The 119,478-nt window shown below is 45.6% G+C and overlaps 4 protein-coding genes across 6 annotated transcripts; 1 reads left to right on the top strand and 3 right to left on the bottom strand.

Moving 5' to 3' along the window:
- Window positions 1–9,554: 9,554 nt before the first annotated feature.
- LOC144122041 (clathrin heavy chain 1-like) lies at window positions 9,555–42,948 on the bottom strand. 2 transcript variants are annotated; one of them, XM_077655558.1, is made up of 8 exons: window positions 42,676–42,948; window positions 42,422–42,522; window positions 41,790–41,920; window positions 32,557–32,709; window positions 31,789–31,907; window positions 23,109–23,402; window positions 20,100–20,270; window positions 9,555–12,696 (listed from the first exon to the last, which is right to left on the bottom strand). In XM_077655558.1, exons 1-8 carry the CDS (start codon window positions 42,751–42,753, stop codon window positions 12,595–12,597), a joined length of 1,149 nt encoding a protein of 382 aa, XP_077511684.1. In that variant the 5' UTR covers window positions 42,754–42,948; the 3' UTR covers window positions 9,555–12,594. The 2 variants fall into 2 exon arrangements, with proteins under 2 accessions (XP_077511684.1, XP_077511683.1); XM_077655557.1 differs by having other exon boundaries at window positions 41,790–41,923; window positions 42,676–42,945.
- A 242-nt stretch (window positions 42,949–43,190) lies between these two features.
- Window positions 43,191–43,929, bottom strand: LSm1 (U6 snRNA-associated Sm-like protein LSm1). Its single transcript, XM_077655559.1, has one exon. It carries the CDS (start codon window positions 43,786–43,788, stop codon window positions 43,381–43,383), a length of 408 nt encoding a protein of 135 aa, XP_077511685.1. The 5' UTR covers window positions 43,789–43,929; the 3' UTR covers window positions 43,191–43,380.
- A 1,001-nt stretch (window positions 43,930–44,930) lies between these two features.
- LOC144122040 (3 beta-hydroxysteroid dehydrogenase type 7-like) lies at window positions 44,931–88,447 on the bottom strand. Of its 2 annotated transcripts, none has more exons than XM_077655555.1 (7): window positions 88,144–88,447; window positions 86,988–87,122; window positions 63,952–64,094; window positions 55,624–55,788; window positions 54,066–54,281; window positions 52,147–52,292; window positions 44,931–47,650 (listed from the first exon to the last, which is right to left on the bottom strand). In XM_077655555.1, the coding sequence occupies exons 2-7, from the start codon at window positions 87,095–87,097 to the stop codon at window positions 47,231–47,233; spliced, it is 1,200 nt and encodes a 399-aa protein (XP_077511681.1). In that variant the 5' UTR covers window positions 87,098–87,122; window positions 88,144–88,447; the 3' UTR covers window positions 44,931–47,230. The 2 variants fall into 2 exon arrangements, with proteins under 2 accessions (XP_077511681.1, XP_077511682.1); XM_077655556.1 differs by lacking the exon at window positions 88,144–88,447 and adding an exon at window positions 87,544–87,811.
- Window positions 88,448–88,835: 388 nt separating this feature from the next.
- Mvk (Mevalonate kinase) lies at window positions 88,836–114,029 on the top strand. The gene is made up of 9 exons (XM_077655554.1): window positions 88,836–89,004; window positions 89,372–89,516; window positions 89,645–89,795; window positions 94,603–94,835; window positions 96,090–96,138; window positions 96,341–96,431; window positions 98,054–98,170; window positions 101,225–101,390; window positions 105,347–114,029. The coding sequence occupies exons 1-9, from the start codon at window positions 88,933–88,935 to the stop codon at window positions 105,451–105,453; spliced, it is 1,131 nt and encodes a 376-aa protein (XP_077511680.1). The 5' UTR covers window positions 88,836–88,932; the 3' UTR covers window positions 105,454–114,029.
- The last annotated feature ends 5,449 nt before the right edge of the window (window positions 114,030–119,478 follow it).

Genomic DNA, 119,478 nt, shown 5'->3' with positions numbered 1-119,478 from the left:
TGCATCAACAAATACACCTTTGAACAGTAAATAATGGGAAAATGGGAAAATGTAGTTTTCGAAACTAAATGAATATTTGAAAAATACCCCCCCCCCCCCCCCCCCCCCAATTCAAAAGGAAATTCTGCGGTCTGTGCTTGAACTATGGTTTGGTCAAGTGAACCCAATTACCTAGAGCGACTGTCCCTGCAATTGTGCGTACTACATGTATATAATACACCTGGCAACAGGCTTCACGCAAGCAAAGCTGTAAGCAGAACTATAGTTTGTACAGTTTCTTCTATGCCATGGTTGCAAGCTTTAGCACACAAGAAGCGACATTATATGTTTCATGTACGGTGCAAGAATTGAATGGAATGAGTGAAAACATGAGACAGCTTATGCAAGACGTGAAAAAACATGTGGGTTGGCAAGGAAGCAGGGGTCCACCCACAGGGTAATTATTGAACTGGAGATCATGCCATTCCAGTTTAAAACCATTCAATCCCAGATCAAATATGACGTCTGTTACTGATTGAAGGAAGAATGAGTGCACGGGCCTGTCAACTGGCTACAGTTAAGCCACAGTCACTGCTGTGTGCAGACAAATGAACGTTGTAAGAGATGCGAGAGGAAAGATTGAAAGAAAAGGCGCACGTCGCAGCAACCACATCCTCCAAAGCAATGACGACTACTCCCTATCAGGTCTGTTTCCAGCTAGAAAATGCCATTTCCAGCCAGATAATTGCAATGGAAATTGTGTCCAGCTGGGTTTCCAGCTAACCCCACCTTGAATCTCATCCACTTCCAGCTAGAAGAGGAAACGTCAGTCCAGCCAGAAATGCAGCTGGAAGAGTGCTTCTCCAGCTGTGGAATGGATACCCTACAGGAAAGTCTCCATTTTCATGTGGCAGGGCACTTCCTGAAGTGTGGAATGCTTTATACACTTCCAAAATTCCACGCATTATTTTGCTTCATAGTCTTTCATTATTTCAGTTGACATTTTACGCAACCATTTCATGTGTAAAAGTTATCTCAGAAGTGCAATAATGAGAGACCATTATTTTACATTTAGACACTGGCCACACACGTGCACTGTCAAATAATGGCGAGCTCAAGCACATTCTGCAGTGTGCAGGCAAATTTCATGGAGTAACCTGCAGCTGTGAATGTAGACCCACTTGTTTCACAAAGTGCTCATCTTCTTTGCAACTATTCCACACCTTCACCCTTTGCATCCTGTTTAAAATTGCCTCATATGGGAGTATGTGCTTCATTCTGCACCTTTGCATCATTTCTTTGCTCATTCCTACTCCATTAGCCCCTGAGATTAACAGGTGTACTTTACCAACAACTTCAGTGTCCAATTCAAAACTCAAAGCACGAGTACGACAGTCACTCTAAATTTCACCAACGGAGGGCATTGAAATATTTTTGTAAACATGCAGTCCGATTTCATGGTTGCCTTTATAATTAACTTTGTTGACAGCACCAAACTGTCGGTTTCAACACCCAGAAAGTTTGAATTAAGGGAGTAAGAACCAAGATCCGATCATATTTATGAAATGTATTGCAGGGTCATGTCTTCAGGTTAGGTGATTTCATGTGCTCTGCAAACTCAGCTGCAGCTGCACAAAGCAGCATTCTCCAGCAATGCCACATGTACCAATCAACATTATGGGTGTTTGTGCAGTTTTTCATGGGTTATCTTCACAGCAGCATATGCCACTTTAAATGTGATTTGAACACACAAAGGTGACAAGAGAAAAAAAAATGGACGAAAAACTGCACGAGTAGCACTTTATTTCATGCCCAAGTGGCCGGTGGCTCTAACACATAACATGACACAGCTAGTGTCAGTTGCAAAGGCATAGACAGATGTATGAAATGCGGACAGCAACACGTGCAGGCATACAAGCCCACAGAAACTGTACAGGTATGCATACATCCAAGACTCAAAGGCAACATCACACATGCAGCGAAATCAGGGCGCGACACAAACAGAACACTTAGAAGGAGGTGTTCTTTCACTACACAATCGCGTACTGTGAAACATACGACATCACAGCAAGACTGTTTACACTGTTCTGCATATTCAACTTACTCACCAAACAGTCCAAACAAGTATTAAGAACCAATGACCATGAAGGCCATACACAACAACCCCAAGGTATTTTGCGGAACGAGGAATACATAGGTAGTTGAAAAGTCTTTCAACCAATCCCATGCATACCAGCGACAAAAAAGGGCTGTACATGCAGCATCATACAAGACAGCAACTCCCAAGCACTCTTTAACTCAAAACTAATGAAATGATCTAGAAAATACCTCCAACCTCACTTCAACTTAGCCACTGCTCCTACATCTGCTTTCAGATATCTGCCAAAGAAAAGCCCAAGCCATTTCCTTCTCTTTGGCCAAACAGCTTGGCTTCGCACTTAAGAGTATGAGCATCGGCTTCACGAAAAATGGGAACCAACCCTGCCAGCAGCAGCTGAACCTCTGCAATATACTTGTGTAACATGACAAGTTGCCTCGAAGCGAAACAACAAAAGCGCACACTGGTTTGGACAATATACTTATTAGGTGCTGCTGTATCACAGGGACCATAGAAGGCAGATCTACTTATTCAAGGCACCAGGCTTCCTGCTGGATGAAATCTGAGCACCTGCAGGAATACTAGCCCATTATACACTTTGCCCAACTGAGCTACCTGAATCCAACTGCAATATAATGAAGCAAAATGTGAGGAGCGGCTGATCCAGTGGCAGTATGTGGGTCTGATAAAGCAAGCACAACAAGTTATTCTTGCTCGAGGCCAGTGCAAAAGAAATGACGGCAACAAATTCACCCTCTATGCCCTGTCTTCGACTTCCTTTGCCTCCCCTGCACACAGTACAGAAAGTACTCCACTAAGCCACCGGGGTTTGGCCATGCTTTAGCTGCAGGCCGACCCTTTGCATGCTAAACTGGAGGCATCATGCACTGCTTGTCAGCAACATTCCCTGCATCTATCAGAGTGGCAGTACCAGCTTATCACAGGCACGGCCAGGGCTCACTAATGTTAGGCAGGGCACCGGGCAGGTCTAAATGGTTGAGGGTGCAGTGACAAAACCGAAATGCCTTTGCTTTTATTGGCCACCTATGTCCGCAATTCATTATTTCATGGACAGTTAATTTGAAGATCACAGCATAAGTACTGCCACCACTGGCCCTAAACCCACCGAACACAATACTAAAGAAAATGCAAATACACCCATGGTACACACAGAAAGCAGTATGCTTCTAGGCTTTGTAACATCATTCAAGACATGCCTCTTAAGACAGGAACCCAGCGAGGCAGTCAAGTAAGGTGGCAATGCAGTATTATGCAGGCTTCCCCTCAAGTGTGAACAAACCAATATAGCAGATGTCCCAGCTTAAAGTAACCAAGTTTTTAAAAAAGTGTTCAAGGCAAGTCAAACCAACTTAATGCTGTTAGGAGTCATGTGGCCTAGCCTGCACTTATTTCTTTGGTTACGAAATGTTAGTCAATTAGTTGGGACTAACTAGCCGACTGTTTAAGTATTGGCTTCAGGAAAAACGTGTCGATTCGAAAGTTGCAGATGACATTGAAACACTACTGGCCGAACTGTGCAACAAGGTTTTGTTTAGGTAGCCTTTTTATCGACGCTAAAACAAAGCGCAGGAAACTCAAAATCTACAACTTGACAGCGGTGCTAATGCAACACTTATAAGTGATCTGAAAAAGAAAAATCTGCTTACACCATGTCCTATGACTTGTCCAAACGCAAAGCCCTGTCGCAACAAGCAGTGTTCCGGAGATGGGCAGACAATACCTTGTAGCAAACATTTCAGCCGGCCGGCTGTTTTTCAATGTGATCTACAACTTTCGAATTGACACTTTTTCTCAAAGCCAACATTTAAAAATTTAGATAGTTTGTCTTAACTGATTAACTAACCTTGCAGAGCTAAAAAAAAATACTCCAAAATAGGCCACACGACTCAACCAGTGCCGAGTTGGTTTCGCTCACCTAGCAGATTTTGTCTTTAGAAATTTGATAGCACTTAGCTGGGACATCTGGTATACTACTCAGAGGCCTCTGCATTCAAACTGACACAGGGTTCACCCTGTTTTGTGTTTTGCTGGGCCATGGCCAAAGGTAGCAGGAACACAACGACCTCCGACAGTGAGGCATTCAATTGGCCCTTTCCTCTTCATCACCTTCATTTACAACCACCCCCTTTCACAAGTTCCTACTTCTGCACTTTCATACCAAGAAAAAAAAAAAGAACGATACAACCGTGGCTGAACACCTTTCACATACCTGCGAACACCCTACAAGTTCCCAGTTTCTCTCAACCCTCTCACAGAAAGGTGGCTTGTGATGGTCTCCAGATGCACAGTGCCTGTGAGACAATGCCAAAGGTACCAGTGCTCCTGGATTTGGCTGACCTTGGCTGGCTACCGCTGCAGCCTGAAGAAACTGAAACCCATCTAACGGACAGGAGCACGTGTGCACATCAACTAACTTGGACGCAGAAGGGCACGCCCATTTGGCACGGTAATGGATGAGATCACAAAACGTGATTACAGCGGGACGGCATCAAAGATTCAAAACTGTGGAAAAGCAGGGAAACTGTCGTCTTTTGTTGCTCACTGTGTAGGAGCGAGAACGAGCGCGCATTTTTTTGCTGGGGCTTCTCAAAACGGTGCCACCAGGCTTGAAAAATCTACCCTATAACACAAGCTACACTTCAGATGACAGCAAATTAATAGCAACATACTAGTGCACTCTGCTGCAGCCAACAAAAACAGTGCTTTTTGACTAGACCCGGCATGGTGGGGTGGGGGGCAGCAACTCAAGCTGTAGCTCCAGTGTTATGCAAGAGCTTGGCAAATCTTAAGTGGCAAATGCAGCACCATAAAAGACAGCAGTCTGGACAGGAACCAATAAAGGTGCACTGTTGGGAATGATAGCTCAAAGTCTACAAGCACACCATGCACTACTTATTCTGCCTTAATGTTAGACAGCAAACAGAAGGGTGCCAATAAAGGAAGAAAACAGCAAGAAAGATAGATATACTCTCTACTGGTGCACAGAACCCTCCCTTCAGGAGTTCTCCCTCTTTTGCCTAGCGCCAAATGAGACTTTTCTGGTGTCTTAAAATGTACAGACCACGTGCACATGTGGAGCTCATAAAAGGCCAAGATCAAAAGAAAAAAGAGAAGGAATTCAACGCGTGCTCAACTAAGCCAAGCACATTACTTGTGCCGTTGCATCTCTCCCTTCACAAACTATGGATTCAGCCAGTCTGCACACACTGATAAATACGCCGATCATGTCATTGGAGGCATGGCTATCAGCACATTAAACACACAGCAATATACACAGCAAGCATTTCTTTTCTTCCAGCCTGCACAGCTCACCATGGACCATAAGACACATGGCAAACACCTTACCACATGACAGTGCACAAACCTGTAGAACATTTGGCACACTAATAATAACTACGATGTGGTGTAGCCCTCCTTGGAGAAACCTCTAGCAAACCAAAATGCAAAAGCTGTTCACGGATTCAGGGAGACATCCAGCAATCTCTCAAAGACAAACAATGGCCCAGGCAAAAACGAGAGTGCCAAAAAAAGACTTGTCCAAACAAATTCTAATGTCTAAACGCTAGTCTCGATGGCACCCAGTGTCCTTTGAGACCATCATTGCTGTATACACCTATGGAATTGCTTGCATGATTTTAAGCATTGTGGGTGGCTTGCTAGCCTTGGGTACTGAGAAACACGGTCCACACCATACAGCTCTAGGCAGCGAGTCCCTGTGACCATAGACATGCACAGAGGGAAGAGGTGAGGGGGAGGTTACTTCAGGCTCTAATAGGCCCAAATTTCGTCTCACATTGTTTCGGGCTTCCCAGACGATATGAATGGGTGCTATCATGTACAGCCGCGGTCAAAAATACGCGGCCCACGGCTCCGGCGCAAGGAGCGGCTGCGGGGCCGCACCGCGGCGCTGCTACCTGCGTCGGGCGCTCAGTGCGAGGGTGTAGAGAGTGACGACAAAGCTTCGCCCTCACTCTTCCCTGAGCACGCCACACGGCTGATGAATGTTAAGTGCAGCGTTCAACTGTTTCGCGGCTGACGGTCCGTACGAAAGAGAGCTCTGCAATGCGTGCTGCGTGTGACTTTCATCGCCAACTCGGATACCTCGTTTTCCCTATGCACAGACTGGCTACGGCAGGCGCGCGTTCTGCAGTTCGACTAAGCGCGTCTGCCTGCGACGCGTCCGAGTTCGGTTCGCATTCCATACTTACGCGCGTCTCGCGTTCGTGTACGCCGCACTCCAGCGCCCGGTGCTTGGTCGGGTTAACTCTAATTAGTAGCTGGAGCTCGCTCCTTTAAAATTGTTAATTCAAAGCTAGAAAAAATCTAAGCACGTTCCTGCTGCAACGAAATTACGAGTAACACACCACCAGAAACAAAACAGGCCTTCACCGAGTTCACAGACCGGGGTCCTGACGCGACAATAACTTGTTCTGCGCTATTTCTTGAGCACTGTAATGCCCTTGCACCAAGGCTCACCACGCATGGGCGCGCGGGACATACGAGAGCGAAGCAGAATCGAGGCGGCAACGGTGAACCGCGCGCACTCCCCTTCAGCAGAACGCCGCACTTGACAATTATCAGCCGTGTTGCGTTCCCAGGAGAGAGTGAGGGCGAAGCTTTGTCGTCACTCTGTACACCCTCGCAGCCAGCGACCGACGTAGCCCGACGGAGGTAGCAGCGCCGCGGTGCGGCCCCGCAGCCGCTCCTTGCACCGGAGCCGTGGGCCGCGTATTTTTGACCGCGGCTGTACTTTGACCCCCATTATGGAGACACCTGAGCATGCTATGCCAGTGGCATACAATGACAGGTATGACATCAAATTAAAAAGGACTGACTGGAATGAGCCAGAAAACAATTGGAACCAATAAGCTGCATTGGCTCATACTAACTGGCCTTTCTTAACTGAGCAGGCATTCAGTGGAAACATGACTTGCTAATTGAATTGACAAGTTACAAAGCAGGAGCAAGGCATCAAAATTTTTGGCAGTGGCTTGCACATGACAAAGTTCTGCAAGCATCACTCACCGAAAGTCGCATGTAAAGGCCGGAGAAAAGTGGTTGCAAATAAAAAAGGGTTTTCAAACATTCCAAGTTGACTACCTCCCTGTCTTAGCTGCGATGCATTGTTTTTCAATACAATGAAGAAAACAATTGAAAAAGAGAGAAAAAAAAACATCAAACCAAATCTGGGCTTCAACCAAAGTCCAACAGGCCAAAAAATGACATCATAGATGATGCCACAAAACCTCTCACGTGCGCACTGAATGGCTAAACTGGCGATTGTAACTAATAGCCTCAATCACTGCTTGTCTGAATGGACAGAAAATGGGCTCAAAATTATTTCCTTCAGCAACAACAGAGCGAATGTCGATAAAAAAACAACTGACGTCACACACGCAAGGTTTCCTGTAGAAATAATCCTGACTGAAGCTATGTAATGAGAAAGTTCAAAAACGATTTGCACGGAAACAAAATGCCACCCGGCCATGAAATTTTGCACAAAGGACCAAAAGACAAAACCTATTGTGAAAGTTTCAGCAAGATGCTCAGAATTCAAAAAAGCCTCAGAGCTGTCTAAGGAGGGACGTGGCTTTGAAATCACACAGAAAGAAAAAAAATTCATTTTTAAAAAAACTGTTTTATCTGCTTGTGTGCCTCGTTTTTTTTTATGCCCCGGAGTTTCATTGCTGAAACTAACCAGGAAGAACTCTGATTTTTTTTCATGAACAGTGGTGGCTCTTCATTGAGGGAAAATGCCCGGACAATGGACGTTTTTCTCTATTACAGTTTTCTGCCTAGAGATCTACGTTGCATAGCAAATTTTCTCTTGAATGCTTTACCTATTTTGACCCCGTTTGTTTTCTTGCACTCCTAGGCTCGTAGCGGAGGTCAAGAGATGCCTTGTTTCTGAAATTGGTGAATTTTAAATTTCTGGCATGAAATTTTCTTCTGTCTAGATATGTTCCATGCTTTTAAAGGTACCTTTTTAAGCCAGTTGTAGGATCACTTAGGCATGCTAAAACCTGTCCTCAAGAAAGCTTGCCCTTTGCAGCATCCATTACCAAAGGTTACTCAGAGGCTCGCAATATAAATATGCAACTATAAAACTACAGCACAAAAATATGCAGTCAGAGCTTTCAGACAGCCTCACACCTTTTCTTCTGTGCACACAAGAATTCAGCACTTAAGTCAGTCACATACAAAACCTGATAATGTCAGCACTGTCCTTAAGACATATACAGTAAAAGCTCGTTAATTCGAACGTCAAGGGACCAAGAAAGATGTTTGAATTATCCAAAAGTTCGAATTATTGAATGACCGCGAAAAAACTATCAAGAACTGCTTCTTCATCATCATCAGCCTGACTACACCCACTGCAGGGCAAAGGCCTCTCCCATGTCTCTCCAATTAACCCGGTCCTTTGCCAGCTGCGCTTCACAGTAAATTTATTTGGTGAAAGACGGGCAATGGTGGCTTGCTTTTGAGATGAGAAAGGCGCAACTATGACTATTTTTAGCAGTGGACCTCCACTCCTACTGCGCTGCACACGTCACAAGTGGCAGCGTGGCATGTAAGAAGGCTTTGCCACATGACCTGCGAACAGCACACGACGAATGCGCAGTTTCGGTGCACTGGAAGAACGGAAGACTCATGTTGAAACGCTCAGCTATGCCGAAGCGGCGAGGAACAAAAAGACGATCGAAAAGACAAGCGTGATGCGACAATCAGTGCCAAAAATGGCGTAGCTGGGCTCGTTTGGCTGGCTGATGTGGGCTGGAGCCGAGCTCAGAAAAGTGAAACCGAAACTATGTGGTGTGACTGCTCTTAGAGACAGGGCCATTCGTTTGTCATGACGCCTGCTGTTGCGTGAGTGACTCTTCAGCATAGAATTCAGGTTTGAGTAGTGCTTTTTGGACGATGGCTTGTCGCGATGGCTGTACCTGGACACGGCTTCACTTTGTGGAGCCTGTTTGATTTAACCACTGCGAGAGTTGCAAGTGGCAAGTGTGTGACGCCACGGACTTAAATGGGTGCTGGTAGGGACTGCACTGGCAGTTAGAATTATCCAGATTTTTTAACTAATGGTGTTCGAATTAACGAGCTTTTACTGTACCGCTAACAGAAAAGTCAGACCGCGATGGAAGCAAAAGCAACTAACGTGCACAGGAATCCTTGATTCTACTCCATTCCCATGCCATCTTACACAATGTGCTAAACGTTTCAAAGATGAAGCACCAACCAGGCTCGGTTTTTGCTCATTTGGATGCCTAGAAGCACTGGAAATATATTGAGTTCCGTGGACAAAGTCCTGCGATGTGAAAAGCATACTGCCTGCACAAAACCTGCAGTCCAGCTTAATGACAATGTAATGCAGCATTATACAGCTTCATTTGTTTTTTTTCCACCGTGAAGAAAAAATAGCTTTGTGTGGTTACACTGAACAACAAAGACTGACTCAGAAAGGGAAAAATTATTTTAATATAAATTAACACACACTCATGTCTTTCACTGGTTAGAGTACAATATGCTTAATCAAAATTAACACCTTAATCACAATATTATGAAGCCTGATTACTTCATTTCTAATGCGCGAGTAGCTTGCGAGAAAACAGACACTTGGAAGCTCATTTACAAAGCCCCTGCTCTCTCAGTTCTGCACGGAATACATGTGCAATGGCTAGTTTGCGTAAGATGTTGCATTAGAACAAAAGAAGAGCCTTTCTTTCCCAAAATTTCAGACACACACTTGAAAGAGACCTACAACATGAGAGGAAGAAAAATGAACAGCAGATGTGCACTGTACCATGGTGAACACAAGAATATTTGCCTCCCATCTCTGTCTAGGCTTTTTGGTATAAAATTCGTGCACTCAGCAAAAACAGGAATGCAGCAATAAGCAACGCCATCACAATTGGTGGTGGCAACAAAAAAACATAAGAGATGCTAAAAAGTGAACACAGAACAACAAAGGACAAAAAAGTAAATGTCACACAATAGCCAATGCAGCTCATCACGTGCCACAAGAGGCTGATCGATAGCTCAAAATGCAAAAAAAGATAACTAGCAAAAATGAAGACTTGGGAGGTCTCTTGGTGTTGAAAGAGTAACCCAGAAATTGCAGCAAGTTGGGAACACATTCTTGTTTCCCTCTCTTTCTGGTCCAGCACTCAATTTCTGACTGAACACGACGAATCAATAAGAAACAGCTCCTTCAGACCGGATGCTGAATACTATGAAACCTTTGCAACTCATGCACTTGGAAACAGTCTGGCAGTTAATGCATATACATTTTTCTGAATACGATTGAAACCGAAAGAATAGTTTATGGGTGAACAATTGGATTGACGCAGAGGAAATGCGATAGCATGTTTCTTTCACTTGCCAACCAATTCCAATTGTGATTATTATTCCATTTCTATCTGTAATTGCTTTTTTATTCATTTTTTGCTCAGTCATTCCGGATAGTTTTCATTTTTTCAGAGTCATTCTTTGACCAGTGTCTCCTTCCTCTTCCCTAAAAGTGGACAGGGGGATGGTTGGCAAATGGCAGGTGCAGGGAGGGAAACCCCCTAAACAACACCTGCCAGACTTGGCAGGTGGAGGGTTCACACAGACACTGCCACTGGAGAGTTTTAACCTTCGTGGCCCTCCTAATGCTATAGCATTAAAAGAATCGCCCCTACTTCCAGTGTCACTTTAAGAAACATGTCACCCTGACAACTGGCTGCTGGAGAGAGTTCCACAAGGCTAGTTTCAGCGCAGAGCTTCAAATCATTTCCGAATATACCACTGCCACGCGGTAGTGTATGTCGTGATACATGTAGCAGCATCAGCAAAAAAAGGTTGTAAACAGGAATTTAAGTACCAACAACAAATTACAACGAACACCAAATGCCTTGGAGGTTTCGTATCACCCGTAAGACTTCATTCATCAGCCTACCCAAAGAAAGTTGCTTCGAATCCCACTCAGAAAAATATTATCAAACTAGGTATCCCAGAAGCGTGAAAATCATCGCCTCTCAAAAATGCGCCAGAAAAACACATTAACATTCGTGGCCTTCACCTCGGTCCATTTTGCTTTTAGCCTGCTGGCTAAACACATATACACACACACAAAAAAAGAGAAGTTTCAAGCTTACCAGCATTTTCGTTGTCATTTAATGTGCAGAATGGATGGCCAAATGGGCACTGAAATTTCCTTGGATGTCCTGTGGACATTTAGGATGTGCCTGGGACGTCCAAGGGAGTTTCAATGCCCATTGAGGAGCTAAAAACAAGCAAGCTGAAACAATGTGAGCCTTTGCTGATTTTAACCTGAGTGTCAACCCAGCTGCATATAACCAAACAAAACAAGATAGCATAAAACGCACTAACAATAACCACGAGCTATACAAGATATTTTGCAGGATTTTGACCCCTCATTCAGAACCCATAGGGTAAAGCATCAACCTTTTCCCCTCACATAAGACAATGCAGTACAATTGCAAAATAAAAACACGAACGGACAGAATCAATAGGCAAACTGTTTTGTTTCCAACTCGAAAAGGATGCCTGCAGCTTTTTCAGCACCGTGCAAGACCAGAGCTGCACTAAAGAAATGGCACAAGTGGCTTAGATGCAAGTGGACTTATCCTCAAGGGATCAAACAAGGTGCACCAGCATGTGTAACAATCAGCACGGAGCAGTGTGAAGCGTTATGCAGCAACACCATGCTTATAAGAACTTTCGCCGAGCTGCAAGCAACATGATGGCCAAGAAAATTCCGCTCCTGGCACACTTATGAGATGCCTGGGAAAGTTTCTGTACTGGCTTTTACACTTGAAGGCGCAGGACTTGGAGTCTCATTAGGACTTGAATGGTCATAGTATGATAAGAATGAGAGAGTTGGGAAGACACCTTTGAGTCAGATGTGCATAGCCAATTATCTTTGGTAACCTATCAGAATTCTGGCTTTTCCGACCACAAAAGCTACAGCATCAAGGATTAACCGGTAAATATCTTCAACATCCTGTGCAAAGGTGAGAAATGTCTAGTACAAAGGCTGCTAAAAAGAGATGGACAAATTTTAGGCCTGTGCTCCAAGGCATATATAGCCAGGAAAATGTGCCCTGAACATTTTATCTTCAGCAAGTGATTTGTTTCAGCAAATAAGCGCTGTACTCAGTCCGACTTGTGCTGATACAATAGGACCGTCCCCATTACAAAAATTCTATTATAACCACTAGGTGCAGCTTTGAGAATTGGACAGGCCTGCACAACTAGGTGCATCATTTTTTCCCTTAAAAAAAGTAACAGAAAAGGAGAGCAACATCTGCCCCTTATCAAGTTTGGAAAACAAGCACAGCACGAACGCCCTAAGTACATACACAACCTCTCTGTACAGCACCCTCGTTACACTGACTAGACGGCACAAGAGCATTATATACTTTGACCCAGGGCACCACCAGCGCTGCTGCAGGAGCAGCGGTCGGGTGGGGCAGCCAATCGATGCGCACTCAAGGCAGGGTCTGGCGGAGCCGAGTGGCGATGGCCGGCCGGTTCACCACCTCCACGATGCGCCGCAGGAGCGCCGCTTTCTTGATCTCCACCAGGAGAACCTGCAAGGTTAAAAGTAAGAGCATCTGGTTGATCTCCCCCCCTCCCCAGAAAATGAACGGAGGTGCGAGAGGCTTTAGGGTGGGTAGCTCACAAATAGGGGTCAGACTTTTCGGCCTTCAATTTTTTTCAAAATTTGGTGGACTTCTATCAGCTTTTTATTTCAGAATGCAAGTTTTGTTTCCTTTTTGGCGAATGTTATTTTCAACGAATGAATCGCAGTTTTTTTGTGATTTAATGTAGCAATCCTGCCTGGTAAAAAATCAATTGTAGTCTATCTCAGTGCTTTTGTCAGCATGAACAGTCTATTTACCCAATCAACGTGGAAATGGTAGTACTTGGAGCTGTTCCTGTAGATGAAATCGTGATTGTCATTAAAATAGTAACTCAAATTAAATGAGAAAGCCAGCAAACAAAAACGGAAGTGTTTACTTCTAAGAACTAGGCTGACATGTTATCGTTGGGTTGTCACACTGGGTCCAGTGCGAGAGCAGGGCATTATGAGGTCTGCGTGGTGATGGCAGCAATGAAACTGCCGCTCACTTGTTGCGCTAGCCAGAGCACGATACTTTTTCGTGACACTGATGCACGGTTTCCGGTCAGTGTCCCAACATGCAGCTGATCACCTTAACTTACCCGACCAACTGCTCTAGGCAGGTGATGATAGTGAACAATCGGTGCTTAGCTAGCAGGTGGTGAGGAGATGGTGTTTCCCGATCTGCAGAGGAGTGTGAACTAGCAGGGCAATACAGTGCAATCCATTTATAACGATACCAGATATAACGATATGTCACTTATAATGATCAAATTCTTTAGATTTATCAATTCTCCAATTGCTGCCATGTAAAAATAAGCCATATATAACGATAAAATTATCGGCAAAAAGTCTGGCCGCCCTGAAGATATTTACCAACAGAATGTCTGAAAGTTTGATAAAAAAAAACAACAACCTAAATATCTTGAAGAAAACGACCTGAAAAGGTGAAATCCATGAGGGGGCTTTGCGCACAGCCTTGGGGACCAAGCAGTATCATTGTTACAATCGCTGGAAGGAGGAGGGAAGAGCTTGCTTGGTCCACGCCACGCCACGTAGCGCTTTCTCACACAAACATAGTTTCCACCTGTTTGACTAAGTACAAGGCGATATATCTGAATCCCTCCACACACACACTTTGTCGCTGAAAATTAGCTTTTTTTTTTAAGTGTTGTCACATGTTCTTAGGGTGCTCCTCCGTCTTGCACTGTCCACGGCACAGACCTTGGCAGCGCGGCAAGATGCTATGCGGAATAAAATCACCACATCGCCTTGTCCAATAAGGGTGGCTCGCTAGGCGAACTTGGCAGAGTGCCAACATGCTGTGCGCCCTTGACAGGAGCATCAGTGGCGATGGCTACATGCATGGGGCAAAACCTATACGCAGCCCAGATATAACGATAATTGCATTAACGATCAAGTTTTCCAGTTTTCTAAATACCGTCACAAGTGGACTGCACTAGACCTCAGATCGCACAACTGGGCTGCTTATCTGACAATACCATCGTCGCATCACACGCATTCCTACTGAGGTAATTATTAACCTTGACTGCGTGTATTTCGTACTCAACAGCCAGCTAGCTATCCCTTGCATGCCAAGAATACCGACCTTTCTCGGTTGAATCCAAAATTTTAAAACTGAATTTGGCGTACTTTTATTGTTTTTTTTTTGTTTAAACCATAAAGCCCAACCCCCTACACATGAGCACCACTTCATTTACATCACTGCCATCAGCTAGACTATGTCCACTGCACCTCCCACTAATCTTTAATTAGGCAGCAACCATCCTATCCTAGCAAATTTCCCGAATTCGATCACTCCACCTGGCTAAATTTCCCTTCCCATGGTATCTACTCTGTCACCTTAATGGGCCTCCCACAAGCACCATCCAGCACCACGCAAAGAAACTTGGCATCACTGCTCACACTGTGTAGTCCACTTCGCAGCGTTCACTGTGCAGGATCTTGACACATGACCACACATCTTAATCTTCTGCAATGTGATGCCAATAACCCATAAAAGTCCACAAGTGCCCTTTAAGTTAGCTAAATTTTGCTCTTGAAAAGGAGAATAAAAGAAATGCCACCTCTGAGCATTTCGTGCCTAAAGCATAGGGTTTGACGACTTCTGTGGAAAAAAAGAAATGCTTAAAAGCTGAGAGAGTGGCTTTGAGGCACGTTGTAAACAGTAAAAATCTCCAGATTGAATTCAATCAGCCGAGGTTCTTTAATGTGCGCTCGAATGTGCCTGCCACAGCCAGGACTAAACCCATGACCCCATTCTGAGTGGCAGAAGTCTGCAGAAACTGAGCCACCGTGGTGGCAGTGTATAAGGGTTGCATAGGCACTGTTTGTAGTCTGGACAGTCATATGTCTATTTCACGTGCATTGGACGTGCACAGCACATTTGTCTGTGACACCTGCCACTATTGCAGATTGCCACTCCATCAAGCAATATCCATGCCACATTCACTGTGTGCATGTGCCTACGCTGTTATCTCTGTTTTGCTCATCTGCCTTTATCTAATCTAATCTAATCTAATCTAATGCTATGCTACTTCAGGTGTCCACCAAATCGACATATTGAGGGATACGACTTAAATTAGGTGCATTCTCTTACTCCAAAAAGGATTAAATGCCACTGTCGTTGCCTCACACATATTAGTTACATGGAGGCCTCAACCACCTTCAAGTAAAACGAAGGCTGTCTATATCTGCTTTCAAATGGTTTAATCCAAATTGTTAGTATATTTATACCAATAGTTATGTAATAATCATTTTGCACTACGAATATAGACACGACGGCAAATGCAGTTTAAGCCAAGATGGTGTCACAGAAAAGACTGATCAGCTGTTGTCATGAAGCCATCACTTGCACACATGAGGCTCTAGCCATTTGGCATGGACCAAAGTGGACGTGTCTACTTAGTGGACACTTAAAGAATACTGGTCCAGATGTTCTAATTTGCCTTGTGGCCCCGCAAAAAGGCCTACACCTGTTCTGTTGCACTGACAGCAGACCACCTTACAAAAGGATGAATGAAGAAAATATTCCGCCTAACAATGACCAGTTTCAATACACAACTGCTTGGGAGGCCATGTGCACACTCAAGGCACCCGATACCCAAGGACAGCTAAGCAACAACTTAGAACTGGAAGGTTATACAAGCGTGCTCAGAAAGATACAGTGCTCTGAAGAAAACACAAAATCTGCTTCAGGGTGCCAGAAGGGCTATGGCTGCCAGCCTCGGCTCTGGGGCAGTGTGTAGAGATTCCACACTGCAGCTGAAGAGATTTCCCTCCTGAGACTACCACTTCTGCTCTCACCCAAGCCAGTCTACCTTGCGACACTGTCTATCTTGGAGTTTGCATACACATTCAATGACCAATATTTTGGACTCGCTTGATTTTTTTGCACTTAGCCTCAGAGATTCAACGTAGTATAACTGTGGAATAAAATTTTAAATGCACTGCGACTAATATCTAAATTTTTCAGACTCCATTCATGCTAACCACACCACTGCTGCCAGTAGCCAAGCCAAGTTTAGTTTTTACAGTGAAAGTTCTTTATCTTCAATTTCAAGGGAGACTGAAAATTGGTTCCATTATAACACACAATTTGACCTGCAGAGATGACACTGTCCACATGTTGGTGTACACTAATTGCATTGCACACAAGTGACGGCATGCTATTATCATTGCCAGAGATCAACTGCCATGCAAACTTGAACAGTAGCAGCAGTTTGTGGGTCTCTTCTGAGCTCAGCCTTTCCACCCAAGCTGCAGAAACACGTAGCAGCAGAGCGCATGGAAGGCATACAACTACGACTCGACCACCAAGAAGAAAGTGGTGGCATTCTTCAAAAGGAGGACCCTGCACCTGCAATGAAACTCTTCACAGTTTCAAATTTGTCACACTTGTAATATGTGGCATGTAAACAAAAACACATCAGCAGTTCAATACTGGTATTCAGCTCCACGTACCCAGAAAGCTCAACTACAAAGGCCAACATCACCAGAGCGCCTGCCTCAGGCATTTGGCAGTTCTGCCACCTAATCTTTTCCGTCATCTTCATCCTTTCATTCTGGGCTCTACATGAGGTGTCCCAGTGCATTTTAATCACTCTTACGTATTGAGTTGGTCTTGTCACATGTGCTCACTGGCGACATGATGGCAACAGCACAGCCACAGAATGCAGGGCTGGTGAAAGCACTTGCTATGTGTGCGTTAAGTGCATACCGATATTAAGATTGTGCTGATGATGTGCAAGCGTCAAAATGTGCAGATTACTGACGACATTTTTTAATGCATTAGCTGCTTCTTAACTCGTTCCTCAATTTTGCACCGTCATCATTCAGTGGCATTGCCATCTGCAGTGCTGCCAAAGTCAGCGCGCCGATAACATCGTGGTGTGTTTATCGTTTGAAGGGAGCACCGGCAGCGGTGGCTTGCTCGGCGTGCAGATGCGCCAGTGTGTGTTTAGAAAGCTGCGGAGCACTCAAGTATCGGTGAAGAGCGTGGTGCATAGTTTAAACCGGAAGACTACAAACCATCCTCTAAACTGAAATGACATGGAGGAAGCAAGATTTTCAGACTCCCAAACGATTCAGCGTGCTTGGGATTGGGACTGACAACACCTATACTCCGTTTCATACATCAGGTGCAACGCTGTCAAAGCTAGTGCTCTTTTTTGCGCTGCCTGCATCTGAGACTGAAAAGTAGTGCGCTCCTTGTGGTGATCGAAAAGTAGTAAATCCTTTGCTTGTAGGCTTACTGCATGACACATTTGTCATCAGCTTAATTAAATGCATTCATATTGCTGACGACACGCTGTCACTTCCTCGTGCCTTAGACCACTCGACCACAGAACAGGCGCGGAATAACATGCCTGCCTTTATTTTCCAGTGCAGACTACTTCCGTACCTTTCGCAGCGTTGCACCTGATGTATGAAACGAAGTATAGCCCGTCAAAAATAGTCCTGCCTCACGTGCCATGCAGTGGAGGCAGTCTTCCGAAACAACGATTTAATCCTAGACAATCAGCACACAAACTCACTATAGCGATCCAAAGGCCATCATCACTATAACAAAATAAATAAAGCTGTCAAAACTGAACATATCTGAAAACATGTCCGCACAGGGTGACATTGTCTACAAAAAAAAAAAAAGATTTTTTTATCAGCACGAAAACTGGGAGGCTGATGTTTGCATTTATTTTTGGCTGCCTTGTTTTTCAGACACTTCAGTGATCCCCACTGTGTTCTGAAATTAGCTGGAATCTGAGGCTCTCTATAATAAAAAAACTTTATCCTTAGCATGTGTGAGTTACCACCACAGCCACATAGTGATAAAACATTTCTTCTATTGCCATAAGCTGCACATTTATGTTTCACACTAATCACATGTTTGCTCTAAGACCACCACTTTAGCCATGCTCAAACTTTGCTGAGAGATTACACATTGTGGCCTGCTTTGTGCAGCTGAGCTTCTGGGATCAGTAATCTTCTGATGCTTGCTAAAGAGACAGAAAACTCCTGCACTCTGCCGACCTGAACCTTGAAATTTAAGTGGGCTGTGAAACTGTAGGGACCAGTGCCACCTCCTGCTGGGCAGAAACTGGTACAGTAACTCCGAAAGTAGCAGCACCCCACGACACTGTTACTCAAGTGTTTTACACTGAGTCAAATGAAAAGTATTTCCTGTGACTAGTTAAAATAGACCGATGCAGAATTTTTACACCTGTTCAGCCTGCAAAGGCACCACAACACCACTCTCTGATTCGTTTGCCTCATCTCTGCCTGCCCGAAAGACACGGGTTCGATCCCAGTCGCGGTGGCCGAATTTCGATGGTGGCGAAATCCTAGAGGCCCGTCTACTGTGTGTTGTCAGTGCATCTTAAAGAACCTTAGGTGGTTGAAATTCCCGGAGCCCTTCACTACGGCGTCCCTCATAGCCTGAGTCGCTTTGGGACGTTAAACTCCCATTAACCAAACCAAATCATCTCTGCCTGCCCACCTCTGCTCGCCAAGCTAAGTTCTTTGACCACCGGGCTGGGAGACTACCACTGCCACCAAAGTGGTTTTCCCTTTCCAGGGAGTCATCTGCCTTTACAATGTTGTTAGTGAGGTTAAACCTCATCCTTTAATTATGTCATTGTACTTGGGTGAGGAAACCCTAGATATGAGCACAAAATGCTCGTACCTAGACGCCTATGAAACTAGAAAACATGGAACTGCACATCGTGCCATTGTAACCAGATTTTAAACACGGGGTAAAAAAATGGCTGGGGTTGAACGTGGCTTGAACCTAGTTATACGAGCGAAAGCTTTGTTAAGCATGGTCTCACTGTCGCAAATCAAATGTCAACGTCAAAGGCCAAGGTCAGGTACCTGGTGGTGATAGTCATTTGATACTACCATAGCTTGGGCCATACCACCATGCAGTCAAGTTCGGTTTGACCTTGTGAGGCATTGAAGGTCACTGCCTCAGTCACATCAAATTCGTAAGTTGTACCCTGAGGAGTAGAGCTCTCGCTCTAAAATAATTAGCCCAAAAAGAGAAGTTGGCTCTTCTCACGGTGTTTCCAAACTTGTAACCAACGTAAGTGCCCTGTGCGTATTCGCTAAAGGTCGGGACCAGAAAATGCATAATGCCACACAGTGCTGCAGCTAAGTCGACAAGGTCACAACAAAAATTGTTGGATGGCCCCCTGTTCAAATGGTGCCTGTGAACTGCCAGGAACTGTATGCCGTGCACAGCTGCCTGGCCTGCGATGCCTTTTGGCGTTTTCGCCAAGCTAGAGCACTGCGGCTCAAACTGAGCAATATAGCATGCCTCCAGGTAAGATAAGTCACCTCGTTGCCTGTCTCGACAGAAAGCTCTGCCGGAAGGGGGCGCAGCTACAAAGTGCAATAAAAAAAATTACAGGGTTGCACTTTAGTCTGCTTAAGAGCAGAAACGCGAAGGCCTGTCCCTGTTCTCTTTCTCCACACATTTTTCATTTCTTTTTTTTAATTCTTAAAATTATTTTTAATCTTTTCTTTTCAAGTTTTTACCTTATTTATATTTGTTTTATATTTCTGGTTTTTATTTCTTGTTAATTTTTTTTCTTTTATTATTTCTAATTTCTTAAATGTTATTTCATTACATATACGTTTCTCATCAACTGTTGCTTCATCAACTTTCACATTTTATTTTAATCCCCATGCAACTTATGATGGACAGTTCGTGCGGACAACTTCCGTCCACGCCACTCATGAGCCAAGAAATAGAACCTTAAAACTGAGTGGCACACACCGCTTTTGCTCCTAGCAGAACTTGTACTCAAGTGTGAGATGTCCAAGGTGGCCGCAGGCACCTCACCAACTCACCTGGCCGTTACGCGACACAACCATGAGCCCGCAGGTGGGGGTGATGGATGCTGCGAAGGTGATGTCGGGGCACACAACGTGCAGGCAGAGAGGTGTCACCGTCTCCAGGTCACACAGGTGCACCACACCACACTTGGTGAGCACATACACCAGGCCCTGGCTGCTGGACACCTGCCAATGTAGCGAAGAAAGAAGCTGACCACCACTACACTGGACTTGATACAGGCAGAGTAATTTGTATGTAGACCGTTTGATAGACTTCAAGAAGTTGCACAACAACACCTAACACAACAACGCCATGGATGATTTTCTTTTATGCAACAGCATAAGAGCCCCATGTCCACATATGTCACCTGCCATCTGGCAGGTGACATATGTCTGCCATCTGGCAGGTGACATGGGTGGTCCACGAGTGGTGCATGAAACAGCCAGCTGCCATCTACAAACAGTTGGCAGGTGGCAGACTGAAAACAGCGAATTACCCCTCTCCACTTGTACGGAATGTGTGCTCGCACTGGCGGTCACTCTCCTGGACAAACAGTCGTGCGCGCGCCCGTATCCAGAACTACCGAACCGTTTGCTGCTAGTGAGCCGGGCCGCACGTGATAATATAAATAATAATAATTGGTTTTGGGGGAAAGGAAATGGCGCAGTATCTGTCTCATATATCGTTGGACACCTGAACCACACCATAAGAGAACGGGTAAAGGAGGGAGTGAAAGAAGAAAGGAACAAACAGGTGCCGTAGTGGAGGGCTCCGGAAAACTTTCGACCACCTGGGGATTTTTACCGTGCACTGACATCGCACAGCACACGGGCACCTTAGCGTTTTGCCTCCATAAAAATGCAGCCGCAACGGTTGGGTTCGAACCCGGGAACTCAGGATCAGTAGTCGAGCGCCCTAACCACTGAGCCACCGCAGCGGGTCAGGCCGCATGTGAGGAAGCCGTTTTATCACCTGTTACCTCCTTTGCCTCCCACTGCTGGCTTCACAATTGTATCGCTGTGCATTTATTGCATTGAGCTGCGCACGTGCCGTCACACCATCCCGCGGGAAACTACATAATGTGGTTTGGTTTGGTTTAAGGGGGTTTTCACGTCCCAAAGCGACTCAGGCTATGAGAGACGCCATAGTGAAGGGCTCTGGAAATTTCGACCACCTGGGGTTCTTTAACGTGCACTGACATCGCACAGTACACGGGCCTCAAAAATTTCGCCTCCATCGAAAATTGATCGCCGCGGCCGGGATCGAACCCGCGTCTTTTGGGCCAGCAGCCGAGCGCCATAACCACTCAGCCACTGCGGCAGCTCTATACAATGTGGGGTGGGGACGGAAGCGATATGAGTCTTATATTTGGAGTCAACTGTTTTGTTGGCCAGCGAAGGATGTGAGATATTGAGACACATGAAAAATGAATCAGAAATTTATATATTTTTAGAAAAATGGATGGCTCCATGTTTTACTGTAGCTCTAGTATGGCTCTGGTCAGAGTCAATTTTTGTTTGCTTGTTTGGCAAGCATGAACACTCTGAAGCGCCTAAAATACATTGATTTACCTACATATTTATTATGACAGGAATGAGTCAAAAGATGGATAACTAAGACACTGAAAATAGTGTGGAGTAAGGATGCACATACATGAAAACCCATCACAAATTGCATAATTACTTATCGGGGAAGCTGGAATTTTTTCTGCACAATCCTGGCATGCTCGTAATAAAAATCTGAAATACAAAAATTTTCCCCTGATTGGAACATAATTCGTGCCAGCACCATACAGGTGTCACGAACCATGCACTCTAGCTACTGCGACAGAAATAGGTAAAGATGAGAAAGAGGTCCCCTGCTTAACAACCAATCACCGCACTACCAAGTTACAGGGGTAAGGCAACAAACTCCTTTCACCTACCATGCAGAAAACAGATGATGCAATATAGGTACTCATTTTAAAATCGGAGCACCAAACAGATGCTGATCAAAAGTGAGACAGACACAGATGCATGATTGTGTGTGCGTGTTTTCTTTTATTTTGCACAACTATCTTAAGTTGATCTATCGTGATCTCTGAACTAGGCATGCCCCTTGCACAACCGTTTGCAAGACAGTGCAGTATTCGCCATTGCTACGTTATGTCACAGCTCAATCACCACTGACTGCTGACTGTGATAGAACTGTGATCAACGACTACCCAAAGAAAACGCTGGTCAATGAGGAAAAATGTGAAAAAAAATGAGGAAATTATTGCCAGAGGCACAACTCAGCTAAGTCTTGAGCAGGCAGGGTAGAAATTTGGGCTAGTTGACCCTGTCTCGTTCTGTCGTTGTCCTCGTCTGTAGCATTATTCTTTTTTATGATCGTGAGCATGCAAGTTTAAAACCTCTTTATTGTTTCAGGGTTTTGATTACCTTGCCTGTGCCCTGCCTACATGGCAGAAGACATGCTGAGCACGTGGTTTCCCAAGCATGGCAGACCATAAACAGTTACAGAGAAGAGAGGTGCTTGAACATGCAAAGAGAATGTTTCCTCCCAAAGCGGATGCAGAGGGCACAAACAAGTAGTTGATACAGACAACGTGGTGGCTTGAAAAAGTGTGAAGACACAGATTAGTGCACAGTGTTTCCAACACTGCACTCGCCACATCTTTCAAAGAGCCAAATATATCATTCAAATGCAGGGAACTAACAATTCTGAGCACTCACTGGCAATTTGAAGAATGTCTGGTGGTTGTTATTTCCCCCACAGCAATGTGCCATGAACGAAGCCTGCATTCCAGATGAGTGTCTACGATCCATAGCAGAAAGTCATTTTCCCCTCCTTAGTTACTAATAGGAACAGTGCAGAGCAGACAAAGAAGAGAACGCAGCTCCTGTGGTGCATGTTCTCTTCCTTCTGTGTCCCCACTAACTATGCTGTCAGGTTAGGAAACTGCCAAACTTGCAATCGTTTCTCTTTCCACATACATTCTGGGCACGCTTTTGAGGTACACCCATCCCGCAGACCAGCCCCACCTGCACACAGACTGGGAAGTCGAACTTGTCGAGCGGGTCGAAGAACTCAAGTGTTTCGGCGATGGGCCCCCGGAGGGCACCGCCAGTGGCCGGGGGTGGCCCCAGCTCGGTCAGGTGTAGGCGACCCTCGGGCCGCTGCCCCGCGGGGCCCCGGTCAGCCAGCAACAGCAGCTGAGACGGATACAGCTGCCCCGTGAACTGGTGCCGGCAAAGATGGGCGCACTGGCCGGGCAGCAGCTGGCCCACCCGCCGCTCCACACTGTACAGTTGCACCAGCCCAGACACCACCTGCTCCTGCAAACCAACATCATTCCCGTTGGCTTGATAGTATGTGGAAGCGGAGAAACGCCAGAGATCTTGGATCATACCAGCTGCAAAAGTCCGCTTCAAAGCCAGGACTATTCTCTGTGGCCACTTCATGGAGCTAGGTTATAAAGTGGAGGCACTAGCTAGGACTTGCCATTTGTTGTCACCTACTTTAGGAGTGCTAAAATGTCTTCCTTTTTTTCATCTTTTAGTTTACCAGTCGGACATAAATGTCAATGAAAATTGTGGCACTGCATCTGTATCAATGATTTTGTCCCCGAGCACAACTGCAGCTGTCAACCATCAATTTCCATTGTTAAGTACAACAGGTTGTTTTACTGCCCACATATATTACAACAGTCAGTTCACTTCTAAGTCTTGGTTAAATCAGAGCACTGTATTTAATTAATACTATATGGGCCCTATGGGGAGTTTCGCAACTGGTGTGATAAGAGAGGCGTGGGCAAAAGCCACTTTGATACAAGTGGACATGTCACTAAAATTAATTTTGGCAATGTAGCTTCCGGTGCTCTTGATGACGATCTTTAATGGCAAAAGGGCAGCTTGGTCAAACAGCACAAAGGCTAACATGCTTTCGATAGGGGTGAATGAATATTCAAAATCGCGCATAGTTTGCAGATACTAGGTATCTGCAATTCGATTTCCACTGTACTTTTACTATTTGAAGCATTGGAGCCTCACAACCATTTGAAAATTATGAAATTCCATATTCCTCTGAACTCGCAACTGAACCCCGTGGCATTTTCAAATGGAGCTCAGTAAAGCTACAGCTTATTGCACCCGTCTTAATTGGCTTGTTCTTTCAGTGTAAAACAGCCGCTAGCACACAGCAAAGGCACACACACATTGATGATAAGCCTTCAATAAAATCAGTGCGCTAAAAGCCATCGAGAATACTACGGCCACTGTGTGCTCGTGGACCGTACCACGACTGGCTTTCAACGCGCTAATAAAGTAAGCGAACGGGCACCAGTGCTTCCATCAATCACAGTGCAGAACGCATGCAAACGGGGCTTGCAGAAGCTGCAGCCCACGTGCATTGTTTCGTGGCAACCACTTTCATCCCGTGCAATTTTAATTTTTTATAAACTAGAAACTGCACATTTTAAGTGGACGACAGAAGCAATGCCCTTGGAGCCAGCCTGTGCGGCTGCATATGGCTGCCCCTTGCACAGCACAACCCGTGAGCTCTCTCGCATGGAGTAGTGCCTTTGGTCCCTTTGGTTTGCAACAGTATCTGAGCATGTGTGGGGCTTGCAGCACAGTGGAAACAATACAGGAGGGCTAATACAGCTACGTCCCATCGAAAATGCTGCAGCCGCTACGGTAGTCCATATCCAGCGTTCTATCTTCACGTGTTGAGAGGGAGAGTTGGTGGGTTGGTCCTGCTTGCATTGTAGCCCAAGCTGCTGCTCTACGTCCATTTTGCGACCGGTCCTGTCGTGTGTTTTGCTAGCAATACAGTCTGGTGCCCAGAGAGCAATCTAGGAGGCAGGTGGGCCACCTAGGCAATGTGAGCTTGCAGCGTCATCACAGCCTACCCGCCGGATAGTGAGCAGACTGCACACCGTGGCAGGTGGCAGTTAAATTAATGACTATCATAAGAGCAGCCTGGGCCGCACAAGGCTGAGAGCACCTGCCATTGCAGGGCAGTGGCGCATCGCTTAACCGCTGCACCATTGTGCCAGGAGGGGTATGAGGATTCCCAGGGATCTATGAATGCAACACAGAGAATGACCTTCTGCCTGTATGGGAATACGTCAACGATTTCAAGCACGTGTCACCACTTAGGATTGGATAACAGCAAAGATGGCTCCGTCGGTGAAAGCTGCCCTGTACCGGATTCGGACTTTCTGCCTGAGATGCGCAGTGTTCCACTCCAGGATTTTCGCGCATCAGTGACGTCTCCAGCATGGGTTATAAAAGAGTGTCCCCAGCGTTACTTCACCAGTGGGCTCGGCGAGGCGGCGGGGATCATGTCACTAACGCAAAAATTCTTGCTTACTGTCCAGGTTAGCAGTGTTTGTTCGTACAGAAATGACGAAAGGTGTCTTGTCGTAATGCCGAGCCCACATGTGGTTTTGACCCTTGCTTATGAGTGTTTCTGTACATCGATGCTATTGCTTTGCGGAGACATTGAGGAAAACCCTGGTCCAGATCCCTCTGTCATGGAAATTCTTCAGCAACTTGTTATAGGCCAGCAAGCTATACGCAGTGACTTGGCCAAAGTTATCAGTAGGCTAGAACAGGCAGAAAAAACTCTTGCGAACTTTGGCGTGCGCGTGAACGAACTCGAGGAAAGCGTGAAAATAATAGCCGCAAAGACAAAGGAAATAGATGGCCTACATGAAAGCTTAGCAGAAGTCCAAGCATCATTGAAATCACAGAGTGCAAGGTTGATTGATCAAGAGGATAGAAGTCGCAGGAGCAATTTGATTGCGTTTGGCATTAAAAAAGAACAAAACGAGACTGCAGAAATATTGCGCCAAAAGGTGATCGACAAAGTTTTCCACAATAAACTTGGACTTACGTGTACTTTTGTTGCCCGCATTCACAGGTTAGGTCGCCGAGGTGCGAATTCACCAGTTATCTTATACTTTCAGGATTACTTAGAAAAACAACAGGTTTGGAGCAGTGTTGGAAAGCTGAAGGGGACCGGAGTGCCTATCCAAAACGATTATTCTGCGGAGACAGTTAAAAGGCGTAAATTACTTTGGCTGAGTGCAAAAAATGAAGTTGATAGTGGCAAAAAGGTTTCCCTTCTGCATGATAAACTCCGTATTGATAACACCTACTACGTGTGGGACGATGCTTCGAATTCACGAGTTCCAGTGCCTATCAGAGGAGGCGAGACTTCTGAAAGATAGTGGTTGCAGGCACAAGCACATGATCTACGCGTGTTGTCCCTTAACGCCAGAAGTATTAAGAACAAAACTGACGTTCTTGTTCTTTCAGAAACATGGCTGCATGATAAAATAAGTACTGACGAGAATATTCCCTCTGGCTATCACATCTTCAGAAGGGATCGCAGTTTAAGGGGCGGGGGTGTTGCTGAAATTGTGAAGTCATTTTTGCGGGTCACTGTCCTCGGCCAAATTCCTGATCATGAAAGTCTGTTTTTAAATGTGTCGTGTTGGTGTTTGACCTTTTTATTATGTGCAGTTTACCGCGCTCCTGACACTGAAATCACATTTCTTGAGAGCTTATATGATCACCTGCTAGCCAAGCGTGAAACTAATATGATTGTGATGGGGGATATCAATTTACTGGGCTTGGACTGGGGGAGTTTAGTTTACGGGACCTGTGTTTCTAGTGATGTAATTATAGACGTCATGTTAGCCTTAAACCTTAACCAAATTGTGTGTGACTGCACCAGTAAAAATGCTCTGTTGGATTTGTTTTTTATTAGTGATTTGTTCTGTAATGGAGAATAGAGAGTTGAAGCTGGTATTTCGGATCACCATTTGCTGTTTTTTTCTTGTCCTACTGATCACGTTAAATCTACACGAAATTTGTCTGTTGCCTATGTCCATGATTTTGATCGCTCTGACGACATTTCTATTATTGACTATTTGGATGATGTGCTGATGTGTACCAATGAAGGCGGCACACACAGCTTATCGGAACGCCTCAAGAAGGGCATTTTATTTTACACCGCAAATTTTGTACCTCGGCGAAAAATTAGAAACAATCATTGGAGCCCCTGGGTGAGTTGTGATATTATGCATGTGAAGTGGAGGCTTAAACGTCTTAGGCGACATCCCTCTTTATCTTCTCAGTATTTGCAGAAATTAAAACATGAATTAGCACAGGCACTGTCTACATCAAAATCCCATTACTTTAAGGTCACCCTTTCCTTCATTGATAAAAACAGATCGGAGCAAATTTTGGCGATACCTTGGTCAACAAAAGGAAGCTTTCAAAGAAATTAGAAGTGAGGATGAGAGCCTTGTCACTGACGTGAAGGATATAGCTCAACAGTTATTTTCAAAGTGTTTTCGGGAGCCTTTCAGATATGGTCGTTGATGCACCCAAACATCGATCCTAACGATTCCCAAGGGTTCTCTCTCTGCTGCGTAAAATAAATATTCGGAAGGGCCATGGTCTGGACGACATTCTAAATGCCTTTTTAAAGCGTTACGCGCTCCAGATCTCGGAGCATCTGGCTAAACTTTTCACTTTGTCTCTTCAAACCAGTGAATTGCCAGAAGATTGGAAGAAGGCTCATGTTGTGCTTCTTCATAAAAAAGGGGACAAGTTACTCGTAACTAATTACCAACCGGTATCTATTATCTCTACATCCTGTAAGCTTTTAGAGCACATCATGGCCGGCTTAATAATTGACTTTTTAAATGAAATAAATATTCTGTCATCTTTTCAGCACGGATTCAGGAAGGGTATGTCGACCATCACTCAACTAGTTACAACTATTGATGATTTTCTTAGAGTGCTGGATAACTCGGGACAAATTGATGTTCTTTTTTTGGATATGGCTAAAGCTTTTGATAAGATGCCTCATTCAAAGCTCCTTTATAAATTACAGTAACTTGGTATTCCGTTTTTATTGAATGGGTCAGAGCATATTTAAGTGGTAGAACTAAGTGTGTTGATGTGAATGGTACTCTTTCTGAATCCCTTCCTGTTACTTCCGGTGCTCCCCAGGGTAGTGTGTTAGGACCTTTGCTGTTTTTAATATATATAAATGATTTAATAGATACCATTCCTCCGTCTGTGTCAATAAGATTGTTTGCAGATGACTGCGTTGTATATAAAAAAATAACATCAATTGGAGACCATCAATTGCTGCAATAATCATTGCTCAAAATATGTCACTGGTGTAAGGAATGGAACATGGATTTAAATGTAGATAAGAGTGTACTTCTCAGAGTTACGAGAAAAAAAAAAAATGTTAGTCATTATCAATATTGCCTTCACCACAGCCACATTAGAGATGTTTCAAAACTTAAATATCCAGGAATTACTCTTAACAACCGATTATATTTCTGAGATCTCTTCAGCCGCTTTCTCTAAGCTTTGTTCCTTGAGACGTAAATTAACACATACTCCTAAAAACATTAAGCTTTTGGCTTACAAAACTTTTGTCGGGTCCAAACTTGAATACGCTTCTGAAATTTGGGACCCGCACAACAAGAAAGATATATCTATCAATTAGAGCTCATCCACAGGAGGGAAGTATGTTTCATTTTTCATAAATATAGAAGGTCTGACTCTCGAACACAGCTCATGAAAGACAATAACATTCCGTTGCTCTGTACATGCAGAAAAGTTAACTGTATTTCTTTCCTTCATAAAATTATAGCTGGTAAGCTTAGCACTTCTCCCCCTTCATTCCTCAGGCACTCCACTGCTCGAAGGACCCGCCATAGTAGGGAGCACTCCTAACAGCCTCTTTTTGCGAAAACAAACGCATTTAAGCACAGTTTTTTCCCTCAAACAATAGCAGATTGGAACGCACTCCCTGAATCAATTTTTAACTCTCCTAACGTGGAACAGGCGCTAAAAACTTTTTTGCTCAACTAAAAAGGAAGAAACTATTTTTTCCCCCTTTTTTCAGTATGTATTTTTGCTCTTTGCTATGTTCATCTTTTTGGTTTCGTTTTTGCTGTGTGCCAAACAAAATGTTTTCACGTGGTGTTGTGATTTGTGTTTTTTCATGCCCCTCCTACTTGGGCCAATGCTGGCCTGCAGTATTTTGAAATAAATAAAAAATAAATAAATTAACCTATTACTCTATCACATCATACCCTTAAAGGGACTATGCAACGAATAAAAAGTGACTTGTAAATGTTTTCAATGCTTAGAAATGATGCTAAGAAGCATTCACCCCAAGTATGAGTCTTCAGAACTGAGCCGGCAATTTATTATGAACTTTTAAAAACCGTGTTTTTCAAAATTCGCGGGCCGATTGGTGTGCTCGTAGTGACCGATTTTGGAACTAAAATCGTGGAACAGAGACGTCACTGTACCATGACGTCGCCAGGCCACCACACGCTCTCATTCGCTGGAGCCACGGCAGCCACGACGTCACGGGCACACTTTCGGTAGCCGTGAAAATCGTCTGCTCGTGCCGCCGCGCAACCCTCTCGGGCAAGCGAGCCAGGGCATTGCCTTCGTGCATATGGTTTCCATTTTCCTCTGCCACCTCCTCCTGTCGGGAGTTCGGGAGCCACTCGCACGGCTCTTCGTGGGCACGCATAAGGCTCGATGCCCATCGCGGCCGTAAAAGCGAGCAGTCGCACCTCGAGGTCCGGGTTTATTACTGCTAATTACCACAGATGACAAGCAAAGAAACCCGACGCGCGCCGCAATCCAGGAAGGAGAAGAGACCGGAGAGATCCCGCCACGCCGCCGACGCTGCTGGTGGGGGCTAGGAGCGACAACCGGAAGTTGCAAAATAAACGTCAGCGGATGACGTATTCATGGGCGAGGCCCAGTCCCAGAGCTGTTCTCTTTATTTTTTTCTGGTGCTCCTCGTGTACGAGTTGAGGGGGGAGAGGAGGAGCACAATTTTTAATCGTCTATATCTTCGCTGTTATTGATGCTAGCTCAAAAATTATTTCTCTGGGGTGACGAGTGATTGAATGCCTATCTCTCGTCTGCTTTACGTAATCTCAATTAATTTATTGCATAGTCCCTTTAAGGTGGAGCGTAAGTGCCCCCTTCATTTTTTTTTTCACAGACGCATTCTTTGAAACAGCGTTTAATTTCAGTTTAACCTACATCTAAGCATATTCGAAATTATTTTATGATATTTTACTCAGCCTGCAACCAATTTTTGCAATTCCTACTCGCTTCACAACCAAAAATTTGATAATCATACACCTCTAGTTTTTGGTATACATATGATGGGGTTGAAGACCCTTGCTTCCAAACATTTTGCCTTAGAGAAAGCACCACATCAGAGAAAAACATTAAAAAACCACCTGGTGGCATTGGCGGTCAAGTCTCACTAATTTTCCAGGTGGTTTTTTAATGATTAAATGTTATCCCATGGGTAAAATCGCATAACCTCGCCACGGCCATACTGAATGCAGCAACTGCCACATCCAATCCAACCATGTTCTCAAAAGCTTTGATTTGAGCATCAGCTATGCCAATGCAACTTCCATTTGGCTTCACACGCTGTTCTTTCTCAACATGACGTTGCTTGCGAGTTGAAGTAGCTATGATACAAAATTCATGTTGCACATGCGCTGGAGAATGGGAATCAGACAGCAGAAGACAGTTTGACGCAAGTGAAAAAATTATTCAAGACTGGTGCAAAGCAGCAACAGCACTCCAGTCGAAGTCAACAAAAAAAGTCAGACCATCGGGAAAAGGTATGCTAGCCAGAACTCAAGGCTTATCAGTGCACAGCCCGCAAACAGATATTTTCATTGCACTCTCTAAAAAAGGGATCCTCAGCACGTTTCTATAGTGCTTACCAAATGAACAGGTGCACCTAATAGCCTGATGAGGCTTATTTGTGTTTTTATTTAGGAAAACCTGCCACCTGAAGGAGGGGGGGGGGGGGGGGGGGGGTGCAACTTATACACTGAAAAATATGGTACATTGAACAGTTCACAAAGTAATATTTGTACAGTACTCTAAATGATACCTCTGCAGGCTGCCAGATATAAAAAAGCCAACCCTACCAACACTGCTTTAGTTGCGTGCTGTGCCCACAGTCGGCTATATAGCTCTGTGTTTTGCTCGTCTCTACCTCTTGGCATGCTTTGAGGCAACCAAGAATAAGAATGGCCCCAGATTGCTGCAACAATAGCTGCCATGAACCCAACAAAGATGTTTACTGATCTGTAGCAGCTTCTCCAATGAAAAATGAGTGCTTCTGAAACAATTATGCATCGTTACCCATCTTTGCCCTCTCATTGCTGTCTGTGGATTGTGCCCAACGGTGTAGCGCTGTACGGATAGTTTGTTGTGAACAGAGAGAACAGCACTTACTTCATCATGCAACTGTTACTTTATAACTGCTTCGCTTCATTTTTTTTATATGGTGTTGATGATGCGGCCATACCATTTGGAATGTCTGAGCATTGCATAGATGCTCAAAACTTGCTGCACCTAGCGCCATCTGTTAGACTGCATGCTAACTACTCAATGAATACTGAAATCAACAGTAAGGCAGTGCAGCACTCGAATGAGCCCCCCCGCCTCAAAAATTTTTATGGCCACGGACTCACTGGGGATCGAGATAGCCCGTGTGACAGGAGTATTACGTAATAGTTGTTTTGCCAAGCCAAGACCATTCCTCCCCAGAATTTCTGGTAGCACAGCCCAGCTAAGGTGCCACACAGAAAGGTGACGAAGAGCAGCATTGCTGAATACTCACTTCTTGAAAAAGCCCTGTGACTGCCAGCCACTTGAGACCTGGGTCTGCGATGTAGCTCACCAGTTCTGTGTTGCGTATGCGCTCATGAAGCGTAAACATGAACACTGGCTGTGTTGGGGCTGGAATCCGGAAACAAACAAAATTCCACCGTATCACAAACAGGCCCCATGCACCCACACAAAGCCAGGAGTTAAAACCTGCATATTGCAGAAGCTGCTAAAGAAACTAGTTGTTCTTACAGCCTGCAATTGTGGCCTGTAAAGGCCATGGCAACCATGACTGTTACTGAAATTGTCAATGAAATGGTTGAGACAACCAATTTATAACTAAGAAATGGGCTTGTTTAATGGGTATACAGTAGATTACCGTAAAGACGAACTCGGATAAGATGAATTTTATGAGAATACTTGGTAGGTCTCCCACAGACCCACTGTTAAAAAAAAAGACTGTAAAACAAACTGGTTCACGTATCGTTCAGTTAAGAGAAACGTCCTTTGGTTAAGATGAACAGAGCCAGGAGCACCACGAGGTTTACCGTAGCTGCCATCACGTCCTTTTGTCACTCATGCTCCGAGTGATGGCAAGTGCGTGCATAGTTGTGGCGTGGGTCTCTGGCCAAATCCACCACTGGCTTCTACAGTGAGCATTAGCATGTTAACATTCCCTGGCCACACTTTTCACCCCAACACCTAGCCTCGCATCTATTATATTATTACAACCCTCTAACTCAGCAACACGCATACAACCAGCTTCCCTTCAATGACTCACCGGAGGAGCAGTCCCAATGGAAGACAGCGTCTCTGGTGACTAGGCCCAGTGTGGACGGGCTGACCCAGGACCAATAGACCAGCTCCCGTTCCAGACGGCTCTTGTGCAGTAGCTTCTTGGTGCGGGTGCTGTACAGGTACAGCGCCGACTGGTCTGCGCCGACACCATGACATGGGAAGAAATGCAGAAGGCTTGAGGGTGCGCAGCTCACTGGTTCATTAAGAACACAGGCAGCAAGGGTCCCAGACTGAGCTCAAGGCTTTGTCTTGAGTGAGCAGTCTAGCAGCTGAGGAGATTTCGAAGGGTCAAGACATGCTGAATTCTAACTCAAAAGGGGACATGGTATGCTGGAGGTTGTCACCACAGAACTAAATAGCAAACAAAGAGCCTGCCCTCATAGCAAGTGCACTTGATGTGCTCTTTCAATTTTGCTTGACTTGCAGTTTAACATTCTGGTAAAAACCAATAAAAAAAACCCCTGACAAAACCAAAAAAATAATGTTATTTTCTGAATGGTGAAAAAAAGGTAAAGTATTTAATTTTATCATAATTACCCGTCTATTATAAATGCTGGACACTTCATCCAGACGGTTAAAAAATTTTCCAGCAAAGTCCTGTAGTGTGTGCTGAATGCAACCAGCCACCCAAGAAAATATTCAATAAAATTGAGATATTGTAACGTGAAGATGTGCACACCAAAAGGGAAAAATATATTTACAGGGAAACAGCTTACAGCCACGCAGCCGAACAACCGGGCACGCGAAGCCCAGCAACAGAAAACGCACTTCGTCCTCTTCGCGTTCCAAGCGCGAGCGCACCAAGCACGAGCGTTCCAAGCACAAGCACAACCGTAGCATAACTCCCGGCGGCAAAAGCACCGTCCCGGTGCTAAGTGGATGATGTAGCAGGCGTGTGGTACGGTTTGAGACGGACTACATGAACGACGTCAGTCAAAGGGCTAGTGGACGACGTCGGAGCATGAAGAGGTGTAATCTCGTAGGTCACGTCGGTCACCTGACGGAGAACTCGATAAGGGCCACTGTACTGACGTAGAAGTTTCTCAGAGAGGCCGACATGGCGAGAAGGAGACCAAAGGAGGACGAGTGAGCCCGGCGGATAGTGTACTGGGCGATGCCGGCGGTCGTAAACTGACTTCTGGTAGGTCTGAGATGCGGTGAGCCGGTCTCGGGCGATTTCACGGGCCATAGTTGCTCGGGAGATGGCGTCACGTGCATACTCTGTGGTCGAGGCAGTAGAACTCGGTAGTAATGTATCCAATGGCAGCGCAGGATGCCGACCAAACAGAAGGTAGAAAGGAGAATAGCCGGTGGTATCATGCCACGACGAATTATAAGCAAATGTTACATAAGGCAAGGCAACGTCCCAATCGCGGTGGTCGGGCGAGACATACATGGATAGCATATCGGTCAGAGTCCTGTTGAGGCGCTCGGTAAGCCCGTTCGTCTGGGGATGGTAAGCTGTAGTGAGCTTATGCTGCGTGCCACAGGACCGGAGGATATCGTCAACTACTCGGGACAAAAAGTAGCGGCCGCGGTCCGTCAGCAATTGGTGTGGAGCGCCGTGGTGAAGGATTACGTTCTGCAATAGGAAGTCGGCGACATCGGTTGCGCAACTTGTTGGTAACGCACGCGTGATAGCGTACCGGGTCGCATAGTCGGTCGCGACAGCAATCCAACGGTTGCCGGAGCAGGACGTCGGGAAAGGTCCGAGAAGGTCGAGTCCAACACGGTAGAATGGTTCGAGAGGTACGTCAATAGGCTGTAGAAGGCCAGCAGGCAACGTTGATGGTCTCTTCCTGTGTTGACAGAGGTCGCAGGAGGCAACGTAACGCCGAACAGAGCGGTACAGACCAGGCCAAAAGAAGCGGCGTCGGACCCGATCGTATGTGCGGGAGACGCCGAGGTGGCCTGCGGTCGGTAGGTCGTGTAGTTCCGCTAGGACAGATGAACGGAGACGCTGGGGAACGACTAGCAGGAGCGGAGGTCCGTCAGGACGAAGGTTGCGGCGGTATAGGACGCCATCCTGAATGACGAACAGTTGCAAGGAAGGATCTCGGCTGGCACAGTTGAGGCGATCAATGAGAATACGCAAAGAAGAGTCTTGTCGCTGCTCGTCCGCGATGTTAACCAGATCGGAGATAGCGAAGAGGCACGGGCCGAGGTCGTTGTCTCCAGGATCAGGCGGCTCTACAGGGTGCCGAGACAGGCAGTCGGCGTCTTGATGGAGACGCCCTGACTTGTAATGAACAGTGTAAGAATACTCTTGGAGGCGCAACGTCCAACGTCCGAGCCGGCCTGTGGGGTCTTTCAGTGAAGACAGCCAACAAAGGGCGTGGTGATCGGTCACTACGGAGAATGGACGGCCAAACAGGTACGGTCGGAACTTAGCTACGGCCCAAACAAGAGCTAGACACTCGCGCTCTGTAATTGAGTAATTTCGCTCAGCTGTAGAAAGGAGGCGGCTGGCATATGCAATAACGCGTTCTTGCCCTTGGTGACGTTGGGCTAGCACGGCGCCAATCCCATAACCGCAGGCGTCTGTGCGAACTTCAGTCGGAGCCGACGGATCAAAATGGGCCAGAATAGGTGGGGAGGTGAGTAAGTCGACTAGCGAAGAAAAGGCCTCCTCTTGGGCAGGGCCCCAGGTAAAAGGGGTGTCTTTCTTTAGAAGGTCGGTCAGGGGGCGAGCGGTGCCGGCAAAATTTTTGATGAAACGGCGGAAGTACGAGCAGAGGCCGACGAAGCTGCGCACATCCGTAGACGACTGGGGAATAGGGAAGTCCTTGACGGCTTTAACTTTAACAGGATCCGGGCGGACACCAGAAGCGTCGACTAGATGTCCGAGAATGGTGAGTTGGCGGCGACCGAATTGACATTTCGACGAATTGAGCTGTAGCCCGGCTCGACGGAAGACAAAAAGAATGCTCGCCAGTCTTTCGAGGTGCGTGGGAAACGTGGGCGAAAAAACCACAACATCGTCGAGGTAACATAGACATGTGGACCATTTAAAGCCGCGAAGCAAGGAGTCCATCATTCTTTCGAAGGTAGCTGGCGCATTACAGAGACCGAATGGCATAACTTTAAACTGATATAAGCCGTCCGGTGTGACGAATGCCGTCTTTTCGCGGTCATTGTCATCAACAGAGATTTGCCAATACCCGGACCGAAGGTCAATTGAAGAGAAAAATTTGGCTCCGTGAAGGCAGTCCAAAGCATCGTCTATTCTTGGGAGTGGATAGACGTCTTTTTTTGTTATGTTGTTTAGGTGCCGGTAATCAACGCAAAAGCGCCAGCTGCCGTCCTTCTTTTTAACCAGCACAACTGGTGAGGCCCAAGGGCTCGACGAGGGCTCTATGATGTCTTTACTGAGCATCTTGTCCACCTCTTGCTGTATGATGGTGCGTTCTGTACTGGACACTCTGTAGGGTCGTCTGTGAATAGGAGCTGCGTCACCGGTGTTGATGCGATGCGTGACCACAGATGTTCGAGCCAAAGGGCGGTCATCGAAGTCAAAGATGTCGCGAAAAGACGACAGAAGATACCGAAGGTCGTGAGCTTGCCCTTGTAAGAGGTCAGCAGCAATCATTTTTGCATATTCATCAGGTGGTGTGGACGTCAGAGTCGCGGCAGTTCGACGAGGGTGGGACGCTTCTCACCGCCGATACGACGCATTCGGCAGCAGGGCACAGCGTGGCGAGCGACATACCTTGTGGGAGCGGCTGAACGTAAGAGGCAAAGTTGAGAACCGGAAGGGACGCTTGATTTGCCGACATGGTGACAACTGTATGCGCAAGGGCAACACTGCGTGTAAAGGGCACATCAGGAACCGGAGTAATGATGTAGTCACCATCGGGAACTGGCGGGACCGAGGAGAAACGGACATAAGTGGCGGCATCGGGGTCCAGGCGGACAAAGTCGGCGGTGCACAGTCGGTGAACAATTGGATCCGGTGGCTCTGAAGGAACAGGTAGAGCGAGTTGAACGATGCTTGTGGCGCAATCTATAAGGGCGGAATGGTCGGTGAGAAAGTCAAGGCCGAGAATGATGTCATGAGGGCAGTGTTCGAGGACAGTGAAGAGCACAGAAGTATGGCGGCCGGCTACTGAAACACGAGCAGTACACATTCCGACGACAATAGACATACCGCCATCTGCAACACGGACCACAGTTGAGGGGGCAGGAGTGAGCACTTTCCTTAGGCGACGGCGAAGACGAGCATTCATGACTGAGACGTGCGCTCCAGTGTCGATCAGAGCGGTAACAGGGACCCCGTCCACGTCGACGTTAAGGATGTTCCGATGAGCATGAAGAGTTAAAGGAGGGTTTTCTGGTCGGGTCGTCAGAGCAGCATCACCCCCAGACGCTGCAGCCATCAGTTTTCCGACCGGGAGCGGGCATGTGGGGCCGGCGACGAAGGGCGGCGAGGTCGGGGCGATGGAGATCGACGGCGCTGAGGTGACGACGAACGGTTGGTAAGCGGGGTCTGAGCGTTGTGGCCAGAAGAGGTCGTTTCCGAGGGCGAGGGAGAGCGGCGGGAAGCGGCTGTAGGTCGAGGACGGACGGCTTCGGCAGTGTCGAGATATGTGGCCAACTCGGGAGCAGTTAAAGCAGATGGGCCTGTCATCAGGTGTTCTCCATTCATCTGGATTGCGGCTGCGTCGAGGGTAGTATGCACGTTCAGAACCGAGCTCCGGGGACATGCGGCGAGCATATGGGGCACTAACTGAGCAAACAGGTTGAATCCCAAGATTGGCAAATTCTTTGCGAACGACAGCCTGTATAAGGGATACTGCTGGAGTACTGTCTGTTGCGGGTGGATGAAACGCAACGGGGGACATTGCCTCTACTTCTTGGCGCACAAGTCGTGTCAGGCTCTCAGATGTCGGCAGACGGCTCGGTGGAGTCGAGTCTACACAGGACGACGTCGCAGTCGTATTCGGCAACCGCGTGAACTGCGGAGAAATTCGGCGGCTCTTCGCTTGTTCGAACCGGCGGCATTCCTTGATGATTGCGTCAACCGTTCCGCAGTCCTTGTATACAAGAAGGTTAAAGGCGTCATCTGCGATGCCTTTGAGCACGTGACCTACTTTGTCGCAGTCTGACATAGTGGCGTCGACTTTCATGCAGAGAGCTAATATGTCCTGAATGTATGATACATAGGACTCTGTGGACGTTTGTGCACGGCATGCGAGCTCCTTCTTCGCAGCGAGCTGACGCCCGAATGGCTTACCAAACAGGTCACAAAGCTTGCGCTTGCAGAGATCCCAGCTGGTGAGTTCATCCTCGTGGGTCTCGAACCATACCCTGGCAGTGCCCGTCAGGTAGAAGATGACGTTGGCCAACTTTAGGGTCGGGTCCCACCTGTTGTGTGTGCTCACGCGCTCGTACATTGCGAGCCAGTCCTCCACGTCGACGCCGTCCGTTCCGTTGAAGGTCCCAGGATCTCTCGGATGGGCAATGATGAACGCCGGGTTGGCGGACGCCGACGGAGCGGCCCCTTCGCTGGTCATGGTTGAAGAGCCAGCGAGCTGACGACCGCTGCGAAGTTCCGTGCTTGCTGTGGCTGTACCCAGCACCTCCACCAATAATGTAACGTGAAGATGTGCACACCAAAAGGGAAAAATATATTTACAGGGAAACAGCTTACAGCCACGCAGCCGAACAACCGGGCACGCGAAGCCCAGCAACAGAAAACGCACTTCGTCCTCTTCGCGTTCCAAGCGCGAGCGCACCAAGCACGAGCGTTCCAAGCACAAGCACAACCGTAGCAATATTAAATCTACAAAAACTACAACACAACACAGTTTTCACATCAAGATAGCACAATATGAAGTGCAGAATGCTTGTAATAAGGAAGAAAATACAGCGAAAAATGTGAAAAACTGGTAGGTACCAAATACTGAGAGTATTTATGAACTTTGGCAAAAGAGAAACATATTCATATTGAGCTGTATCGATACTGCTCTCTTAAAGCGAAAAAGAAAAAAATTAAAAATGGAGTCTTTCCGCAATGTAGGCGTGAAGAGAGTTGCATTTTACACAGGCAAAACGCTGCATTAAATTTTTTTTTTCTGTTCTAATATTGTGCGCAATGCCCTATTCTTTTTCGTTCATTTTTTTCAATAGGAGTTTATATGCACTCGTAAGCAGCACCATACAGCCCCGCTGGTATGTTTCTAGTTTATTTATTTATTTCAGAATACTGCAGGCCACTGCTTGGCCCAAGCAGGATATGACTTCCCTGTTTATAAGCCCAAATCGTGAGGAATAAAATGTCCCACAAAGTAAAACCTGTTTTCTTACGGTTAGTGCACTCCAAGATAATACAATTTCCCGTCAACTACATTCATGATTTTACCAAACTCTGACCGTATGATACGTTTAGCGGCCAACAGATGGTGTGCCAATGTACGAGCCGGCGCAGCCGGGTGGCATGCGACATGAGTAGAGGCGCAGCGGCAGAGAACTGCCAGAGCGGCTTCACAGTGCATGGGAACGATGACGGGGTGAAGCATTCGGGAATGACCACAAAGAGGTCTTGTCTAGTACTTACACTCTAGCTGTTTCACGCTAAAGGGACATCAGTTGGGATATGGCACAGGGTGTTCAATTAGGTTTATATTTATTTGTTTTTCTGTACCCACTTCTTTTATGCCAAAGTTTTCTGGATTTGTTTCTCACTGCCGCACGGCTCCTCTGCCTGTTCACCCAGACAGAACTGTTTGCTTAGGCGAGGCAGGAAACTTATTCTGTACATGAAAACAACGTTTAATGTCACTACATTATTAATATTATTAATATTTTGTTAACATTTGTATGACGAAGAAAAGTGTCCGGTCAAAGCGCCCTTTCATAACTGCTGCCTTCCACAGTCAACACACTTCCACCGACCAATACAGACTTCACGTAACACTTACTCCAACTGTCCAGACATATTTTAAAGCTCCTTGTCCTTGTTCCCAAACAAACTGAAAACTGGCATTTTGGCTGCCTTACAAAGGTGCACATGATCCCTGCTTCTTTTTGTTTTCCCTCTCCGGTCTCATTTCCTCGCACTTTGCGCCAAGCTTTCGCCGGGCGCTATTGCCTGCCGCACCAGGCATTTTTGTCGCCCTTTATGCTAGTTTCTCATGTTTTTGTCTTGATCTATGTGCTTTGCTGACACTACATTGTGTTATGCTGTTCCTGGGCACCAGAAATAAATACTGATTAATTGATTATTATTAGTATAAAAAATGTAATTAAAATGTAGTGGTATTAATATTTCTAGCTTTAATTGCACAGGAAAGTGGTGTCACTCAACCATCCACTATATGTGAACAAATAAAAAGTGAAACGCTCTTGGTTCTTTCCAGATGGATCCTGCTGTCAATTTTTGTTTATACTTCTACAGTACTCCTGCGATTCGTTTTTCTCTAGGAATGGATAGAAAGTCAACGCGTGTTGTGAAGTTCCAGATTTTTTCATGTAACACAAACAGTTTCCTGGCACAATACAGACCTCTTTGAGCACTAATGCAATTTCTGCTTAATTCATTAAATACGAAGGGAATACACACACCCTTGTAACTTAAGAAGTATAAGAGGTGAATGACTTCTGTTTTGGTACGGGCACAATCAGTCACGTATGTAAACCAGACCAATTCTGCGCATGCCTCAAAACAGATCTGAGTGCCAGTAAGCTAAGGTGGCAATCTTCTAGTGAAGACATCACAAAAACAGTCCTCGAAAAGGCTAACAATGCTATCAGACACCAGCAAGTCTGGTGATAAGAACAGTGTAGTGTCTCTGTGCACTGAGGCCTTATGCATCAGCCGTTTCGGTAATCGTTCAGAGCAAGAGGCATGAGGTGCCACTTCAGCGGCCAAGTCACTTCTCACGGTGTGCGCACATTCTGTGATTCAGCTCGGTAGACCACAATTGAATGGGTGCTAAATCAGCAACTCTTCTGCCAAACAGCTGCACGCCTCATAGACGAGACGAAAGCAATTTGGCAGCAATTAAGAAATGACATGCATGCATGCATGACAACACCAAACATGTACTATCAAACAGTGCTAAGGTGCGTGGGTTTTGGCCACCTCCCTCACGGTCTCTGAACTTTTATGTGTGGCCGTACATGACACCATTTGGTTTTCTTTCTGCCTGCTTCTGCAGGCAGTAGTCTAAAAAGAGAAAAAGACTAAAAATTATCTAAGGGCCCCAACTGGTTTTCAGCTGTGGGTCTAAATAGTGTTGCATATTTGAGCCATGCAGGCTGGTATAATAATAAAGTGAATTTGGTTTGAAACACATTTTATAAACTTTCAAAATAATGGCATCATGAAGGGCCCCCCACTCAGAGAAATCACTCGGCCCAGGGACTTCTTGGATACAATCTGTATTATTCGAGTTATCCGTGATCAAAAACTGCCGCTCAAAGCTTCCAAATCTCCTCTCCTCTCATTACCCCGACTGCACTGGAGGCTACGCACTGCCATTGGCACTGTGAGATGTTTGCAATGCTCTGCACAGTGAGCGTGCTTTATACATATTCCTTTATTTTTCTAGTGTGTACAACCTCGCTATTGCCACATTACTTGCCAAATTAACCGCACTCTGTCTCACCTTCCCATTGGTGCTTGCCATTACTGGCACTGAATGAATCCATGCCACTATCAGCTGCTGTCTGATCATCGCCTGATTTGATATCGCAGAGAATAAAGGGTAGAAGACAGAAAACAACTATTGCAGCAAGGTGGTAGGCCTTCTGTTGTTCGTTGAGCAACTATACTTGGCTCAGATGTTCACTGGAGCACAATTAAAAAACTGCATGTGTTATACTTACCAAATTCTACAAGCGGTTATGGGCTCATTTAAGCAAAATATGACTGGGCCTTACTTTTCCACCACATGAATGACAACAATGAAAGGGGTGCCAAACGACAAGGTGGAAAAACAGCATGCGTCACACTGGCAATAGCAGCAGCCAAGGAACTGTAATTTGTTGTGCCTGAGTGCTTGTTCTAGAAGAAAAAAATTTAAATAATAAGGTGAAACACTAACCCGAAGTGCACTATACTTCTAGGCTGCTACCATGTTTAGCACTTTAACTTATCTTTCTCCTTTCTTGATGCGAGTAGTCTGCCCAGTGACATCACCTTTCAGTCGTTCATGCACCTATAATTGCCATTGCCATGTGAAAATGTGTGAGGATGTAAAGCGTAATGCTTACCTGTGATGGCTAGAAGAGGCTTGTCTGGGTTCAGCTTGGCGCAGCGTGCCTCGACCTTGTATGTCTGTGGCACAGACCGCTGTGGGTTGAACACGGTCACCACAGAGCACCTGTCGGCACTGGTGGATGCACTGCTGCGAACAACAGCCAAGTGTTGCAAGGAGGCTCAGTCAGTCTGAAGGGCCCACAGCACAGCGAGTACAGATATGTGCACACTTCTAAAATTCAATAAATGTTTTCCTGAGTGAAGACAGGAATTTCTGCATTTGCAAACATACCTGCATGTGGGCCAAGGAATTTAAGGATAGCAGTGAGCAAAGCTGCAAACATTTGGTATTATTCTAACCCAAAGCAAGACTACTTCGAATGTCCTTGTCCTTTAAGCCAGTGTTCTGATATGTGCGTAGGATTATTTCCCTGGCGCATATCCCACAAGCAAAAGGCTACCAGAATCGTTTTGGGCTCTGTTATATGCAGGTTCCATTTCAGTTTCGAGCATTTCGCTGCAGCCAGTTATAAACGTCCTGACGTTGGACGCAAGCCAGAAATGTCACACATGTAAGCACACAGCGTGCCGGCGCCGTCGGTAAACACGGGATGCGCGCGCTCGCCAGCTGTGAACAATAACTCACTTTCGGCAGGTCATGGTGTGGCGTATGCAGAGCCACTGGCTCGGGGTGATCGTCACTCGGGGCCATGTGACGTGCTCCAGCGGAATGCCCAGCTGAGTCAACTGCAATGCGACAGATGCAGCTGTCAAGACCCGCTATCTGGGGCGCGTTGAAAGGAGCCCGCCAACAACGCGGGCGTGTCAAAGTCCGCCGCGGAGGCCAGGCATGTGTGTGCGAGGTGAAAAAAACGAACTCGCAGGAGCACCTGGAATTACCTGAACGAGTTCCGTGACGCAGAGAGACGGGCCGATGCTTTTCGGGTCGGTGGTCGACTTCTTCCTGACGGCGGACATCGTGGGCCGCTGTCATCGGACAGGCGTCGCGTTGTGCAGCGGGTTCGTCGTGGAGGGGCCGGCGCCCGGACATGGAGGCATCGAGCGGCGCCTTGCGTCAAAGCGAACCGCGGCGACGCCGCCCGCCCCGAGCTGCGAGAAACGAGGCGCACGCAAACAGCCGCAACAACTTTTCGGGCCGGCGATGATGACGATGACCATGGCGACATGCGCAGAGCCGCGGCCCGTGCTGATGCACGTCGCCGCATGACCTGCTAAAGGCCTTTTTTCTGCCTCCGGGAATACTTGACTTGACACCTAACCCTACGATAATATGCGTTGAAACAAGTGTAACTGTAGAGTACCCGGCCTTGAGTCGATATTTTGCGCCGACACAAGTTTGCGCCCGCCGAGATATGGAACGGCATGACACTTGTCAAAAACCTTCCGTTTGAGCATTGGTTTGAGAGAGACTTTTATTCGGATGAATGAAACAACCGCGCCTCTTTAAATCACAAGCGTGCTGCTACACGTGCTCGGTAGCCTGAAATGCAAAACAAACAGGTCCACAATGGCACATTGCATAAGAACGTTTTCTGCACGGGCTGGCTTGCCGGGCGGCACGGAACGCGCGCACGGACAGGCTAGTTAGTAGTCATCGTGGGTGATCTCGACGTGGTAGTGGAGCCCCCGGTCTTTCATAGCCTTGGCCCTTTGCTTTTCGAGTTCCTGCTTGGCGTCTGCCTCGATTCGCTGAACCTCGAGTATGTCCTCGACGCTCACTTCCTCGAGGTCGACGTCCTTCTCCTTTTCTTCGTCGATCTCGCCCAACAGCACCACGTTGTCGCCGCGTATGACGAATATGCCCCGCGGAATGTCACCGTACTGCTTGCCCACATGTATCCTCTCGATGGTCTGATGCAAAACCAAGTTGGCGAACTGGTCGATGCTCCGCAGGTAGCCGATGAGGGTGCGACCGTCGCGCAGGAACACCAGCAGCTTCTTGTCAAGCTCCTCCAGGAGGCTCGCCGTGCCGGGCAAGTAGAAGAGCGTCATCGCTCTGGTTTGCGTTCCCAATTTCTCAGTCTTTATTCGAGCCACATACGGACAACAAGTTTGATGAACTGAGCTGAACCGCTCGCGCTTGGTGCCGCTGATCTTCGGCCGTGTGCGCAGATCACGTGTTGTTTATGGCTGCTGAAAACGTGATTGAGCTGGATTGAGCCAACTGGCGCCATGTTACTCGCCTATTGGTTAAATGCGAATTTTTTTTTACTTGAATGAAATAAACTGATTATTTACTATAAAGCCAGCTTTTCATTTATAGGTTATTGAATAGCAAGTGAACGTAAGAACACCCTTTCTCCTTTTGTAAGGTTTTGCGCACCCGCGAACGCACTCTGGAGCAGACGATGCCGCGCTAACGATAACCAATGTTATCGAACATTATAGCTTTTGTTGGAACGCGTAAAAATCGTCTGCCTTAACCACCTGAAGTTCTTTAACGTGCACCGACATCGCATAGCACGCGGACGTCTCTGCATTTCACCTCCACCGAAGTGCGGCCGCCGTGGCCGGGATGCGATATCCCGCGGCCTCGGCAGCAGCCAACGTTTTTGAAAGCGTTAAGTTACGCTGACAACTTCAGTTAACTTTTGACCGCATAAAACATGCCTTTATTCTATCTACCGCACGACAACTGCTGCTCAAATGCATCTACATGAAGCACTTATTGTAATATGCACAGGCTCCCACAAAATATCCGTTACATGATTAATACCTTCACCAAACTGCTCATGCATGCAAGTACGTGCTATCAAATCTCCAGGCTTATGCTACAGTCTGAAAACACCGATTGAAACATGGCGAAATCAGCGCCAATATGATGGCGTCGGAGTGCGGAAACAATCGCAGAAATCGACTCGCTGAGCTGAAAAGAGTATCGTTCCTTTTCAAGAGGGAATCACTGCATGGCGCATCAATTTTTTGGTACTCACCCAAGTGAACTGTGCCATGATCATATTTTACGGTTGGTTACCTCATGGCTCATGACGATGGCTTTAACAAACTTCTAGAAATCTAGCCTTGAGGCACATCTGTTTCCCACACCTATCCTGTTATGAAGCAAAGCATGTCACAATAAAACGAAAAAGCATGCAAAAATGCTCTCATGTTTGATTAAATCAGGCATACTGAGATACAACCAACACAACCAGCCTTTTATTAGGTAACATGTCCCACTTTCCACCACTGGATGCAATATATGTCAGGAAATAGGTTCCAGTGTCTAAAAGGTTATCAGCACAGACAGAAGTGTAAAATCATCAAAATCTCATCAATGAGCATTATGCAAAAACACTGTCAAAAATACCTTACATGAATGGTTAGTGTGAGCACTAGTCACAAAACACCTCCACGGAGTTCGCTAACCAATGTCCTTTGACACGTTCACTACATCATGGGTCACTGATGGGTCACGTCGTGTATTCTTGCTGTGTGGCACGAATACTGAGCACAATGAAGGTGTGGGACAGCTCAGGTTTTTCAAACAGCCTGCGATAAACACACATGCGAGGTGGCTACTGTCATCTGTTGTCGGTTCAAATAAGCTGGATTCGCTGAAAGAGCACTGGTGGGTCACATCACACCCAAGAAAATCTATAGGTGGCACGGGGCCACAGCGCAGAGGGATCACGGCCCCGAAAATTGCTGCCGCAGTGAACGTGTCAAACACATCTCCAATATAGCACACATGCTCTATTCGGCTATAAATAGTGGTTTCAAGCACCAGAATTCCTTACTCACACCATCCAGTCTATACTGAAGGCTGCAGCACACAATTCCTCGTGCAGGTGTAACACTGTTCGCTCTATGCAAGGTGATGATTGCTGGACAAGGCACTGGCAGATATTATTGTGTTGGCATATGATGCACCGGGCGAAAACATGACAGCACACAAGTTACGATTAATGAAGAAAATAAAATGCATCTTCGGAGCTTGGTAAATTGTGTGTAAAAGGCACAATGTGAAAAATACTGCCACATATCACACGGCTACCAAGAAACCAAGCACACACACCGGGGCCCAGCCCGCTTCAGAGTTGGAATGAAATGATTCTGTGAAGTTGTTCGCCATTCCAAAGTTGGGCACAGAACATAGCTCTCGCTCAAAATGTATACAAATGTGATTACATGTGAAAACCACCACACTGGACACCCAACCAGGAACAAAAAAAAGAAAAACAATACAACAAACAGAAAAATGATTGTCCACAAATAGAGCCACAATTCAACAAATGCTAATCGCCAGGCAGACAGGCCAACTGGACTCAGAGATGCAAAACTGGACAAATTAAAACCCCAAACACTATTTTGCCTCTCTTCACTTGGTTGCTCAAGGCGACAGAAATCCCTGCTGGCCCCCAAGCCAAGTTTCCAAAAAGTATACGAACAATGTTGTGTGGTCTGACAACTAATACAGCGATGTGTAAATCCAGACTACTCAATCACCAGTGCAATGCGTTTTGAGTGGCCAGAGTCCTCGGGTTCTAAATGACACAAGCAAGCACTCGGACTGCTTCCGTTATTTAAACCAAACTATCCTCACACAATGTGAGCCACAAGTTGATGCATGTCTGCAACTAAGAATGATCCCCTTTAAGGTTCACAACATGTGCCAGATGATAGCTTCAATCATGAAGTGGTAATTCTTTGCAGCAGTATAGTCAACTTGAGTTCGTTTGAGTGAGAAAGCACTCTGGTGTTGTTGCAAGCCTCCTGCAAGTTTAGAGATGTGCAAGGCACCCATTGACTGGCAAGGCTCTTAAGGGAAGCCCACGTTCATGAGCTAACAAACTGAGCTGCACCTCGATACACAATGTGGAACACACCTTAAATATCTTCTTGGAATTGCTTAGAGAATCCAGAATAGTTCCAAAAGAGAGCCTAGCCCTGAAAGAAAGAAAGAGGCTGCAGAAAAGCCATCACCTCAGTGGCTCTTATCCCAGTATGGGGCCTATGAGACATGCACATCACAGGTATGCTGCCTCCTTCAAACTGACAGGCATGCACTGAAAGAACCAGTTCCAATGGGGCACAGCTAAAAGTAATGATCTCTCATTACAAACCTCCCTCAAATCTCTGATATTGGCACATGCCAAAACTGCCCTTTAGAAACTCTCAGCAGTGGGCATTGAGCACTCCCACAAGCTTATATGAATCCATAGGCTGAAGGGAGCAAAACTGCACACCAACGAATGAAGATGATGTTCGTTCATGTGAACAAGAAATTTTGCTTCCTTCTGACACGCGTGCTAACCGGACAGAATTATGTAAAATCTTTGACAATGAACGCATAGAATTACCCCCCACCCCCGAGGCTAGAAGGCTAGGGCAGCATTGGAGAGGTTGAGATAATGCTGGGCTTCCTCTTCCCTAGGCAGGAAATTGGATGTGGACACAACGAAAAGAAGCAGGGAGGGCCCCTTCCTCCTTCCCCCTAGCCAGGGAACTGGATGGATTTGTAGTAGGAGACTGAGCGCTGGACGGCCTCATCGGGCGTCACGTTGGGGTAGTAGTTGAGGCGCAGCGTGGCCTTGGTGCGGTTGAAGAAGAGCGAGGTGCAGATGTAGGTGACAGCTGAAGGCGGAGGCACATAGGCCCGTGGCCGGTACAGTGGTCGCACCAGGCGCAGCACCAGTGCCAGCAGCATGAGCACCAGGATGGCCAGCAGGTAGGGCACCGTGTAGTCTGACAGCCGGCAGCCCTGGCACTCGACAAAAGGCCGCAGGAACTCATAGATGTCCTCCAGAGGTGTGTCATCCGTCACATAGAATACCTCGCCCGCCACCGATTCGTCGACGGCCAGTTTCTCCATGGCACGCAGGTGTGCCAGGGCCGCGTTGCCCACATACGTCACCTGTCGATGCAGCAGCAGATAAGAACGTGTGGCATTATTGCACGACACGCTGGCCCTATTGCTAGCTTTGCACGGTGCCTAAGCTGGACAGCATTTAGCAGTGTTTGCCTCACTGCCAGGCTAGCTAGCTCTCACCAGTTCAAATCCAGTTGTACAAGATGACTTAAAAAAAAGAGTAAGTATAGAAGCACATAAGCAGTGGTCACACAACGAGATCAGAGTTCATGGTCGTCCACCGACAGTCAGTGCTTTTGAAATCAGTATTAAATAACTTGTAACGCAAGGCATGAAACCAGTATTCTGCACTGCTGCCTGTCCATCACACAGACTAAACCATGTGTTTGTTCTGTAAGCAATATCAACCGGCAAATGGCCGGCCTCAGGTGGCGCAGTTTTTCCTGGCATCTATTATTTTTGTGCATCACAAAAATCTCAGTTAAAGAGATTAAAAGGAAGGATGAATGAGCCACGAAGAAAAAGCCATGCAATACTACTACTATTGTGCCTTGTGTGCATAAGTTTCGACATTCTTTGAAGAATGTGAGTGCCAAATATGGAGATGTGCTTTGCATTTTCATGTAAGGGTAAGTTGGAGAGCTAAGTCAGGGAGCATGTGCTCACTTACTCCCAAACAGAAGGAAGATACATGTATAGGTGGCAAATGCACCAGCAATCATGCCACACATAATGTCAGCTGTGCTCTTTTGTCATCTATGTTATCCACTGCCATGTGGGCAGTCATACACAGGACGAACAGACTGTTTTTTAAACAAAACAATACGCAAATACGAGTATAGTTGCCAAAAGGTGCCCCTACATCCCATCTTGCAGTGCATGATGTTACACACATACAAACTACAGGACTTTATGACATGCTTATATTGCTCAAGCATCACGGCAAGAAAGGCCGCAAAATAGCCATAGCGTACCACATCATAAAACAGAGCAACAACACTTGCACGAAAGCTAGGCATTGGTGGCTCCTCCTCAAGAACAAGGTTCTTTACATTGATAAATCTGCCCCCTTTTTCGCATAGCTTTGCCTCTTGCATTTTGTCATTCATGTTTCATTCTTTGTATTTTGTCAAGTTGGAGAACAATTATACACGTGTGTGCATGTACCTTGAAATAAATTACTATGGGCCAACCGCTTGTATTGAGAGTCCTTGCTCTGTGCCTTTTACATAGCATTTTAAACAGCCTGTGTGCTAGTACAGCTGAAACAATAACGAACTATGTTTTTGGCACAAAAAAAAAAAAGAAACTAGTTTGTAATGTGGTAACAGTGCCACAGCAAAGCACAGGCATTGTGCTAGAACACTACGTTACAGCAGTTCAGTCATTCAATTAGACTGCGGCCACCTGCGATATGTGCATTGCCTTTACACCTGCTAATCTCCCTACATTTCCAATCATCATTCTCTCTGTGTCTTTACACCGGCTGGTCACGACAACTGCTCCTAGTCATTAGGAGCATGAATTAGCATGGGCTTGGCTGACATGAGAGGGGTTACGACAATCTCCTTTGAGCGAAGTGCCGACGAATGCTAAACCTAATCTTAGGTATGCATTTTTTGCAATCTAGTGATGTGATTTTTCGAGTTTTCAGAGGGAGGCCACATAAAAGCCATAAAACACACCCAAAAGCAAGGAACCGGTACATGGTCTGTACAGGTGCCCCAAAAGTAAAATAGAGTGCGTGAACTGTGAGAAAATGCATCGTTGTGCACTCAAGCAGATGATCCACATATTACATACAGCAAGGACATGCGTCACACATCAGGGTGACCAGTGCTACACTTCTATGTTTGCTTTACAGTGGCCACAGTAAAGTAGCACAATTTTTCCACAGCTCGCATGCTCCATTTTACTGAAGGGGTCCTGTGCATGCATAACTAGCGAAGTCTATAAGAACCAGTAGGCAGCAGTCCATAAAAACCTAGTTGATACATACCGTATAAACGCGTGTAAGGGCCGCACCCGTGTAAGGGCCGCACCCCGTATTCCCAAAGGAAATATTTGAAAAAAAAAAAAAAAAATCAGTGTAAGAGCCGCACCCAAACTTTCCAGGAAACACGCAAGAATAGCCTTCGAAATACATGCGCACAGGAGCTTCGAGGTGCCGCCCAAGGATGGCGCCCGAGGCCGCGGGTCATCATCATCATCTTTTCTTCTGCCGCGAGCTTCTGCTACTGTACTTCCGCTATCCGTATCAGCATCGGTATCCCCAGGTCTAACTTTGTTCTGTCCTGGCTGTCAAAGCATGCGTTTTTTGGTGGTTGTGTTAGCGTGGTCGCTCGGCATAGTTGTTGCTCTCGTGCGCTGTCATTCTTCACTTTTTCATGAACTGCCTCCGAGCATTGTCACTGTTGCACAATGGGCAAGCACCTCAACAGCTACAAGGCGGGCTTTAAACTGAAAGTAGTGGAGTTCGCTTTCGAACACGGCAAGCGTGCCGCGGGCAGAAAATTTGACGTGGACGAGAAGTGTGTCCGATGGTGGTGCGGACAAAGGGATGCGTTGAAGAATACCAGCTCCAAAAAGTGCGCTTTCCGAGGCAAGCCATGCAAATTTCCTGAGCTAGAAGAAGAGCTGCTATGCTATTCAATGGAAGTGCGGAACAACGGCTACTCGTTGACAACGGACATGCTGCGCGTGAGGGCACAAGCCTTGGCGCGTGCTAAAAGCATACCGCACGAGGACTTCAAGGCTAGTGCCGGCTGGATACGAAGATATCTGAAGAGGAAGGGCCTATCATTTCGGCGAAGGACCACGCTGTGCAAGCGGCTGCCCCCCGACTACACCGACAAGGTGCTCAGCTTTCAGAAGTATGTCATCGGACTGCGTCGTGAGCACAACTATATATTTTCGCAGATAGCGAATGCCGACCAGACCCTCGTGTGGTTCGACTGTCCCGAGAGCTGCACAGTTGAACTGAAAGGAAAGAAGAGTGTTTTCGTGTGGACAACCGGCGCGGAGCGCCAACTGTGTACCGTTATGCTGTGCGTCACCGCGGACGGGCGGAAGCTGCCCCCTATGTTATCCTGAAAAGAAAAACGATTCCTAAAGGCATTTTCCCCAAGGGAATTGTAGTTCGCGCCCAAGAAAAGGGCTGGATGGACGATGAGCTTGTGCTCGACTGGGTAAAAAGCGTTTGGGAGAAGCGCCCAGGCGCCATGCTGGCCCGACGATCGCTCCTCGTCTTGGACAGCTTCCGCGGTCACTTGGCGGGTAGGGTTAAGGAACGCCTGCGCGGTATCCGCACAGACATGGCCGTGATACCGGGCGGCCTCACCGGCATGCTGCAACCCCTGGATGTAAGCGTCAATCGGCCTTTTAAGGTTGAATTTCGAAGGCAGTATTCGGAATGGATGGCCAATGGCAATCACGACGAGACGCCGACAGGGCGGCTTAAGAGGGCACCGCTCGCGACTGTGCTTGGATGGATTTTGTCCGCGCGGAATTCCATGTCGACCGACATCGTAACCCGGAGTTTCAAAGTGACCGGAATTTCAAACAGTTTAGACGGGACCGAAGACGACTTTCTGTGGGCTGAACATTTACCTGAACACAGCACCAGCTCGGAGTCTGAAGACTCCGTGAGTGATGCCTGAACGGTAAATAAATGCCGCGCATTCCAGATTAGTTTGCTTTCACTTGAAAAAAATATTTCTTTTTTCGAAAATCGCGTGTATGGGCCACGCCCCGAAATTTGCCCCCCGAATCTGGGAAAAAAAGTGCGGCCCTTACACGCGTTTATACGGTATGTTAAAAACAAACGTGGGCAAAACGCGCATCAACCAGAAAAACATATAATCCAGAACCGCTAAGATTTTGAAAATTATGACTCAAGAATAAGTACACTTACCCTTCCAATAAACACCACTCAGTGCATATTGGCACATTTCAAAAGCTTTTCTGGTGCTTGCAGACTTCTACCCCCATTTGCATTGTCCATAATGTGGAAGAAACTTCACAATGTATCAAGCATGGTATCGGAAACGATGAAAGTAGTCGAAATCTCTTCGTTGTCACAGTCATCGTTTCCAGATACTTCTCCCCATCGCACTTATGAACTGCAGAGAAGCCGCCTTGGCAACTATCTGGAGCTGGGCTTCTGCTGATGTCGCACGCCCCGAGGCATGCCCCACTCCTACGTTAGCACGCCTACGGTTAGTCTCTGAACGTACCATATGGCCAAAATTTGGCAAAATTATGATTGAACTTGCTGGGAAACCTTGTTATCCGAAAACGTATTAACAAGAAGAAAAACAGCAACTCTATGCCACAATTTTATTGCTCACAATTTTGAGTGTCTGAAATGAGAGATCGTATGAACCGGGAACACATCAAGGTTTTAATGCATTAGCTTCAGTTAAAAGGGTGTAATTCCCCAATAACTGCTGACCACTTGTTGGCAAAAACCTGAATTCACTGACAATGGCAAGACAGAAAATAATGGCACTTTTAAGGACCTGTGGCTAACAAGCGTGTACCTGGAAGCGTTCATCAACGCTGCGGATCTTGGTCAGGGTGTTCTTGGAAGACTTGGCAACACGCAGGAACTGCACCACGAAGTGCTGGTCCTGCTCACCGTACATGGCTGTCGGGCGCAGCACCAATGTGCTGAACTTAGTGTGGCCTGCACACATATACACAGCATGCGAAGATAAGACGAGGCACAGCCCATGCCATCCACAAGGATGAACTCAGGCCGAATACATGCAAAGAACTTTTGTTCTTTTGCGGAAGCAAGTTCGTGGCACTTGACCAGAAGCGTTACAGGGCTTGACACCAATTAATGTGGTCCACAATCTTGTCAACCCACTGTTCAACCCTCAGGCAGCCCTTATTTTTCCCTGTGCTATGATGAATGCAAAAGCTAGTTCGTTCACACATATTCATGTGGGCATGCATGCATGATATCCGAACAATAATACTTCACTCTGTTGCAGCAACATATTCCCTTCACTCACAACTCCCAATGAAGTACACACAGAATCCAAGGAAGAGCCAAACCACTTTGTTATTACAAACCTAGCAAGGTACAAAAACATCTAGCAAGTGGTGCACTTCTGGCACGCCGGAGGGTGGCACGTTACTGCAAGAAGTGCGTCACAAGTGTGGGTGCAATGTATTCTTGCTTCCAAGCTACAGATAAGGGTACCCATCGCTTTTTTTATACATCGAATTATTGATACTATATCGAACTACTTTGCGATCTCTTTCACATTCGGTATATCTGGGTGTGACTGTATTGTTAATTCAAATTTGAAGTTAGGTCAAACGAATTTTTGGGCCTTTCGAGTTTGAATTATCAAGAGTTGGCTACACTGTTATCTTTAGGTGCACTGTAACTGATTTACTGAAATAAGATACATATTAAAAAAATCAGTTTTCATGAAATCAAAGCCTTGATGCCAGGTGAGGCCTGACAACAAAATCTGACCAGCTGACAAGCAAACGTAACCTTGTCTGCACAATGAGAGTTCTGAGCTCGTGTGAGTGCTTGCAGTGGTGTTGACGTGCCTGCTATCTGATGGCTGGGCTGCAATGTTACAAGGAGCAACAGGTGCTACCACTGGCACGAAAGAACCACAAAATCATGTTGGGTGGTGGGAGGGGGGAAAGCTCTGAAGACTACACACCTCCCTGTTCACTGGCTGAAACACTGCAGATTAAACCAATAAATGTGATAGGTGCACTCGTTCCAGGGCCCTTACGTCTTTTATTTCTCAGCTAGGCCCAGCTGGGTAACACTGCCACTGACCAGCAAGCAAGTTCATAAGCTTTCGGTTACGACAAACCAGCAGTACAGCAGTTGCACGTGTTGCATCATCCTGGCATTCACTGCGCCCCAAGAACCTCTTTTCACCGATTCTGACCTCTTTCGTAAATGCAGGCAATTTGGGTGCACGCAATTCAACCAGACATGCTGAGTAGTCATGTCATCAATGAGTGGGGAGTCTGCTCAAATGTGCCCCATGCACCTCTTCTGACCTCCTCCTTCACAGCGCTCTCTCTCCACGCCCTCCTCTTTTGGTCTTTCCTCCCCACCCTCTTACAGGCCGTGCCCAATGCACCCCATTAGCCTCTTTTCCCTCGTTCTGACCTCTCCTTTCTGCCTCAGAGTGCTTTCACCCTCTCCATGCCCTTCGCCTTTGGCCTTTCCTCCTCGTCCTGTTACAGGTAATGACAACAGCAATGCCGTGAAGCCCAGGAAATGGGAGCTTAACAGCTGCGCTTTAAAAATCAAAACCTTTGTACTGCTCCTGGAGAGGACATCATCGGCTTAATTATTCCCCGACATGATCCAAGCTTCCAAGGATGATTTTGCTCATTTTTCAAAAAACCTGGGGAATATGACCAAAAAAAAAATAGAGAACAACACTACTAAGGTGATGACTCAACTGACCATCAGCTAGCACCCGCTGGTTGGCCTGCAGCACAAGCTGCTCGGCACGGTGCTTTGTCTCAGCGTAGGATCCCATGAGGAAGTGCTTGGGAGTGAAGGTGGTGTTCTCGGCACCAAAGAAGATGTGGTTGCTGCTCACGACAACGTCCACCGTGCTAGTGAAGACCAGGTAAGGCACGTTCTGCCGGATGCACGCATCAATCACCGTTCGTGTGCCTGCGGGGAAGCACACACACAGGAAGAATTTTAATTACTGCTGGCACTGAAACTTAAACCGAAAACTCCTAAATGAATTGCCGTATTTATTAGAATCTAGAACGATAGTTTTGCGGATAGAGTGAGCGGAAGCATGTTCACGAAAATAAGTGCTGTTTCCATGCTGTTCCTGCTGTCATTCTCAATTGTTTTTTCAGCCGTCTTACATTCGAGGAACTTCTTTTTTTTAATTTGGCCTTCAACTTTCGGGTGTCGCCTTAGAATCGAGGCCAGCCTAGATCCAAGTAAATACAGTACCCCTTCTGGCCACTGGCTTTGACCAGGAGCATAATACTAAACTGCGTTCTGAATTTAATGCCGTTGTCAATATCGGCAGATCCAGCCAGGCGGGTCTGCCGACTTTCTAATTTTTGAATCCTTTTTAAAACATCTTTAAAGCGTCAGCTGCAATTGATACTTGCAGAAAGTATCCAAGAAGTGTCCAGGAAGCATTTCCAAGAATGCTTCTACAGGCTTTGAACAGCATCAAAATTTGGTTTTCCTACTCTTTTAACTAAGTACAATAACTCTGTGGCCATTACAATGGTACTTCCAGTGCCTATGGAATGTCTTTTTAGATGCTCGACAGCTGGCAATTCAATTAGCACAAACTGGAGAGCTCGAAGCTGGCTAAGGAGTGACTTGGAAAATGGTTGTTTTTTCAACTGTGTGGCTGTGTATTGCCAGTGTGAGAGTTTAAAACTTTATGGACAGGTGTCCCCGAATCTGACTCCTATTATATGCTACTGTTGTCACTGCAAAGGCGCCACTGCAAATGTGCTTCAAAAGAAGAAGCTGAACGTAGCCCCACGGACAAAAATGCACCTCACATGTCTGCCTTCTACAGTAGTAACCACGCTGTCCTTTTTCAGTAGGCAAGTATGCACTAATCTGTCATTGCAAGTTATTGCATACTGCAGTTAAGGTGCACATTTATTCTGTACTCCTGCCCACTATGCAAGACCGAGAGCATGCCGTATGTGTGATGTCAACAAATGTATAAGCCCTGTGTCCACCAGACTTCTGATCAGCAGCTTGCTTCCGGTATCATCACTACTCGTCAGAGGAGTTGCCTCGAAGGGCACAATGACTTCACTCACGCAGCAGCTGACTTCACATCCAAGAAAAAAAACGAAAGGCTCTTGAGTGTTACGTTTTTTTCAGTCATGCTGACAGCTTTTGTTTCATGAAATTTAATGAGTGCACTACAACAGATTGGAAACAGCTTTTCCTTTGTGGGCACATCTTGAGTCAGTGATACACTCTGGCAAGGTGGTAACTGCCACTCAATGCAGAGCCTTACCTTCAACATTGACAGCCTCCATGGCTTCAGCATCAGGGAAGATGGTGCAGTCGACCAGGGCCGCGGTGTGGATGACACAGTCAACGCCCGCAAATGCCTCCTGCACCGCCTTGGCATTGCAGATGTCCCCCACGGTAACCTTCATGGGCTTCTCAGTGCTGTGCTCTGCAGTGCAAAGCAAGACGTGCCCACAATGAGGTTCTGTGCTCTACCAGATTCAACAGCTTTCTGGCTTGTACGAAAACTGCAGAGGCCACGGAGAAAATGTGGAAAGGTTAAAGAAGGTTGCAAATGCTAAGAGGTCTAATCAGATTACTGCAAAAGATTTCAAGAGAGCATGCTGCCTGGGTAGTTCATCCTGCACGATGTGAAAAAGCGCTCGTGAATGTCTTATTTGTCTTCTCGTGTCTCTGATATAGTTTTTGCGCCGACTTCTTCACATCATGCAAAAGGTTCTTTACCTGTAAGCTTGATTTTTTAATTAAAATTACGTTGAAGCATCAGGACTAAATATCGACACCAAATTTTGATAATAATAAATGGGCTTTACCAGATAACTGCAGCCTTTCTCAACGCTGGACACCAATAACACAGATAGAATGCGCCTTTGGCCCAGTCACCTTGACAGGCGTCTCGAAACCACGCAGCCTCACTGTTAACAACATATTAAATAGTGCCAAGGTCAGCCATTTCACTTCACTTCACTTTATTACCTTAAAGGCCCCCGGGATTGGGGGTGTTACATAAGGGGGTGTTACATATTTCATTCGCGTCCACATTTGTGGACACGCTGCCTTAAACCTGATACATGAACGTAAACACTGCTACATTTGCTTACTTTTTCTAACTTATCGTTAGACATGAATAAATGTTTAGCTGTGAGAATATACGCTTCAGAGAATTATTCTGTAGTTCATGATTTATAAAACAGATAAAATCAGTTATTCTGTGACGACAGGCAGAGGAAAATTCGGTATTTGGTACACCAAACGTGGCTTTAGATGCGCAGCCTTCACGTTGGCACCGTTGTGTAATTAACGTGTTCAGAACTTGGGGCCAATGGTTGCTTCCATCATAAATAGTGCTTCAAGTCCGGCTGCATCGAAGGGGTCTCGAGTGATCAGAGCGCAGGTGGAAAGGGAGAGAGAGGGATAGCATCTTTCGGCCTGTTTTACACATGATTTTTGCAAAAATGAAAAATCATTTTTAATGGTAATTGCTCAATTTATGTCAGAGACCTGAAAAAAACTGTCCCCTCGCTCTGCCAATGTGCTGATTGTTGTTTTGTAGCCTTGGAGCTGAGTGGCCAGCCCTGAACTGACCATGGTGTGAGGGCACGGGTTCCCCTTTTTCATCCCCTCTTGTGTAGTGGTGCCGCTTTGTATTTTTCTCCTCCTCGGGTTTCATACAATATGTAATGATTCTTGCTAAAAACCGCAGTGAAATTTTCAAACTGATAGAGAAAAAATGTTCTGACCGTCACTGTAAATGGTTGCTTCCTTCGGATTCATGCATTCTACAATCAAGCACAGGTGGACTCGGACCCCTTTTTGAATACTGGCAGGGGCCAAGACCCTCCTAGACTTCCCTAACTTTAAGCACTGGTCATAGTGCGCTGTGTTTGTTGGCAGCGGCTCAGCTAACTGGCGGTTCTTTGTGACCATCTGCGAGTCTTCATTGCTCGGTCGGCCGCACTTCTTTGGAGGTGCTTCTCTATCGGCTATTTTCATTACAAACCTTCAGCGCTGGAGTCATCCAACGTTTTCTTTGTACAAGCATAGTTTTCAATGCCCGTAAGCAGTAAGCTTATTTCATACCATAAATACACAAAAAAACGGAGCGTTGTGGGGAGAAAACGCCACTGATATTTTCGGCATTAAAGTGCCGTGTCGACATTTGTGGACACGCCACTTTGAATGTCCACCGCAGCACTCTTTTTCGTCTATGAGGATGAAAACTGGTGTGCCGTTTCTACATTAACCTATCGATACATTCTGAGCCCTAAATTGCATCATTCGCGATCGTTTGTAAAGATAGAATACAAAAAGTAAAGGTATTTGCTCCTCCTTCCGAAAAACGACGTGATGTACATATTTTTTTTTTTTACAAACATATTTCGCTGTAGCTGCAAGAGATGGCACCACAGAGATGGCATTATTCAAAGAAGGAAATTCGCCTTGCGTGCGAAAATATGAGGAGGCTTAGGTCACGTTTACTTAAGTGGACGCAGTGCCCGAAGGCGTTATGAACGTTTTTTGCACAATTTTATAAAAATTGTGAAAAGTGATCGATGGCGTAGATGGCCTAAAATGTAAGTTTTACTACGTAGTAATGCAAAAGAAAATACCTTTTAAAAATGGACATTAGTAAAAGCTTTAAAGAAAGTCAGGTAACCTCTGCAACCATCCTTGCCTATGCAAGGATGTTGACGCTCCCAATCAATCGAATAAAGACCTCAGCCTTGTTCTCAGGAATGAGAAATTGGTTGAGGTGTGGTTAAAAAAGTCTCTTGTTATAAATTACTCAATATTATCAGATCTACAATTTGTTAAGACACTTGCTCTCTTTAAAAACTTAAAAACCTGTGAAATGTGAACAAGTGTATCTTCACCTAATAGTAGTGTGGGGTGGAATGGTATATGTTATTTGTAAAAAACGGCAAAATGCTTTTTCCTCAGTGTTTCAAGTTTTCTACATGAAAATAAAACATGGTTTATTGTTAGCTCATCTTCGCATAATTCACATAGGGGCTTCTCTCGTTTCGTCAGCAGGAAATTATGCGTGAGGTGTGTGTGTCCTATACGAAGAGAGCAGATAATCACTTCCTTGAAGTGTTCTTGGTGGGTGCAGGACTTCCATTTGTTATTTGCTTCATTGTCCCAAGCAGACTGCCATTTTTTCCTTATTTTGCAATGTACCGAGTTCATGCAATTCTTAAAGCGAATATTTACTTTTTTTATTTGCTTGCTACGAGCCTGTGCAGCGTACAGGTCTGCTCTCTTGTCGCCTTTAATTCCGACATGACTCGGTACCCTGCAAAGTTTTATACTTTCTCCTTGAGCTATGACTATTGTTATGTTGTGTATGATGTCACCAAGCATCAGAGTAATTGCATTTCTAGGGTGGAGAGCTGTGAGTAAACTGAGGGAGTCTGTGTAAATAATACTGTTTCTGAGGTTCTCATTTAGTATTTTTCTTACGGCTAGGCATACAGCGTAACACTCGGCTGTGAAAATAGATGCACACTGTGGAAGTACTATTTCCCTTTCATGCCCTCGTACTACTGCGCTTCCTACGTAGGCATCAGTTTTTGAACCATCAGTATAAAAGTCCGTGAAACCATTGTATTTTTCCTCGACTCCCAGAAATTCTCGCAGTGTATGTCGTTGCGGAGAATGCTTTTTGTGAAACTGGGTAAGGGTGAAATCGCATATTACAGGAAAAATGTACCATGGAGGCAGTGGCTCTCGTCTGAGCACAATGCTCGGTAATGTATTGAGTACGCAGAGATTCTGGCAAATCTCTTCAAAACGCAGGAGGAGTGGCCTGGTAGTTTGCGGTTTGTTATTAAAGAGTGTTTTAGATGGGCACTTAGTAACTATTTCATAACAGATATGTTTCGGTAGGGAACGGATTTTTATAACGTATGAGCATGTGAGCATGCCTCTTCTGTCTGTGAGTGATGGTTCGTTAGTTTCAACATAAGGACTGTTTATGGGCGACGTCCTGTACGCACCAGTTGCAAGATGTAAACCTAAATTATGCACTGGGTATAGTCGTTTCAAGTACAATTAAAACAGAACGTACTGCAGAGCGATAAATCTGCAAAAGGCATTCCTGATCAGAACCCCAGTTTTTGCGTGAAAGGACTTTCAGTATATTCAAAGATTACGACACTTTCTTTTTCGGCGCGTTTATATGAGGCACGAAAGTAAGTTTTTTGTCGAAAGTTATGCCTAGGAATTTCTGTTCATATTTTGCACGTAATTCAGTTTCGTTTAGGTCCAATGTGGGATCTGTTTGTAAGCCCCGTTTTAGTGGGAAAAGTAAGGCCACCGATTTCCGTGGAGAAAAACGAAGCCATTTCTGTCTGCCCATGTTGCCAGTTTATTTATTGTTAACTGTATTTGTCTTTCGCATGTAGATATATTGGAGGATGTGCATGCTATCTGAAGATCGTCAACATAGACACAATACATAATGGACCTTGGAATTATTTTCCTAATAGAATTCATTTTTACAACGAATAGTGCTGTACTTAAAATAGATCCTTGTGGTACTCCATTCTCCTGAATAAAATTTTTTGAAATGGATGAGCCTAAGTGTACCTGAAATGAGCAGTTAGACAAGAAGTCTTTTACGCAGTTCAACATCCTGCCACGGATGCCAAACTCGGCAAGGCCTTAAAGAATCCCGAACCTCCAGGTTGTGTCATATGCCTTTTCTAAACTGAAAAAGACTGCAAGACAGTGTTGTCTCTGTACAAAAGCTTGTCTAACAGTATTTTCTAGACGAACTAAGTGATCTGTAGTGCAGCATCCCTTTTTAAAACCATGATGATTGACATCAAGAAGTTCACAAGATTGAAGGACAAAAGTTAATTTTATATTGAGGCCACTTTCAAAAGATTTTGCGAGGCAAGTGGTAAGAGCTATGGGTCTATAACTGCTGGGAGAGGTTGGTTTTTTCCCGGGTTTAAGAAACGGTACAATATGAGCTTTTTTCCAGGCTGTGGGTAGTTCCCGATACCCCAATTTTGTTAAAGAATCTTAAAAGTACCTATATGGCAGACTAGGAAAGATGGGCCAGCATTTCGAAGTGTATTTGGTCAGGTCCTGGAGCGTTTTTTTTGCCGCCAGATAGTACTCTATTGATTTCCTGGAGGGTAATTAATGTATTGTATTGTTCATTAGCAACCTCCACTTGTTGGGAGCCTCTGTTTTTCGGCCATGTTTTTACATTTTAGAAATGATTGGGTGTACTGTGACGAGCTAGAAACTGCAGCAAAGTGCTCGCCTAATATAGCTGCCTGTTCCCTTACATTTGTTTGTGCACCAGGTGTTGTCAAAAGTGGAATTGTGTATGGTGAGAAGCTGCCATTTAATTTTCTTACCTGTTCTCACATTTTTTAAAATGTGAATTGACCGTTTATGGATGATGCATAGCTCTGCCATGATGCTTTCTCGGCACTATGACGGACGTACCAAGCTTTAGCTCTTGCCTTTTTAAAATTTACGAGGTTCTTGTGTGTGGGGTACTGGCGAAAAATACCCCAAGCTCTATTCTGTAGTTTTTTTGCATCCTTGCAATCTTGTGTCCACCAAACTTTGTGATTTTGCAGTACCATTCCCGAAGACATAGGAATAGCCAAGTGTGCGGCAGCTAAGATACAATCAGTGAACTTTTCATTTATTTCATCCATGTCAATATTTTCTAGAACTATTTCTTATAAACTGGCTTCTGATCTAAAAATAAAAAGTTGCCAGTAAGCTAAAGGGAGCTTGCAGCGTTGCGGTTTTGTTGGGATGATTTCAGGTGCAGATGTTAGACTGATTATTACGGGGAGGTGATCGCTGCCATATCGGTTGTCTATGACATCCCATTTAAAATCGTTAAAAACAGACTGCAAACTAAAAGACAAATCTAAACAGCTCACTTTCCTTGAGGCTGAAGAGCAGTATGTAGTTTTACCAGAGTTCAGCAAACAAATATTAGTTCTTGGAATAAAATCCTCACTAGTTTGACCTCTGTTATCTGTTTTTTCCCTTCCCCATAAAGAGGAATGTTCGTTAAAATTCCCTTGCTACCAGATAAGGTACAGGTAGTTGTGCTAAAAGGTTTTCTAACTCTATGTGGGTAACTTTCAGGTGTGGCTCTAGGTATACAGAACGCACTGTAAGAGTTTTATATGTGAGCAGAGTGGCTGCTACAGCCTCTGATTTAGTTGTAAGTCTTACTTCAAGGGCTGCTATACCGTTCTGAACAATGATGGCTACCCCTCCTGATAGCCCGTTTGCATGCTCTCAATCATGGCGGAATACTTTATATTTTTTTAGTACATTTGCATGGTGGGGACCTAGGTTGGCTTCCTGCAAGCACAAAGCCACACGGGAGAATGAAGTTAAGATATCCTTTATGTCACTGAAATTATTTAAAAGTCCCCTGCAATTCCAGTGTATTATGAATGCCATCTTGAGGGTTTAGAAACTAGTTTTATGTTGGCCCCTTGATTCGGGGCTAGTTTCTTTTTTCCATCCAGGGAGTTCTGCCGTACCTGCAAATTCAACAGCACGGAGCTACCCTGGCTCGTGTCTATCACCTCCTCAGAGGCGCTGGACGATCGTGCACACTGCACGTGGGTCTTTGTGTGAGACCTTGCCTCGTGTGCAGAGGTCGTGAGGCCCGCTGCCTTGACAGGCAGCATGACCTGCTTTGGAGGTGGTGGAGTAGTGTTAAAATACTTTCACCTGGGGCGAAGATAGCCCTGCTGCAGCTTCACTATGTGACGTCTGGGCAGGTGCCAGAGGCCGGTGTGATGGATCACCCCGTCGCACCACTTCGGCAAAGCTTGTGTGTATAGATTCAAAGAAAAATTTTTTGCCATTCTGATAAGTGTTCTTGCTTCTTTGAAGGAAATGTTTTCTTTCGTTTTCAATGTAATGACTTCTGTTTCCATCTTCCATGATGGGCAAGACCTGGAGTAGGCTGGGTGCTCGCCTTCACAGTTAGTGCAGCAGAATGCTGCTTCACAGTTTCCAGAGGCGTGTTCTTTCGAAGCGCGCAAGTTTTGCGGCCTCGGCAACTCAGGAAACCATGGCCAAATCCCAAATCTTTGGCAAGTGAAACAGCGTCTGGGGTTGGGAATGTATGGTATTACTGCAATCTATGCAGCCCACTTCAATGGAGTCGGGGAAGGGGGGGGGGGGGGGGGGGGGGGGGGGTATGCAACAAGTGAAAGAAGGTGTTTCGTTGGGATCTCTATCATATTTTCTTATTTTGATTCTTTGGACACGTTGTGACACGGATTTTGTGACACGTTGACCGATGAGGCCTTTGAGCATTTCCTCCTCGGTGAGACCCAGAAAATCAATTTCTGAGATCACATCGCGGACTGATTTTAGTGACCTGAGGAATGTGACAAAGACATGAATGTCCCCAAATCACAGAATGCTAGAAAGTTTTGGAACTTGCACTTTATTGCGGATCCCAAGGAGCAAGTGTCCACTACCTAGTTTGGTCACCTTGTAACCGGGGCCCAAGGCTTGTTTCAGACATTTCGCAAATACGAATGGGGATATTTTCCTTGCTGGTTTTTCAGGATCTTGACTGTGAACCACGTGGTATTTCAGAAAGACTTCATTTGTTTTTCAGGAAGAATTGTTTGATTGCTTCATTCCGCCCTCTCTTGAGATGGCGATCATTTTGTGAAGGGGAAAGAGCCACGGAATAAGTGCGTTGTTTGACCGTGGTGCCAGTCGCTCACTATGGAGCCCATCAAGAGGACGAGACAGGAACTTGCAAGCAAGTCCTGCCCACACCAGCTGTACACCTCCAACTATAACCAAATATGATGAAACCCACAGTAGTTGGCCGCACAAGGTTAACCCTAGCCACCAGGAAAAAAGGAAAAATGAAGAAGGGAGGAGGTGACAGGAGAGTTGTAAGAAAGAGATAGGAAAGTGAAAGATGGAGGGGAGGATAGGAAAAGGTGACTGCATATTTCCCCCGGTCGGGTCAGGCCAGAAGTGCTGTCTACGGGAAGCTGGGGCCAAAGTGGTGTGTTGCATCCGCCGAGGGGCCTTAAAGGTCCAAATGCTCGGCATCGGCTCAACCACCAGGATCCCCTTTTCCACGGACATGGCGACGCCACGCACGGCTAAGCGCCAGCGCTCGGGTCCGTGGTGACACACTGCTCACCATCATCCCCCTGCGGGGATGTCCCTGCGGATGCTGAGGAACCCGTGGTGTCACAACTCACTAACATCTGCATGAAGCACATGCCCCTGCGGGGACGGCTGAACTGAGGTGACCGGAGAATTAGAGAGATGCAATTAAAATAGGCTACACTTTTGTAAGCACTGTCCGCATTGCCAGGTAATTATCAATTCATGCTTACTTTATCATATCGGACACATTCAATAATGGCATCAGCAAAAATTTATGGCCTCTTTCTCTACACACTGCCAGTACTATGCTGCCGTTGGAAACTTCCTTTTGTATTTCACGGTAAAGTTTGTGACTCACCCCCAGAAAGGCACAGCACATGGCATCTAAGCATGCTACGTTTGAGGCGCCACGAGCCAGGAAAAAAGACGTGAAGGCACTCACTGAGGTTGTTCTCATAAGGCTTGATGTCAAACAGGCGGATCTCCTTGACGTTCTTGTCATGCTCCTGGAGAAGCTTGACCACGTGCTGGCCCAGGAAGCCGCTGGACCCCGTGACGAGCACCACCTCCACCTTGCGCTTGTCCCTGGACATGGGGGGGGGGGGAACCGGCCATGTCAGTGGAGCCGCAACATGTGCCACTGTGTTACTCTACGCTCGCTGCTGCCTAAGCACCTGGCAAACCAAGGCTTGCATCATCAGCTAACGCGAGAGCACCACACTATAAATCGTAATCTCAATGCTTTCCAGTTACTTGCATTGCCTCGTCCTGGTGAACTTCATGACTTCACCCCTCGACTATGCTTTCCTTGGCGAGGGCTGGAAATGATGATTGCTCCTGTCTGAGTGCTTTACTTATTTTTTGTGTTTCTGTGCATCTGTGCGTGTATCAGAGCAGCTGAAGGTGTTTTTGCTTTGTCTGGGATTTCTGTTCAGTCGCTGGTGTCCCTTGCTCTTTGGTGTTCCAGTCTTCTTGGAACTTAGGTACTATGTTAATCTGCCAGAATGTGACCACGCTGCTGTCAATAACTTTGCCAGGCAAATAGATGCATCATTCTTGTTTCTGTTACCTGTCAAGTGTGACACGGCTGGCCATGGAAACATACCACTGTTGATGCTGCCATCTGACACGGTGGCGCAGCCGTTACGTAATTTTTCTGTACTGCCTCTAAGTTTACCGATACAACACTGCTTGATGGATCAACATGCTTGACTGGCACAGTTTGGCACAGTTAAACACTACTTTCTCTGGCACAGTGCAGGCAAGCAGAATTGTAGCAAAACAGCGCATTGCACTGGTAGACCACCCCAGCAAAATTACAAAGCAGCGACAGCACACTTTATTGATGAGTGAAAGTGTTGAAGGTATGAACATTTTAATTTTTGACTTGGTTGCACTTTATGTGTGAGCTACTATGCAGTTATTTTACTGTGAACAGTAGACCAGCACATGTCTCTTAGGTGCAGTGCATTACCTTGAAATCGTAGCCAGTGTCTTACCATTAGCATTGTCCATACATATTCTAGTGACTGCACACTGTTTGTAGAAGGAGTGTGGAGGCAGGGAGGCTGATAAGACACTCTGCATTCAATTTGTAAATGAATACTATACAGTACACTCAAATTTATCCTTGACTGGGAAGCCTTTCACTCACTTCCTCCCCTTATGCACAGAATATGTTTCATCTCAATAAATACATGGCAGTTGTTCAGGCACACTGCTTGTTTTTAAGCTTGTTGCACTGCATGCACATTTTCAAGCTGGCTAGTGAGGCCCATAACGTACAATGCCTGCTTACGTTCCCCTCGGCATACTCTTGCAAAAAGAGAGGAGTGGCTCAGATGTGCCGGCTGGTCACACTGCAGAAGAAATATCTGGGCGAGTTGGTGCAGTGCCATACTGCATCTCACCACACGGTGAGAGGCTAATGAGCAGTTCCCTGCATGCAACCAATGCTTTCCTCACACTACCATCGTCACTTCTCGTGGCACAGATATCGCTCTTGCAAGCTTCTGTAAATAGATGGCCACTTATATGGTGCAAATACTGAATGGGAGGCCAGAAAAATGTTGGAGTCAAATACAAGTGCAGCGTATGACAGAAGAAGCATGCATAAGACAAGAGTACAAGACGGTGCACGTGTGCAGGAAGTTAATCACCTGCCTTAATGAATCGCAGTAATAACGAAAATGCATCACCGTCACAAAGAAACACGTCTCCTGCACAACATGGGTTGCAAAAGGAAAAGCTTGTTTGTTTGTTTGTTTGTTTGTTGTGTTGGGTTTTATGGCACATAGGCAGCTGAGGCCACCATGCGCCAAGAACAAGGTATAGGAAAAGTCTATTGTTGAATATTATATAAATGTAGAAATCATCCCTGGTGTAGAGGCCCTCAAGCCTCTTGAGAAATCCCGTTTCGTTAAGAAAGCTGAAAACACGTGATATATCAACTATTGCATCATCTCCTAAAAGCAGTGTGGGAGGAAAAGGAATGTATTCATAAAAAACTGAGTAAAGTACTTTTTCTTTGGTTTTTCCAGCTTCGCACGAGAAATTAAAATGTGGTTAACTGTAACTTCATGTCCGCATTTTTCAGACAAGTTGGTTTTGTTTTGTCAGTAGGAAATTGTGTGTGAGGTGCATGTGTCCTATACGAGGACGGCGCATGATCACTTCCTTAAAACGCTCCTGGTGGGTGCGCAGCACTTCCATTCACCTATAGCTGGTTTTACATTGTGTGATTTGTTATTTACTTCGTTGTTCCATGCGGACTGCCATTTCTGTCTTATTTTACGATGAATTAAGTTAATGCAGTCTTTGAACGGTATATTTACTTTCTTTACATGCTGATAACGAGCTTGAGCAACGCAGAAGTCTGCTCCTTCGTTGCCTTTAATTCTGGTATGGCTTGGTAACCAGCAGAGTTTTAAGTTTTGCCCTTTAGCTGTGGCTATTACTATGTTGCGTATGATAGCACCAAGTATAGGAGTGACTGCATTTCTAGAGTGAAGGGCTGTAAGCACGCTTAGAGAGTCTGTGTATATAATACTGTTGCGAGGTTCTCGTTCACTACTTTTTGTACGGCTCCAGAGATCGCGTAACATTCGGCAGTGAAAATGGAGGCACACTGTGGAAGCCTGACTATTTCAATCCAATTCCCTTGTACCACTGCGCTTCCTACATAGGCATCTGTTTTTGAACCATCTGTATAGAAAGCTCTGAAAGTGCTGTACCTTTCCTCGAGTGCAAGAAATTCTTGTATGATATGTTGTTGTGGAGTTTGTTTCTTCCGGAAGCGTGTAAGAGTAAAATCGCAGATTGCAAGGAAATAGTGCCATGGAGGTAGTGTGTCTCATCTTTGCACAATACCAGGTAATGTGTTTAGGACACCAAGGTTCTGGCACATCTCTTCAAATCATAAGAGCAATGGCCTGGTAACTTGAGGTTTGTTGTTAAAGAGAGCTCAAGATGGGCACTTCGTAGCTATATGGTAACATAGATAGGGAACGGATATTTAGAATGTACGAGCAGATGAGCATGGTTCTTCTGTTTGTAAGTGATGGTTCATCAGTTTCTACATATAGGCTGTTTATAGGTGATGTCCGGAATGCACCAATAGAAAGACGTAAACCTAAATTATGCACTGGATCCAGTTGTTTAAGATACGATGCTCTCACTGACCCATATACTATACATCCGTAATCTAAGGTAGAGCGTACCATGGCGCAATAAATTTGCAAAAGACATGTCCTGTCAGCACCCCAACGTTTGCGTGACAGTACCTTGAGTATATTTAGAGATCCGGAGGCTTTCTTTTTTAGTGCGTTTATATGGGGCAGGAAAGCGAGTTTTTTATCAAAGGTTATCCCTGGAAATTTGTGCTCATTTTTGACGGGTAACTTTGTTCCTTTCAGGTGTATGAATGGGTGGAGGACTTGTATGCCACGTTTCAGCGAGAAAAGGATGGCTACTGTTTTCTGTGTGGAAACCGTTCTGATCTGCCCATGTCACTAGTTTATTCATTGTCAACTGTATTTGTCTCTTGCATGTTGCAATGTTTGAGGATGTGCAGGTTATCTGAACATCATCAACGTACACTGAATACAGGATAGACTTTGGGATTATTTTACTTATGGAATTCATTTTTATAATAAACAATGTCGTGCTTAAAATACATCCCTGAGGAACCCCGTTCTCTTGAACAAAGCTCCTGGACAGGATTGATCCCAGGCGTACTTGAAATGAGCAGTCGGAAAGGAAGTCAGTGAGGCAGTTTAACATCCTACAGTGCTGTTTGTGTATAAAAGCTTCTCTTATTCTGTTTTCGTGGCGAACTAAATGGTCTGTCGTTGAGCATCCCTTTTTATAACCGCATTGATGGGCATCAAGAAGTTCGTGGGTTTCAAGGACAAATGTTAATCTTATATTAAGGACACTTTCAAAAGATTTCGCGAGACAGCTTGCGAGCGCTATCGGCTTCTAGCTAGCTACAAGGGAAAGTTGGTGGTTTTCCAGGTTTCAGGAAAGGCACTATCACTGCTGTTTTCCACGCTTTAGGCAATTTTCCTTCTATGAATATTTTGTTAAAAAAGCTCAAGAGTGCCCCTATGGCAGGCTGAAAAAGGTGGGCAAGCATTTCGTAGTGTATCTGTTCAGGTCCTGGTGCAGTTTTTTTTTTTCGGCAGACAGTACTCTATTTCTTGGAGAGTAATTAAATTGTTGTATCGTTCCTCTCCCCCTCCATTTATTGGAAGCATTTGTTTTTCGGCTATATTTTTGTGTTTAAGAAATGACTGCGTCATGTGAGAAGAACTGGAGATTGCAGCGAAGTGTTCCCCCAACATGTCTGCCTGTTCCCTTATGCTTGTTTGTGTGCCAGGTGTTGTTAGAAGAAGAACTGTGAACGGTGCGAAGGTGCCATTTAATTTTCGAACCTGCTCCCACATTGTTTTTGAAGTGATTTGACTGTTTAAAGATGAAACGAAACTCTGCCAAGAAGCTTTCTCGGCACTGTGGCAGACGTACCGAGCTCTGGCTCTTGCCTTTTTAAAATGTACGAGGTTTTCTTGTGTTGGTATCTGCGAAATTTACCCCAAGCTTTATTTTGTTGTTTTTTTTTTGCTTCCTTGCATTCTTTTGTCCACCACACTGTGTTTTTGCCGCACCACTCCTGAAGACTGAGGAATAGCTAATTGTGCGGCAGTAATTATACAATTCATGAACATTTCGTTTATCTCATCGATGCTGACGTTTTCTAAAACTATATCTTCTAAATTGGCTTGTGGTCTAAAAATTTCGCAGTCTGCTAAATGCAGCTTCCAACGTCGCGGTTTAGTTGGGATGATTTCTGGTGCAGATGTCAAACTTATTAATACAGGAAGGTGATTGCTGCCATATGGGTTGTCGATAACGTACCCCATTTAAAATCGTTAAAAACAGAAGGTGAACTAAAATACAAATCTAAACAGCTCATATTGCCCGAGGTTGGTGAGCAGTATGTGGCCTGTTCCATGTTTAAAAGGCATATACTATTTGTGAGAATAAAAATTTTCAACTGTTTGCCCCCTAGAGTCACAGTGCTCGCTTCCTCAAAAAGGGGAGTGAGCGTTAAAATCCCAAACTACCAGATATGGCTCTGGAAGTTCATCTATCACTTCTTGTAGATCATGAACTGTTACTGTAAAATGTAGAGGAATGTATACGGAACAGATTGTTAGTGTTTTGAAGCTGACGATGCTGACTGCAACCACCTCAAGTTTTGTTTTGAGGTTGAATTCTTGAGCAGGGACGCCACTTTGAACGACAATCGCGACGCCTCCCGAGTCGATTTGCCTGCTCTCGATCGCGTCTGGAAGTTTTATGTTGTTTCAGGATATGCACATGTTGTGGACCAAGATTGGTCTCCTGAAGACATAAAACTATGGGTAGCATTGACCCTAAAATATGTGTTATGTCACTGTAATTCCGCATAAGTCCTCTACAATTCGAGTGATTTAAAAAAGCCATGTTTATGATTTTGAGAGGGAATGAAAGGGGATTTATTTAGGTGGTGGGCCCGTTATGAGGGGCCTGTCTTTTTTTCACTCAAGAGAGCTGTTCCATCGCTGCAGAGTGGGTGGACTGGGGGTTACATCCATCACCTCGCCAGAGGTGCTGGAGGACCGCGCAGCCGCGGTTGTGTTAGTTTCAGGCCTCCCCTGATGGGGGGAAGTCCTACGGGATGCCGACCCATGGACCAGCGCTCTCTGTTTTGCCAATGGCAGGGCAGCTTTCGCTGTCCCTGCCTGGGACGTGGATGGCCCTGCCATAGGCTCGGTGGGAATGGCCTCGGCAGGTGCCAGAGTGCTGTGTGGTGCTACGCCCCTGCACACCTCATCAACAATGTTTTGTTTTGCTGTGAAAGAGAATGTGTTCGTAAGCGCAAAATGCCTTCTCGCTTCTTTAAATGAAATGTTTTCCTTCATCTTTATGGTGATTATCTCTTTTTCTTTCTTCCAGGACGGACACGCCCTGGAATATGCAGCATGGTCTCCTTCACAGTTTGCGCAGCGCGGGGCTGCGTCACATTCATCAGAATGGTGATCCTTCGAGGCACAATTTGCGCAAGTTTTGCGACCGCAGCAACTCTGTGAGCCGTGGCCGAACCTTTGACAATTGAAACATTTGGGGGGGTTAGGTATATATGGTCTTACATTAACTTTCAAATATCCCATGTCGATTGTGTTGGGCAATGTGCTGGTTTGGTTTTGGTTTGGTTTTATGGGGGTTTAACGTCCCAAAGCGACTCAGGCTATGAGGGACGCCGTAGTGAAGGGCTCTGGAAATTTCGACCACCTGAGGTTCTTTAACGTGCACTGACATCGCACAGCACATGGGCCTCTAGAATTTCGCCTCCATCGAAATTCGACCGCCGTGGCCGGGATCGAACCCACGTCTTTCGGGCCAGCAGCCGAGCGCCATAACCACTCAGCCACCACGGCGGCTTAATGTGCTGGTGTTGAAAGTAAGGATCAAGTGCTTTGTGTCTATTTCCTTATTGTCCTTCCGGATCTTGATTCGGTGCACATCTATGACGTCTTGGTTGCTGAGCCCTTCGAGCATTTCTTTTTCAGTGATGTGTACAAAATCAGTTTGATATTACGCCTCGGACAGTGTTCAGTGATCGACGTGCTGTTATGGAGACCGGGATGTCCCCTATAGAAGCAATGTTTGAAAGTTTCGAGCACTGGATGCACTCATGCAGTTCAAGGAGAAAGTCGCCGCTGGCCATTTTTGTATCGGTTAAATATTTAGACACAAGGAATGGAGATATTATTCTTGCTTGTTTTTCATCGTTTTGACTGCGAATTATGTGAAACTTGGTGAATGTTGGTTTCTTTTTGGCAAAAAAATCTGCTGCTTCGTTCCTCCCTCTCTTGAGAGAGCGATCTGGTTTTGAAAGGAGGGGGCCATAAAAAAATGTAGTTATTCGGTCATGGTGCCAGCCACCCACCACGGAGACCAACAAGGGGATGGGACAGGAATTTGCAAGCAAGTCCTGCTTGAGTTGGTCACACAAGGTTAACCCTCGCCACCAGGAGAAAAGGAAAAACCAAGAAGTGAGTAGGAGACAGGATAGTTGTGAGAAAGAAGATAGGAAAGCAAAAGATGGGGAGGAGGATAGGAAAAGGCGACTGACCGATTCCCCCCTGGTCGGTTCAGGCCAGAGGTGCCGTGTACAGGAAGCGGGGGCCAAAGTGGTGTGTTGCCTCCACCGAGGGGCCTTAAAGGTCCAAAAACCCGGCATCGGCTCAACCACCAGGATCCCCTTTTCCCCTGACACGGCGATACCATGCGTGGGTGCTAAGCGTGGGTGCTAAGCGTGGGTGCTAAGCGTGGGTGCTAAGCGTGGGTGCTAAGCGTGGGTGCTAAGCGTGGGTGCTCGGGCCCGTGGTGATGCACTGCTCACCATTATCCCCTTGCGGGGATGTCCCTGCGGATGCTCAGGAACCTGTGGTGTTGCAACTGACCAACGTCTGCATTTTGCAGATGTTACTGCGGCGGCAAAAAATGAGTATATAAAAGAATAAACTAAAATTTATGCCAACTTCATTACAGGCGGTGCGACTGCTTTAATAATGATCACGCTGATCGGTTCTGCTTTTCAGATCACCTTCTGGGCATTGCAAGATACAGTTGTGGCACCTTCACATTTATTAATGGGACATTGAGGGCAACTCTATTTTTTGTTCTGAGCAAAGATCCATTCTGTCGCTCTTTTCTACGTCGATGTTTGTTCCACAGCAAAAGACTCATTCATTGCTAAAGAAACTGTGTTTGACATCTACACTGAAAAGAACTCAGCGATGACCGCTTTGAAGTAGTGGTGGTGCGGCCCAGCCCCTGGGAAACCACGCACAAAAACCCCTGGGAAACCACGCACGGCTAGGCGTGGGTGCTCGAGTCCGTGGTGACGCACTGTTCACCATCATCCCCTTGCGGGGATGTCCCTGCGGATGCTCGGGAACCCGTGGTGTCACAACTCACCAACGCCTGCAAGCTGCAGATGCCCCCCTGCGGGGGCAAAAGGAAAAGCCAATTCCTCTGAGAGTCAAAGAAAACAAAGGGCATAAGACAAGAGGGCAGGAGATATCTCTGTTGAAAAGTGCGACGACAGCTAAAGCAATGACAAACTCCAGACACATACTGAAGAAGGCCAGGTTAAAAGATTAATCCACATTCTATTCACAACACAACTGCACACAACTAAGCAGATGACAAGAATAATGATGTGGGCGATGGCCACTGCGCTCAAATTGCCTTCTGGCTCTGAAACAGCTACTTTTTTCCCATAAGTACATTTTTTTTTGCTTGTTCCTTTTTCTGCCTCGGAGCTAGTCAGCAGGAAAGAAAACTCATGAAGGAAAAGCAGTGACCTTCAAAACTTTCCTTCAAGTTTTTCTTTTCACTTTTTAGCCTCCCAGAGGCTCAGACAGTCTTATCTCTCAAGGAAGCTGTTCGTACGCTATATGCTTGTACTACAGGAGCCACAACAGAGAAACCGGGCACCTTTGTATGTTAATGTGCTAAAAAAAGAAAAAAAAAACCCACGCACATGCTAAATATCCAACTTCGAGTAGCCAGACATGCATGGAGAGCTCCATTTGTTTCATCTGAGCCTGATACGATCTGCACAGCTCAACGGGAAATGCCAGCAACAATTAACATCACTCAGCGCACACGTCACATCATAGAAGATCACATCAGGCTGGTTTCCTTTCTTCTTTTCTTTGTCAATGCAGAAATGGATTTATGAATAACAGCAGGAGTGTACAGGGCATTTGCAAAATGCATTTCTTGGCCTTCCTTCATTGAAAAAAAAACAAAAACCCGGGTGTTTCATGGTTTTTCTCCACAAAATTTTACTCGGAAGAAAGGGGGAGGGGTGGTGCTACCCCCGCCTATATCACCACTGCATCATCGTGCACAGCCATGATGTGTCACATATAGCATGACAATCAAAGTGATAAAAAAGTATGGTCTGAAGAATAATTTGAAATGAAACAAAATTCTTACCCACGAAAAAGTGTGTCTAGATTTCTTTCTTTTTTGCTACGAACAAAAGGATGCTAAATTTAAGCCTGAAGGCAAGGCATTCTTTTCCACCTTTCTTTTTGATGCTAATATTGGCGAATTTCTATGGCACAAGGACATCTGTGGCCAAAGAGCACCATGGCACAATATTCTTTCATCTACTCTAGATGGGGTCGAAAATCCATTTCCCAAGCATTTCACCCCAAAGAAGCCGAGCACCACGCCATGAGAAAGCTTGTGGGTACTCGGCGGAACTAGGGATCGAACTCTGCAACACCCGGCATGCAAGCTGGATGCTCAAAGAACTAGGTCACCACTGCAGTCATCTTTCTTTTTGAGCATTTGTAGCCATTCGTCAGTGGTATTACCTGGCCAGCCGTTTCCAAAGGAACTACTGTCAAAGAAACACCAGTATGTCTGCAACAGCACAAGCTCGTTCAGGTAAAATACAAAAATGTACTCACTTCCATCTTATCTGCAAAAAAAGTATGCGTGCTAGCAACGCAAGCACACAGTGCGGTTCTCTTGATTCAGTACAGACTATTTTCACACAGTATGGTTCATTTGATTCAGTACAGACTTTTCACACAGTGCTTCATTTGATTCAGTACAGATATTTTTTTATAAAGGGCACTGTAATAGCTAGAGAGCAGAGCTCCTAAGTTGTATTGACATCATCTTCAAACACGTTTGTAAATATTATTTCAACTTCTCAGCAAATATCACTAGAGTATGCAGTCATGAACAAAAGTCTGTGGAATGCAGATTCACGGAAAAGAATTCATTCCTGCGTTGCCTCACTACCCATTCAGTTAGTATATACTTGTTCCAGCATATGGAGCACGCATGTCCCCTTATGCCAGTATGCTTTTCATAGACTTACTTTTGCCTGGCCGCACACAAAATTTTTTTCCGTGATCCCACATACTGTAAACTGTTTTCATGACTACACATTAAAGATATTACTATTAGCAATAAACAGCAACCTATAGTAGAAAAAAGCTTAAAAGAAAAAAAAACAGCAGTTCGTTACAGTAGGCCATGGTCTGCAGCGTCTTGTGTTACTCTGCTGAACAACCACAACAGTGAACGAAATCAGTTTTTATTGCTTGACTGTATTAATCAAGCCAGAGGTATCAAAATTATTGAGCTTATTGAAAGTTACTGATCAATGGACTATGTTTTGTCATGAAGGAATCCTGTTAGCGGTCATGCATGTAGGCGCAGCTTAATTGCAGACTTGAGCAGTATTTCATTTTAGATATGTTGAACTCTTACAGCCCCACTGCCGACTTGAGCAGTATCTGACTATAAATATATTGACTTTAATGACGCAAAAGCAACTGAGGCTATGATGCGCCAAATCAAGGTTAAGAGTTTTTGTTAAATGTGAAGCTTTTTGTCCTCTAGAGTTTGTTTAAAACACTGTTTTTTTTTTTTGAGAAACTTAAAATAAATGAAATATCAACCAGTGCTCAATCACCTAAAAGTAACATGGGGTGTAACAGGATGAATTCATTGTAAAATGCTGTGAAATATTTTTCTTAGTTCTTCTAGTTGTATACATGAAATTAAAATGTGGTTTACTGCACGTTCAGCACCACACATTCCAGAGAGAGGTTTCTCTTGTTTTGTCAGTAGGAAGTTGTGTGTAAGGTATGCGTGTCCAATGCATAGCCAACATAAAATAACTTTGGTAAAATGTTCTTTATGTCTACATGATTGCCATTCTCCTAAAATGGGCTTTACAGAATGCAGTTTGTTGTTTACCTGCTCTTCCCATGCAGCCTGCACTTATTTCTGAGTTGAATGTACAGTCGGGGACAAAAGTCTCTGGACCACGTGTTCGTCAAACGAAGCCGATAGCTCTGCTATTGGCAGGCGGCTAATACCAGAGCTAACGGCTTCGTTTGAGGAACACGTGGTCCAGAGACTTTTGTCCCCGACTGTACATCAACTTCAAACAATCTCTGTGCGGTATGTTCACTTGTTTTATTTGGCAGCTTGTGCAGTGCATGCAGCTGCTTTCTCATTACCCACAATTCCAACATGGCGGGGGCCCAGCATAATTTAATGTTATGTTTTTATTTTGAGGTCTTAACTATGGTATATTTCCTATTATGAGTTCAGCAACATTTCAACACTGCAGTATTTTGAGTATACTCAAGGAGTTGGTGCAAATGATGGTATTTTTGATGTTCTCTCTTACTATTTGTTCTACAGCTACGAAGATGGCATAACACTCGGCAGTAAAAAGCGATGCGCACTATGGGAGTCCTATAATTTTTTCCTTGAATTACTGCCCTTCTAACATGACTTCCTGTTTTTTGAGCCATCAGTGTAAAATTCAGTACAGGTGTCATTATTTTCTTGTAGTGCAAAGAATTCTTGTAGTAAGTTCTTATGTGGCATTTCCTTTTTGTGTAAATGTGTCAGTGTGTAGTCACATACTGAAGGGAGGCTGTACCATGGTGGCCAATATTCATATGCTTGTGCAATATATTCAGTAGGGCACCTAGTACTTCTAAGTCTTCGCATTTATCTTCAAAGCGCGGTATTAGTGGCCTGATAAAATGTGGTTTGTTGTTGAATAATCTTTTGGATGGGTGCTTGGTGACAATGGGATGGCAGAGACGTTTCGCAAGAGAATGGATTTTTAAGACACGTGCATATGAGTGCGATTCTTCGATCCTCTAGAGCAAACTCATTAGATTCAACATAAAGGCTGGCTACCGGCAACGTTTTGTATGCTTCAAATGATAGGCGCAGACCAAGATTATGAACAGGTAGGATGCTCTTGCTGAACCATGTACTATGCGCCCGTAGTCCAGCTTTGAATGCACCAGAGAGCAATAGATTTGTAAAAGGCATGCATCTACAGACCCCCACCGTTTTTGTGAGAGCAGTTTTAAGACATCAAGGGCTTGAGAGGCTTTCTTTTTAAGGTAGTTTATATGTGGCAGAAATGTGAGTGTCTTGTCAAAGTGATGCCTAAGAATTTGTGTTCTCGTTTAATTGGTAGTGCAGTTTGGTACAGGTATAGACTGGGATCTTCCTGTAGGCCTCTCCACAATGAGAACAGAACAGCTACTGTTTTTTAAGGAGAAAACTTTAATCCATTTCTCTCGGCTTGAGCAGCCAGTTATTTAGTGTGATTTGTGTTTGCCTCTCACAGTTAGTTAGTTAGTTATATTGATTTTAATGGCGCAAAAGCAACTATGGCTATGATGCGCCAAACACAAGGTTAGGTTTTTGTTAAATGTTACACTTTTTATAACTAGAGTTTGTTTAAAACATTGGCTTCATTAAGAAACTTAAAAATACTTGAAAGATCAACCAGTGCTTGATCACCTAAAAGCAACTTGGGATGCAATGGGATGTATTCATTGTAGAGTGTTGTAAAATATTTTTTCCTCAGTTGTTCCAGTTTTGTACATGAAATTAAAATGTGGTTTACAGTGAGTACACCGCCGCACATTTCGCAGAGAGGTTTGTCTTGTTTTGTCAGTAAGAAGTTGTGTGTAAGGTGTGTGTGCCCAATGCGTAGCCGACATAAAATAACTTCAGTGAAACGTTCTTGATGTCTACATGATTTCCATTCTCCTAAAACGGGTTTTATAGAATGCAGTTTGTTGTTTGCCTGTTCTTCCCATGCAGCCTGCCACTTAATTCTGAGTTTACTGTGCACTAATTTCAAAAAATCCCTGTGTGGTATGTTATCGTTTTATTTGACAAATTCGAGCTTGTGCTGCGCATGCATCTGCTCTCTCATTACCGACAATTCCAACATGGCTGGGCACCCAGCAGAATATAATGTTATGTTTTTGTTTTTTTATTTTAATTATGTTATGTATGATGTTTCCTATAATGGGTTCAGCAGCGTTTCTACAGTGCAGCGCTTTGCGCATACTCAGTGAATCGGTGTAAATGACACTATCTTTAATGTTTTCTTTTACTATTTGGTCTACGGCTACAAAGACTGCATAACTCTCGGCAGTAAAAACCGATGCATACTGTGGCAGTCGTATCATTTTTTCATTTTTTTCCTTGAATTACTGCACTTCCAACATGACTTTGTTTTTGACCCATCAGTGTAAAATTCAGTGAAGGTGTCATATTTTTCTTGCAGTTCAAAGAATTCTTGTATGAGCTGATGTGGCATTTCCTTTTTATGTAAGTGTGTCAGTGTGAAGTCGCACACTGAAGGCAGGCTGTACCATGGTGGTAAATTTTCATATTTTTGTTCAATATTCGGCAGGGCATCCAGTACTCCTAACTCTTCACATTTATCTTCAAAGCGCATTATTAGTGGCCGGATGGATTGTGGTTTATTGTTGAATAATCTTTTGGATGGGCACTTGGTAACAATGGGATGGCAGAGATGTTTAGGAAGAGAACGGGTTTTTAGGACGTATGCGCATGTCAGTGTGACTCTTCTATCCTCTAGTGCAGGCTCATTAGCTTCAATGTAAAGACTGTTTACCGGGGATGTTCTATATGCGCCAGTTGATAGTCGCAGACCAAGATTATGAACAGGGTCCAGTCGTTTCAAGTAGGATGCTCTTGCTGAACCGTATACTATGCACCCATAGTCCAGCTTGGAGCGTACCAGAGAGCGATAGATGTGTAATAGGCATGTTCTATCGGACCCCCACCGTTTTCGCGAGAGCACCTTTAATACATTGAGGGCTTCGGATGCTTTCTTTTTAAGGTTGTTAATGTGTGGTAGAAATGTGAGTTTCTTGTCAAAAGTGAGTCCTAAAAATTTATATTCTGGTTTAATTGGTAGTGTGGCTTGATTCAAGTATAGGTTGGGATTGAATTGTAGGCCTCGTCGCAATGAGAACAGAACAGCTACTGTTTTTTGAGGAGAAAACTTGAACCCATTTATCTCTGCCCAAGCAGCCAGTTTATTTAGTGTGATTTGTATTTGTCTCTCGCAGGACGATATGCTGGAGGAAGTGCATGCTATCTGTAGGTCATCTACATAAACCGAATACATTATGGACTTGGGTATTACTTTGGCTAACGAATTCATTTTTACTACGAAGAGTGTCGTGCTTAGAATCCAACCTTGGGGTACGCTATTCTCTTCGGTGAAAGTCATGGAGAGAGTTGTTCCTAGGCGGACCCTAAATGTGCGGTTAGCCAGGAAGTCGTTCAAGCAGTTCAGCATCCTGCCTCGGATACCTAGCTCTGCTAGGTCGCGGAGGATGCCGAACTTCCACGTGGTATCGTATGCCTTCTCCATGTCAAAGAAGACCCCGATACACTGCTGCTTGTGGATGAACGCCTCCCGTATGGTGTTCTCTAGGCGGACAAGGTGATCGGTGGTTGAGCATGCTTTTCTGAATCCACATTGATGTACATCTAATAGTTGCCGAGATTCGAGTATAAAGGTGAGTCTAATATTTATTACACTTTCAAAAGATTTAGCAATGCAGCTGGTGAGGGCTATTGGTCTGTAATTGTCAGGACTTGGTGGTTTTCCGGGTTTCAGAAAAGGTACTATTACTGCTTTCTTCCACTCCTCAGGTATTCTGCCAGTCATCCATATTTTATTGAAGAATTTTAACAGTGCCTGTACGGCAGTATCAGAGAGATGGGCAAGCATATTGTAATGCACATTGTCTGGGCCTGGTGCTGTCTTTTTACCGGAAGATAATACCCTATTTAATTCCTGGAGCGTAATGGGCTGGTTGTAGTCCTCATGCATGCCTGTTCTGAATGGAAGTTTTTGTTTTTCAGCTATAGCTTTGTGTTTCTGGAATGTGTTTGTGTAGTGGGATGACCTTGAGACTTCAGCAAAGTGCTCGCCCAATAAATTGGCCTGTTTTTCCAACGATGTTTGTGTACCGGGTGTTGTCAAAAGCGGAAGTGTGAAGGAAGTATGGTCACCAGTGAATTTACGAACTTTGTCCCACATTTTCTTTGATGGTATTGAACTATTTATAGAGGACACATATTTCTGCCAGGAGGTTTTCTCAGCATTCCTGCGCACGTACCGCGCTCTCGCCTTGGCCCTCTTAAAATTGAGTAAGTTCTCTGCAGTGGGGTACCGACGCAGGGTGCCCCATGCTTTATTTTGCTGTTTTTTTGTAGATGTACATTCTTCTGTCCACCATACTTTGTGTTTCTTCTGTACGAGTCCTGTTGTTTGTGGTATAGCGAGTGTTGCAGCAGATATTATGCATGTAGTAAACCTGTCATTAATTTCATCTATGCTGAGGTCTTCAGAAAATTCTTTATCTAGAGTGGCACTTTCTGTAAAAAGTGACCAGTCGGCGAGGTGAAATTTCCAGCGCCGTGGTCTTGTGGGGATGACTGGAGTGGAAGACGAGAGGCTGATGATAATAGGTAGGTGATCACTTCCCAGAGGGTCATTTAAAACATCCCATTTAAAATCGGTAAAAAGCGATGGTGATGCGAAAGCTAAATCGAGAAAGCTCATTTTTGCCGAGCTTGGGCAACAATAAGTTGCTTTTCCTGTATTTAAAAGACAGATGTTATTTGAGAGGATAAAATCTTCGATTGTTTGCCCCCTAGAGTCGCAGCGCTCGCTTCCCCAAAAAGGGGAGTGAGCGTTAAAATCCCCAACTACCAGATATGGCTCTGAAAGTTCATCTATCAATTCTTCTCGATCATGGACTGTTAATGTAAAATGTGGAGGAATGTATACGGAACAGATTGTTAGTGTTTCATAGCTGACGATGCTGACTGCAACCGCCTCAGGTTTTGTATTGAGCTTGATTTCTCGAGCAGGGACGCCGCTTTGGACGACAATTGCGACGCCTCCTGAGAGTCGATTTGCCTGCTCGTCGATCGCGTCTAAAAGTTTGATAATGTTTCAGGATATGCACATGTTGTGGACCAAGATTGGTCTCCTGAAGACATAAAACTATGGGTAACATTAACCCTAAAATATGTGTTATGTCACTATAATTCCGCATAAGTCCTCTGCAATTCCATTGAATTAAAAAAGCCATGCTAGTGTTTTTCAGAGAAAATGAAAGGGGATTTACTTATGTGGTGGGCCCGTTATGAGGGGCCTGTCTTTTTTTCGCTCAAGAGAGCTGTTCCGCCGCTGTAATGGAGGCGGAGTGGGTGTTGTATCCATCACCTCAACAGAGGTGCTGGAGGACCGCGCAGCCGCGGTTGTGTTAGTTTCAGGACTCTCCCGACGAGGGGACGTCCTGCGGGATGCCGACCCATGGACCGGCGGTCCCTGCTTTGGCAGTGACAGGGCAGCTTTCGCTGACCCTGCCTGGGGCGTGGATGGCCCTGCCATAGGCTCGGTGGGAGCGGCCTTGGCAGGTGCCGGAGTGCTGTGTGGTGCTACGCCCCTGCGCACCACATCAGCGAAGTTTTGTTTTGCTGTGAAGGAGAATGTGTTTGTAAGCGCAAAACGCCTTCTCGCTTCTTTAAAAGAAATGTTTTCTTTTGTCTTTATGGTGATTATCTCTTTTTCTTTCTTCCAGGACGGACACGCCCTGGAGTATGCAGCATGTTCTCCTTCACAGTTTGCACAGCACAGGGCTGCGTCACATACATCAGACTGGTGATCGTTCGAGGCACATTTTGCGCAAGTTTTACGACCGCGGCAGCTCTGTGAGCCGTGGCCGAACCTTTGGCAGTTGAAACACCTGCGAGGGTTTGGTATGTATGGTCGTACATTGATTTTCAAATATCCCACGTCGATTGTGTCGGGCAGGGTGCTGGTGTTGAACGTCAGGATCATGTGTTTTGTGTCTATTTCCTTGTTGTCCTTCCGGATTTTGATTCGGTGGACATCTATGACGTCTTGGTCGATGAGCCCTTTGAGCATTTCTTTTTCAGTTATGTGAAGAAAATCATTTTCCGATATTACGCCTCGGACAGTGTTTAGTGAGCGATGAGGAGTCACAGAGACCGGGATTTCCCCTATGGACGTTAGGTTGGAGAGCTTAGAATGTTGGACATTGTGACACAGTTCGAGCAATAAGTCGCCGCTGGCCATTTTTGACAGCTTATAGCCAATGCCTAGGGTTTCAGTCAAGCACTTTGACACAAGGAAGAGGGATATTATTCTTGCCTGTTTATCTTGTTCACTGTGGATCACATGATATTTGGGGAAAGTTACTTTTCTTTTTTGAAAGAAGTTGTCTGCCTCGTTCTGCCCTCTTTTGAGAGAGCGATCAGGTTTTGAAAGTTGGGGAGCCATAAAAAAACTGTTTTTCCGTCATGGTGCCAGCCACCCACCACGGAGTCCAACAAGGGGACGGGACAGGAACTTGATAGCAAGTCCTGCCCACGCCAGCTGTACACCTCAACTATAACCAAATATGACGCAACTCAGGGTAGTTGGTCACACAAGGTTAACCCTCGCCGCCAGGAAAAAAGGAAAAACCAAGAAGCGAGTAGGATATAGGAGAGTTGTGAGACAGAGATAGGAAAGTTAAAGATGAAGAGGAGGATAGGAAAAGGCGACTGCCGATTCCCCCCGGTCGGGTCAGGCCGGAGGTGCCGTCTGCAGGAAGCTGGGGCCAAAGTGGTGTGTTGCCTCCGCCAAGGGGCCTTAAGGGTCCAAACGCTCGGCATCGGCTCAACCACCAGGATCCCCTTTTCCCCGGACACGGCGATGCCACGCACGGCGAGGCGCGGGTGCTCGGGTCCGTGGTGATGCACAGTTCACCATCATCCCCTTGCGGGGATGTCCCTGCGGATGCTCGGGAACCCGCGGTGTCGACACTCACCGTCGCGACGCCTGCAAGCTGCAGGCGCCCCCCTGCGGGGGTTTGCCTCTCACAGGTAGATATGCTGGAGGAAGTGCATGCTATCTCTAGGTTATCTACATAAACCGAATATGTTATGGATTTGGGTATTACTTTAGCTAAGGAATTCATTTTTACTATGAAGAGTGTTTTGCTTAGAATACACCCCTGCAGCACGCCATTCTCTTGGATGAAAGTCATGGAGGGAGTTGCTCCAAGGCGGACTCTGAAGGTGTGGTCAGCCAGGAAGTCATTCAAGCAGTTCAGCATCCTGCCGCGGATACTTAGCTCTGCTAGATCATGGAGGATGCCAAACTTCCACGTGGTATCATAGGCCTTCTCCAGGTCAAAGCAGACCCCGATAAAGTGCTGCTTGTGGATGAACGCCTCCCGGATGGTGTTTTCTAGGTGGACAAGGTAAGTAGACGTTGAACATGCTTTCTTAAATTCAAATTGATGTATGCCTAAAAGTTGCTGGGATTCAAGTACGAAACGTCATTCTAATCTGTACTACACTTTCGAAAGATTTAGAAATGCAGCTGGTGAGGGCTATCGGTCTGTAACTGCTAGGACTTGGTGGTTTTCCAGGTTTTAGAAACGGTACTACAACTGCTTTTTTCCACTCCTCAGATATTTTCCCAGTTATCCATATTTTATTAAAGAATTTCAACAGTGCCGCTACAGCAGCCTCAGAGAGATGGCCAAGCAGCATAGTGTAAAGCACATCGTCTGGGCCTGGTGCTCTTATAAGATAATACCCTATTTAATTCCTGCAATGTGATAGGCTGGTTGTAGTCCTCATGCATGCCTGCTCCTGATGGAAGTTTTTGTTTTCAAGCTATTGCTTCGTGTTAGTTTACTTGGATGACCTTGAGACTTCAGCAAAATGTTCGCCCAATATATTGGCCTGTTCTTCTAATGATCTTTGTGTACCAGGCATTTTCAACAGCGGAAGTGTAGAAGAAGTAGGGTCACCAGTGAATTTATGAGCTTTTTCCTACATTTTCTTTTGACGGTACTGAACTGTTTATTTAGGACACATATTTCTGTCAGGAGCTTTTCTCTGCATTTCTTTTAACGTACCATGCTCTGGCTCTGGCCTTGGCCCTCTAAAGGTAAGCAAGTTCTCTGCAGTGGGATACCAATGGAGAGTGCCCCAGGCTTTGCTTTGCTGTTTCTTTGCCATTGTGCATTCTTGTGTCCACCATGCTTTGTGTTTCTTCTGTAAGAGTCCTGTTATTTGTGGTACAGCGAGTGTAGCAGCGATATTATACATGCAGTAAATTTTTCAGTAATTTCATCCATGCTGAGGTCTTCAGAAAATTCCTTTTACAGAGTGGCACTTGTAAAAACTGACCGGTTGGCGAGGTGAATTTTCCAGCGCCGTGGTCTTGTGGGGATGACTGAAGTAGATGATGAGAGGCTGATGACAGTAGGTAGGTGGTCACTTCCCAGAGGGTCATTTAAAATGCCCCATTTAAAATCGTTAAAAAGAGATGGTGATGTGAAAGCCAAATCGAAAAAGCTCATTTCTGTCGAGCTTGGGCACCAATATGTGGCTTTTCCCGTATTTAAAAGACAGACTTTATTTGGGAGGATAAAATCTTCGATTATTTGTCCCCTTGAGTCAGATTGTTCGCTTCCCTAAAACAGGAAGTGAGCATTAAAATAGCCAACTACCAGATATGACTCTGGCAGTTCATCGATCAGGCCTTCTACATCTTGGATTTTTAATGTGGTGTGTGGGGGAAGATATACAGAACATATTGTTATGGTTTTGTAGCTGACAACGCTAACCGAAACTGCCTCAAGTTTTGTGTTAAGTTTGATTTCTTGAGCAGGGATGCCACTTTGAATGACAATTGTGACACCTCCCAAGAGTCTATTTGAGAGAGCTGTTCCTCCACTTCAAAGCGGGCGAACTGGGAGTTACATCCATCACCTCACTAGCGGTGCTGGAGGAACGCAAATCCGTGGATGTGCGAGTTTCAGGTGTCCCCCCGTGGGGGAAGTCCTGCGAGGCATCGACCTGAGGGCCGGCACTCCCTGCTTTGCAGATGGCTGAGCAGCTTTCGCTGCCCCTGCCTGGGGCGTATTGGATGGCCCTGCCATAGGCTCGGTGAAGGTGGCCTGGGCAGATGCCAGAGTGCTGTGTGGTGTACCGCATCAGCAAAGTTTGTTTTTGCAAAGAAGGTTCTTCGCGTGGAAGAGTAGGCTTGTTTTCCTGAAAGTGATATTTTGTTTTGCCTTCATTGTGATGATCTCTTTCTCATTCTTCCATGAGGGACATGACCTTGAATATGCAGGGCGATCACCTTCGCAGTTTGCACAGCGAAGTACTGCTCCTTCACAGTTATCGGAAGCATGCTCTTTTGAAGCGCATTTAGCGCAAGATTTGTGGCCACGGCAGCTCTGTGACCCATGATCATACCTTTGACAAGTGAAACACCTTCATGGATTTGGGATGTAATGACGGACATTTTAAAGCAGCCTGCTTTATGGACTCGGGTAGTGTGCTGGAGTCGAATGCCAGGACTAGACGTTTTGTTTGGATTTCTTTGTTGTCGTTCCTTACCTTTATACGGTGTGCACTTATGGCATTTTGCTCCTTTAAATTCTCCAGCATCTCTTCCTCATTGAGGTGGATGCAATCTGTTTCAGAAATTGCCCCATGGTTGGTGTTCAGGGATCGGTATGCAGTGATAGACACAATGTGGTCCCAAATGAACACTTGGTTAGAAAGTTTGGAGTATTGAACGATGTCTTTTAGCTCTAGTACTAGGTCACCACTGGGCATTTTTGACAGTTAGTAGCCTGGATCGAAGGCATCAGTTAAGACATTTTGAGACTAGGAACGGGGACATAGTTCTTGCAGTTTTTTCTATTTCCTCAATATGAAGGACATGATATTTTTGAAATGATTCTTTTGTTTTCCTGAAGCAGTGGGCAGTGATACCATTGGTCTGCACTTTTTTCAGAGTGCAATCATTATGTGTAGGAGGTGGAAACATAGAATATGATTTTATGTTCGGCCACGGTGCCAGCTAACCAACACGGAACCCAATGAGGGGACAAGATAGGAACTTGCAAGCAAGTCCTGCCTATGGCAGCTGTACACCCAAACTATAACCAAACATGATGCAACTCAGGGTAGTTGGCCACAAAAGGTTAACCCTCGCCGCCTGGGAAAAAAACAAACAAACAAGAAGTGAATAGGAAACAGGACGGTTGTGCGAAAGAAGATAGGAAAGTGAAAAATGGAGGAGATAGGAAAAGGCGACTGCCGACTGCCCTGGTCGGTCAGGCCGGAGGTGCCGTCTACAGGAACCGGGGGCCTAAGTGGCGTGTTACTTCCGCCAAGGGGCCTTAAAGTTCCAAACGCTAGGCATCGGCTCAACCACCGGGATCCCCTTTTCCCCGGACACGGCGATACCACGCGTAGGTGCTAAGCGTGGGTGCTAAGCATGGGCGCTGAGCGTGGGTGCTAAGCGTGGGTGCTCGGGCCCGTGGTGATGCACTGCTCACCATTATCCCCTTGCGGGGATGTCCCTGCGGATGCTTGGGAACCCGTGGTGTCGCAACTCACCAACACCTGCATGTTGCAGATGCCACTGCGGGGGCAAAAAATGAGTATATAAAAGAATAAACTAAAATTTATGCCAACTTCATTACAGGCGGTGCGACTGCTTTAATAATGATCACGCTGATCGGTTCTGCTTTTCAGATCACCTTCTGGGCATTGCAAGATACTGTTGTGGCAAATTCACATTTATTAAAGGGACATTGAGGGCAACTCTATTTTTTGTTCTGAGCAAAGATCCATTCTGTCGCTCTTTTCTACGTCGATGTTTGTTCCACAGCAAAAGACTCATTCATTGCTGAAGAAACTGTGTTTGACATCTACACTGAAAAGAACTCAGCGAAGACCACTTTGAAGTAGTGGTGGTGCGGTCCAGCCCCTGGGAAACCACGCACAAAAAACTCTACTGACGCATCGCAGTTTACTTTCAAAATAAGCCAGTAGTAATGATGCCTGCACTTAATTTTTTTTTCTTTTCTAGCCTATAAAGGCTCAGTTGTCAGTTAAATTTGCATCTTTGTTGTTAGAACATGGTAATCTATTCATCTAGGCCAACTTCAATTCGTCCGCAGTGTCGCTTTAAAGTACCTTGTGTGCCTAGTACTCCTGGATGTCTTGCTAGGTCAAAATTTGAAGATCTTCCCTCTGAGAACAAAGGTAATTGAGATCAGCAGTTAGATCTGCAACCTCAGAAAAAATGTCCATCACTATGCAGCCATTGCTGTTGGTGCTTGCTTGCACAATTGTCCCCCTGTCACAGCTAGCGCAGATGCAACTGTTTGGCAGGCAGCCAAGGATGGGCTTGCGCCGCTAAACACGGACAGCGGCACAGATATAAGAGTGGTCCTTCAAAGAGTGGCCTACTGCTAGAGATATCTTTTCCTAAAAAAGAAAAACAAGATTAAGCCTTCCATGGGGAGGGAGTGAAGGAAGCTGGAGGCAGGAAGAACTTATCAGTGAGCTTGCGCAAGTCTTGCTTTTTTTTTTTGTCTCAAGGCTGTGACGCTGAATGATAAATGCAGAGACGCGCGGAGGTGTATCATCACTCTGTTGCCAAGCGATGGCCTTGCAAGCTGCTCTAAACATCACCCTTAAACAAGGGCCTGGTCGCAGCCACTGAAACTACACACCAATGCCACATCTGAGGCTTGGCAAAAGGGGAAGATAATTCACTCGGCCAGCATCCTGCCACTAGCTGTACAGCCGGTACTGAGCAGATTTTCGAGGCAGCTCAAGGCAGACCACACCTGACAGTTCGGAAGCGAATAATGATGCACCATGTTCTAATGCGATAGCATTACGGGTCCCTTGTCACAGAAAAGTTGGTGTCGGCATCTCTAGCCAGCCATAAGTGAAAAATCCACAAAATATATTCAGTGAATTGTACTAGCTGTAAAATGCTCAGGGAAGTGAAGCATATTTCCCCAGATTACAACAGCCTCTACTCAACACCTTATCACCTGTTCTTTTCCTCCCGAGCAGTGCCACGCTGTCACATGCTTAGCAAAACGTATATAGCAGAGTACGCATCACTCAGGCATGAAAAACCAAGAGAAAACAGCATAAGCTACTCACCCCGATGGTGCTGCCCACGGAGAGTCCACGTCTTCAAGCTCGGGGCTCTCATTGCCATTGGTACTGCTGCGCTCGGCATCAAAGTTACATAGCTCGGCATTAAATGCCATCTTTGTTCCACTTGCTCAGGCTGGCCTGCCAAGACATAACCATGCAGTTCATCAACCACTCTTGTTGGATAACACTTGTTGGTGCAGGATTAGAGAATGATCAGTATATATAGCACACAGGATGGATGTCTGCTGCAAGTAAGCTCTTGCACAGCTAACAATTATAATGTGCTTCATTATGGTATACAGTTTGATACATTAATCCAAAAAGTATGAGAAATAAAACCTGCCCTGCATTTAATTACTACGTAAGACGCGCATGTCAACCGGCGGCTCTCACCTCGGCAGGCACCCCCGAGCCCAGCAATTATTAGCCATACCTACTCGTGCGTGAGTGCAGAGACCAAGATAAATAACAGCGATATGTAGCAATGACTCTACTTCGAGTGGACACCTGACAGCGGCCGCGAAATTCGGAAACGCATCGCGACCGTGACGGGCTATACCTGCTGGTTCGTGTTGCGGGTCGCGGCCGGTCAGCGGGGACGATGCGGGCAGCACCACCGGCAAAGAATTCTAAACGTCCAGACAGACTCCCGGTCACTCAAAAGGGACGGTCCAACGCTGCGGTGAGCGCGCTGCGGCCGCCTTGCACAACACCTTGCGACGATTGGCCGTGGCGCAACGCGGACAGAATAAACGCGAAGACGCACTCCGCTTTCCTCTCACCCGAAGACGGGCGATTACATCGCTCACGTGAAGGCCGATCGTAATGGACGGCACGCGAGACTCTAGCTATCACAATTACCCCTCCCCGGTTGCTCAGCGGCCTCGCACGCTCCGAGGCGAAATCACGCAGTAATAAGAGATCTTGGGCATTTTTTCCTCCCCCCCCCTTTTTTTTTTTCAGGCTTCTGCGCCGGTAAAAACAAGATTTAAAGGGCGCTCACGCCGAAGTCCGGAAAAGTTCACGGTTGATCAGATGATAAGGAACCGATAGTACGGGTACACTTTGTCGGCTCTGCTTATCTCGTCGTCTCTACCCGGCGGACAGTGTAGTTCTTAACGATTCTATCTGTCCCGAATAAGAACCATTTGCAGCTCACCTTCGCTGACGTATATGTTCGTCACGGTAGCGGCTACACGCTTGTTTCGCGTTGACGCCAGTGATGTACGGATACTCGAAACGTAGCGAGCTAAACTTGCAGGGCTAGCGTGCTCGACGCCGCGGCAGCAGTCTCGGCACGCAGAATCAACAAACTCGATTGAACTCTGCGGCAGGTTGCTCCTAAGCATACAAAAACAACCGGATAAACGAGCCGCCAGTCCGCCGTCGCTCCGCCAAACACGAACCAAACTTGCAGCCGCCGCCACCGCCGCGCTCACCAAGTTGCTGATGAAATGGGAGAGAGAAACGAGAAAAGAGCGAGAGAGGGTGCTTTCATTGAGTAGAGAGAAAACGAAACTAAGAGTATTTTCAGTATGAAGATGGAAAGTTTTTGTACAAAGAGAGGCAAGTTAGGTAACTACAGAAATAACACAATAAAACAATCGCCACAGGTCCCTTTTCTCATTTTCTTACTACTACCACGGTGACTGCTATGACATCGCCCTGTTGCATAATGAAGATTTTGTATTGAAGAAAGAATTATTTAGCGTGTAATTTGTTTTGTAAGTGGAAAGAACAAAAATTAATTTTGCCGGAAGTACGCACACTGACCTCAAAGCGCTGCAATATAAATTTTGTATTTACGGCTCAACTTAGACGAGGAAATGCTCACGTCTGTTCACCATGGGCAAAACCAAAACCAAAACAAAACGCGTGGGCGGACCAGTGTCGGCAGGTCGTGATCGCGCTTTGTTGACCTGCGGCCGAGTGACATCGTCTGCTAGCGATGGTCGTCTGCGCGGCGTCGGCACCGGGAAAAGCCATAATTCACGGCGAGCACGCCGTCGTGTACGGCAAGGTGAGTTACACTGCTGCGCAAAGCCGCGTCCATTGCGCTCGCACAGTTTGCCCAAGCGTCGCCGCCGTGCTGCTGCTGCGATTTTCCTGGACTGGCGAGTCAACCGAACCGAAGCTCACTCGTGCGTGTAGCGCGTATATTTCCGCCCCGGCTAGGAAAACAAACGCGCACCTTCTTCTATTTTCCGGGTGCTGGTTTTTCCTCCAGCTTGGCGCGGCCTTTGCCGCGACGTGGCTTAATTTCGAGGTACATGAAATTAAGCGGCGCAATTGAGTGTGCACGCCGGCGCCGGTATATAATGCGATGTATATCGCTCATTCACAACTCGTCCTTTTGCGCTCGTCCCCTCCCCAACCCTTCTCCCAAGGCTGCAGTTGCTGCGAGCGTCGACCTGAGGACACGCGTTTCCTGCACCGAGCACGAGTCGCTCGTGGTGCTGCAGGCAGCGGATCTCGACTTGGTCGTAGCGTGGCCCGTCAGCAAGTTCGAAGTTTTCTCTGTTCCCGAAGAAGGTGCGCATCCCACTGAGTGTGCTGCAGGCTCACTGTGCAGGTTTTGTTCTCCACAAAGAATTAAAAGTACAAAAAAGAGCGGAGAGCAACAAAAGGCGCTGAGCTAATATATGAAACTGTCTACGCAGGCTATGCTGCCACTGTGATACCATCCGCCAGCCTCCTGCCAGAGATCTGCAGCGGTTTCGAAATTGATCCAGACTCTTCAAACCACGCAGACCGAAGCAAGCTTGCTTTCCTCTTTCTCTACGCCGGTATTGCACTGAGGCACAACAATGGGTAACTGCATGACTGCACATGTGAATGACCTTATATACACACCATTAGTGTAGTACAGGTATGCTTCCGTACGGCGTGTATACACAATTGTGTTTCTGACTGAGCCGTATGCTCTGAAATTCTGGCTATGCTGATTCTCATAAAGCAATTACTCACATATGCTGCACAACATTCTTCAGTTTAGGCAAACAACGTGCCGTTAAAAAGAGATGAAGGCGAGCATTCAGTGAGGATCAAAATAACTAACAATGCAAGGATGATATTTGAGAACACAGGAGACACAAAAGTAGGCTCTGAAAGAGTAACCAAATCTTTCATTTTTTTTGTGTGTAATTACGTCTGCTATTTTCTTGCATCTCGTCCCTGGACTGTTTGTTCGTTCCTTGTTGGCACGCATATAACTTCCCATATTTACACTTTGCTGAAGGTGCATACTGCTGATTGCCATGCAATGCATAAAACAGTCTTAGCCAGTGAGAACATCATAGTTAAGGCTTTGAGTTTTGAGGATTTATACCCGTACTACACGGGCAAACTTAATGTCATTAAGTGCTTATTGCTTGAAGTTTTAAAGGCATTCGAGCGGTGCTATATGCATAAATTTAATGGCATTAGCCTTACTGCCATTTGCGACCTACTGAGTTTGCCACAACTCATTCGCCCGGGCAATGCGTACTCTCGTCCCCATTCCACACGCAGAAGCATGCGACTTTGTTAGTAACAACTTCCTAGCCAGTAATAAGTGGTTAATTCACAACAATTCAGTCAGACGAGGCATCTCTATAGCATTTTTGATGTGAAGGGTGCCATTTTTACCAGCACTTCTGACAGATACTCTCAGCATTTTTGCTGACACACGAGTTTATCGCTACTTTTTCAACTTGTCGAGCAAGAACAGTGGCATTTTCTGCAAAATAATTTTTATATTACATCTGAACAACATTCCGGGAGATATAGTGCTCATTCGCACTGTTTTTATTCAGATGAAGTTTTTGACTGCCTTGCAAACGCTATCGTCATCGTGACTTTCGTGCAATGGCATTAAATGTGGACGTGTTGCACCAACTCCGGAAATAATGGCATTAGCAAATTTAAGGCCTTAACTATTTACTGGTATTTCTTGTGCGCATGTGGCACGGGTATAACAGTGTAGATGTTGGGAATTCAGCTTTGTGCCCAAAAATGTTAAATTTAGGAATTTGTCATGGCCAGCCAGAGCTACGGAAGGCACACCAGTGCATTGATCACTAGCTGTTTACAAAAAAATTTGCTGTTGGCCACAAGCCCACAATTGCTGGCTAGAGAGGCCAATGCATTAGGCTTACATAATTCCTCAACACAGGAAAACCAGCAAACATGCAGATAAGAAGGAAAAAACTCATAAATGCAGGCACCAGGTACAGAAGGCCAGGAAGGAAATAAAAGCCCCTGCTTCAAAGTGTTTGGCAAGTTCAAGCCTGTTTCTGCTTAAAAACACCACTGTATCCTGACTATATCATGCCTGCCAGGTACACATGTGAAATTCGTTTTTGTCCCAATACACTCTGCTAAAAAAGTGCAGCTTCTCTCCGAGTGGTAGGCAGAAAATAATGACTTCAGCTCTCAGATAAAAGCATCATTCAGCCCAATGTTTTACCAACCTGTGCTTTCAAATGTTAGCATTTTACCATGTTGCGAAGTAATCTGTAGCACTATCTTTCTTTTCCTTTCCTTTTTCCTTAACTCTCTAATGAATTCCTAATGCTCTTAACTCCCTAATGAACACATTTTTTTTTCGAAAATGGTACCAAAATGGTCATAATTAGTACCCGTGGTGCCATCTGTCAACAAACCAAAAATTAACGGTGGTTTAGCTTTGGTTGAACTGAGGGAGAAGCAGTAGCTTCACGATGGTTTAGCCTGGCAAAGTCTTGTTATGCTATGCTTTGGTCATTTCTTTGGTCTTTGCCAGCCGTGGTGTGCCACCACGTGGTAGCTACGTGGTGCTAGGCTTAGCACGTGAAAACCATATGTGGACTTCGTGCCTAGAAAGTTATGTACTCGGTTTAGGAGGCCGTGACTTCACAGCCTAGCATGGTCAACACCGCATGTCGACTTCGTTCCTAGGCATGCCGGTGCTCCTCGCGTTATGTACTCGGTTAAGGAGGGCATGACGTCACGCCCTATTACATAAACACTGCGTTCTGGCTCCTTGGCGCGAGCCAAAAGTCAATAACGTGACCAGACTTTTGGTTGACTTTGACTTGACCTTCACGTGACTGTGATGACCTTAACTTGACCTTGACTTTTGCCCTTGATCTTGACCTTTACAATGGCATGACCATTGGCCATTCACTGCTTCTCCAAACTCATAAAACTGAAGGCTCGACATTGGCTGAGCCTTGAAGGTCATGGGAAGCACACGGCGATCTCAGCCTGTTACCTCTAGTAGTGAAGCTACCGCTTCAAAAAACTGCTTTGGACGAGCCCTACTCGCTTTAAGCCCGACACAGAGTGCCAGAAAACATGATGCACTGGACTCTTTATGAACCAGAATGACTGTTGGCTTGTGATGAGCCTGGCTCGTCCAACTCCGCTAGAGGTTTAAGCTCCCACTGCAGATGCTATGTGTGAACAATTGCCTTTACTAAATGGTGGTGAAACTGCCAGCAAGCAGCAGTGCACAAAAATAGGCATTATGAATGCTGACTGCTTGAAGAATAACACATGCTGGTGAGTGGCAACCAGATTCTGCAAAAATAAACCATAAAAAATCAAGTCTTTCCCTGTGGCCTAAGTGAATACAGTGTGTGACTTCAAATCTAACATGATAGCAACACAGTAGACTCCCAACCAGCGATGCTCCATGCCAAAACGGAAAATTCTCTTAGGTACAAAACTCTCACATTTTGGTCAGTATTTTCCTGCAGCAGTTTGAAAAATCTATGCATTTTTTTCTCCGTTACTTTAAATAAGTTTTTTTTTCCATTAACGTTTGCAGTTCTTCGGGATTAATAAAGGCCGAAGTGAAGAATTTGCAAGTGTGTTTTCTTTTCCGAGTTCTCTCGCACAGTTCAAGCAGAGGGTGACTTGTGAGAACAGCTGGTGGCCACCGCCACATCACAATTGGTGTATTAAACCATTGCACGATAACAGTGCTAGCAACTCCCGTATTTTCTGAAGGCTCAAAGGCAGCCATGATGTAATGCTTTCCACACATCATTTTCTCCCTTTCTTTTCAGCATATGTAGCCAGGTTAGCACCTTGCCTTGGCCATGACTAAAGATCTGTTTAGCTGAAAAAATTCTTGTTTTCCTGCTAATTTGCAAAATTTCCTTAAAACTTGTAGAGATTTACTTTTAGGTCTAAGCATGGAAAGACTGCCAAATAGAAATTACTGATTTTGATAATTTTAACTCAAATCAGACTGAAAATCTGCTGCAAATATGTGGAGTAAAATTTCTAGGGAGCGTTTTTAACGCAGTTGATGTTGGCAGGAGAGCAGAGTGTCAGTTTATTTTGGATGAATTGGAAGTTTAAATAAAATGAGCTTGAATTACTGAGATTCTGCTGAAGTGGAAGAGACTGAAACGGTGAGCAGTAGAGAAGGGGAATTTCATTTGTCCATTACAATACAAAGTAAATAAAAGAAGTATGCATGCATGCTTTCCTGAAAGGTTGCCGGTATTGTCTCATCATTATCATTCACTGTACTGCCACAGCAATGCCCAATGCACACACTGTGGCACAAAGGCGGACCTATACCACATGGTATGGGCCTGCCAAGATAACACAGAAATAGAAGGGATAAAAGAACTGAAGGTTGAGCAGTGGGAGGAAATGTTGTCCAGCTAAGACCCAAAAGATCAGCAGGAGCTGACCGAAAGGGCTACAGAGCAGCTGCAAGATTCAAGGGGCCTCCGGAATAGGGGGATAGTCCACCAATATTAGTTACATTTAAAACGTTATCATCATCGTGCACACTTCTCACACTTACTTACCTGCTATATCAACACACATCATCATCATCATCATCATCAGCCGGATTACGCCCACTGCAGGGCAAAGGCCTCTCCCATGTCTCTCCAATTAACCCTGTCCTGTGCCAGCTGTGGCCACCATATCCCCACAAACTTCTTAATCTCATTTGCCCACCTAACTTTCTGCCACCTGCTGCTCCACTCCAGCAGTTATATTTCCTTTGCATTACATGCCCTAAGCCGATTTCTTCCCTTGATTTCGGCTAGGGTGTCGTTAACGTGTGTTTGTTCCCTCACCCACTCTGCCCGCTTCCGGTCTCTTGACATTACACCTATCATTTTTCTTGCATGGCTTGCTGCGTTGTCCTGAACTTAAGCTGAATCCTTTTCGTTAGCCTCCACATTTCTGCCCCATAGGTGAGCACCGGAAAGATACAGCTGTTGTATACTTTTCTCTTGAGGGATATTGGTAAACTGCCATTCATGATCTGAGAGAACCTGCCATATGCACTCCACCCCATTCTTATTCTTCTTGTGATTTCCCTCTTATGATTTGGATCAGCTGTCATTACCTGCCCTAAGTAGACGTATTCCTTTACCACTTCCAGCACCTCGCTTCCAATTGTGAACTGCTGTTCCCTTGCCAGACTGTTGAACAGTACCTTGGTTTTCTGCATGTTAATTTTTAGACCCATCGATCTGCTCTGCCTGTCTAACTCATTTATCATGCTTCGCAGCTCATCTCCCGAGTGACTTAGCAAGGCAATGTCATCAGCAAATTTCAAATTATTTAGGTATTCTCCATTAACTCTTATCCCGAACTGCTCCCAAACTATATCTGTACCCAGGTGCTTTGCCCCAGCCAAGTTCACCGTCACGTCAAGGCTTCCCCTGGGAGCCGGCCTTGGGTCATCTGCCTCATACAGCACAGCCCTGGCAGCTCTGGTCCTGGCACGGTGCCGTGCCGTGAAGCGCCCCCTGACCAGCGGCGACCGCGAGCTCATCTCTGCATGGGCCTTCCAGGCAGAGTGCTTCCTGCATGGGCAGCCTTCGGGCATTGACAACACTATCTGCACCCACGGTGTGTGCCCAACCAGCCGCAACTGAAGTTTATTAACAGTGGTTGAAAGTTATTTCATGGACTTGAGGAAGAGTTTTACTCAGTATTAATTCAGCAAGAAATCTTGACCTCTCAGCTCCAATAGCTGCTATGCTTGACATACTCAGAGAGGGTTTGACAGCTCGGTTGTGGCCGTCATTCTGGAAGGTGTTCGGAGACCAAAAATTAAGCTACACCCGCATGACGCAGAGTTCAGGCATGATCTAATCTTTATCTTGTTCTATTCCATGCTCACAAGCACATGCACCTCCGAGCATATTCTTTTTCCATGCATGATATGCTTGGGTCTGAAGGCAGTTGTGAAGGCAAATTGACAAAAAAAAACAACTAAACAGCAAAAAATTAATGCATTTTCAACTATGTGCACAGGCTTATCTACAGGATGTGCAGAATGCACTGATATATGATGTGCACAAAATATAGCACACAGAGTGTATGTGTACTATGTAATAAAATCATGCACAATGCACAAGAATGTTACTAAAAACAAATATAGTAAATCCACAGAGCAAGGTTGCTGGGGCTTGGTCAATGGCCTAAGGTAGGGCTCCAGTTTCTAAACGTGAACAATGTCTCTACCAGTCCCATCAGCGAATTCAATTTCAAAGCTCAAGGCAGAAAGTCAGCTGGCTGTCCTGTACAGATATGCAAATTCCAGTAACATAACCAGCAAGCACAGTGCCCATAATTTGTAATGTAAAGTGAAGGATAGGTAACTGACAGTCCTAATATTTCCGGCGTTCGAACCCGGGACCATCACTACACTGGAGCAGTCGCTCTACCAACTGAGCTAACTGGGATGGCAAGCTTATGGTAGGGCGAGAGCGAATTGATCAATAACTCAAAGTGGGAACAGTGTTGGTCAAATGTTTAGGGGAATCCCCCAAGGTGGAGTAGATTTCTAATAAGTTTCTGAGAAAGCTGTATAGCTTTCCCTTGTAGCCGTATGGCTGCACTTGGGTGGATGCCAATGAGTAATTACTCCCTTATTACAAATCTGATCTACCTTGGGGGATTCCCCTAAAACATTTGACCAAAGTTTAGTGGGATAGCACAGTGGCGGGGGCTGGTGCCAGACAGGGTTAATAGGAGAAAAATTGGGCGCAGCAGATGCAGCCTGGCTGATGATGATGATGTGAGGATTAATCGCATGATGTGACCTACGCGAGTGTTCTTCGGTAGGTCAGAAGGATCATTCCATTTTTTTTTCTCCAGGAGGTGCCCTTCTTTTCAAGGGAGGAAAAATTTGCGACACTTTGGAGAGGTGAGTCCTACTGTTTTGGCCTACAGTTTTTCTTCCGCATCTGTAAACCCAGGCTGCATATGCACAAATAAAGCCGGACAGGTGGTACAGAATTAACTGAAGGTGCCTCGCATGACTCGATGCACGGGTACTCTTTCTTTAAGCTGCAACCTGTTTGGGACCCATTGCGGTGTTGGAACATGTTGCTTGTTCCTCCCTGCAGCATACCCGCCTACAAGGTGCTGCTTGTCAACACCCGAGTTCCCAGGAACACCAAAGCTATGGTGGCCAGGCTCATGAAGAGGCACGACCAGGTGACTCATTGTGACATGCCTCACTGTAGACTCCACAAGATGTTCTGCAGAAGCATTTAATAAACAAATCACCTCTTGCATGGTATGATAAATATCTTGCAGCACCCGAGGAAAAAACTACCTTTTCAGAAAACAAAGAGAAAAATATGTTCGACGAATAATAATCTCATCAAATCAGGCACAGTGCAGGTAGTTTAGTACTATGTGTGATGATAAATTAATGGCTGGCCGTGCATTGAACGCTCTGTTCTGCTATGTTACGTGGGTTTTACATCTCAAAGCTGCCCATGGGCTGTGAGGGATGCCATAGTGAAGGCTTCAGATTAATCTCGACCATTTGGAGTTTTTTAATGTGCACTGACACAGCACAGTACACAGGCAGCTTTTCAGTTTGCCCCTTTCATGCCCAATGCAGCCAGGGTTCTATATGCATTCCTGGCCTCAGGAGCCAAATGTCATTGGCCACCTCAACGGGTGCCCTAAGCAATATATAGCATCACACTGGGAGGCAGGTACACTTATTCCTGCACAGGTATCACATGGCAGTGGCATTTTGTCCAGTGTTTTTTTGTTCAGTACTTTGTTTGACAGTAGTCCAGCGGCTTTTTGCAACAAAACTGATCCAAGTAGGGCTTACCAAATAGTAATGCCAGTTTGTGGGAGCAAATTTTGCACCGAGAGCCATGGTGGCAATGTCTGTTCCTGGAGGAGAGAAAAACATGAAAAACCTTCCCTAGTAATGGATGGCATCCAGATACCTTCAGCTGAGAGCTTCTGCTATATCCTAACTTAGCATCGCTACTGATGGTGCCGTTCTTGAATTTGTTTTGTAGAAAAGCAGCAATTGCTGCTTCCAAATGTGGTAGCAAATGATGTATACCTTAGATTACCAGATGCCTGTAAAACTTTATTACAATTTTATTGTGGGTAGTACAGTGCGAAACAGATGAAAGACAAAGTAGAAGATACTTAAGCGAAAATAGCGCAAAAGACGAGGACAACAAGGAAAGAAAACAACAGGACCAGCACTATTTATGGCAAGACGGGCGAGTTGGTGATACATACTTAAGCGAAAATAGCGCAAAACAAGAGGACAACACGGAAAGAAAACAACAGGACCAGCGCCATCATGTTGAAAGTAGAAGATGACATGGACAAGCGCTTGATTACAAGAGAGCAGCTTATTCTGAAGAAGCATTAATTCCCATCTTCCTGAGCGATGCCACATTCATCATTATTTGTTCAGTGCTGATCGAGTTAAGATAGGGAAGGTGAATTAGTACCAGTAGGTATTTGAGTGGCCATACTGTGAGCCATGCAAATACCCCATGCAAGAAAGAGACCTCAGCCTGTGCTCAACAACACGGCACATTTGCAAGTCACTGCATATCTTCTGTTGAATCTTGGCATTGCTCACTGCACTTATTCAGTGGCTAGCCGACGTGTGCCAACACATCTTCAGTAACTGACAGTGATTTATACCTACTGTTAAGAATTACTGGTTGAGGAATATGATGCCTAGCTACCATGCATTGTGGCATCAGGAGCATGCTTAATGCATTATTTCACAACCCTATTCATGCTGCTGCCTAACTGAACACATATCCCTTTGTTGTCATTAGTTTCCAGAAATTGTAAAGCCAGTCCTGGAGTCTATTGAGGCAATTTCTGAGACCTTCTGGAAGCTTCTGAAGACTTCAAGAGAGCTGGCTGGAAACAACATCTTTTATAAAGCATCTGTAAGTGCCTCCCTGTTGCTTATCATTCAGAGATGATCAGAATACATATACAACCATGTGGTAAATCCAATGCGAACAGTGGATTGTATACTTAGTTTCAGCACTGCTTTTTTGCCAGTTTACGAGTACTGAAAAGTTTAACTTGTGAGCAACAAACAGCCAAGCACATGAGGCATATATAGTCGGGCATACAAAAAACACTTTTGCATTTTGTATCACTGCTCTTTTTTTTTTTTTCACTGTTACCAGAGTCAAGCGAGATTTTTTTTTTTGCACATCTACAGGAGAAAAAAAAAAGGGCTATAGTGATCACAAATGTACTGCATGATCACAGTTAAAATGCAACTGAATTAAATGTCAGCGACTGCTGAGAATGATTTTCTGTTACATCAGTATATCGTAAAGCACTAAAAATATGTGGGAGCAAAAAACTTGTCATGAAACAAGAAAAAAGAAATTAGTAGACGGTTTAGCATGGCTAAGCATGGAATGTCGAGCAGTAGCACTTGGTGTGGTGGGCACTTAAGGTTTTTATGTACTAAAGGCATTTGACCTAAAGGCCTTTGGCCCAAAGGCCTTTGGCCCAAAGGCCTTTACCCAGAAGGCATTTGCTGTGAAGGTTTTCACTCTAAAGACCTTTGAACTAAAGGCATTTACCCTGAAGGCATTTGTACCTTGAAGGCCTTCACCTTCACCCAGCTGTACCCTCCACCACTGCAGGCCTGCCAGGTGTGTACACCTGGCAAATGGAGCACGTGAATAAACGGAACGTGTGTAAACGGAGCACGTGAATTCGTTCTAATTGCAAACACATCTTTCCTATAGGGACTGAAGAAACATTGTTTGTCCACGAGAAAGTGCACACCATTGCTGAAAATTTGAATTAGGCAACACGTGAAAAATGTTGGAAGCCAATAGCGTGCTCTATTTACTTTTGTCCGCTCCTGTACATACATATGTATGCCTTAAAATGATAATGAGCCTAGTAAGGCTACCACAACAAAACAGCAGTATTTTCCTCCACAGGGCATAGCCAGATTCAAGCACATATGCACATTACGTCCACTATTTAGGCCACCCTTTCATGCTTGGCGATTTGCTGGTATCTGGAAGCAATTGCTCTCTTGGGTCAACGGCATTCAAAACATGGCTAAAATATATTGGCCTGATCTATTCGGGCCTCTGTTTTTCCAGACAGACAGATTGAGGCTAGTTGGTGGCCCATGACACAACACTGTGCTGTGTTGTGTGCCCTCTGTCTTTTGTTTTATTTTTACTGATCTCCGTTTTAGTGCGCCAGTGCTTATACGCCATGAGAACTGCCAATAGGGGTGCCACTGAAATCCCTCTTGCGGCCGATTCCGAAAGCAGAGGCGGGGTCCACTGGCCGCACTCCCCTGCGCTGGTACGCATTTGCTGACCACGCTACCTGCTTGTCGCGGCCGTAGTGGTCAAGTTAGGGGCTGAGGTTTCCTCTTCGTGTTTTCCAGTGAAGAATATTTCTATAGCTGCAGAGATAACAGGTAGATATGGATCGCTGCTCAACAAGAGGCATTGCATCTTTGACGCAGCTGCAGTATGGCGAGCACAATGCGCGTGTGCGCTAAGCGCTTGTGGCAAGAACAACGATGCCCAACTACGAAATACAGTTGATTGCACTTACTTGTTTCTCAAATTTCCCAACAGCGCATATAAGCTACATGTACTGTGAAGCCCCAACACGTCCAGCCGCTGCCCTTCATATAGCCCAGCAACCGTGTGCCACGGTGTGCCATATACATACCCACATGTCGCGCTGCTAGTAGCCCTTGAATGGTTGCCAGTAAATTACCATGCCAATGCAGTAACCAAAAGTTTCGGCGCAGTTCTTCAAGAGTTTTGACAAAACGGCCTGCTGCTCAATGAAATTCTGTGGCACTGCCATAACCTGGTCAATTACTGATGCTGTTGTGTGTTTGTCTGATGCTGGTTTTGTGACAATTGCTGCTCACCTGCCTATCATGGCAGGTGAGCAACCTGCCCACACTGCGTAAGGCGGCAGCTCAAGTAATTGCGAGAGGCTGCTCGGGAAGGGCAACCTGGGTCGCAACCCAACCCCAGCCACCCCAATTCCCACTGATGGCAGCACCTGCAATAGAAGGACAGTGACGTATCACTTGACTGCTACATCACGATGCCAGGAGTGGCAGGAAGACTCGCAGGGATCTGTGAGTGTGAAGAATGACCAATTCCGCATATATGGATATTAACCCATTAACGTTATCTGAACAACTACCATCCGTGAACATTGGATCTGAAGAATGGAAGCGAAGTGAGAACCGAACTGCTAGCACACCTAGTTCGCTTTGGCCTAACTACGCAAATCAAATCAACCATCATTTTTTTCGTTGATGTTTTCCTGAACCAAAGCTGAATTCTTTAAGCCCTATTAGCATCCATCGGGGAGCTGCAGTTACAAAAAACTGTACCAAATCTGGGCTTCAGATGTAGTAGGAGAGCAGTTTCCTAGCAGCAGTACACTGACGTCATGACACAGCTTAAGGAGAACAGACCAGTTGTCTGTGCCATCAAAGGAAGGGTCCCTGAAAGCGATGACATTAATAGCAGCATTGACAATGTGACCAAGTGAACCATATGTACAGTGTTTTGTGTGCCATAAGGACTTCTGCCGAGCGTGACTGTACTTTGCACTCCCTACATTGCAAGCCCTGAAATTTGTTTTATCTTATAGTGGCCTGCTGTCACCCTGGTTTGATTGCGGCGGTCTTCCACAGATAAACAGACTCCCACCCCCTTACTGGAAGCTTCCAAATTCATCCCTCCTATATTTGGCTCCTGGAACCTAGGTAAAATCAACCAGATGGTAACTGAGCTGTTGTGAACACCTCAACACAGATCGGCAGCAGTGGGCCAGAGCCATGCACTGCTGATGAGTGTGGCAGCACAGGCTGTTGTGCTCGTGAACCGCAGTGCTATGTGTTGCCATTTTGCTGCTGCAGTGATCGGTCACTTGTGCTAGCCTGTTTACTTTTTTTTTACATGTGCCTGGTGCAGGAGCTGGTGCAGATGAACCAGAGCCTACTCAACTGCCTCGGAGCCGGTCATCCGCAGCTGGACAGAGTCGTCGCAGTGGCTGCCTCACATGGGCTCATGGCAAAGCTCACGGGGGCCGGAGGCGGTGGCTGTGCACTGGTCTTATGCAGTGTGGGCAGTGGGGCAGGTATGTGAATGCAATGTGCCAACAGGGCAGCGTTGCTGCCTTGGCAGTAGAAGGGGTGATTGCTTTGTTGCAAAAAAGAAATGCAGCTCAGAGTAACTCGCAGCTATACTCAGAGTTGCTAAGCACTGTGGCACCAGCATTTTACACCGCCCCAGCTGTTGCCGAGATTTGCATTACCACAATAGTAAATGTCTGGTCAATTTTTTTTCAGCTAGATGAACCCTGATGATGGTGCTGGTGATGTTACAAAGCAAGTGCTGTGAAGTTCATACGGCTATTGCTAGTGATAGCTGTGCCTGCATTTTGCACTGGAAGAGAGGTGTTGTGTCCCTAGTACCATGACAGGAAGACGAGCTTATTCTAATGAGTTCAGAATCAGCTCAGCTGCTGTGCTCCTCTCTGTATGAGAGCCATCAGGTAAAGCAACCCAAAAGAAAATGTCAGCCTTCGAAGCACACGCTGCAGTTGTGGTGAAAATGCTCTCAGGAATAAGAGCAAAAATACTTCTAAAATCGGGCAAAATCAGAGGTAAGCTTTCGTCCCAGAAGGAGCATTGTCAAATGTTGTTGTATGCATGTGCAGCCACGAGATGGCAGTGCGCAAATTAGGGAATGCAGAGAATCGGTGCAAGTCTGGATCCACTGAAGCACCAAGCACAACCTCTACCAAATGGTTGGGAGCATGTATCTTTACGCTGGCAGCTATAAAGTGAAACTTCACAAGCACTGAATTCTATTCAGCCCAGACAACAACGTTGGCTGAAAGTGAGGATATATATACCTAGTTGTTATGTTCTCGTCGCAAAGCTTTCTGTTTTGCTACTTCACAGAAATAGTAAAATACAGGGGGGGTATCAGTTTGAAAGTGAAATGGTGCAGAAAAAATGAGTCTCTGAGGGTGGGCTGTACAATATATTGCCTGGCGTCTGCACAACCGATTTTGCCAGCTACCTGGCTGCGCATCACCACGCTTGGTTTGAACCACTGATCTCCACCAGGTGGCTGGGTGCCGCATTTACGCTTTCAGAAGCGGGCACTGGTGACGCCACTGGAAGTTGGACGGCATGTCCGGTGTCTGATGTGTTTTCCAATGCAAAAAGTCGCACCTCTCATCCTATCGAGAACCTGAACATGAGAAATGTGAGCACTGTTTGGAGAACCCAGAAAAAAAAAAGGCACGCAGGTCTCATCCTGCCGTGGCAATGGAGTACATGCGTTCTTATCCGGTTCTCGTCTTCCGAGCATAAAAGAGCAGTAGTGGAGGCTAGGTCATCTTAAAACCGAATTGCTGCATAGCAAAAACAAGGCGAACGATGGCACAGAAATCCTGACACTCGAAGAACAGCTCGTTACACAGCTGCTGCAGTTTCAGTTTCGAGTTGCAGGAGGCCGATGCCTCGTGGGTGATGTTTACCACTTTAGGGTGTCATTTACCTTTCCAGACGTGCTTTTAACCAAGCTAACGCCATAGCACATCTGCGCTTCAACTGCACAGCGCAAGAGAAGAGAAACAAATGACGAGAAAGATGAATGCTGCAGTGCACGTAACAAGTGCTGTTAGAAGTCAACTGTACCACGAATAAAAGCCCATTCAGGCATAAATTGGTACAGTACGAAACAGTACTTGATATATTCCGTAGTACCATATACCTCTTTGGAGGCGCTAATGTGAACCAACAGAACACCGTCGGCACATCAGCAGATAGTAGCCATACTCTCTCTTCGGTTCGGTCGAGACAGTTTGGCAAAGTGGTCACTGCAAAGTCAGCTGCCAGGTGAAGGTTTCCACCTATTCTTCCTTAACTTTATCCCCCATTGCTGCTATAATTTGGGCTTAGGGCGCGACAACGTGCATCGCAATAAAGATCAGCTTTGGCGACACTAGCGCAACGGGACGACAGAGCTGAGCGGACGAGGCTCCATACATGCTGTGTGTAGCGACATCCTGTCGTCTGCTAGTGTTGTCCCGTTGCAATGCAATGGACCCTTATTTTTTAAATGTCTTTCCCGAAGACTTTGCTGGCCTCCTCATACAGTCCGCCTTTTTCACGACGCAACTGCGCATGCGCCCATCCCCTGGCGGCGGTGTCGCGAAACATATTGGAAGGGTCGCGTGCTCCACTCGAGACCGGCCGTGGAAGTGTAAATAAACCGGCTTCCTATGCGGGGTGCGTTGCTGCAGCCGTCGGGCGTTCAGCGCAACGCATTTGGCGATACCTACGAAATACTTTGCATACGGCTGCAATGCCCAATATGTAAAGGGAAGCAAACTCGGATTTTTTCGCTTTCCGAGCGCTTCCCGGGACAGCCTTCGACGCGAATCGTGGATAAAAGCAGTTCGCCGGCTCGACAATCGTGGCCGCCTTTAGGCACCGTCAAGCACGTCAAGACTGTGCGGGAATCACATTGTGACAGATAAGGACGAGGTACTGTGTTTAAATGCGTGTGCAGTCTATCACGAAGTGTTTTATTCATGGGCAGGAAGGCCTCGAATGTCACCGCGGCACCCAGACTTCTTTCCGACGTTTTTTGCTTTCTCAAGCAAGAAGGCGAAATGGGCAAGTGCTGTGAGCCGCTTTCAACGCGCGATGGAGCGAGCAACGAAAAAGAAGCTACGAGAGCATTCACGCATGGTGCTAAAATTTTGTCATAATCTCCTATGGAAATTTCCTTGTTTATGCCACTACACCCTGGCCAATCACCCCTGTGGGTACGTGCCATGTATTAAGAGGTAGAAGAAGAAGAAGGTGCGTTATGCGTGTGTTCGCATCATATCCATGATGAAGAGCGCTGCGTGGTATCGCCGGAATGACTCAATGCGCGCCTCTCGCGCTCGTCTTTATGGACGCGCATGCTTGTTTAACTTATGCAGCGGTGTGCTGTGGGAAAATACAGTGAAGTGCTAATAGAGCTGCTTTGTTGTGAGTACGCTTGTGCTTTTGTAGCTCGTGTAGCTATTCTACAGCGCTTGAGCACAATGATTGCTTGTGGAAACTGTTGTCCCCAGTCGTTTTCTGTACTACGGCGTGCACGATGTAGTATCCACCTTTCATGGATGGCAGGCATATACAGCGGAAAACGCCAACCTCACTGATCGGGGATATTACATTGAACATTATGTTCCGAATGTAGCCTTCATCTCTGAAGCGGCGGCCCTTGCTAAGCTGGTGTTCGCATCGCATGCCGGATGATCGGAGATACTGAAGAATTTGCTTTTCGGTGGGCACTGCAGCCTGCCTCGGACTTCGCACCCAGCCATCAGTCAATCCTAGAAATCCTCCAGGTACCAGGTGCTGCCCAGGACACACCATCGTCGACAGATTCCAACAAAACGTGCTCCGGAGCGGCACTCAGTCCGGCAGGGTTGGGTTCGCAGTACCCTACCAGTGAGCTTCCAGCGTTGTACGCGAGGTGGCAGCACAGGAAAATGAAAAAGGCGGGTTGATGGCACAGCGGATAGGCACTGTCGTGGAAAAAGAAAAGAACGGCGAAAAGATGCAATGCCAAGTGGAAAATGAAAGCTGAAGCTGAAAAACTGTGCTGAGGTCCAATTTCGTGCACTGCCAAAGGCTGACTCCTAGGTCGAGGCTTCCAGTGGTCTCACTTTCATGCGCCCAATGTTCGATCCAGCCCCTTAGTGAATATCAGTGGTTTCAACAGAACTTGACCACCAGTTCCAACAATGCAGGCTGTAGAGCCAATGTCAGAAAGTGATGACTTTGTAGATTATGGGATTCAAATCATGTACCTCACATGCTGGGCTTTTATCCTATTGTTGCCTAGCTGGTACTCAGCTTTTCTGAAAGGTACCGGTGCCCTCCAATGCAATGTTCAGCTATCCTAGGTGAGAGATGGTGGCAGAAAGAAAAAAGAAGTGTTTCCAAGCATTACTCTTTTGTCCGCTCTTTTTAGGAACTGAATTAAAACACTCGTTTCACAATAACTGAATCTGTGCAGGTTCAAGTGGTGAAGCTGCTTCAGTTGCTGTGCTCAAGCAGCTCGAACAAGAGGGCTTCCAGTCTTTTGAGGTAGACTTGGGCTGCCCAGGGGTCATGCTAGACTGACCACCAAAAATGCACCATTCCCATGCATGCACTGTGATGCACCGATGGGGCAACATGGTGCCAAAAGGTCTTTTCCTTGACACTCAGAACCTGTCAATAATCTTGACCCCTCTTGGTCATGACGGGGCTCCACGACAGGGGCCAGCGTAACAGGTGCATACGAGATGCATGAAAAGTGCGGGTGGGTCTACATGCATGAAACAGCAAAACTTGGCAGTTCCTTTCTGCTTTCTTCGAATGTAGGAAGGTGTCCTGAGTTGTCAGTGCATGGATAATGCCTAGTGCAAGTAGATTGTGCTCGCAGGCAAATGTGTTAAAGTTGTCTGCACCGTTGCTCTCAAATTGCGTGAATAGCTTTTGCTTCACCTTTATATCTTTTACCTCTTTTTCTTACTGTGGGAAAGATCGTCGTTTTTTGATGGTTCATTTTGTTATTATTGACTAAAAATTATGTGCTGTTACATTAACATGCAGCTTATCAAAATGAAGTGAAATGAATGCACACAGAACGAGCGCACAAGAACAAGGAAAGTGGCAGGACTATTTTATGCACTACTGTATAGTAAGCCTATCAAACATAAATATTAGACATTAATGTGAAAATTTATTTGGCTATTACACACTGACATAAACTATGGTAAATACTTGTAATGCTATGTTCATAATATGAAAAGCAAAAATATTTTAAAATTCCGAAACATACAAAAAAAAGTTGGCTGTGTTATAGCATTAAAAACCTGAAGTTTTCAACACTCTGACTTGCGAATACCTGGAGATACAAAAAAATCACTGCTGCCTCACGGACAAGGGCAGGACAGTCAATATAGGTTTTAGACACTGTGGTTTTAGAGCAGCTCTTAGGGGAGAAAATATGCGCTCTGGAACAGCTCAGGAACAGGAAACATGCACTTGGGAGCAGCCACGAAGCAGCAATATCTGGATTTTGGAGCAACTTAACAACACAAACAGTAAATTTTAACGAAGTCGCATGTTTCATAATATCAGTGTGGTGAAAAGTTTTTCACAGCATAGAATCAGCTTGATATGTGCTGCGTTTGTCAGTCATCTCTATCACTCATCTTGACGTATTTCTGTCAAATGCAGATACATGGATATGTGGCCAATCAAAAATTAAAAAAAAACTGCCATCAGTTGAGGTTCTTGGTGCAGTCTACCATTCATGCTGCATATATGCCACGTGAAAAAATTTATATCCTCAGGTGCCGCAACGCATGCCTCTCGCACTAGTACTTAACGCGATTCTGCTTGACGCACATGTTTCCAGCTGTGACGCTAGGCAAGGATGGCTGTGCATACCAAGAGAGGAGACGTGGAATGCAGTGAATGCCTTCGACTCATGGCTCAGCTTCAATCCTTCAGGGCAAAAACCTTGGAGCAGGCGAACGTCAAATTTTTGGTTGCAAACTGAAGAGAATATTTTTGAATAACTTCAAATTGTAAATACATGGTAGGTCCAATGAAACAAAGGGGCTTAAGAAATGCCATCATGAAGCATGCTGAGCTGCTGTTTTTCACTGAATCGTGGAGCATTCATAGGTGGCCAGAAATGGCAGAGTGGCATTGAAAGGTGCAATTGGAACGGCATGGTGCAGCGTACTGCTGCCAAAACGCAACTAGGCGGCTATGGGAATTAAAGGGCGGCAACTTGAGATCCAATGCATGCAAGACAATCGCTCCATACTTCCTTGTGCCACCCGGGAACACAGCGCCACCTGTGCAGTGCCACCCCCAAACGTGCCGTTGTTAATGGGACGCAAACTGCACAAACCTCACGTATCGGTTTCGCTGCAGTGCAAGTTGCGCGATGGGCCAAAATGCTGTTGCAAACCAAAGGCGCGAAAAAGAAACTATGCTGCAAGATGCATCAAGCAGGTAGCACTGTGCGAGACAAGATTGCGCGGGCTGGCTATGAGGCTTTTGTTTTTGTCATGTTTTTTTTCTTGACCCCCTGCGACTTAAGATACACAATTTTAAAATTCTAACAGACGAAAATTATACAGCATGAAAGTGGCAGCCGCAACCGAATTGCAGGATTCAGAGCACGTGTACTGCAACTTTGCCCATTCCGCTATCCTTCCAAACCCCGCTTCTGTGCGTGCCACGTCTCTTATGATTTTGATTGATAATTACAGAGGAGTCATTCGCCCTCTTCGCTGACATGTTCATCGCCACTCGTCGACTGCATCGTGGCTTGATGATATGACGTTCCACGTGGTGCTGTACCTCTTTTTCCGACCCGTGCCAGCCGCACCGGCTCTCGAAAGCCTTCAACTCATTACTTTCACACAAGGCCTAATATTATTACCATGAGAGCACTTTTGCTGTGTGTTGGTAGTCGATTCTACGAGAGAAATGCAAGTCAACTGATGTAATAAGTGCAAGATGCTGTAGTGAGTACAGTTTGAAATGCGGTGATTAGCTGCAAGTTTGGAAAAACATGAAATTCCACAATTTTCGAATCTTCAGAAGGGTTGAATACTTTGAACAAAAGTACAGTGCAAATCGAATTGAATAGCGAGCAGTACTGTTATCGAACCATGCAAAATTTCAAATGTTCGTTCACTCCTACAAGGACAAAAAAATTCATGTTGGGTGCGGCTGGCCTTTGGTGCAGTTTTGGGCAATTTTGACCAGTTAAATCTCTAGTGCAGCATGCACAGAAAATCGCGTTAGTATCGAAATGGAGCAACTGGCGCAGCTGTCCCACGCATACATGAAAAAGCTATTTCTTAGAGGTGTTGCAAAACCTATTTCTTCCTGAACATATTTTTAATGAAAAACTAGCCAACTAATGAAAATATACTGTTGATTGATAGACATATAGATAGTAAACGTGAAATTGTAATAACCACGAAAAAATTCTGAACTACAAAAATTTAGTGAAGGTGATAGCGACACTTCAAAAAAAAATGTGAATACGTATCATGAAAGAATAAACTAGGCTGGTATATACCAGATGCACAAAATGTTTTGAAGGCTAAGGGATAAGCATAAAAACAGAGTTTCACTTCAATAATATCAGCTGCAAAAGAAAACTACCTCTGGACAGGGCTCGCATGCCCCTGAGCTAGAGATAATTAATGCTGAGACACATACAAGCATTCAGCGTGCACAGAGCTGCAGTAAAATGGCTTGGCTGCATTTATCTGGGAAGAAGACCATAAAACAAGCTGGCATCACTCCAGCAGAGATGCAGCCCTAGGAGCTTGATGTTTTGAAGCGAAAGCTTCACACTACGCTAGGTAAAGCCGATTTCGCCATGCATTGCCTTTTGACGTTCAAGTGAGCCAGAGGTCAAATGTGGCTATAGGCCTTACCATACGTGGTCCATCATGGTGTCGCACAACTTGACCTTCGACCTTTCGATTCGCCGGTAGAGGGCGGTAGACTAGGCCGCAACGTTCATTGGGTGACAAACCTCTCGCAATGAGCCATTAATGTAACTGCCACCAGCCAGAGTGGCAGGGTGGGCACGCTGCCTATCCAGTGTGCTGCGTCCAGTGTGCTGTGAGCTGCGTCTACTTGCCCGATACAGCAGTTTTCGCTCTCTAACCATGTTCAGCAGTAGTTCATCATCATCATCAGCAGCCTGACTTATGCCCACTGCAAGGCAAAGGCCTCTCCCATATCCCTCCAATTAAACCTGTCCTTTGCAAGCTGTGCCCACCGTATGCCTGCAAACATCTTAAATCTCATCCACCCACATAATTTTCTGCCGCCTCCTGCTACGCTTGCCTTCTCTTGGAATCTACTCCATTACCCTTAAGGACCAGTGTTTATCTTGCCTTCGCATCATGTGCCCTGCCCAAGCCCATTTCTTCCTCCTGATTTCGACTAGGGTGCCATTAACCCGCGTTTATTCCCTGACCCACTATGCCCACTCCCGGCCTCTTAATGTTACACTTATCATTTTTCTTTCCATAGCTCGTTGCGCTGTCCTTAACTTAAGCTGAACCCTTTTCGTTAGCCTCCACATTTCTGCCCTGTAGGTGAGTACCGGAAAGATACAGCTGTTGTATACTTTTCTCTTGAGGGATATTGGCAAACTGCCATTCATGATCTGAGAGAACCTGCCATATGCACTCCACCCCATTCTTATTCTTCTTGTTATTTCCCTCTTATGATTTGGATCAGCTGTCATTACCTGCCCTAAGTAGACGTATTCCATTACCACTTCCAGCACCTCACTACCAATTGTGAACTGCTGTTCCTTTGCTAGACTGCTGAACATTACTTTGGTCTTCTGCATGTTAATTTTTAGACCCATCGTTCTGCTCTGTCTGTCTAACTCATTGATCATGATTTTCAATTCATCTCCTGGGTGACTCAGCAAGGCAATGTCATCAGCAAATCGCAGATTATTTAGGTATTCTCCATTAACTTTTATCCCCAGCTGTTCCCAATTCAAGCCTCGGAATACCTCCTGTAAACAGGCGGTGAATAGCATTGGCGAGATCCATGTCTCCCTGCCCGACGCCCTCCCTTATTGGAATTTTATTGCCGACTTTATGGAGAACTATGGTAGCTATGCAGTTGCTACAGATATCGTCCAGTATTTTGAAGTAAGGCTCTTCTACACCTTTATTCTGCAGTGCCTGCAGGTTTCCACTGGGTCAAATGCTTTCTCATAATCAATGAAGGCTATATATAGGGGTTGGTTATATTCTGCGCATTTCTCTATCACTTGATTGATAGTGTGAATATGATCTATTGTGGAATATCCATTACGAAAGCCTGCCTGATCATTTGGTTGATTAAAGTCTAACGTTGCCCTGACTCTATTAGCGATTATCTTAGTAAATACCTTGTAGGCAACGGACAGTAAGCTGAATGGTCTTTAATTTTTCAAGTCCTTGGTGCCTCCTTTCTTATGAACTATGATAATGTTAGCATTCTTCCAAGCTTCTAGTCACAAGCTAAACTGCAGCTAATTTTTTTTGTAAATGAGCGAGGCACTGATGATGCACCATTGTACCTGCAACCTTTTTTATGGGTCACTTGCTTTAGTTCAAGGCTGCTTGCTCAAGATAAGCGTCCAGACACATTTATGCATGTTGACTGAAATCTTAATGGTTTGGTTGAGAACAGCCCGAAAATATTGGTTCATCTCGTCAGCTGTTTGGCTTCAATGCATGGCGCCATTGGGTTCACTGTTCAGCATCCTGTCTCTGTAGAGATTGTGGGACCAAATCTTGGTCACATATAATAGACACATAGCAAATAATGGCCATAATAATGTGAACATCCTTGTGAGCAGTTGATTTTTTGGCTTTGAGATCTTCATTGACCCAACTAAAACCATAATATCTGACATCATCTTACGGCTCGCTGCTATTACTAGCATTCAAAGAAATTATGTCAGTTCTCAAAATAATTATGCAGTGGTTAGAGTGCTCGGCTACTGGCCCGGAGTACCCGGGTTCGAACCTGACCGCGACGGCCGCGTTCCGATGGAGGCGAAACGCAAAGGCGCCAGCGTGCTGTGCGATGTCAGTGCACTTTAAAGATTCCCAGGTGGTCCAAATTATTCCGGAGGCACCACTTTCTTCCTTTCTTCTTTCACTCCCTCCTTTGTCCCTTCCTTCCTTATGGTTCAGGTGTCCGCCGAGATGTCAGACAGACACTGTGACATTTCCTATCCCCAACAACCAATTTTCCAACCAAGGTTGCTTGGGAAAGGGTCCTATTCCCCCTCTATGCTCGCTAAAGAAACTTAAGCACTGCAGTCTTCCGTCCCGCACCAAGATTCAGTGCTTCACAGCAAATTACAAATTACATAAAAGTTGAAAGTTGACTTCTTAGACTATATAACTGATGTCCTAACAAGTTGGAAATTGCACTGGTAGCTTTGAAATAGTGCACAATACCTATCGGTCACCCATGACCCACACTAAATGAGCCTGGCAAGGAAAGAGTTAAAGTATACAAAGCAGTGCAAAGCAAATCACTATTCATAAATCATTCTCAGATTATTACTAATTGAGCCTTGCACTGTCTGAAGAAAAGCTCCAAAGATCTATCGTGCTGATATCTTACAACAAATGAGCTGCTCGAGTCAAGTGCAAAACTCTTAAGTACTGTTCTGCCCTGTTTCACAGAACTCACAAGCCCATTTCAATAAGGCTATGCCACCAGCCCAGCCATATATGTGTGATACTGAGGCGTGTGAGCCGAAATGTGTTTTCACAGCATTCTACCTCCTCTCAGGCCAGTTTAAGCATAACGTTAAAGCATAGGGTAAGACTAGTTATAGTCAGAGCATTTCTGATGAACAGACACAGGCCAAACTTCGCTGTGGTATTTGCTTGCACATAGGTCAGCCCGTTTTTCTAAAATCGTGCTCGAGAGTTGCCCAATCACGGCCATGGAAATTCGCTAACCCAGCTACAATGCGATATTACTGCACAAAGCCTTGCCTTCTGGCTGCTTTTACTTTGTATGAAAGTTGCCGGCACTGCGTGAAGGTATAGAGTGTTTCTTCTTCTTCAAGAGAACTGCGAAATATTCCCAGACAGGTCTGATACAATGACGGACAAGGAGTCCCGGTGCACCAACTAGTCATAAAAAACAAAACTTCTCACAGTCACTCAGCTGCGCAGTGGGCCATGCCTCCTGAACGTCGGTGACCATTCTTGGCAGTATTTAAGCGAGCTGTCGAAGAATGCCAAAATGTGCACCACATACCGGTGAAAACAGCGAGGGTGCCTTTTTGTGTGCTGTAACAGCACCAAGCTTTTCGTGCACTAGTGGAGGATTATTGCCATTAATGTTCGACATAGGTGACTCTGCAGATGTTGAGGGTGTCTGCCACACTTCAGGAGGAAAGAAATGGATGGAATGAACGTAATTAATATAGAAAAAGCAGCGCAAAAAAGACGTTGACAAAGTTGAGACTACAAGGACGGGCGCTGAACTTACAACAGCTTTTATTGTGAAAAAATTCACTCTTCTAAGAATTCTGTACAGCCGTGGTTATCGTTCACGCATGCGCAAATAGGTCAGCTCTTTTTGGGAAAGGGTGATAGAGGCGGTGCTGACACAGCCCTCCCCAAGACTACATATCTGTTCAGGTTCTGGGATTTCTCTTGTGATGCGTTCTTTGCTCTTTCTGGTTATGGAAGTGCCATCAAGTGCAGGTGGACAATCCTGGCAAGTAAGACAATGACTTGCGAGGAAACCTTCAAAATCTTTTCCCTCGCACGCATTTTGACGTTCTTGGCATGCTCTTGTAACCTCTCGTTTACACATCTCCCAGTTTGCCCAACATATGTTTTTCCACAACTTAAGGGAACTTGGTAGACTGCACCATCTGTACATTCAACAAAAGACTGCCTGTGTTTTTTGCTACAGCCACACTGCTGGGTTGCCTCCAGATCAAAACACCGTGGGGGTAACAGTTCGGGGTTTTTTAGAACTTTTAAAATTTTATCTCGAATCAACCTACATCCAGTTTGAAGGGACACCTCACTTGCAAAAGCAGGGTATATGCATCAGGTCCTGCATAGTCCCTGTTCTCAGTGATCTTTTGCTGGCTTATTTCGATCATCAACTCCTCGCTTCTCTCATTGACAGCAATGCTATCAAGGTTTTTTTATTATGTGGATGATTTTTTTAGTTGTTTTAGACTGTGACACGCAGGCGAGTCAATGTGTTACCGGAAATGTACTGGCTGCGTTCAAAATGGTGATGAAACCTCTTGAACTCACCCACAAACTCCCAGTCAGTGGCCAAATTAAATTTCTAGATAGTATTCGGTTTCACTTTAAAGATGATGGTGTCTGCTGGTGCTATGAACCGCGCATCAACAAACCACTTCTGTCATTCAGTTCCGCCCATTCAAAGCTTGCTAAACGAGCTATTGCCATGTCGTGCCTCAAGAACGCTCTCGCCAAAACTTGCCTGCATCTTATATCAGAAGCGTTCAACCATCAAGCTCAAAGACTGCTGAGCGCTGGGTACCCTCACCCCTTTTCAGTCGCTGAAGGCCTCCTGAAAAAGATGTGCAGTAAGGTGCAAACATGCGATAGCCACGCACAGCGTAGGCAGAAGGTAGCGGTGATACCTTACATACACACACTGTCGCACAATCTGAAAAAGGTAGCCGAGCATTACGACGTGAAAGTCGTGTTCTCTGCTCCTCATAAGCTGTTCAAGCTTTGCAGGATAACTGATCCGGGGGCAACCCAGCAGCGTGGCTGTGACAAAAAAATTGGCGGCGGTTTAGCTCTGGTTAAACATGGAGTGACGCGATAGCTACAGCTGGCCGAGTGGAACTTGGTCACGTGGTTGGTCACGTGACCAACCATGTGATCAGCCACGGTGCCGTGCCGCCGGCAGCTGCTCCGCACCATGTGACAAACCACGTGACAGCGTGGCAGCGCCGCCATGCTGAAGACTCGAAATGCTACCTTAATGTAGCTATTGCTACAAAACACAGGCAGCCTTTTGTTGAGTGTATAGAAGGTGTAGCCTACCAAATTCCTTTAAGTTGTGGAAAAACATATGTTGAGCAAACTGGGAGATGCGTGAACGAGAGGTTACGAGAGCATGCCAAGAATGCCAAAATGCGTGCGAGGGAAAAGATTTTGAAGGTTTCCTCGCAATTCATTGTCTTAGGTGCCAGGATTGTCCACCTGCACTTGATGGCACTTCCGTAACCAGAAAGAGCAAAGAATGCATCACAAGAGAAATCCCAGAATCTGAACAGATATGTAGTCTGGGGGAGGGCTGTGTCAGCACCGCCTCTATCACCCTTTCCCAAAAAGAGCTGACCTATTTGTGCATGCGTGATCGATAACCACGGCTGTACAGAATGCCTATAAGAGTGAATTCTTTCACAATAAAAGCTGTTGTAAGTTCAGTGTCGGCCCTTGTCATCTCGTCTTTGTGCATGCATTTTTTCTCAAGAATGAACGTGTTCTATTGCGCATTCCTCGGGACAAAGTTTTGAATTGCAGTGATGAATCTCTCACTGCGCCGTGCACCTCTGATATGTGCTGCACTGTGCTGAGATTACCTTATTTAAATGTTGGTGACTCGGGTGTTCTGCTGATTGACCTATAAGGCAGTCAATCTTCAGTATGGTTCTCGAAGCTGGGGTTGACTTATACGACGTATTGATCAGTATGTGAGTATAAATATGTTATTTCTACTTGTGTGTATTTTTAAATGTTTGTCTTTGTACCAAGTTGTATTAACGCCTCTACTACTTCTGCATGACATGCTTAAGCGTTTATCCAAATAAATGCATTCACTCATTTCTGTCCATTGCTATTCCTTTTCTTTTTTTTTTTCAGTCAATGTCGTGATGCATATTAGAAAGACTAATGGCAAGTAGCTCTAGACAACACGAAAGCAGACCATTTTATTCACAGCGTTAAGCATAGAATTCAGCATTTCAATCACGATACTGCATGTTCACAAACTTGCAGCTGTGCGGAGCATAGCAGTTATGTGTACTTTGATATTTTCAACCATACCCACACAGAGACACACCTGTGCCAGTGAAACGCTTTCTGGTATCCTTAATGGCTCTGGTCACACAGCACAGAAAAAAATAAAGAAAGCATAAAAAGGAGAAGTGCCATATGACTGGCTTCAGCACTCTTTCATATGGCATCGGTGTGTCTAGGTATAGACAAAAGAAGCATTCTCTTGCACCTCTGCTAATAGTCTCTAACAATCGGGTAAATACTTTCACAGCATGTAAAAATAGGTGACCCGGAGATGTGTGCGGTACTTTTGACAAGCTGGCAACTTATGGCTGCAAGAATCAGCAGTCTGTTTAGAGAGGATTCTAGATGGACCAAAAGCAGCTCCTGAAACTCAGTAAATCGGATAGCAGTGCAGTTTCCTGTTATAGGCCAGTTAGTTATCCAGCCTGTTATGGTACTAATGCAGAAGGACATGTAGCTTACTGATTAAATAATTGATTTAATTGATTGGTATTTATATTGATTTTACTAAAGCATTTGATTGCATCCTTCATTCGGTTCTACTTGATAAGCTTGAAATCTACGGTATTCGAGAGCACTGTGGAAGCCTTATAAAATCGTATCTTGATAATCGCTATCAATACGTTGAAATAAACAATAGCCGCTCAAATTTGAAACATATCACCAGCGGCGTTCCTCAGGGTAGTATTCTTGGCCCGTTCCTGTTTATTGTATATATAAATGACTTAGTAAATATCTATAAAGATGCGAAATACGTAATGTACGCAGACGATGCGAGTATATTTTTTTCATCACCTGACATTAGTAGCCCTGAGAATAAAGCTAACACTGCTCTGAAAATTCTTCATTTATGGACAAAACAAAACTGTCTACAAATCAATACAAACAAAACAAAAGCAATAATCTTTAGGCCCAAATCTAAGCAAATAATCAGTTCCGTCAACCTTGTCTATGACGATGTAAACATAGAAATTGTAGATAGTTTTAAAATACTTGGAGTTATTTTCACACAGAATATGCTTTGGGACATGCACATAGAATCAATATTGGGCAAATTATCTCGTGTAGTTGGCATGATGGTGCGGCTGAGACCACTATTACCTTACAGAATCAAGGTTCTTGTTTATAACACCCTATTTTTCTCTACACTTTATTACTGTCTGCTCGTGTGGGGTACCACATCACGTATGAATCTAGAAAAGTTACATATACTTCAGAAAAAGTTTTTGTGAGTACTATTTAACATGCCTTACAATGCCCACACATCAGACTTATTTCCGAAAGCAAATATAATACCCGTGTTTAACCTTTATCATTACAAGTTAAGTCAAGCTTTCAAACGGGAGGTAAAAGAGAATTTCCCGTGTTTAACCTTTATCATTACAAGTTAAGTCAAGCTTTCAAATGGGAGGTAAAAGAGAATTTCCCGTGTTTAACCTTTATCATTACAAGTTAAGTCAAGCTTTCAAACGGGAGGTAAAAGAGAATTTACAGTTCCTTCATGAGTTATCTAATCTCACCAGGAACACACATTCTTACATCACAAGGTGTACGGAACAGTGGAAGGTAGTCACTCCGCGTGCCAATCATTCTACACAAAAGATATCATACACACTAGCAACAGTTTTAAATTTGTTTCTGAACTCAAGTCTTGATATTTATATAACTGATGTACGAGCTTTACGTCAACACTTTGTCACTCAATCTTTCTTAAATAATTGAAGAGCGTTTTTCAGGTAATCTGTGTTTTTGCGTTTTCTTTTTGTGCAAATTTCTCATGTGGTCAATTGCTATGTATATCTTCTGCTCAATCGCTGTTTGCCTTGTAAAGGAGGCTGCGGGCTCTAGTCAAGTCGCTTGCCTCTAAAGCGACTTTTACTCGCAGTCTCCTCCATCACTGATGGAAATAAAGAAGTTATTATTATTATTATTATTTTCACATGCCAAAGCAGCGATGCAGGTTTTGAGGCAAGCCATGGCAGATAAATTCTACCGCTTGGGGCTCTCTAACATGCACTAAAACCTTCATCAAAACGTTGCTACTATGACTAGGATCGAACCCTCAACCCTGTTATCAGCAGCCAAAGTAACAGCAGTGGGTAAAGACAAAGTCTATGGCATGAAAAGCATAGAGATCCGCACTACACAATCATTTGTCATTGCGTGAGCACTAACCAAACTGATACAATTGCACATAATGTGCTTAATTATTAACGCCAATGGTGCATTACCACTGAGAATTGTTTGTTAATGCCAACAAGCGACAGAGGCAACAAAGACAAGAGGATTATCTCATACTAGAGGTTGCAGTCGTACTCGAACCATGAGACACCATAAAAAAAACCTTGAGGGACACTAACTCTGCCTTAAGAGTCTGATGTACTAGTGTTAATGGGTCCCTTCAGTGCCCTGGGGTCCCCCTTGTGCATCACTTGGAACAGTGTTCTTCCTTTCAACCTCAGATAACGTTTTGTCTATCCCTAAGAGTACAATGCGGTAGCATTAGAGATCCTTTCTGTGCAAGTACTCCTCCTCTGTCGCCTACGTGCCCGTATATGCGGAATTGCTCATTCTCTACTTTACATTCACAGATTGTGGGGAGTCCTCATAGCACTCCTGGCACAGCGGTTAAGCGATGCACCATTGCCCCGACAGGTGGCTGTTTCAAGCACAGCCTCCATAGGGGATTGTGAGACCCAGGTTGCTCTATCCAGGCAACTTCTCATGACCAATCATTAACTGCTGCCTGCTGTGGTGGGCATTTTGATTACAATTCTGTGGGCAGGTTGTGATAATGTCACAAGGTCATGTCACCTAGGCAGGCCACCTGCTTTTCTGAGCACAACACCGCCACCACCGTATTTTTTAACGTTATCGCTTAAAAAAAAGAAGCTAATTTTGACAGTTATCTGATGCAGAAAGCACACATTACAAGTGTCCCGTCACAGTCTACACCTGCCCCTGCATTTTCCACATATTGGCACCACGGAACTGACAGCAACGAACTGAGGTTTGCATTGTTGTACAGTCGTCCACAGACCTGTCTATAACGCTCAAACGGTTCGAAGAAAGGTTCGCTTTGTTGGGCATTTAAGACAGCTGCTGCTGCCAGGCGGAACCAATACCTGTTTTAAAGAATGATGAATTAAACATGGTCCATGGGAATGTTCCATGCACGATGACATCTTGTTTCGAGCTCAAGGCCACTTGTAAAGGACGCAGGTGTACTCCCCGGTGCGCCGTTTGAGTGCCCTAGACAGGTTTGTGGAAGACTGTACAAGCACAGCAAAGCAGCTTCACCCTGGCCAACCCAACGATGACTTCTTAAGACTGACGTAAACATGGAGGCATCCAATTTGTAAATGGATACTACTACACTTCTTGACAAGGATTGCTGTGCAAGACTACAAGTGATGCAGAGCTTAAATATGCCCTCCCTGAATTGGAAAACTGAACCGGCTATTGCAGCAGGAACCTACGGGGCATCTCATTTTTTGCTACAATCATGGCTTTCTTTGCCAACACGCCCCTCTATACTAGCTTGCATTCTTTACTAGTTCTACCTCTCAATCAAAAAACGAATTACACCCTGCAATAACCACATCGTACTTTCATGTGTGTGTGTGTGTAATCACCACCAGGACAACATGTTGCATCAGAGGTGCACTTAGCACATTTACTCGTGTAATGTGCACACTTTAACCTTAAAATTAAGGCTTGAAGAAGGGAGTGCGCAAACAATGCAGATTTCACGAACGTGTCCTAAGAAACCCTACAAAGATTATAAAGTGCAATGTATACTGTACATCGACGTGTATTATTCGAACCCGCAACTCGCACCCCTCGCTGGCCAAAAAAACATAGACTCCAAATATAGGTCGACGCATACCCCTCCATCCTGCGCTGGCCCCAGACCCACGTTATGTAGTTCTCCGCATGATGCCATGACAGCGTATGCCCAGCTCAAAGTAATAAATGGGGAATCGAAAAGCCACAGAATCGAAAAGCCGGCAGTCAGAGGTCAATGGAGAAACAAGGCGATCAAATGGTGCCCTCGCATGCGGTGGGGTGGCTCGGCTGAGTAGCGGCAAACAGAACAGCTGTTTGGTAGTTAAGATTCTGGCGCAACACAGTTACAGGGAGTTCGCTCTCGTAGTCGTTCGTACGGAAAAGCGCCCGCTGGTGCGAGTGAGGCGGATACGGTAGAACCCCACTATAGTAAACTCAGTTATAGTAAAAACTCGGTTATAGTAATGAGTGTCTGGCCGTGGAGATGTACTTCCCGCGGAGTGGTGACATCGCGAGGCAGACACCGAATGCGCTCGTTGAGGTGGCTTCACCACCACTCTCGAGAGCCGCGAGGAGAAGCCAACTTTTCGAAAACCTTGAGGCTGTGAGGGAAATGAAGCTGGCTATGAACGTAGAAGGCGGCGCAGGTAGCTCAGAAAGAAAAGCCAGAAAAAGTGCAGTGAGGAGTAGAAAAGGGAAGAAAAGGGCGTGTGTTTGTGGCACGGCAGCGCGAAGCGTGGGGAAGCAGGGGCAAGAAGCA

Source organism: Amblyomma americanum, chromosome 2 (genome assembly GCF_052857255.1).
Source record: "Amblyomma americanum isolate KBUSLIRL-KWMA chromosome 2, ASM5285725v1, whole genome shotgun sequence".
In the NCBI taxonomy this organism is placed as follows: domain Eukaryota; kingdom Metazoa; phylum Arthropoda; class Arachnida; order Ixodida; family Ixodidae; genus Amblyomma; species Amblyomma americanum.
Note: the sequence above shows the minus strand (reverse complement) of the source record. Positions and strands in the feature narration are given on the sequence as shown.

What these genes read in the sequence shown, in the direction of transcription:
- Mvk (XM_077655554.1), top strand. Translation starts at nt 88,933, where the DNA reads ATGGTCGTCTGCGCGGCGTCGGCACCGGGAAAAGCCATAATTCACGGC. An exon ending in CAACACTATCTGCACCCACG is followed by an intron (nt 94,836 to 96,089) that starts GTGTGTGCCCAA and finishes TTTTTTCTCCAG; the next exon opens with GAGGTGCCCTTCTTTTCAAG. An exon ending in CAGTGTGGGCAGTGGGGCAG is followed by an intron (nt 101,391 to 105,346) that starts GTATGTGAATGC and finishes GAATCTGTGCAG; the next exon opens with GTTCAAGTGGTGAAGCTGCT.
- LSm1 (XM_077655559.1), bottom strand. Translation starts at nt 43,788, where the DNA reads ATGACGCTCTTCTACTTGCCCGGCACGGCGAGCCTCCTGGAGGAGCTT.
- LOC144122040 (XM_077655555.1), bottom strand. Translation starts at nt 87,097, where the DNA reads ATGGCATTTAATGCCGAGCTATGTAACTTTGATGCCGAGCGCAGCAGT. An exon ending in GCCTTATGAGAACAACCTCA is followed by an intron (nt 55,789 to 63,951) that starts GTGAGTGCCTTC and finishes TTTGCACTGCAG; the next exon opens with AGCACAGCACTGAGAAGCCC. An exon ending in CCAGCGGGTGCTAGCTGATG is followed by an intron (nt 52,293 to 54,065) that starts GTCAGTTGAGTC and finishes ATATGTGTGCAG; the next exon opens with GCCACACTAAGTTCAGCACA.
- LOC144122041 (XM_077655557.1), bottom strand. Translation starts at nt 42,753, where the DNA reads ATGTCCGCCGTCAGGAAGAAGTCGACCACCGACCCGAAAAGCATCGGC. An exon ending in GCCTCTTCTAGCCATCACAG is followed by an intron (nt 32,710 to 41,789) that starts GTAAGCATTACG and finishes GTGTCGGCGCAG; the next exon opens with ACCAGTCGGCGCTGTACCTG. An exon ending in CCATTGGGACTGCTCCTCCG is followed by an intron (nt 31,908 to 32,556) that starts GTGAGTCATTGA and finishes TCCGGATTCCAG; the next exon opens with CCCCAACACAGCCAGTGTTC.